Source organism: Homo sapiens, chromosome 9, assembly GCF_000001405.40.
Source record: "Homo sapiens chromosome 9, GRCh38.p14 Primary Assembly".
In the NCBI taxonomy this organism is placed as follows: domain Eukaryota; kingdom Metazoa; phylum Chordata; class Mammalia; order Primates; family Hominidae; genus Homo; species Homo sapiens.
Genome location: NC_000009.12, coordinates 42,634,655 through 42,778,833, shown reverse-complemented (window position 1 = coordinate 42,778,833; position 144,179 = coordinate 42,634,655). Strand labels below are relative to the sequence as shown.

The window sequence follows — 144,179 nt, the reverse complement described above, 5'->3', positions numbered from 1 at the left end:
CATGTTGTAATTGACCTTTCCATCTCCAGGGGATAATGCAGTGAAACCCTGCCACCTTTCCACAGGCTAACTCTCAGAGGAATAAAAAAAAAGTCATGTGCAGGTTGATTTGGGCTCATGAATACTCTTTCATCATTCAACTTTTGATGTTCAAAAGTGTATGTTATTATATTTGTGCACATGTGAAATGAAAGAGAAAGGAGCTTGGACACATGAAAACCAAGGAAAGAAAAACCTAATTTGTTTTACTAATAAAGAATAACAGAAAAAAGGGTAATACCAATTTCACTTGCTTCTATGTCTCTTTTCTATGCCCTCAGGAAGTACAATTTACCACTTTGGGAAGCTTAGGAGGGAGCATCGCTTAAGACCATGAGTTCAAGTCCAGCCTGGGCATCATATAGATGTCTCTTCTAAAAGCACTACTAATGCAATAAAATGTATTCTCGTTGAAAATTACATCTGCAGAGAATAAAACAGGAAAAAAACTGCTGTCTTTTCACACTCAATTGTTTATCTTCTGATCTGATTCATCTTGCCATTGTATGTTGCATATAAGTTGTAATAAACTAAAATTTAACATATTGTGGTACATACACACCGTGGAATAGTGGAATACTATGCAACCATAAAAAAGAACGAGATCATGTCCTTTTCAGGAACATGATGAAGCTGGAGGCCATTATCCTTAGCAAACTAACACAGAAACTGAAAACAAAATACCACATCTTCTCACCTACAAGTGGGAGATAAACGATGAGAACACATGGATACATAGAGGGGAATGACACACACTGGGGCGTACCTGAGAGTGGAGGGTGGGAGGAGGGAAAGGGGTACAAAAAATAACTATTGGTTACTAGGCTTAATACCTGAGTGATGAAATAATCTCTACAACAAACCCCTATGACACGCGTTTACCTATATAACAAACCTGCCCATGTAACCCAAACTTAAAATAAAAGTTTAATATATAAATATATATATAGTGGCATTTTGAACAGACATTTACATATAGGGATGCATGAATACATAGATCAATAGATGTATGTATTCACGGGTTATTATGAATGCAAATATGCATTTAAAAATAGGGTTTCCAGGACTGTGGGAGGCCGAGGCGGGCAGATCACGAGATCAGATCGAGACCATCCTGGCTAACACAGTGAAACCCTGTATCTATAAAAATACAAAAAAAAAAAAATAGCCAGGCATGGTGGTGGGCACTTGTAGTCCCAGCTACTCAGGAGGCTGAGGTAGGAGAACTGCTTGAACCTGGGAGGCAGAGGTTGCAGTGAGCTGAGATCACGCCACTGCACTCCAGCCTGGGTGACAGAGTGAGACTCCATCTCAAAAAAAAAAAAAAAAAAAAAAAAGGATTTCTGGGCATTTTTGGTTGTCGTTTTGTCTGTTTTTTTTTTTTTTGTTTTATTTTTATTTTTATTTATTTATTTATTTATTTTATTATACTTTAAGTTTTAGGGTACCTTCATGCTAAAAACTCTCAATAAATTAGGTATTGATGGGACTTATTTCAAAATAATAAGAGCTATCTATGACAAACCCACAGCCAATATCATACTGAATGGGCAAAAACTGGAAGCATTCCCTTTGAAAACTGGCACAAGACAGGGATGCCCTCTCTCACCACTCCTATTCAACGTAGTGTTGGAAGTTCTGGCCAGGGCGATTAGGCAGGAGAAGGAAATAAAGGGTATTCAGTTAGGAAAAGAGGAAGTCAAATTGTCCCTGTTTGCAGACGACATGATTGTATATCTAGAAAACCCCATTGTCTCAGCCCAAAATCTCCTTAAGATGATAAGCAACTTCAGCAAAGTCTCAGGATACAAAATCAATGTACAAAAATCACAAGCATTCTTATACACCAACAACAGACAAACAGAGAGCCAAATCATGAGTGAACTCCCATTCACAATTGCTTCAAAGAGAATAAAATACCTAGGAATCCAACTTACAAGGCATGTGAAGGACCTCTTCAAGGAGAACTTCAAACCACTGCTCAAGGAAATAAAAGAGGATACAAACAAATGGAAGAACATTCCATGCTCATGGGTAGGAAGAATCAATATCATGAAAATGGCCATACTGCCCAAGGTAATTTACAGATTCAATGCCATCCCCATCAAGCTACCAATGACTTTCTTCACAGAATTGGAAAAAACTACTTTAAAGTTCATATGGAACCAAAAAAGAGCCCGCATTGCCAAGGCAATCCTAAGCCAAAAGAACAAAGCTGGAGGCATCACACTACCTGACTTCAAACTATACTACAAGGCTACAGTAACCAAAACAGCATGGTACCAAAACAGAGATATAGATCAATGGAACAGAACAGAGCCCTCAGAAATAACGCTGCCTATCTACAACTATCTGATCTTTGACAAACCTGAGAAAAACAAGCAATGGGGAAAGGATTCCCTATTTAATAAACGGTGTTGGGAAAACTGGCTAGGCATATGTAGAAAGCTGAAACTGGATCCCTTCCTTACACCTTATACAAAAATCAATTCAAGATGGATTAAAGACTTACACGTTAGACCTAAAACCATAAAATCCCTAGAAGAAAACCTAGGCATTACCATTCAGGACATAGGCATGGGCAAGGACTTCATGTGTAAAACACCAAAAGCAATGGCAACAAAAGACAAAATTGACAAATGGGATCTAATTAAACTAAAGAGCTTCTGCACAGCAAAAGAAACCACCATCAGAGTGAACAGGCAACCTACAAAATGGGAGAAAATTTTTGTGACCTGTTTTGTTTTTATCTATTGACACTAGCAGGAAGGCTTACTTTTTTATAGTAGGTATATATTTCAAACCATAGCCTTAGGTCTTATGACATAGTTAAAGGAAACATCATATAAGAGCTCAGAGATGTAAAATAGAGCCATTTATGATGGTTTTGAGAAACTGTAATGGTACATCTATGTTAATTTTTTATATGTTAATTTAACTTAGGTTTTCTGCGTTTGGAACTGTGTACAGGTAAGATGCTCTAAGCTACCATATAGCAAAATTTAAATGAAAATTACCATTACATTTATTTAGCTCCAAATAATTTAATAACTATTACTGGGTTGTTACTAGAAAGAAAAACAGGTCACTGTAATGTTAACGAAGTAAAGCAGTCCCAATCAAATCTTGCATTGCTCTGACATGTGTTTTGCTAAAGGAGAGGGAGAGGCATTTTGTTGTATTTCCAGCTGGCTTCCTGGGGAAACAGAAAACATTTGGAGAATGTATTCCCCTTTGTTAATTGTGACACATGTGTCCAGTGACCCCGATGAAGAACTCTTAAAGTGACATGGAATGTGTTCAAATTGCTGAAAACCAGAGACAAAGAGAAATCAACACAAAAACTGAAAATCTCTCATTTTTCTCAAAAGAGAAACATCTTGAGGAAGCTAGAGGAAAAAAGACATTATCAAACAAGAAACAAGGTTAAGAATGGATTAAGAATGGTTTCATATCAGAAACCATGCAAGCAAGAAACGAAGTGACACTTTTGAAGTCATAAAAGACTTTTTAAAAACCTATCAACCCAGAATTCTATAACCAATGAAAAATTCATTAAATATTTGTTAATTACTCTGGCGATTTTGAATTAAGGTGAAGTTGAATTCCCCTCATGTGGCTTGCAAGTTAGTCTTGTTTTTGTGGTTTGGGTTTTTGTTTTTGAGATAAGGTCTTCCTCTGTCATCCAGGCCGAAGTGCATTGGCACAATCACAGCTCACTGCAACCCCAACATCCCAGACTCAAGTGATCCTCCCACCTCAGCCTCCCACATTGCTGAGACTACAGGTGCACTCCACCACACCTGGCTAATTTTTGTACCTTTGTAGAGATGGGGTTTCACCATGTTGTCCAGGCTGGTTTTGAACTTCTGGGCTCAAGCAATCTGCCCACCTTGGTCTCTCAAAGTCCTGGAATTACAGACATGAGCCACTGTGCCCAGTCTTGCAGGTTGGTCTTAATGACTGACTTTTAAGAAATGGAATATGGAAAAGTAAAAACTGTAATTTTGTAGTGGAGGAAACCATCAAGTCACCAACATAGCCAAGTAATCAAGGTTAACATGAACAATGAAAAGTCATATGGCTACCTCACACCACTGTGACACAATGGGAAGGTCACTTCAACTATGTGAAATTCTTCCTCAAAATTTACAACCCCACTTTAATCAAGAGGAAACATCAGATGAACCCAAATCATTTGATGCACATTGTAAAAAATATCTGGTCAGTAGTCTTCAAAGTGTCAAAGCCAGGAAAGACAGAGAGATTGTCCCTAATTGAAGTAGACTAAGGAGACATGAAGACAACACAATATAAGATCCTGGATGGTACCTGGGAACAAAGAGAAGAAATTAGTTAAAAAAAAAAAAAACTGGTGAAATGTGGGCCAGGCACAGTGGTTCACTCCTGTAATCCCAGCACTTTGGGAGGCCAAGGCAGGTGGATCACCTGAGGTCAGGAGTCTGAGACCAGCCTGGCCAACGTGGTGAAATCCCGTCTCTACTGAAAATATAAAAATTAGCTGGCTGTGGTGTTGGGCACCTGTAATCCCAGCTGCTCGGGTGGCTGAGGAATGAAAATCACTTGAAACCAGGAGGTTGAGGTTACAGTGAGCCAAGATCGCACCACTGCACTCCAGCCTAAGCATTAGAGTGAGACTTCCTCTCAAAAATGAAAAACTGGTTAAATATAGCCTGTCATTTAGGTGATAGTATTGTACAATGTTAATTTCTCGTTTTTAATAAATGTGCCATGGTAACATAAGAGGTTAACATCAGAAGAAACTAAGTGAAGAGTGTATAGAAACTGTCTTTACCATCTTTGCAACTCTATGTAAATCTAAAATTATTCCAGAGAATGACTTCACAAGGTGGCAGAATAGAATTTCTCCAGCTCCACACCCCCACATGGAAATCCAACTAGCAACTATCCACAGGCAAGAATACCTTTCTGAATATCCCAGAACTCAGGAGTGAGACTGAGACACCCAATTGTACTGCAGAACTAAGAGAAGCTGTGCTTGAACAGTAAGAGAAACAGTTCATTTTGAGAGCATGCCACCCCTCCACCAAGCTGGCACAGCACGACACACAGAGGATTTCACCGGACCCACTATTTCTACAGTGGAAAAAGAAAGTTGGAGGTGGACGTCCAGCTTTCCCACCATTCTAGAACCCTTCACAGGAGGCTCACTCTTGTCTTATACCACAGGAAACATTAGGAGTGCCATCGGGGCTAGACCACCTGGGGTCAGCTAGAAACAAATAATGGGAGTAGATCTCACAGAGACTAGCATATAGTTAGTCTGCATTCTGGATAATGGAGGCATCATATGAGAGAGACTAGCCAACAGCATTGTACTGCAGGAAGTACAGCTCACAGGTGTACCCAGCTTGAATCCCTCACCAGCTTTCCTACATAGACCTGGTGCTTTCTACAGCATTGCCCAGGCTAGAAGGCAAGTGAACGTCAGCACTTCTCTGCAGAGGGTGCATCTGGCCCCCACCCAGCACCAGCAGCTGACCAGGGACTCCACTAAGCTTTGGTGCTTTGTTTAAGCCTGCCCTAGACCAGGAGACAAGATCAAGTCCACACATATGTGTGGGGCATAATGGCTTCTAGCCCTGATCAGCCCTGTGTAGCTGAGCAACACCAGAGTCTTTAGTTGACCACAGAGCTCAGCCCAGAGGCCTGCTCAACTACAGATTCTAAACAACAATACCATCCAACTAGCAGAGACAGCCTACAATCCTGCCTGATCAGAGTGAACTGCAGAGTCCAGTTAGCAGTACCATTCAACCTTAGGGCTCAGGAAGTGACACAGTCCAACTAGAGAACCTGACACCAAGCTCTGCCCGTCCAGGGTCATTGCCAGCTAATGCATCCAAAATCCCTTCCTACGAAGTAGTAAAGCTCTGTCAAAGCCTGGAAGAGGTGGCCATCTCCTCAAACACAGAAGCATCAATGCAAGACAGAAGTATGAAAAGTCAGGGAAATATGACACCACTAAAAGAAAATAATAAAGATCCGATAATAGATCTGGAATATAAGGTGATCTATAGAATGACTGACAAAGGGTTCAGGATAATCCCCTTAAAGAGGTTCAGGGAACTCCAATTAAATAAAATTAAGTTTGAAACCAATTCATGAACAAAATGATAATTTGACAAAGAACTAGAGATGATAAAATAGAAACCAAATAGAAATCTGAGACATAAAGAATACAACAATTTAACTGAAAATGTCAATGGAAAGCTTCGACAGCAGACTTGATCAAGCAAAAGAAAGGATCACTGAATTCAAAGACAGGTATCTTGAAATTATCCAGTCTGAAGAGCAAAAAGAAAAAGAATAAAGAAGGCCTGCAGGAATTATGAGATACCATCAGGCAAACTAATATTCACATAATCGGAGATTCAGAAGAAGATAGAGAAGAAGGCCCAAAAAGGATATTTAAGAAAATGGCTGAACATTTCCCCAATCTGGGGAAAGATGACAACATCTAAATACAGGAAGCTCAAAAATCTCCAATCAAATTCCACTCAAAAAGGAATTTACCAAGATAAAACATAATCAATTTATCAAAAATCAAAGACAAAGAAACAAAACTGAAAGCAGCAAGAGATAAGAAACATATCACATTCAAGAAACCACAATATGACTTTCAGTTGACTTCTTAGCAAAAACTCTGCAGGCCAAGAGAGATTGGGGTGATACATTCAAAGGGCTGAAGAAAAAGAACTGCCAACCAGGAGTTTTTTACTTGGCAAAGTTGTCCTTAAAAAATAAGAGAGAATTGGCTGGGCGGGGTGGTTCACGCCTGTAATCCTAGCACTTTGGGAGGCCTAGGTGGGCAGATCACGAGGTCAGGAGATCGAGACCATTCTGGCCAACACGGTGAAACCCCATCTCTACTAAAAATACAAAAATTAGCTGGGTGTGGCGGCGTGCACCTGTATTCCCAGCTACTTGGGAGCCTGAGGCAGGAGAATCACTTGAACTTGGGAGGGAGAGGTTGCAGTGAGCCAAGATTGCAGCGGCAGAGCAAGACTCCATCTCAAAAAAAAAAAAGATAAAAAAAGAAATAAGAGAGAATTCCAACTTCCCCAGACAAACAAATCCTAAGGGAGTCTATTACATTATCCCTGCTTTACAGGAATGGCTAAAAGCAGTTCTTTAAGCTGGAAATGGAAGTTTTCTACTTAATAACAAAAAAAAAATGCATGTAAAAATCTCAATAACTCAATGGTATTAAGTAATACATAATCAAACTCATTCTCTAACACTGTATGGGTGATACATAAAGCAATCGTATCCTTACTGTGATGATTAAAAGGAAAAACTATTAAAAGAAACTGTAGCTGCAATTGTTAAGGAATACAAATTACAAAAACAAATTAAAAATTTTACATCAAAATTATAAAAGGGGGGAGTGAGAGTATGAGATTAAAGTTCAATTATTATCAGCTTAATGTAGCATGTTATAAAGCTCAGATATTTTATGTAAGCCTCATGGTAACCACAAAGCAAAAAGAAAACAACAAGAGAGAAATAAAGAAACAGGGACTTACAAAAAATTCAGAAAATGAATGACAAAACAGCAGTAGCAAGTGCTTACCTATCAGTAATTACTTTGAATGTAAACAGATTAAATTCTCCAACCAAGAGACTCAGGACAGCTGAATAAATTTTCTTTTTAAAGAACCATATGCTGCCTACAAGAGACTCACTCTACTAGTGAGGACACATACAGACTGAACCTGAAGGTATGGAAAAAAATACTCAATGCAAATAGACACCAACAGAGACCAGGAGTATCTATATTTATATCAATCAAAATTGTCTTTAAAGCAAAAACTGTAAAAAGAGATAAAGAAGGTCATTAAATAATGAGAAAGGGGTCAGTTCACCAAGAGGACATAACAGTTGTAATTATATATGCACCCAACATCAGAGCACCTAAATACGTAAAGCAATTATTAAATGACATGAAGGGATAAATAAATGGCAATACTACAATATTATGGAACCTCAACACCGCTCTTTCAAAAATGTCCATACAACCCAAAATGACCTACAGTGTCAATGCAATCTCTCTCAAAATTGCAATGTCATTTTTCACAGCAATAAAAAATATCCTTAAATTTGTGTGGAATTACAAAAGACCCTAAAGAGTCAAAACGATCTTGGGCAAAAGGAAAAAAGCTGGTGTCATTACACTCGCTAATTTCAAAAATCTTATGAAGTTATTGTAATGAAAATAGCATGACACTGGCATAAAAATAACCTGACTGATGAAACAGGATAGAAAGCCCAGAAATCAACCCATGCATGTATGATCAATTGATTTTTGACCAAGGTGCCAAGAACACACAATGGGGAAAGGACAATATCTTCAATAAATTGTGTGGGGAAAACTAGCTATCCACATGAAGGAGAATGAAATCAGATCCGTATTTTATACCACATACAAAAATCAACCCAAATGGATTAAAAATCTAAACATAATATCTGAAACTGTGAAACTACTAAAAGAAAACAGAAAAATCCCCACCACATTGGCTGGGGCAATGATTATTTGGATATGACCCCAAAAGCACAGGCAACAGAAGCAAAAATCAAAAAGAGAGAAATAAAATGGCATCAAACTAAAAAGCTTCTTCACAGCAAACCTTTAAAGTGAAGGGACAGCCCACAGAACGGGAAAAAATATTTGCAAACTATACAGCTAATAAAGGGTCAATATCCAAAACATAAGAAACTCAAACAACACAAATACCATCAGTCTAAGTTGGTGAGCCCTTTCAAACTGCAGCTCACTTTATTTATTTATCTATTTTTTTTGAGACGGAGTCTCGCTCTGTGGCCCAGGCTGGAGTGCAGTGGCGTGATCTTGGCTCACTGCAAGCTCCGCCTCCCAGGTTCACGCGGTTCTCTTGCTTCTGCCTCCAGAGTAGCTGGGACTACAGGTGCCCGCCACCACACCCGACTAATTTTTTGTGTTTTTAGTAGAGAGACGGGATTTCACCCTGTTAGCCAGGATGGTGTCCATCTCCTGACCTTGTGATCTGCCCGTCTCGGCCTCTGAAAGTGCTGGGATTACAGGAGTGAGCCACCGCACCCGGCCTTTTTTTTTTTTTTTTTACTTTAAGTTGTGGCGTACATGTGTAGAAAGTGCAGGTTTGTTACATAGGTATGCATGTTCCATGGTGGTTTGCTGCACCTATCAACCCGTCATCTAGATTTTTTTTTTTTTTTTTTTGAGATGGAGTCTCGCACTGTCATCCAGGCTGGGGTGCAGCGGCGTGATCTTGGCTCACTGCAAGCTCCGCCTCCCAGGTTCACGCCTTTCTCTTGCTTCTGCCTCCAGAGTAGCTGGGACTACAGGTGCCCGCCACCACGCCCGCCTAATTTTTTGTGTTTTTAGTAGAGACGGGGTTTCACCGTGTTAGCCAGGATGGTCTCGATCTCCTGACCTCGTGATCCGCCCGCCTCAGCCTCCCAAAGTGCTGGGATGACAGGCAGGAGCCCCCGCGCCCGGCCCCATCATCTAGGTTGTAATCCCCACAGGCATTAGGTATTTCTCCTAATACCCCCTCCCCTTGCCCCCCAACCCCGTAACAGGCCCCAGTGTGTGATATTCCCCTCCCTGTGTCCATGTGTTCTCATTGTTCAGCTCCCACTTAGGAGTGAGAACATGCAGTGTTTGATTTTGTGTTCCTGTGTGAGTTTGCTGAGAATGATGACTTCCAGATTCATCCATGTCCCTGCAAAGAACATGAACTCATTCTCTTTTATGGCTACATAGTATTCCATGGTGTGTATGTCCCACATTTTCTTTATCCAGTCTATCATTGGTGGGCATTTGGGTTGGTTCCAAGTCTTTGCTATTGTAAATAGTGTTGCAATAAACATACATGTGTATGTGTCTTTAGAGTAGAATGATTTATAATCCCTTGGGTATATACCCAGTAATGGGAATGTGCAGCTCACATTTTTAATTTGCTCAGAGTTTTCTTCTCTTTGGATGCATATTCATTGTCTCTGCTTCTTTTTCTTTTTCAGAATTTTCAGATTTGTGTAAATTTCCTCTATCGATTGCCACGTCACTTTCATTTTCCATCCCATCTTTGTCTCTTAGTATTTTTGCTCTGAGACTTGAAATGGTCCATCTTTTCCTTTGCCGGTCTCCAAGCCCTCCTCTAGCCCTGAGGTAGGAAAGCCCACAATAGCTCTCCTACCACTCTCAGGCCTTCATCTGCCTGCTGACGGTCCAAAAACGTCTTGCTTCAGGAGCACAGGTTGGAGTTAGAAGTGAAATTAGAGGAAAATTAGAAGATTTTAAACTATTATTTCCCCAGAACCGCACAGAATCGGCAGCTACATTAAATTTCTTACCCACAGAGCTGATTTTAGAAATACATAACTGCAGACATGTTTAATGGTGACTGTCCCGTTAAAAGGTAATAGGGATGCATGTGTCCCCATTAAAGGACTTGCCTTGTTCCATTAAAAGGTAATGGGGATGCATGTGTGTGTGTGTACATGTGTGTGTGTTATTATCCACCAAAAAGCAGCAAAAGTTTTTTATATATATTTTAAAGAAAATAATAGGAGAAGGGTTTTGTCATGCTATACTTAGAATTCTGAACATCATAACTCTTATTACAATGTATGTTTTAAGGTTAAAAACAGTATTATTTAATGTGGAAAACCTTGGTAAATGACATTCTATTTATAATATATATTTTATATTCATAATTATGTTATATTCTTATATGCAATATTCAACACTAATATAATTTGTTTTATGGTACACCTGGCACGTAATTCTCTCATATCTTGGAGATGGTTCACATAAATTTTTGTAATTCTGTCCTGACTAGTCTTCCTATTAACTGTTTAAAGAACTTTATACTCCACTATGGAAATCCTTCTTTTTAATAAATAAATGTGCTTTATGTAATATTTCCATAAATAGTTTTAAATTACACCTGGACCATGACTCATACAGAAATATGTACATACACACATATCTATATATTTATATGTATAAACATAAGTACACATATCTATATACAGAAATGTATTTCTATCTGTCTTTCCTATTGGATGTCTTGAAACTCCATCTTTGGGTTCCTTTCTTTTAACTTAAAACCTATTTTTCCTACTAAAATGTAATGAAAAAAATAAAACCAACTGGGAGTACTAATAGTTGGCATATTCTTACTAATTTATGCCTCAGTGGGACAATATTTTATCAACTCTTAGCATGGAAAAACAAATATACTTTGGTTTTCACAGAAAAAAAGGAGAAAAAACATTAAGCATCTCAGGCAAGAAAGGGATGGGAAAAGCGTGATTTGGGTGAAGCTTAGTAGTGAAGTAAATGTCACATGGTAGCCTAAGAAGCTGAGGACAATTTTCACTTGCATGACAATTTTTAGTAGAGTTGCTTAGTAACTTTAAAAACAGATTTAATACATTTTTTCTCTTAAAAAAATCTACAGCAAGAAATCCAGAAACCAATACAATTTCTATCATTTCAATCCAGAATTCTTTCAATTGTTTCAGGTTATGGAGGCATTGGCCCATAAAATATTTTGCCCGATAATGTTTTCCAAAAAGGGAAATCTTTTCTGCTCTCATCAACAACAAAATGTCTGGAAGAAAAAGGAAATATTAAGGAATAAAAATTTGGCTGAAGAGCCTCTCTACTTAAAGGAATGAAAGGTGTTTCAAAAAGTTACTAACAATAAGCACAAAAACAATTAAACATTAAATATAGAAACAAAAGAAATATTTCATGATTTTCCGTAGCTCTTATTGGCAATCAAAAACCAGAAAACAAAAGCAGCAGGGGGGAATGCAAGAATAAATGAAGTGCAGAGAAAGGGCAAACATGAGTAAATAGTAATGAAAGCTTTTTAAAACTACAATAATATCTTGTAGAAATATAAAATGCAATAAAAAAGTGTATTACAACAATGGCACAAGGGTGAGAGATACACAAATACATGGAAGTAAACTTGTAAGGATCTTGCATTCTTTGGGAAGTGGCCAAAGTACTAATAACTTAAGAGAACATATTGTGATCTTGAGGGAAATGACTAAAAGTTTCATTACAGCTGCAAAGCTAATACAGGAGATTCATAGCCAACAATTGGAAATTACCCAAAAATTCATCAATAAAAGAATGGATAAACAAATCCATTGTATGAATTCCATTCATATAATGGAAGAGTACATAACAGTGGAAAGGAATGAACTAAAAATATCTACCAAAAATTGGAGGAATATCAAAACATTTTGCTAAGGGAAATGAGCAAGACACAAGGTGACATACTGTATGATTCCATTTATATGTTCAAGAAGAGGCAAAACTAATCAATGGTGATAAGAGATTGTTTTGGAAAGGACACAGGAAACTTCCTAGGTAATGGAAATGTTTTATATGTTGATCTGAATGAGGGTAAAGAGAGAGAAGGAGGAAGACAGAAAGAGAGAGTCATTGAATAATACTGAAGTTCTGAGCTAAGAGTCCTTAACGGATATAAAAATATTAAAAGGAGCCTTCTTAAATTGTACCACACACTTTAACCTGGATTCATACAGCATCAAAGGTAGAAAGGATATAGAGGGATCATTTATTCCAATCTCCTCAATTTTACAGATGAATAAACAGACACAGAAGAATAGTTGCTGTATTAGTCCATTCTCACACTTCTATAAAGGACTGCCCAAGACTGGGGAATTTTTTTTTTTTTTTGAGATGGAGTCTCATTCTGTAGCCAGGCTGGAGAGCAGTGGCACAGTCTTGGCTCACTGCAACCTCTGCCTTCTGGGTTCTAGTAATTCTCCTGCCTCAGCCTCCTGAGTAGCTGGGAGTGCAGGCACATGCCAACACACTCAGCTAATTTTTGTATTTTTAGTAGACACAGGTTTTCCACCATGTTGGCCAGGATGGTCTCAATCTCTTGACCTCATGATCCACCCACCTTAGCCTCCCAAAGTGCTGGGAGTACAGGCATGAGCCACTGTGCCCAGTGAGACTGGGTAATTTATGAAGAAAAGAGGTTTAATTGACTCAAAGTTCCACAGGCTGTACAGGAAGAATAACTAGGAAGCCTCAGGAAACTTACAATCATGGTAGAAGGTGAAGGGGAAGCAAGCATGTCTTACCATAGCAGAGCAGGAGAGAAAGAGTGAAGGGGGAAGTGCCACACATTTTTAAAACATCAGGTCTCATGATAACTCACTCATTATCATGAGAACAGCAAGGGGGAATCTGCTCCCATCATCTAATCAGCTCCCACCAGGTCCCAGTTCAACATGAGATTTTGGTGGCAACACATAGCCAAACCATATTATGCCACCACTAGTCCCTGCCAAATCTCATGTCCTTCTCACATTTCAAAACACAAGCATGCCTTCCCAAAAGTCCTCCAAAGTCTTAACTCCTTCCAGTATTAACTCAAAAGTCCAAGTCCAAAGTGTCATCTGGAACAAGGCAAGTCCTTTCCACCTATGAGCCTATAAAACCAAAAACAAATTACGTACTTCCAAGATCCAATAAGGGTACAGTCATTGTGTAAATGCTCCCATTCCAAATGAGAGAAATTGGCCAAAACAAAAGGGCTACACATCCCATGCTAGTCTGAAATCCAGCAGGGGAGTCATTATATTTTAAACCTTCATAATAATCTCCTTTGACTTTGTCTCACATCCAGGATACACTAATGCACTGGGTGGCCTCCGAAGGCCTTGGAAAGTTCTGCCCCTGTAGCTTTGCAGCATACAGCCCCCACGGCTGCTTTCACAGGCTGGAATTGAGTGCCTGTGGCTTTTCCAAGCACATGGTGCAAACTGTCAGCAGATCTACCATTCTGGGATCTGGAGGACAGTGGCCCTCTTCTCATAGTTTCACTAGGCAGTGCCCCAGTGGGGACTCTGCGTGGGGCCTCCATCCCCACATTTCCCTCCTGCACTGCCCTACTAGATGATCTCCATGAGGTCTCCACCCCTGCAGCAGACTTCTCCCTGGACATCCACACATCCCCTTAAACCTAGGTAGAGGCTCCCAAACCTCAACTCTTGCCTTCTGCACACCTGCAGGCCCAACACAATGTGGAAGTCACCAAGGCTTGGGGCTTACACCCTCTGAAGCAATGGACAAGCTGTATCTTGCCCCTTTTAGCCAATGCTGCAGCTGAAGTCTCCATGATGCAGGGTGCCATGTCCCTAGGCTGCACAGAGCAGTGGGTCCCTGAGCCTGGCCCACAAAACCATTTTTGCGTCCAGGCCTGTGATGGGAGGGGTTGCCTTGAAGTTCTCTGAAATATCTCAGAGGCATTTTCCCCCTTGTCTTGGCTATTAACATTCGGCTCCTCTTTACTTATGCAAATTTCTGCAGCCTTCTTGAGTTACTCCCGAGAAGATGGGTTTTCTTTTCTACCACATGGCCAGGCTGCAAATTTTCTGAACTTTTATGCTCTGCTTCCCATTTAAATGTAAGTCCCAGTTGCAGGTCATTTCTTTGTTTATGCAAATAAGCATAGGCTTTTAGAAGCAGCCAGACCACCTCTTGAATGCTTTGCTGCTTAGAAATTTCTTCCAACAGATACCCTAAACCACCTCTCTCAAGTTCAAATTTCCATAGATCCCTAGAGCAGGGGCACAATGCCATCAGTCTCTTTGCTAAAGTATAGCAAGATTGACCTTTACTCCAGTTCCCAATAAGTTCCTCATCTCTATCTGAGATCACTTCAGCCTGGACTTCACTGTCCGTATCACTATCAGCATTTTGGTCACAACCATGCAACAAGTCTCTAGGAAGTTCCAAACTTTCCCTTATCTTCCTGTCTTCTTCTGATCCCTGCAAACTGTTTCAACCTCTGCCTGCTACCCGGTTCCAAAGTCACTTCCACATTTTCAGGTATCTTTATTGCAATGTCCCACTTCTCTGCTACCAATTTTCTGTATTAGTTTATTGCTATAAAGAACTACCTGAGACTGGGTAATTTATTTTTAAAAAGAGGCTTAATTGACTCTCAGTTCCATACGCTGTGCAGGAGGCATGGCTGGGGAGGCCTCAGAAAACTTACAAACATGGCATAAAGTGAAGAGGAAGCAAGCACATATTCACTTGACCAGCAGGAGAGAGAGTGAAGGGGGTGGTGCTACACACTTTTAAACAACTAGATCTTGAGAGAACCCATTATCACAAGAACAGCAAGGGGGAAATCTTCCCCCAGGATCCAGTTACCTCCCACCAGTTCCCTCCCCCAACATTGGGGATTACAATTCAACGTGAGATTTGGTTGGGGACACAGAGAAGAGCCAAACCATATCAGATGCCTTGTCACAGTCTATCGTGCAACTTGTAAATGGAAGAGCCAGTGCTAGGATCCAGTTATCTTGTATCCACTGCAGCACTTGCTCAGAACCACTTTTTCTGAAAAATTCAAATTCCATAAGAATTAAATGAAGGCAGAAGACAAATAATATAGCATTCTAAAATTAATTCATACAGTTCATAAGTCAGAAGACAAATAATATAGCATTCTAAAATTAATTCATACAGTTCTTTTATTCCAAACTTAATCTTAGTTGTCTCATTAAATGAAAGTTTCTGGGTTGACCACTGATGAAGACATAGACAGAAGCTATGAATTTTACACATACTTTGATCACATTTTTTCTTGCCTGAATTATTAGAAGAATAACATGTTTCAGTGTGCTTGATTGCTAAGTGAGACAGATAAGTGTAAGGTTATTTTTCAAGCAATATACTTGCTCGTCTTTCAGGAAGCACTTTACTCATGATTACATGTGCACTTAGATAAAAGTACAGTTTTTATCTTGATTGTCACTCATGATGTAATTATTCATAAACTTAAGAAAAGAAGTTTCTTTCAGCATGACAAATGGTTCTCATGCTTGTGACATGACACTTTTGATCTGTTATGTGAAGGGAAAGGTTTTTCTTCCACCTACCTAAAATTTTCCCCAATACAAGAAATTTGACAGCACTGAATTCTGTACCTGACAGGATGACTTGTCTCCTTGCATTTTGTTAACCTAACAATTTCTTCCAATAGAAGCATTCAAATGAAGAGTAACTTTGTGATAAAAACACAGGAAGCAAAGGGAAACCAAGGGAAAAAACTCATAAAATAAACCACCTGTTAGTGCTACCAAAAAGGTTAAGAGATCAATTCCAAGATTTATATACTAAGAGGAAAATATTTTTAACCAACTTATAGAATGTCATAAGCTGCCACTCCACCTGCTATCTCCTTTCCCGATTTACTTTGCTTCATAGGATATCTATAACTGGGAGGATATACAAAGAAATACAATGCATTACTTTATACCTCAAAACTTTTAACTAAGAATAAAATATTACATGAGGCAGAGAAATGTTCTATCTATAGATTTAATATCTAAATGATTTTCTTCAAAAGCCAGCAACAGAGTAAAATTTATTTTGTGGTGACTTTTCATTATTTATCCTCATTTTAATCAAAATCAGGTTGTTTTTCTTGTTCTAAATTGCTATTATATATAGCATTTGTGGTTTGACAATTCAATGAAAATAGGTTTTCACCGAAATATCAATTCAAAGTTTCTACCAGTAGTATCCAGCGATAAAATCGACTATGTTTCCTTATGAACTAAAAGCAAAACTTGACATCTAAGTAATCAAATGTTAATAATAGCTTGGATAGATTCTCATTGTTAAACAAAAGCAAAGCAAAGAACAAAAGCAAAACCAAACAAAATGCTGTAATTATATTTGACTTCACTTCTTACTTATACATACATATATATGTATATATGTATATCATTGGTTGGGCATTTTTTACCAGTCATTTATTATCAAATGTTTATGTAAAGTCATTGATGCTAGAAAGTCATAATTTTAATTATTGCATTACCTCTACAATTTCTTCTTTCATGTTCATTTTAAAATGATGAAACTGCTATCAGCTAAGTTTTTTAAATCAAAGTAAAAGGAATCAGAATCTTGATGTCAGTCTAGCCTGTACCTGACCTGCAAACTCCCTAAAAAGGAAAAAAAAAAAAACTGTATTTAAAACTTCTCATGTAGAGTCAAGGATACTTTTTAAGTCCCCCTTCCTGGAATATTGATTACTTAAGTGCTTTTCCAGAATCTCTGAGCTCAGTTACAGTCAGACCTTCCTATCCATAGGTTCTACATCCATGGATTCATCCAGTCATGGATAAAATATCTTCAAAAATTAAAAATAACACAAATTTTAAAACAGTATGTAAAACAACGATTTATATAGTGTTTACATTGCATTGGGAATTATAAGTAATCCAGAGATTATTTAAAGAGAGAGTGTATGTGTGGGTTACATGCAAATACTTCATCATTTACATAAGGAACTCAAGCATCCATGGGTTTTGGTATCCCCAGGGAGTCCTGGAACCAATGTGCCACCAATACTGTGTTAAGTATCAAGACAAATGGATTAATGATAAGCTGTGTCTTCTCTACAATTCTTTCACCACGTTTTTCCTTTAGAAAAACACTAAAGTAAGTATGAAAAGCTTTGGCTCCAATTTCTCATAAATTACTTAAAATTTGATATTTACAAATATAATTATGAATTATAAGTTGATATCGTATTGCAATAACATTTTGTTTCTATAATCATGCCTCTTTTTAATGTGATTTTCTCGTGTATTTTAATATATTGCAGAAATGCAATAACTGAAGAACTTGTTTTTTGTACAGTGAGAAATTTGTATACAAAGTCTTCTACCATAATAAAAAAAATGAAGAGGAGCACCAAAACAAGTAATTTGCCAAGAGTCAGTTTTCCTTGGATTCGTATATTCCAATTCCCCTGCCACCACCCCACACAGACATGTTCACATTTGCCACCACTCTCTCACTGCCTGCAATGAGATCTAGTTAGCCAGAGATGTTTTTCAGGCTTTTTCAGATATTATGTTCATGTTTTGACTTGCCATGTAGCATAGTTAAGGAGGCCTGGCTTTGTTTTCCTACTGTGAAAGGTTTGGAGAGTTTGATGTCCCACTGGGCTGAATGATTGGCAGTCAATTCAACTTTCTTCCTCATGTAGGTATGCATAAGTGACTTCTCAACTATTAGAAAGTTACTTTTAAGTAGGATTCACTTGAGTAATAGCCACCTTAATATTTCTCTTCTTCTCTTAAAAGGAAGAGAAACATTTGCCATATAAAATACTGTATATCTTATTTCAATATAAATAGCAAATTTGATTTTTATTATTCATATGCAATACTAAAGACCCTCAGCAACATTTCAAATCAGAGTTTCACATGAAATATGTAAAACTGCCAAACTTGAACTGAAAGGCATCTTAATTTCATCATTGAAATGGTAACTTTCGCAATAAATATTTTGAATATTACTGAAAAATAAGAGAATGAAAGTTGGAGGGCATGTCATTTTTTTATCTGTAGCTTGAACACTGCGATGATCCACCTCATTGCCATAATGTTTTTATAATTTAATTTTCTCATTAACTCTCATTCACTTTGAAAAATATGTGCCATGTTGCACAAGGATAACCAAAAGATATTCCTCAGAGAAGGCACACACATAAATCAGTAAGCTTGGAGCTCATGTCTGTTATGTAGTTTTGGAATTATTCCAAAGACTTACATAGTTTGCTATGTTTTGCTGTAACAAGAACTTAGATTGTGCTCCCTCCAGCCCTCAAGAATGCGGTGTCTGCCGGGCGCGGTGGCTTCTGCCTGTAATCCCAGCACTTTGGGTGGCCGAGGACGGAGGATCATGAGGTCAGGAGTTTGAGAGCAGGCAGTTTGAGACCATCCTGGCCAACATGGTAGACCCCGTCTCTACTGAAAATACAAAATTAGCCGGGTGTGGTGGCATGCGCCTGTAATCCCAGCTACTCAGGAGGCTGAGGCAGCAGAATCACTTGAACCCAGGAGGCAGAGGTTGCAGTGAGCTGAGATCACACCACTGCACTCCAGCCTGGGTGAGAGAGCAAGACACCGTCTTGGTGGGGGAAAAAGAATGCAATGTCAGAGCTCATCAGACCCATCATATGTGAGTTACTGACCTCAACCACTGGATTTCAAAATACATATAAACATAAGAGCTCAATGAACACTTTGAGAACTTCAGTAAGTCTCAGCCACTTCTCCAAAAATGGAGAGCATATTCTGTGACAGGGCTGCCCTGCCAGTCACTTCTTGGAAGGCTGAACTCATGCAGCAACAGCGCCCCACCCTGTCAGCCGCTGAGCTTTGAAGACTCACCTGCATCACTGGCACCACCGACTGGTGTCAAGGGACCCTAGGTGTCTTTGAGGATCTCCATGGTGTCAGACACCATCTCTCCAGAGAATTCGCTTGAAAAAAAGGTGCACCTCAAACTTTCATTCGATTTGCCTTTCCACAGAGGTCTGCTTCTATTTCTACTTCAGGAACTAGACTTTAATATTTGGAACTCACTCCCTCTGTGGTTAATGTGCTTCATCTTTTGAGTGTATTCCCTGTAGATTTGTTCACATTATTCTTCTCCTTTTCGAGCATTGTGAACTTAAGAAAACAAATTCTCCTTGCATGGCAATAACCATGTGATTTGTGAAATCATACTTTGAGCATCTTATTTTAGCCATACAAAATAGCGTGGCTCAGAAATTCAATGTGATCGTTTCTCTGGTCAGTGACATATCCCCATGAAGTGAAGCAGCAAGGCAGTAAAGGAACAGGGGTTTTAGTTAAGGGGTAAAATGGGTAATCTTCTTGGAAATTACAAGCAACTGAATAGCTCATTCCAAAATATGCAGAAATCTCTGAAATCATACATACTTTTTATGTTAGCAAAACTTAAGTGCAAGGAGTCATAATTTAGGTTTATTTAAAGAATGTCTCCAGTCTTGAAATAACCTGGGTGATAAAATAATAATACAATCTTTACTTTTATCTACTTGTTTCTCTTTAATTTTAGCACATTTAATATGACGTAAAGTAAAATATAACAGTTCTTCAATACATATTTTTCAGAACTAAATAACATTTAAGGGAGATATCCTGATAGTCTTCAAAATATTTTCACCTTAGATTACATATCATTATTTTTTGGTATTAATTTCTAATTTAAAGCTATTTTTCCACTTAGGATCCTAGTTTTTATTTAAATTTTATTTAATTTTTATCTCCTCTTTTTTCATCTATTGTTTTACAGATCGCTTACAATAATTTTCCCTCAGTGCATAGAAAGGAGTGAGCTTGACAACCACCCACCCCCTTGAAAATCAATAGAAGTTGTCTTTTATAATAAAGCTCTCCCTTATTTACTGGAGAAGTGAAGCTAAGTATACAGATGCATCAGCCTGAGTCAGAAAGAGAAGCAGATATTGTTCAGCAGGAAGCCAGGATAGTGGGATTTCCAACTTCCTCTAGGTCGTTTTGTGAAAGGTGGTATCATTTTATGTTAAGACAAATTCCCAGAAATGTTACCACCCTCCACACACACACACACACACACACACACACACACGGAGGCAAGGAGGAGGCTACTGTGCCTGGGCACTTGCCTAGGCATTGCCTGAAAATTACAGATAATTGTCACTAACCAATCTAATTGCAACTGTTAAAAGAAATAACCCTCAATTCAGAGTTATTTCCTATTCAAATGCAATACAATTTTTGTTTCTAATATATTAGGTTGCACAGAAACACTAAGATTGTACTTAAATATGGACTGAGGACCATTTTAAACATTACAGTAAAGTAGTGATCACAATTTCATCTGGTTATATTAAAAGTGTTCTGGAATGGTATTGGGAATTGATTTTTTCTTTTTTTGAGATGGGGCTCTCACTATGTTGCCCAGGGTGGTCTCTATCTTCTGGGATCAAGTGATCCTTCTGCCTCAGTTTCCCATGTAGCTGGTACTACTGGTGCATGCCACTGTGTCTGTCACATTTTTTAAAATCATAAACTGATTCTAAATTATAAATAAATCAAGAGGAAAGGCAGAGGACTTACTATGCTGCTATCTTGACAACATCAAAGTAATTAATCCCCAAAAGTTTATTCAAAAATCACAAGTTGTTTCCATCTTAGACCCAATTTCTGTACCAAATAAAGCCTATTTTACTCCATAATGAAAAGTACAGATAATGAAAAGTACAGAGCCCAATGATGCTTAAATGATGCTATGTAATCTAATAGCTTTGATGAGTCAGTTTCCAAGATATATAATTATATTCAAAGAGTTCTGTCTGGTTCTGTTGATACTACAATCAAATTCTTCCTTCGCTGCAGACAACAACTTGTACTTAAGCAGAAGCTGAGTCATGCCCCCCACTATACGCCTCTAACAACAGATATGCAAAAGTCTTAGAGCTAAATGTCTGAGTGGTCCTGTTTTATAACAGATCAATAGTTCCTGAAATTAGTATTTGCCTTCCAGGCTAAAATATTTTTTCTACAGTGTTCCAAATATTCTTGCATTTCTTAAAGTCATTGTCATAAATAGCAATGATGCTTTGATAATCCTGATAACAAACTACTTCCAAACTGCAGCAACAGAAGGAAAGTGGTAGGATATACAGAAAATCTTTTGAGAAATCCAGAGAGGACTGATACTAGACATAAAAGCAATAACCTGTGGCTTTTCAAGAAGAGAAGCACATTTCTTCCCAATTAAAACTAGGAATTCTCAACAGATATAGTTCACTTTCAAGTGACTAGAATTGTCGCATTCCTTATAATATCAAATGAAATATTCTTTGTTTCCTATGTTCACCGGCTCCTTGGTCACACTTACTATTTGAGCAGAACAGTCCAACATACATCGAGAAGGCACAGTCACAAGCGATCCCTCTGCGTTTCTCTCACATCTCCCTCGGAGGTGACACATGTGGCCATAGCTATGCAGTGTCCAGCATGCCCTTGCTCCACTCTTGGAGTCACTGTGGCTCTTTCTTTCAGATCCGGGATCGTCCCTTTCAACTGCAGAAAATGAATGCATTCCAGAAAGCCTGGGTCTGCTGGCCATTTCACCTGCAAGGGAAGCACTGCAAATACAAACACATTCCTTTGTGTTTTATTCAAGATTTCATCACCCTGTCAAACTGAGGCCTTATGGAGAATAGCAGAAACTGTGATCACTCAAAAGGTCTCAAGAACAAATATAATTTTGGAAACATACATTTAATGAAATGTTAAGTAATGGCAAATTACTTCATTTATTTATTTACTATATATATTCATATTTTACTTGACACATAATAATTGTACATATTTATGGGGTACAGTGGGATATTTCAGTAGATGTATACAATGCATAATGATCAAATCGGGGTAATTAGCATGTCCATCACCTCAAACCTTTATCATTTCTTTGTGTTGGTAACATGAAAAACCCTCTCTCCCAGCTATCTGAAAAAAAAGACAATACACTGTTGTTTACTGTGGTTACCCTATAGTGCTGTACAACACTAGAACTTATTCCACCAACTAACTGTAATGTTGTGGAAGACAATACTGACCACATTTGTGAAATATTATCCTAATATGAATGATAATTATAGGTGGGGTTTTATGCTAACATAGCTGCCAAGAACTCCATAAATGAATGCCCACAATTGTAAGTGAGAAAACAAGATTATTCAATTTGGTCTGTGTGTGTGTGTGTGTGTGTGTGTGTGTGTGTGTGTTTCTATTCTCAGGCAGGGAGTTGGTTTTAGTTCTTTTTTTAAGAGGCCCAAACTCATGCTACTGTAAGAATTAACTGCAAGTTAATTATTGCAAGTTGAAGTTATTTATAAGACTATGGTATGTATATGCAGACACACAATTCTGAATTCACTGTGTAATATTAGTACTCAAAATCATATATATTGTACAGGAGAACAACCTGTGTGATAATTCATGAGTTATCTCAGTCTCTAATTGGACAGTACAATTATTTACTTTAAAATAGATTAGAAATCACCAACAGAGAGCTTTTTTTTTAAACTAAATGCAAGCAGAGTAAAAAGAAATGTAGAGTAGAAAGAAATGAAGCAAAATATAGGTCTTCCTTTGGGAAAAAAGTCAAGACACAAAAGCAGTTGAAGAGGTGTCTTTCATTTCCTAGAGTGATACACATATTTAGTAGTTCAGTAGTTAATTTTTGTTCAACAGCCATATTGAGGCTTTATTGGCATATAATGAACACACATGCTTAAAGTGCAGGACTTGTTAAATTTTTACTTATGTATACAACCATGAAACTATCATCACAATTAAAATAAGGAATATATCCATCAACCTAGCAAAATATTCTCCTCCCTCTTGATAACCCCTCCCCCATAACCTCCCTGCTTCCCTCAAATCCCTGGCAACCACAGATCTGATCTCTCTCATGATTAGTTTCTATTTTCCAGAATGTCATATAAATGGAACCACATAGTATTTACTTTTCTTTATCTGGCTTTTTTCTTTCAACAGAATTATTCTGAAATTCATTAATGTGTGATATGTATCAATAGTTCATTCCTTTTTATTGCTGAGTAGTATCTCGTTGTGTGAATATAGCTCAATTTGTGTGTTCATTCATTTGAAGATGGGCATTTGAATTGTGTCCAGTTTTCATCTGTTATAAATAAGCTACTATGACCACTTATGCACAGATGGTCATATGAAAATATCCTTTCATTTCTCTTGGGTAAATATCTAGACAAGAATAGCTATGTCATATGGTAGGTATCTGTTTAACATTTAAGAAACTGCCAAATTGTTTTGCAGAATGTTTGTCTTTATGCCAAATTGCTTTGGTTGATTTTATTATGGTAATCTAAACTTGAATTACTGGTATAAGTCAATTTTTTGAAACTTTGTTAAGATTTTTTTGCATCTGTGGTCATGAAGGACTGTATTTTTACTTTTTAAAAATGTCTGTCTAGGTTGGGCATGGTGGCTCACGCCCATAATCCCAGCACTTTGGGAGGTCAAGGTGGGTGGATCATGAGGTCAGGAGGTCGAGACCAGCCTGGCCAACATGACGAAACCCTGTCTCTACTAAAAATACAAAAAATTAGCAGGGCATGGTGGTGGGCACCTGTAATCCCACCTACTCAGGAGGCTGAGGCAGGAGAATCACTTGAACCCAGGAGGTGGAGGTTGCAGTGAGCCAAGATCACGCCACTGCACTCCAGCCTGGGTGACAGAGCGAGACTCCGTCTCAAAAAAGAAAAAAAAAAGTCTGTCTGAATGTGGTGTCAGAATAATGCTGGACTTGTAGAATGAGTTCAAAAGTATTCTCTCCTCTTCAATTTTCTGAATGAGTTTATGTTTATTTGTTATTTCTTCCTTAAATTGCTAGAAAACTCCAGCGAAGCCATCTGGGCCTGGAATTTTTTTGTGGGAAGGTTTTTAACAATAAACTCAATCTAATTAATAGACTATTCATGTCATCTATTTCTTCTTGAGTCAGTATTAGTAGTTTACATCTTTCAAGGAATTTGTCTTTACTTCTAAGCTGTCAAGCATACTGGCATACAGCTTTGCATTGTAATCTCTTATTATGCCTTTTAATATATGTAATGTATGTAGTGAGATCACCTCTCTCATTACTGATGTTGGTAAATTTTGTCTTTTTTTCTCTCATTGATGGCAGCAGCTGCAGCCATCATGCAGGCGACAGCAGGGAGGCATGGCTGGGCCTGCATACTCCATGAAGCTGGTGGGAGCCCCACCCCTTCTGAGTTGGGGTATGAGTTCTCTGGTGTGGCTGCAGACCCAGGCCTCCTGCTCTATGGAGCAGGCTGTAGCCCAGCCCAAACTGCAGCTGTGGATCCAAGCTTCCCTGTGCTCTTGGAGGGGGCTGGGAACCGACAGGATCTGCCCTCCTGGGTACAGCTGCAGCCACCCAACCCACTGCTGCAGACCTGGGCTTCCGGCTCCATGGAGCAGGAAGGAGACGGAGACAAGCAGAAGCCCCGCCCCTTCTGAGTTGGCTGGGTGGGAGCTCCCTGGGTGCAACTGAGGCCACCGTCTCAGGCGCAGGACCCTGGCATCTTGGCAGCCTGCACCTGCCACCCCCTGCTGGCTCTGGGATGTCTGCTCTCACTGCCTGGCCTCTCTCCTCTTCTGGCACCCGCTTTAATCTCCCAACAGGGTTGGTCAAGCCCTGGGGCCTTGAATGGCAGGGGGAGGGAGAGTCCTGGGCAGAAGCAGATGGGTCCCCAGTAAAGCCCCACCTTCAAGCCGGGGAGGGCCTGAAGGCTGGGAGCCAGACTGCCAATCCTGTGGACAGGACTGGGGATCTGTCCCTCCTCTGGGCCACCAATGGCTGCTCATGGACCAATTGGCAGGTACTTCCTCCCCTCTGAGGTCCATAAAAGCCCTGGGCTCTACCAGAGAGGGCAGAGGACAGAGAGACGATGGGACGACCAGCTGCAGAGACGAACTCTCCCCTCTACTGAGAGCTTCAGAGACCTGCAGAGACCTCCAAATGACCAGCCTGCAGAGAGGAGCCACACTCGCCAGGGCCTCCTCTCTGCTGAAAGCTGAACACTCCACCGGACGACCTGCCTGCAGAGAGGAGCTACCCACTGTGCGTCTTCTCTGAGCTGTTCTAACACTAAATAAAACTCCTCTTAATCTTCTTCGCCCTTCCTTTGTCTGCATACCTCATTCCTCCTGGATGCAGGACAAGAACTCAGGCAAAGATGCCACTGTCCACAGAGGTTTCTGGGCAAGAAAATCAAAACCCCAAAGATCCTGTAACATCATGATTGGCTGTCTCCACATTTACATCATACAATTCAATTACAAACCACTGCAAAGCAGCACTTATTGATGAAGAGCTGGCTCGTGAGCTGTAAGTGGACATGCCATCAGTGGTGGCAGGTTGTAGCTTATTAACTTGAAATGATACTTTTTTTACATTCCTCTCTGCCCTCACATGGTGCTAATAATTGTCATAAAAGGGAGTATATGACTCCACCATGACCTCAAAAGGCCTATTCCTCATCTTAAAGGAAAATGTCACTTTCCTGGTGCTAGAAATTGTAGATATGAGAGTTGCTCAAGTTCATTTATAGTGAAGAAAATTTAATAGTGTATTTATACAAGCCTAACACTATGAAATGCATTTATTTATTAAATACTATGGAAGGAGCTAATGGCAGTGATCCAGAAAACATATCCTTTTCAGTTGAGATAGAAGAGCAAAAGAAATCTCTATTCCTATTGCAGAGAAAAAATAGTAAATATATTTGCTCATAACAACATAACTAAACTGTTTGTGGCTTAATAAATAAAAATATAGTTATTTAAAGGTGGTTCAAGGTTTCCTATATAATCTTACATTCCCCAAATGTGAATTTGCACAGTAATGAATTAAAAATAAAACAAAGCAATATTACTTGTCAATTCAATCAAATAACTTTGTAATTTAGCAGAAAATAAATTGCACCAGTTTGGTTTAAAGCCCTAACTACACATCTATAGTTTCCTTAAATTAATTAAAAGAAGTCATGCAATTTTCACAGAATATCACATGCATGTTATCCATTTTAATTTCTCTTAAAAATGGGTTAGTTGCCATTATCAAACTTTAGACAAGAAATCAAACAGATAAAGTAACAATGAAAGCAACTTAGACATTAGCTGAAGGGTTTATTCTTAATTGCTGAGTACCCATGCTTTATCCACAAAGGGTGATTTACCATTTCTGTAAACTGATAGTGAGTTATTCAAAATGGAAATTAAGAATACAATCCCGGCTGGGTGCGGCAGTCACGCCTGTAATCCCAGCACTTTGGGAAGCCGAGGTGGGCAGATCACCTGAAGTCAGGAATTAGAGTGACCAGCCTGATCAACATGGTAAAACCCTGTCTCTACTAAAAAATACAAAAAAAATTAGCCGGGCATGATGGCGGGTGCCTGTAATCCCAGCTACTCGGGAGCCTGAAGCAGGAGAATCGCTTGAACCTGGGAGGCAGAAAAAAAAAAAAGAATGCAATCCAATTACAATAGCAACAAAAAACTTATAAAATACTTAGGCGTAAATTTAACCAAGGAGGTGAAAAACTGTACACTGAAAACTATAAAACACTGATGAAAGAAAATGGAAGAAAACACAAATAAATGGAAAGATATTTTATGTCCACAAAGTAGAACAATTAATAGTTTAGTTTTTATTTTTAATTTTTATGAAAACATAACAGTTGTACATATTTATAGAGTACCTGTGATATTTTGATACAAGCATACAGTGTGTAATGATCAGATATGGGTAACTGGGATATTCATTACCTCAAACATTTATTGTTTTCTTGTGTTGAGAACGTTGTGAAATACAAAATAAATTACTGTTAACTATAGTTGCCCTATTGTGCTACCAAACACTAGATCTTACTCCTTCTATCTATCTAACTGTATTTTATATCCATTAACCAACCCCTTTTCGAGCCCTCCTCCCACTACCCTTCCCAGTTTTTGCTAAACACCATTCTGTTCACTACCTCCCATTTTTTTAGCCCACACATATGAGTAAAATCATGATATTTGTCTTTCTGCATCTGGCTTATTTCACTTAACATAATGTCCTCCAATTCCATCTATGTTGCTACAAATGACAGAATTTCATTCTTTCTTCTGGCTGAATAATATTCCATTGTGTATATATACCACATTTCCTTTATCCATTCATTCATTGATGGATACTTAGGTTGATTCCATATTTTGGCTATTGTGAATAGTGCTGCTGCAATAAACATGGGAATGTAGATATCTCTCTGATACACTGAGTTCTTATCTTTTGGCCATATACCAACTAGTGGGATTGCTGGATCATATGGTAGTTCTATGGTTAGTTTTATTGACAAATCTCCACAGTGCTTTTCAGTGTGGCGATTTCCAGTAGCTGTACGAATTTACATTCCTACCAGCAGTGTATGAGTACTTCCCTTTCTCCACATCCTCCTTATCATTTGTCATTTTCTGTCTTTTTGATAATAGCCACTTTAACTGGGGTGCAAGGATATCTCATTGTGATTTTGATTTGCATTTCTGTGATCATCAATCATGTTGAGCATTTTTTCATTTATGTGTTGGCCATTTGATTTTCTTCTTTTGAGAAATATGTCTATTCAGATCTTTTGCCCCTTTCAAAATCAGAGTATTTGTTGTTGTTTTTTTTTTTTTGCTATTGAGTTGTTTGAGCATCATGGTGTATTCTGATTATTAATCCCTTATCAGATGAATACTTTGCAAATATTTTCTCCCATTCTGTAGGTTGTCTCTTCACACTGTTGATTTTTTCCTTTCCTGTGCAGAAGCTTTTTCACTCGATGTAATCCCATTTGTCAATTTTTGCTGTGGTTTCCTGTGCTTTTGAGGTCTTACTCAATAAATCTTTGCTCGGACCAATGTCCTGAAGGATTTTACCTAAGTTTTGTTCTAGTAGGTTCACAGTTTTGAGGCTTACATTTAACTCTGCAATCCATTTTGAGTTGATTTTTGTATATGGTGAGAGATCAGGGTCAAGTTCCACTCTTCTGCATATGGTTACTCAGTTTTCCCAGCACCATTTATTAAAGATACTGTTGTTTCTCCAGTGTATGTTCTTATGGCCTTTGATGAAAATCAGTTGGCTATAAATACATGGATTTGTTTCTGTGTTCTCTATTTCGTTCCTTTGGTGTATATGTCTGTTTTTATGCCATAAACATGCTTTTTATTTTTTATCACTGCAGCTTTGTAGTATATTTTGAAGTCAGATAGTGTGATGTCTCCAGCTTTGTTCTTTTTGTTCAGGGTTGCTTTGTATATTCAGGCTTTTTTGTGATTTCACATGAATTTTAGGCTTGCTTTTTCTATATCTATGAAGAATGTCACTTGATAGGAATTGTCTTGAGTCTATAGTTAACATTGGGTAGTATGGACATTTTAACAATATTAATTTTTCTAATCATGAATATGAGTTTTTTTATTTTTTGTTACCTCTTCAATTTCTTTTATCAGTGTTTTACAGTTTTGATTGTACAGATCTTTTACCTCTTTGGTTAAATTTACTCCTAGGCATTTTATATTTGTGTAGCTAAGGTGAATGGGATTGCTTCCTTGATTTTCAGATTGTTCACTATTGGCATATAGAAACGCTACTGGTTTTTGTATGTTGATTTTGTATTCTGCCACTTTGCTGAAATAGTTAACCAGTTGTAACAGCTTTTTAGTGAAGTCTTTAGGTTATCCTAAATATAAGATCATGTCATTTGCAAACAGTGACAATTTGACTTCCTCTTTTCCAATGCTCTTTATTTCTTTTTTAATAGCTCTGTCTAGGACTCTTTCACCACTTTTCAATAAAAGAAAACGATGTGATTGACCATTTTTCAATAAAAGTGGTGAAAGTAAATATCCTTGTCTTGTTCTAGATCTTAGAGGAAGGATCTTAGGGAAAGTGAATATCTTTGTCTTGTTCTATGTTAGAGAAAAGGCTTTCAACTTTTCCCTATTCAGTACGATGTTAACTGTGGGTTTATCATATACGAACATTAATGTTTTAAGGTATGTTCTTTTTATACCTAATTTGTTGAGAGGGTTTTTTTTTAATCACAAAGAGGAGTTGAATTTTATCAAATACTACTTCTGTGTCTATTGAGATAATCACAAGGTTTTGTTCTTTATTCTCTTGATGTGATGTATGTGATGTATCACATTTATTGATATTTGTAGGTTGAAACATCCTTGCATCCCTGGGGGAAAATACCACCTGATCATGGTGTATAATCTTTTTTCTGTGCTGTTGGATTTTGTTTTCTAGGGTTTTTTTTTAGAAGAGTTTTGCATTTATGCTCATTAAAAATATTGGCCTATAGTTTTCTTTTGTTGTGTCCTTGTCTGGTTTTGGTATCAGGGTAATGCTGGCCTTAAAAAAGATTTGGAAGCATTCTCTCCCCTTTGATTTTTCAAAACAGTTTGAGAATAATTGGCATTAGCTTATCTTTAAAAGTTAGGTAGGATTCATCTGTAAAGCCATATGGTCCTAGACTTTTCTTTGTTAGACTTTTTATTACTGATTCAATCACATTATTCATTATTGTTCTATTCAGGTTTCCTGTTTCTTCATGGTTCAATCTTGGTAGGTTATATGTGTCCAAGAATATATCTATTTTATAAGTTTTCAATTTGTTGATGTAAATTGTTCATAATGGTCTGTAATGATCTTTTGTATTTCTGTTTTATCAGTTGTAATATCTCCTTTTTATCTCTGATTCTATTCCATTGAGTTTTTCTTTTCATTAGTCTACCTAAAGATTTGTTGATTTTGTCTACCTTTTCAAAACAATATTTTCATTTGGTTGATCTTTCATATTTTTAGTCTCAATTTTATTTATTTTTGTTGTGATCTTTGGTATTTCTTCTTCCTGTAATTTTGGGTTTGATTTATTCTTGCTTTTCTAGTTTCATGAGGTGCATCATTATATTTGAAATATTTCTACCTTTTTATATAGGCATTTATTTCTATAAACTACCCCTCTTAGTACTGCTACTGCTTTTGACATATAACGTAAATTTTGGTATGTTGTGTTTCTATTTTTATTTGTTTTAAGAAATTCTTAAATATTCTTTTTAATTTCATTATTTGCCCATTGGTTGTTCAGGATCATGTTGTATTGGTGCATTTTCCAAAGTTCCTCTTGTTATTGATTTCTAGTTTTATTCCATTGTGGTCAAAAAAGATACTTGATGTGATTTTAATTTTTAAAAATGTGTTGAGACTTGTTTTGTGGCCTAACATATGGTCTATGCTGAAGAATGCTCCATGTGCTCATGAGAAGAATATATACACGTTCTCCCGCTGTTGAATGACATTTTCTGTAAAAGTTAGGTTTATTTGCTCTAGAGTGTAGTTTAACTCCAATGTTCCTTTGCTGATTTTCTCTTTGGATGATCTGTTCGGTGCTGAAAGTAGGGTGTTGAAGTCTCCTATTATTGAAATGCAGTCTGTCTCTCCCTTTAGATCTAGTATTTGCTCTGGTGTTGGGTGGGTGTATACTCATAATTGTTATACCTTCTTGCTGAATTGAGGATCTTTTTATCATTATATAATAACCTCCTTTGTCTCTTTTTAGGATTTCTAATGTGAAGTCTATTTTATCTGATAAAACTACAACTACTGCTGCTTTCTTTTGCTTTCCATTTGCGTGGAATATCTTCATGTGTCCTTACGGGTGAGGTGAGTCTTTTGTAGGCAGCATATAGCTGGGTCTTTAAAAAAATACCTCATTTAGCCACTATGTATCTTTTAACTGCAGAATTTAATCCATTTACATTCTAGGTTATTATTGACACGTATGAACTTACTCTTGCCATTGTTAAAGAGTTTTCTAGTTGCTTTGTAGAGCCTTTGGTCCCTTCTTCCTCTCTTGCTTTCTTCTCTTGTGGCTTCATGGCTCTCTGTAGTAGTATGTTTTGGTTCTTTTCCTTTTATCTTTTGTGTATCCATTACAGGTTTTGCTTTGTGACTACCCTGTGGCTTACATAAAACATGTTATACTTATAACAGGTTAATTTAAGCTGATAACAGTTAATTTTGATTGCATACACAAACTTTTCACTCTAACTTCCTTTTCTCCCATGTTTGATGTTTTTGATGTCACACCTTACATCTTTTTATAATAACAAAAATAACATAAGTAATAATTTCATATAAAATAATATAAATAAAAATAATAGGTCTCCTCAGCCACTCAGGCCTTTGCTGCTCCTCCAGAGAGGGACTTGCAAACATTTAAAGAATTTGCATGCCATAGACAAGGCCAGGAAGAACTGTGACTGGATTCACAAGCCCTTCCCAGGCCTTACTGGGCATCCTTACCTGGTGCCCACAAACAGGGAGTACTTAGAACATATTTTCTGGTGCCTCTGATGACAGGCACTGCTTTGGACTGGAGTGGAAAGTAGGGCACCAACCATTCCTGGGGCCTTCACTTTATAGCCAGATGCAGTCCTCCCCCCAACCAGGGGTCTTAAGAAACTTTTTGGAGACTCATTGGGCCAACCAGACCCATGCAACAAGGTACCCTTCTCAGGCCTTCATACCTGGCCCCATCTGAGCAGCCCCCAAGGCCTTCCTGACCACTGGCTCCCATCCAGGCTCTCCCCAGTTCCATGGTCCATTCAGATTTGTCCTGGCCTCCAGAGAGGGGTTTAGATACAATTTTGCAGGGTGCCTCCTATGACCAATCCCCACTCAGTCCACCAGGTGGAAGGGATGCCCTCCCTGGCCTCCATGACTAGTTAGGGAATGTCTCAGCTAGCTAATTTGAAAAGAGAAACGTTTTCGGGAGTGCTGTATGCATCTGTGCTCCAGACAAAACTGTAGCCATGACAGAGACCCTTCCTGGAGGCTCCCTGTCCAGCTTTGACTGATCTCTGTAGGAAATACAGACTTTCCCATAGGGGAAGTGAGAAACTCTTGGAGGCATTAGCTGTATTTTTGTTTTCATGTAGTTCAAAGAATTATTTTAATTTCTGTTGAGATTTCTTCTTGACCCTTATGTTATTTAGACGTGTATTTCTGAATATCCAAGTATTTTGAGATTGCCCAGCTATCATTCTATTACTGGTTTGTATAATAGGTTCCAGTGTTTTCAGAGAGCAGGTATGGCATGGTTTTTATACTTTGAAATGTGTTAAGGTGGGCTTTATGGCCCAGAATGTGGCCTATCTTGGTGAATGCTCCATGTGAGAGTGAAAAGAATATGTATTCTGCTGTCATTACACTAAGTAGGCTACAGATGTGAATTACTTCCAGTTCTTTGATGATGCTGTTTAGTTCTACCATATTTTATTGATATTCTATCTATTGGATCTCTCCATTTCTGGTAGAGGGTGTTGATGTTTACAACTATGATTGTGAATTCTTTTATTTATCCTTGCAGTTCTATCAGTTTTTTTGCCTCACATATTTTAACACTCTTGTTAGGTGCACACACATTAAGAATTGTTATATTTTCTCAGATAATTCACTTTTTGTTATCAAGCAGTGCCTATATTCATCCAGAATTATCTTTTCTCTCCGAAGTCTACTTTGTCTGAAAACTAATATAGCTGTTTCAGCTTTATTTTAATTATTGTTAACCTTGTATATCTTTTTCCATTTCCTACTTCAAATCTATATGTCTTTGCATTTAAAGTGAGTTTCTTTTAAACAATGTATAGTTGGGTCTTTTTTGTGGGGGATCAACTCAGATGAACTCAGTCTTTAATTGGTGTGTGTAGACCATTGACATTAAAGGTGATTACAGATGCAGTTAGATTGGTATTTATCATGTCTGTTATTATTCTCTATTTGTTGTCCTTTTTTTTCTTCCTATTTTTGCCTTCCACTCTTTTCCTGCCTTTTGTGGTTTTAATTGAGCATTTTATATGGTTCCATTTTCTTTCCCATTTAAGCATGTAAATTCTTCCTTTCTTTTTACTGTCAAAAAATCTTTCTATTGGTTGCCCTAGATTTTGCAATGTACATTTACCATTAGTACAAGTCTACTTTCAAGTAATACTATATTGCTTTATGAGTAGTGCAAGTATTTTATAATAACAAAATATTTCTAACTCTTCCCTCCTATAGTTTATATCATTGCTATTATTCGTTTCACTTATCAATAAATTATAAACATCTAATAACTATTGCTATCATTATTTTGAACAAATTATTTATTAGCTGCTATATCAATTGAAAATAAGAAAATGCAAAGTTTTTACTTCACATTCATATATTCATTTTTTATATTCTTCCTTTATGTAGATCCAAATGTCTTACTTTTCTCTTAAGAACTTCTTTTAACTTATTCCAACATTTCTTGCATGCAGGTCTACCAGCAACAAATTGCCTCAATTTTTGTTTTCTACAAAAGTCTCTTCCAGGCACGGTAGCTCACAGCTGTAATCCCAGCACTTTGGGAGGCCAAGGCAGGTGGATCACTTGAGGTCAGCAGTTCAAGACCGGCCTGGCCAACATGGTGAAAACCCACCTCTACTAAAAATACAAAAATTAGCTGGGCGTGGTGGTGTGTGCAGCCAAGATCACGCCATTGCACTCTGCACCCCAGCCTGGGTGACAGAGTGAGTCTCCATCTCAGAAAGGAAAAAAAAAAGTATTTATTTCTCCTTCACTTTTGAAGACTATTTTGTCTAAGGCATTCATGGTATCGCACTATGATTCTAATTTGCATTCTCATGAATTTGCTATTTTCATTTACTATTTCATCATGGACATCTTTCCATGTTAATACATGTAAGTCTACCGCCCTGAAGAAATAAACCAAAACATAAATTAACGGTATTGTATAGATGTACCAGAATTTTTTAAACCTGGCTTTTCTGAATGGCTATGTTTTCTTTATTTTTTGTTATGACAAGTAATGGTGAAATCAGTATTCTTATCATCACACATGTATTTGCACCGATGTTCCCCACACCCATTTGTTGTCATTTGACTTTGTCCTGGTACGTGCACAGATAAATTTTCTTTAAACTTTATGCTATCAAGTTAATCAATCGTGTCCTTGATGGCTTTCGAGTTGTCTTTGTTGTATACATGCCTTTTTATTTTTATTTTAAGAGACAGCGGTCTATTTATGTTGCCCAGGCTGGTCTCAAACTGCTAGCCTCAAGCGATCCTCTCGCCTCAGCCTCCCAAGTCGCTAGGATTACAGGCGTGAACAACCGTGACGGGCTCTGTTCTATGCTTTAAAGATCTTCTCTGTTCAGAAATTTTAAAATTAAAGTGTTTTCAACAAAGCTTTCATGGTTGCAGTTTTTCATCGCATACCTGAGGGCGCGGTATTTTCTAAGTCCACTTGCGAGGCTCTGGAAAGCCCGGCCTGGCAGGGCGCCCGGCCCGCAGGCTCGCGGTTAGCTTTTCCACGGGCCAGACTGGGAGTCACGTAGGGAGAGTCTGTATTCTTTATTCTTCCCAGCAGTCAGCCTTCCCTTATGCTGCTGGGGACGCGTCATGGTGACCTGGAGCTCCGAGAGGAGCCGGACGCTCTCCACCCACCCATGTCTGAAAAGCGATCCGACGTGGACTGCAGCCGTTTGCGCCGGTTGTCGGGCTCCACCTGGCGGCGGATGTTATGTATTGCACTTGTTCTCTGGAGCTCCCGTGAGAGAGAGAAGTGGCCGCTGTGCACCGGGTCGAGTTCCAGGATGTCCCTAGCGTTAGCAGGATTGTTCCGCCTGCTGGCAGAGCATTCGCTCCCCATCTGTTCGTGGGAGCTTGGACCTGCAGCTTAAGCTCGGAGGAGGCTCTTGCCTCGCTCTTAGCCCTGGATGCTCTGTGGTGGGGCAACATGCGGGTCGACCAGCAACCCCCAGTGCCTGCCCCTCCAACACAAGACCTATCGGGGTCAACACGAACCATCTTGAAAGGGTGTTTGGAGGCCTCCCCGCGTGTGTCCCCATACCAGTACCTTCCATTTGACCCCATTTTCCTCAAGTTCTGCCTCAGAGGTGGCAACCGGCAGCTGTACTCAGAGGACGGCGGAGGGGTCTCCACCAGCCTGGACTAGGTCCCGCGTCGGACCGCCTCCTCAGACCTGCCTTTTCCGAGGTCCGCTTGGGAGGTGACAAAGGACTGGAGAAGAACCAGGTGCCCCGGGGAGGGTGTCTCAGATTCTGTCTGTGTGGAGCAGGACCCTTATGTTTTTGGCCTCTTCCCACATACCTTAACCTCTTCCCAAATACTGGGAATCCCAGGGTTCATTTGGCTGCCGAAACTGTCCAAGCTCTAGGCTGCAGGCACCAACCTATTCCAGTATAGTCCTTTGCTCCAGGACACCTGGGCCGCTTTCCTGAGGGAAGAACATTCTCTTTATCAGGCAGAGACCCTGGCCACCCATGCCATTCACAAGCTGTTCCTGCCAGATCTGCCGGCACTCAGTCATCCTGGGCCATCAGGCTAGTGAGTTCCGGGAGATGGTGAGTGCTCAGGTGTGTGTGTGGCCGGCCAGAGGTGTCAGAGCCCCAAGTAGCTGGGAAGTAGCCAGAGGAAAGCCAAGTCCCCAGTCATCTGATGCTAACCTCGAAATTCTCATCCTTCTCCTTCCTCGTGCATTGCTCCTTCCAGGCATTCTTTAATCACAGCTGTGTTGGAGGCTGGGATTCCAGGCCCAGCACTAACAGGGTACAGCCACAGCTGCAGCATCTCACAGTGACCTAGAGCCTGGCCCAGCTACCCAACTCAGGCAGTTCATCTAGCACAGCATCCCTGGGAGGTGGCCACTGTGAGATTCACTTCGGATTAGGAACTGAGGCTCCAAAGCCACAAATGACTTGCCCAACATCAGGCAGAAGGATTAGAATTTAGGTCTGCTGGCCTCTAAAGCTGTCTCTCAAAGAATAGACCATCAACCAAGGAGACAGCTTATTTCCAGGTAATACAATGAAGTAACGTAACTACAAAGAAGGATGAGTAATCATGGTGGGGGCAGGATGGGGGGGGGCTGTCCCTGCATCTGTCTCTTCTCTTCCTCCTGCCCCCAGGCCCAGCCACTGAACACGCTCCTGGACCTTGACGTGCTGGGCTTCCATGTTGTCCTGTCTTGGCTCAGACACCACAGAAGGATCACTCCCCTTCCAGTGATAATGGAGTTCTTCATTACTAAAGTGTACAGTCATGAAATCCATTACTAACCCTGAGACTCTCAGGCAAGAGGTGACAGGTCAGCTAAGTGGGAGAACAGTAGCAAAGTCTAATGGAATAAGACGGGGAGGCTTCCAATCAGAGAAGGACAGTAAACACAGATACAAGCTGGGTGGCCTCCACACCTGTATTCAGTCCCCCAAGGTACTGTGGGGAAGAAGACATCTGCAACTCAGTAAAATCACATCTAAATCCTTAAAAAGGATTCTTCTCCTCTATACATTAGTCAAAACCCTCATGGGTACTTTATCCAGATATGAACATAAAATAGTATTTTCTGCACATCTAATTAGCAATAATTCAGGACCATTACAATAGTCCAGGTGGCGAGGACCAGTGAGATCCTTTGATGCTTCTCTTGAAAAATGTACATGGTGCCACTTTTTGCAGCATCATTTGGCAATATGTATTAAGAAGCTATAAAATGTTTACAGCCTTTGACCTACAAATCGTACCTCTGGGAATTTTTAGGAATATAATATTCAGAGATACTGACAAAGACCTGTGTACAGAATGTTCGTTGCAAACCAGCTCTGTTCTATGCTTTAAAGAGCCCATTATTCACAATAGCTGAAAATTGGAAGCAGCTTCCATGACCAATGAATAGGAAAAAAGTAGAGAAAATCGCTGGGGTGGGGGGACTCTACAATAAAAATCATAATGCTTTCCAAATGTTTTAGAAAGAATGTTGATGCTACGGGGGAAATGAGGGAGCTTCCTAATGAAGCATATTAAACTTAATAGATCTCAAAGGCGACTCTTGTTTTCACACTCAAATATGGCTCTTCCTTTTCTTCTCTCAGTGAAAAGCACTGAGTTGGGAAAAGTCCCCATCTTCTCCCAGTTTCTCAAGTCAAAAATCTAGAATTTGTTCTTGATTCTTTCCTTTCTCTCTCACTGGACAGCCACTGCTACAATCAGTCCTGCTGGGGCTGCTTTCAAATGAATACCTCTGGGCCATCCCCTTCCCTATCTTCACCCTCCCCCTTCCTCATCTTCCTCTCCTCCCTCTTCCTCCCTCCTTGTCCCTTATCTACTCCCTCCTCTCCTTGCCCTTCTCTTCATCTCCCTTCCCCTATTACTCCCTCCTCTCCCTATCTGCTCCTGTCCCTCCCCTTCCCACCCCACCTTACCCGGCCATCACTTCATTCTCACTAGGTCTCCTCTCTCAGGGATGACCCCAATGTCCTTCTGCTACTTGAGGGGCTCCCAGCTTCCTTCTTTAGCCCAGAGCCCCTTCTGTGCCCACAACCAGAAGCCTCCCGTGGAATGTAAGTCCTTCACTCACTCCCTGTTGGACTCCCCACCAGTGGATTCCTTGCTACTTAGAGCAAAACACAAAGCTCTTCCTGTGGAACTGAGCTTCGACTGGTGGGGGACATAAGAGGCAGCCACTGGTCCAACCAGCCAAGGCCTAAAGCTTGCAGAAGAGAAATTCTCATTAGCAGAATTTTCAGTCGTTGGAGCTGAGCTGCAGGATGTTTGAGTGTGGACACCTAGCACAAAATGTACCAATGGGGGGCTGGTCCGAGTCTTCAGTCCCCTACCATGCTCCCCACCTCTACTATGTGCTCCTGTCACTCTAGCTTCCTTCTGCATGGAATGCCTCCTTTCTGTTTTCTGTGGTCACACCTCTGCACTGAGCCCCATGAGACCCACCAACTTCAGAAGCTGCCCCTGACACCTCTGGCAGTAGGCAGGTGTGTCCTGTGCTGTCCATGCCCTTCCTTTGTACCTATAAGCTGGTGACTCTGTTCTGTAGATAGTTAGGTCCCTGTCTCATCTTCCCAGCCGGACTGTGAGGTATTCATGGTGGGATCTATGTCTGATCCATCTCAGGGAGTCCCGTGGAGCTTGACCTAATGCCCGGCATGTGGGAATCCCGGAGAGGAAACAGCATGTGCAAATGCTGGAGATCTGATGGCACCTGTGGCAATACGGAAGATTCCATGTGTGTAAAGGGCAACAAAATAGAGCAGTATTAGATAAAATAAATATTCTTGAGTGCATACTGATATAAATAAATGATTAAATAAGTTAATGAATGAGGGAAAGGAGATAAATTTCCCATGCAGGATTTCAAATGAATTATGTTATATATTCCATCCCAAAGGAGAGCGAGAATAACTCCCCACTCCTTAAGTGTGGGCTGCACACAGTGACTTAGTCTCCAAAGAGGACAGTATGGAATAGAGGGAAAAAGAGAAACTACAGTGGAGAATCCTGATGAGCACTACCTCTGCCAGGTCTTTAGTGATGTCAGTCATCCCCTTTTTATATTCATAATTTTCTCTTTTTTCCCAGTCAATCCAGCTGGAGATTTGTCATTTTCATTGATTTTTCCCAAAGAACACGTTTTTGGATTCACTGATTTTTTTCCTTTTCCTATTTCATTGATTCCCATTTTGATCTTTATTATTCCTTTTCTGCTGGTTACTTTAGATTTAATTTGCTCTTCCTCATATATATTTTGAGACAGAGTCTTGTTCTGTTGCCCAGGCTAGAGTACAGTGGCACAATCTCGGCTCACTGCAACCGCCACCTCCTGGGTTCAAGTGACTCTCATGCCTCAGCCTCCCAAGTAGCTGGGATTACAGGTGCCAGCCACCATAGCCAGCTAATTTTTGTATTTTTAGTAGAGACGGAGTTTCACCACGTTGGGCAGGCTGGTCTCGAACTCCCAACCTCAGGTGATCTGCCGACCACGACCTTCCCCAAGTGTTAGGATTACAGGCATGAGCCACTATGCCTGGGCGATATTCTTAAATTAGAAACTGAGGTTGCTGATCTGAGACTCTTCTTCTTTTCTAATACAGTAATATCATAAATTTCCCTTCAGGTACTGCTTCAGTGACAATCGACAAATTCTATGTTGTTTTTCTATTTCCAATAACTTCAAATGAAGTTTTTCTAAAATTCCTTTAGATTTCTTCTTTGACCTATGAGTTATTTAGAAGTGAGTTAATTTCCAAATACTTGGGGATTTTTAAAGGATCTTCCTGTTACCGGTTTTTCATTTTATTTCATTGTCGTCTGAGAACATACTTTGTAGTTGAATACTTTTTAATTTATAGAGGTTTTTAATGGGCTATAATGTGGTCTATCTCCATAAATGTTCCATGCACAGTTGAGAAAATGTGTATTTTGCTTTTATAGGGTGGAGTATTCTATAAATATAAATCAGGTCAAGTTGGTTGATGGTGTTGTTCAAGTCCAATACATTCTTGCTGATTTATTGCCTATTTATTCTATGAACTGTTGAGAGAGGGACTAAAATCTCTGATGGTTATCTCTATCTCTACGTATTGTTTTATTACTTTTCTTCATACATTTTGAAGCTTTGTTATTAGGTACAAAAACACATAGGTTTGTTATGTCTTCGTCTTTAACTAACCACATTATCAGTAAGAAATAATCTCTTTAATCCCTGGTAATAGTCTTTGCTCTGAAGTCTATTTTGGCATTCGTATAGCCACCTCAGCTTTCTTTTGACTAGTCTTGGCATGGTATATCTTTCTCCATCTTTTTACATCTAACCTGTTTGCATCTTTATATTTAAACTACATTTCTTGGCCAGGTGTGGTGGCTCACACCTGTAATCTCAGCACTTTGGGAGGCCAAGGCAGGTGGATCACCTGATTTCAGGAGTTTGAGACCAGCCTGGCCAAGATGGTGAAACTCTGTCTCTACTAAAAATACAAAAATTACCGGGGTGTGGTGGTGGGGGCCTGTATTCCTAGCTATTTGGGAGGCTGAGGCTGGAGAATCGCTTGAACCCGGGAGGCAGAGGTTGCAGTGAGACCGCACCATTGCACTCCATTGCACTCCAGCCTGGGCAACAGGAACAAAACTCCATCTCCAAAAATAAGTAAATAAATAAAGTACACTTCTTGTAAGCAAAATACAACCAACTTTAAAAATATCCAATCTGACAACCTGTCTTCTAAATCAATTTAAATGTAATGTAATTCCTAATATGGTTGAGTCTCTTATCTTGCTATTGTTTTCTACTCATCCCATCTGTCCTTTATTCTCTTTTACATCTTTTTCTGTCTTCTTTTGGATTTACCCAATATATTTTTATGATTCCACTTGATCTCCTTTGTTAGTTTAATAGCTGTAATCTTTTGGTTTGTTATCTTAGCCGTGGCTCCAGGGTTTACAGTGTACACCTTTAACGGATCACAGCCGACCTTCAGGTGACAGTAGATCACATCATGTACAGTTTAAGAATCTGAGAATAGCAAACTTCTCCCCTTTTAGTCTTTAAGCTCTTATTGTCATCCATTTTACTTTTACATGTATTGAAAAGTGCATATTACTTTATTTTCTAAACAATTATCTTTTAGAGAAGTTTAAATAATAGTAAAGTATATATCCATGTCGTTACTATTTCTGGTATAGATACACGATGTTACTATTTCTGGTGTAGATCATTTCTTTGTGTGGATCCAGATTTCCATCTGGTATTGTTACGGGATCCTTGCGGTATTACTTCATCAGCCAAAAGCCTCTATGGCCAGTGGCGCCTTTGCCCGAGTTTTGATCTGGATCGCAGGTCTCGTTCCACCCACTCGGCCTGGCAGTCTGCGCTCAGCTCCCACTATGAGCCTGGATCGCATGTCTGCCAAGGGTGAGCCAGGCACGGAGCAGCAAGGGGTGTGTGAGCAATCATGGGGTCCGGCCACTGCACACAGCCAGGCATGCCAGCTGAGGGTGGATAGGCGATGGGCAGGCAGCTTCAGGCACTGGCACGGGTGCCAGCTCCATGCAAGGCTGCAGCTAGACCAGGCATACCATAAGCAGCTTCCACGGCTGACACCAGGGAATGTGGTGGTGCCCAGAACCTTGGAGATGCCAGGAACCCACAGAGCCCTAAACAGGGTGTCACAGCCCTGGCTCAGGGATTTCCTAGGTCTGGGCTCCATGAAGAGCCACAGCTCTTTCCTCCTTCTCTCTTCTCGTTGCCTGCAATGTGACAAACAAGGGACATGTTTCAGCACTGTTTGTGTTATAGCTATTTTAGCTCCGCCATTCAGCAGGTCTCCAGGTCTTGTTCTGCGTCCAGGAAGAATGATATATGCAGACAAGTGGAAGGTGAACAAGATGAAGAGGAGCTTTACTGAGAGATAAGACAGCTCAGAGGAGACCCACAGTGGGTAACTCCTCTCCATAGCCAGGGTGTCCTGTTGAGTGCTGAGCTCTCAGCAGAGAGGGCAGCTCCTCTCTGCAGGCAGGTCATCTTGTTGTCTCTTCAGCTCTCAGCAGAGAGGGTAGCTCCTCCCTGAAGACTGGCGGCCCACCCCCCAGGCTTCAGCCCCACCCCAGCTTGCAGGTGGGGCTTCATTGGGAACCTGCCCCCTTCCACCCAAGAGCCTGTTTGCCTCCTGGCATTGTTCATGGCACCCAGGTTATTCATGCCAAGGAGTACCTGTAGGCCAGTGCCAAGCTGTCCTCAGCCCCACTTCAGCCTCCTTCCCATGCTTGTCAGCCTCCACAGTCCGAAGGGGGCCAAGGGGTTGACATGTCAGCACTACCCCAAGCATGCACACATGCAGCTGGGATGCGAAAGTGCTGAGAGAGAGACAGTGCCCCAGGTTGTGATCTGTGACGGGAGCAGATGCTAACAGTGAGGAGATCCCAGACAGTGGGAGCAGGCACTTCCTAGCCTGCAGGGACAGGGGTGCCTTCCTGGGCCCCCAAGAGTACAAAGATTCCTGGGTCCACAGCTGCAGCTTGAGTGGCTGCCGCTGCACTTGGGAGGGCAGGGTTCCTGCCTACTCTTGGCTCCCAAGAGCACAGGAGTGCCCTGGTAGCAGCCACAGCTTGGGTGGCTGCAGTTGCGCCTGGGAAGCTCCCACTCTACCAACTTTCTGGCTTAATAAAGCACGCAGCCCTGGCCATACCACTGGTCTGCATTTTCCCCTTAGTGGCAGCAGGCAAGGTGCGGGTGGCTGGTGGCCTCAGCCAACCCCGCGCAAACAAACCCAATGCTCCTGGGGCCTCCCTCCCCCCCGCCCACGAGTCCTGGCTGCACTATCAGCTCACAGGCTCCTGAGACTCAGCAGACAGTGAGGTTGAAGGTGCGGCGGAGGTTCTGGGCCTGCAGCGGGTCCTGCCTAGTTGTGCAAGGGTTGGGGTGGTGCAGTCAGCTGCCTCAGGGATGTAGGGCACAGGGGACCCACCACTACCACTGCTGCTCCCACAGCCACTCCTGCCACCACCACTTGTGCCTCCACTCTGCAGCTGGTGTGATAACAGTGGCTGCTCCAGATGGCACACTGCTGCCATTAGTATCCTTTTCTTTATGCCTGAAGGACATCCCTTAACTTTTTTTATAGTGCAGGTCTCCAGGTAGTAAATTCGTTCAGCTTTTTCGAGTCTGAAAACTTCTTTATTTCTTCATCTATTATTCTCTTTTTGATGACCGTTAGTTAAGCCAATCCATTGAACTTTCCATTTCAATTACGATACTTTTCATTTCGTTTCCACTTGGTACTTTTCCCAATCTATTTGGTTATTTTCATGCTCAAGTTATTTCAACTCCTTTGTTTCTTTAAGTATAAAACACACTTTGTACTGTCTTTGCTAACTTGACTGTCTTAAGTTTTTGCAGGCCTGCTCCTTCTGTCCATTGTTTCTGGTGGCTCTTGCCAATTTAACATTTGTGATTTTTTATTGTGAACTTATATTCCTTGAAAGTATCTCAGAGTTCCTCCAAAGACAATCCATTTTGCATCTGTCAGTCACCTAGAAGGCACCAAAAAGCTGATATTGCTGTAAATTTTAAGCTTGAGACATTTTAGACCACCCGGCTTGGGTGAACAAATCAGTTAAAGGACTATATAAATATATATATGTGTGTGTGTGTGTATATATATGTGTATATATATATATACATATATATGTATATATATGTATATATATACATATATATGTATATATATGTATATATATGTATATACATATATATGTATATATATGTATATATATGTGTATATATACATATATATGTATATATATGTATATATATATGTATATATATGTATATATATACATATATATGTATATATATGTATATATATACATATATATGTATATATATGTATATATATATGTATGTATATATATACATATATATGTATATATATGTATATATATACACACACACACACATATATATATACATAAAACTCTCAGGGGAGATGTTTTCTCTCAGGATACCCAATGTTCCTCACTGTTCCTAGGGAAGCAGGGGTCAAGGGCAGCATACAGGGGGAGGCGGACAGGTTTATTCATAGTTCACCCTTACACTAAGTCTGTCCTTTTGGATCTCACTTTATGATGTCTCCTTTTAGCCCCTCCCACTTGGCCAGGCCCTCAGCTTTGTCAGCTGTTCTGCTGCCCCTTTTCCACCTCAGGCTGTGAAAAACAGCAAAGTTTAGTTTGACAGGCAAATATCTTAAGGGTGAAAAGTGGCATCAGTGCCTTAGTTACTTCTTTGGGTTTCACTTCCATTTTAAAACTTTTTTAGCTTTTTGGAACTCTTATTTTGTAGCTCATTGACACATTTTTAAGAGGTTCTTGATATGTTTTCCAGAAGCTTAAGTTGTTTTCAGCTGGTCCTTATCAGCCCTACTGTTGGAAATAAAATTCTTTCAACTTGTTCTTTAGCAATGTACAGGCTCCATAGAGCTCTCGCTGCTCCTGAGGCAACAGGGTAAGAACGCCACTTAGGAATCAGGCTGGCCTGAGATCAAGTCTCAGATCCACCAGCAGTGTGACATCAGTGCCTCGCTTTCTTTATAGGGTTGGTGATATGGTTTGGCTCTGAGTCCCCAGCCAAATGTCATGTCGAATTGTAATTTCCAATTACAATTGGAAATTGAATCTTACAATTGGAAATTGATTATTGAATCATAGGGGTGGACATCCCCCTTGCTGTTCTTGTGATAGGACTCTCATGAGATCTGGTTGTTTAATACTGTATAGTAACTTCCCCTGTGCTCCTGCTGTCCATATGAAGATATGCTTCCTTCCCTTTCACCTTCCACCATGATTGTAGGTTTCCCGAGGCCTCCTCAGCCATGCTTCCTTTACAGCTTGTGGAACCATGAGCCAATTAAACCTTTTTTTCTTTATAAATTACCCAATCTCAGGTACTTCTTTATAGCAATGTGAGAACAAACTAATACAGAAAATTGGTACCAGAGAAGTAGGGCATTGCTACAAAGATACCTGAAACTGTGGAAGCGACTTTGGAACTGGGTAATAGGCAGAGGTTGGAACAGTTTGGAAGGTTTATAAGAAGATACGAAGATGATGGCTGGGCATGGTAGCTCATGCCTGTAATCCCAGCACTTTGGGAGAGTGAGGCAGGTGGATCATTTGAGGTCAGGGGTTCAAAGCCAGCCAGGCCAACATGGTGAAACTCTGTCTCTACTAAAAATAGAAAAAAAAATTAGGCGGGCATCATGGCACATGCCTGTAATCCCAGCTACTCAGGAAGCTGAGGTAGGAGGATCATTTGAACCCAGGAGGCAGAGGTTGCAGTGAGCCAAGATTGTGCCACTGCATTCCAGCCTGGATAACAGAGTGAGACTTCATCTGAAAAAAACAAAAATGAAAACAAAACAAAAAAACAGAAGACAGGAAGAAAAGTTTGGAACTTCCTAGAGACTTGCTGAATGGTTGTGACCGAAATGCTCATATAGTGATATGGACAGTGAAATCCAGGCTGAGGTGGTCCCAGATGGAGGTGAGGAACTTATTGGGAACTGGAGTTTGCAGTCACTCTTGCTATGTTTTAGCAAGGAGATTGGTGGCATTGTGCTCCTACTCTAGGGATCTGTGGAACTTCGAACTTGAGATGATTTAGGGCATCTGGCAGAAGAAATTTCTAAATTTCTAAACAGCAAAGCATTCAAGATGTAACTTGGCTGCTTCTAACAGCATATGCTCATATGCATTCACAAAGAGATGGTCTGAAATTGGAACTTATATTTAAAAGGGAAGCAGAGCATAAAAGATTGGAAAATTTGCAGCCTGACCATGTGGTAGAAAAGAAAAACCAAATTTCTGGTAAGACATTCAACTCAGCTGCAGGAATTTCCATAAGTAAAGAGGAGCAGAATGTGAATAGCCAAGACAATGGGGAAAATGCCTCCAGGACATTTCAGAGATCTTCACAGTAGCCCTTCCCATCACAGGCCTGAAAGATTAGGAGGGAAAAATGGTTTCGTGGCCTAGGCCCAGGACCCCACTGTTGTGTACAGCCTCGGGACATGTCACCCGGAATCCCAGCTGCTCCAGCTCCAGCTGTGGCTAAAAGGGCCCCAGATACATCTCAGGCCACTGCATCAGAGGGTGCAGCCATAAGAAGCCTTTGTGGCTTCCATGTGGTTTTAAGCTTACAGGTGCAAGGAAGGCAAGAGTTGAGGCTTGGGAGTTTCCACCTAGATTGTAAAGGTTGTATGATAATGCCTGGATGCCCAGGAGGAAGTCTGCTGTAGGGTCAGAGCCCTCATGGAGAGCCTTTACTAAAGCAGTCTGGAGGTGAAATGTGGGTTTGGAGGCCCCACTCAATGTCCGCACTGGGGCACTGCCTAGTGGAGCTGTGAGAAGAGGGCCACTGTCCTGCAGGCCAGAGAATGGTAGATCCACTGAAAGCTTTCACTGTGTGCCTGGAAAAGCCACAGGCACTCAATGCCAGCCCATGGAAGCAGTCACTGGGGCTGTACCCCGCAGAGCCATGGGGCGGAGCTGCCCAAGGCCTTGGGACCCCACCCCTTGCATCAGTGTGGCCTGGATGCACACCATGAGCAGTAATGGGAAAATTCTTATTGAAAAAGACAAGAACAAATCAGCCCAGTGAGATGAATTACATGTTGCACTCCTTCCTGTGATGGAAGAATTCAACAATGACAGGATCTTCTACATTTTGGTTTTTACTTTTACTGACTCATGGGCAGTGGCCAATTGCCTGGCCATGTGACTAGGCAGAGGGGCAATGGCAAACTGGGCTGTGAAAGGATCCCCACATGGAGCACAGCACTGCAGGAATTTAAAGGGCACATTAAAGTAGGTCATGTCAATTCCCACCTGAAGAACCCCTCCCAGGATCAGTGATCAGTTCTGGTAGGTGGATATCCTGGTGACCTTGAGGTGGCCACCTGGGCTTAATGAAGGAGTGGACACAGGGGAGCTGCAGCCGTGCAGAGATGGGCTGCTCAGCAACACATCCCTCCTCTACCCTCAGAGGCACCAAATGCCAACAAGAACTGTCCTACCTGACAGCAGGAAGACAGAGACCGCAGGTGGCTATAGGACAGATTCCCAGTGGGAAGGCACCACTCATAGCTAACAAGTAGATTATACCAGACTGAAGCCAGTATCCCTGGGAGGCTATAATGGGTCCTGACACATTCTCTGGACTGGGCTTTGCATAGTTATTAGATTCAAATGCCAAAAATACTATAAAAGAGCTGGAACAGATGATAAGACATCAACTTGGACCACCAAGTTTTATTTCTTCAGGCCAAAGAACACATTTATGGCCCACAGTGTCCTATAATGGACATACCATGTTGCATATTGTCTTCATCTCCTAGGGCTGCCATAACAAAGTGCCACAAACCATGTGGCTGACTTACAAAACAAAATGCACTGTCTCACAGTTCTGGAGACTAGAAGTCTGAGATCAAGTTCTTGGCAGGGCTGGTTCCTTCTGAGGGTTGTGAGAAAGAATCTAATCCACACTTCTCTCCTAGCTTCTGGTGGTTTGCTGGCAATCTTTGGCATTCCTGGGCTTGTAGAATTCTGCCTTCATATTCATATGGCATATCCCCTGTGTTATCTCTGTGCACAAATTTCCCTTTTTTATAAAGACACAAATCATACTGGATTAGGGGGCCCACCCTATTACAGCATGACCTCATCTTAAATAATTACATTAACAACAACCCCATTTCCAAATAAGGTCATGTTCTTAGGTACTGGGGGTTCTGAGTTCAGCATACAAATTTTTTATTTACGGTAACATATATCCCTTTTTTCAGTTTTCATTGTGTTAAAACACACATAAAATTTACCATCTTAACCATTTTAAGTGTACAATTCAGTGGTATTAAATACATTGATAGTGTTGTACAAGTATCCCCACAACCCATCGGCAAAACTCTCTTCATCTTGTAACTGAAATAATATTTATTAAAACCTAACCCCTACCCCCTCCTCCCAGCCCCTGGCAACCACCATTCTACCTTCTGTCTATGAAGTTGAATATTCTAGGCCCTTCATTTAAATGGAATCATGCAGTATTTGTTTTTGTGACTGGCTTATTTCACCTAGCATAACGTACTCAAGGTGCATCCATGTTATAGCATATGTCAGAATTTTCTTCCTTTTGGAAGCTGAATAATATTCCACTGTATGTATGTATATGTCAGATTCTGTTTTTCCATTCATCCCTCAATGAATGCTTAGATTATTTCCACTTTTGGCTATTGTGTCTAATGCTGCTATGAACATGGGTGTACAGATATCTCTTTGAGGCCCTGCTTTCAATTATTTTGGTATTCCACCCAGAAGTGGAAATGCTGGATCATAGGGTAATTCTGTTTCTAATTTCTTGAGGAATCACCGTACTGTTTTCCATACTAGATGTACGGTTTTATATTCCCACCAGCAGGAATATAAGCATTCCAAACATGAATTTTGTGGGAACATATTTCAAACCATAGCAGTCACCAAAAGCTCAAGCAACAAAACAAAAAATAGATCAGTTCGATTTCATTAAAAACTTCTGTGTTTCAAAGTTGACATGGTTTGGCTGTGTCCCCACCCAAATCTCATCTTGAGTTGTAACTACCAGAATTCTCATGTGTTGTGGGAGAAACCCAGTGGAAGTTGACTGAATTATGGGGGCAGGTCTTTCTTGTGCTGTTCTCATGATAGTGAATGGGTCTCAGGAGATCTGATGGTTTTAAAAATGAGAGTTTCCCTGCACAAGCTCTCTCTTTGCCTGCTGCCATCCATTTAAGACGTGACTTGCTCCTCCTTGCCTTTCATCTTTCACCATGATTGTGTGGTCTCCCCAGCCACATGGAACTGTGAGTCCAATAAAACTCCTTCTTTTGTAAATTGTCCAGTCTCAGGTATGTGTTTATCAGCAGCATGAAAACAGACTAATACAATGGTTACATAAGAAAATAAGGACAACCACAGAATGGGACAAAAACTTATAAGTCCTATATCTGATAAGGAACACATGTTCCAGATGATATAACCACTCTTACAACTCAATAAAAAGAAAACTCAATTTAAAAATGGGCAAAAGATGAATAGACATTTCTTCAAAAAGATGAAAAATGGCCAATAAGCATGTGAGAAGGTGCTCAATAACATTCATTATTAGGGAAATGCAAATCAAAACACAATGATACACCACTTCACCCCAACGAGATAACTAAATTCAAAAGACAAACAATAAGAAGTCTCAGCAAAAACAGGAAACTGGATAAGAACCTTCATTCAATGCTGAGGGAATGTAAAATCTTGTCTGTTGTGGAAAACATTTTGGTAGTTTCTCAAAAATTAAAACAGAGTTATCATATGATCCAGTAATTACACTCCAAGGTATATACTTAAAAGAAATGAAACCACACAAAAACGTATACCTTAATGTTCACAGCAGCATTATTCATCATAGCCAAAGTGGAAACAAGACCACTCAAGCCAGCCCTGCCTCAGAACCTGACAAAGTTAAATGGAAGCCTACAGAGCTGAGCCACATTTCCATGGGAGACATTTTGGTCATTCCAGGTGATGATGAACTACACCAATTGTTAGTGGCTGAGAAGAACCTCAGGAATGTGCCAGCATCTTTTGACTTTTATTTTGGGGGGCTGCATCTACTACCACGACATGCAATATGGGTAACACTGGCATGGCTGCTTAGATTTGATTACCTCATGCAAATAAGTCATGTGGTAATACTGATATTGATGATCAAATGTATTGGGAGATTGAGTTAAAGTCTCCTCAGGATGTAATACCAATGGAAAATGAGTCTTTAGAAGAACTATATTTAGTTAACCATCACCTAATTTCCAGATAAATAGTTCTGCACAGGTCATATAAGATACAAAGAGCAGTATATCAAGGGGGAGGATGATCTTGGGGACTCCTGAAATATACTGTAAATAACCCAGATATCCTCCAGTAAATAAATGGATATACAAATGTGGTATACATACATATGTACATACAATGGAACGTTATTCAGCCATAAACAGGAATGAAGTACTGATACAGCCTACACAATGAATGAACCTCAATAAACTGTAGAATCCTGCTAAGTGAAAGAAGCCAGTCAGAAAAGACCAGATATTGGATGACACATTTATATAAAATGTCCAGAATAGGCAAATCTAGAGACAGAAAGCAGATTCATGGTTGTCAGGGGTTGAGGGAAGGAGGAAATGAGGAGTGATTAAGTGAATTAATGCATGTTAACACTATAAACTTTGGGCAACTGCCCAATCACACAGACAGTGCAGTCTCATTCATGCGTTACATGACAAAACAAAGAGAAAAGCCTGGGTAGAAATACCAACATGTATGTTATGAAAAATATAACACCTAAATAAACAGAGAAACTATGTTCCTTAATGAGCAAATTCAATATTATAAGGTTGCCAATTCTCCTCCCATAGTTTCTCAAAAGTTGCAATGTAATGCAATTTTAATCCAAATGGCATGGTTATCTAGACAAGAAAAAAATTGATTGTAAAATTTATATGAAATAATAAAGGTGTGAGAATTGCAAGGAAAATTTTCAAATGGAAAATTATTACAGGAGAAAGGAGTGTGGAGACCTTGCTCTGTATGGTAGAAGTCAAAGACAGCTACCATCAATTCTTTCCCTTCCTCAACACACATTGCTTCTCAAGAGGTGAGGAATAGCTCCCCTCCCCTTGAATCTGGCTGCCTTGCAACTTGCTCAATCCATAGAATATGACATAAATTCCATTCTGGGAATTCTACTATTGGATTATTTTTTTTTCTCAGATGGAGACTCACTCTGTTGCCAGGCTGGAGTGCAGTGGTGCAATCTCGCCTTACTGCAACCTCCGCCTCCCAGGTTCTAGAGATTCTCCTGTCTCAGCCTCCCAAGTAGTTGGGACTACCATCACACACCACCATGCCCAGCTAATTTTTGTATTTTTTTTTATTAGAGATGGGTTTCACTATGTTGGCCAGGATGGTCTCAATCTCTTGACCTCGTGATCTGCCTGCCTTGGCCTCCCAAAGTGCTGGGATTACATGCGTGAGTCATCGCGCCTGGCCCGATTTTTTTTTTTTTTTTAAAGAAACTGAATCCTGTATTTTGGTCTCTTGGTAGCCTTGCTCCTGGGAAGCTCTTCCTTGAATCTAGTCACCATTCCATTCCACCAGGCCACATATGTCTTCAGGCAACAGGCAACATCAATTGTCAGCCGTGTAGGTGAGTTTCAGATGACTGTGGCCCCAGCTAATGCTTGACTATAGCACATGTGAGAGCCCCATGCAGAACCCCCTAGAACCATGGAGAGCAGTCACCCTGCAGAACCATGAGTAAGTTAAGCTTAGGGGTGGTTAATTACACAGAAATAAGTAAACAGAGCACTCCAACAGGTATTAAAGATTATTACAAAGATTATGTAATTAAAACAATACAGAACAGACCAGGGTTGACTACAAGATCAATGGGACAGAATAAAGTTACATATCCAATGCCTGCTGCTGACCACAGGGATTTGTCACAGATCTCATCACTTAGAAACCCTACAGCGGTTTCCCCGGTCACCTTCCAGTCACCACTACACCTTGGCTCCTTTTAGCACTCCTCCCTAGCTTATCACTATATGAAATTGCTTTATCTCTTTGTATTGTCTGTCACCTGCCACCATAATGTGAATTTCTAGACCTCCATAGCATGTAAAGCTCTAGAACAGTTCTTAGAACACAGAAGGTGCTTGACAAATATTTTCTGAAAGAAAAAGAAGATACTTCAATGCCTCAGTTTACTAATGAGGTGGGGCTACCATATGGCTGCCTGAACAAATACAGCTTGACATTCACTTTCTTGCTAGTGATTGAAGTGTATTAACTTGTGTAATCACACAACTACCCTACGGGGTAGGTGCCCTTATTTCTCCATTTAGCAGAAAGGGGCTAAGTATCTTAACCAAGGTCACACGGCTTTCAAGTGCCAGAGCCAGGACTCAGATCTACACAGGTCTGGCTCCAGAGCCCCCAGTCTAACCTCTTAACCTCTCTGCTTTACTGGGCTAAACCTTCACCACCTATCATATGGAAAAAGAAATTCAATAGAAATTTATATGGAAAAAATACAACTCTGTGTTAATATTAAAAAATCCATAGTAACATGTACAATGAGGAAGCTTCCTCAAGCCCAACTATACAGGTCAGATCGGTTGAAAAAATAAAACTAACACATTTTTACATGTCAAAATATGCAATATTTGAAAATCCAAGGCTAATATCTTTAAATAGGCAAAGATTTATTAATACCCCTTGACACAGAAACAGGAAGTGAGAAAATGGGCAACTGACACAAATCAATAATTAACTGTGCGGACATAGGTGGTGGAGTCTCTCCTAATCCTCTATTCTTGGAGATCTGGATGCCTGCCATTTGCGTATGGGAAGAACAGAGACGGTCATGGAGAACAGCATTTAATCTAGAAAGGACCACAATGAGGTCAAAGGGCAGTCTCAGGGCAGTCTTAAGAGCTCCCCATCCCCAAAGAACTGGCAAGGACTCTCCAGGTGCTCGTAAGCGACTGCTGCCCAACTCCCATCACGAACTCAGAAGACCTGTCATTTTCTGAAATTTTCATGACTCCTAAGACACTAGTTATTGGGGAAAACTTCAAATTATTTAAATAACGAGAGGCGAATAACATTGCTAAACTCATGAATACTCTGTATTTAAAACCTCTACTGGCGATCAGAGCACATAGAATCTCTACTACTGATCCCTGACGCTGGCCATCCCCCAACCCGTCGGCCCACGGACCCCAGCCCTGATCCCACCTCCTCCCAGCATCTTACACAAGGATTCTCACCATACTCCCCAGAGACTCGCCTGCCCAGGGCCCCTCTCTCACCCCATATAGCTCAGGTCTCTGACCCCGAGACAGCATCACCGACCTCTCCCACTACCTATTTCCAGATTAGAGTCCCTGATCCCAGAGGCATTGTCTAAAATAACTAGCTCTTACAACTACGTCCACTTCAGGAACCGCCCTGTGATGTCAGAACTTTGAGGCCGCCCGGCCAGGGCTGCACATGCTCAGTGAGGCCGGCGCCCGCCAGTAACAAACATGGCTCCCTGAAGCCGCTCAGGCTCAAGAGCAACATGGAGGTCTGCACTTAATCGCTCCTCTCCGGGGACGGCCATACTGAGGAGGCATCTCTTCCGTGCAGGCAGGCTCTCCTGGGGACCTCAGAGATTCTCTCCAGTGGCAGCGGAAAATGAGCAATGGGTGGATTCGGGTCCAGATTCTGGCAGGAGGGAGTTTGGGATCGAGATCTGGAAAAAAGCACTAGACTGGAAGAGGACGCGATGGAGTCGGAGCCGCTGGCGGGGACAAAAACCAGAGGCCCGGGAAGGCGCCGGTGGGAGGCAAGGCGCGCATGGACTTTACCTGCGCACGCGTCGCAGCCATCTCCGCGCACAGTGGTGGCCACCGCGACTGGTGCTGAAGAGTCGGCGCGTGCCAGGCGCTCCGCTGAAACGGGGTTGCTGGCCCTGAATCTCAGCTTTCTCATCTGTACGGTTGGGACAAGTACAGTAACCCTCGCCCGTCAAGACGGGCCAGGGCTGTCGCGAGGGTCCACGCCTTAGAGCAGGCACCTATCTTCTGCAGGGCCCTGAGATGGGGTCTGACTCAGTTCCTGCGGGGAACTTCACCAGTGACCCAGTCAGTGCCCTTCAGTTAAAGACCACCAGGAGCACACTTGTAATTACATTGCAGCAAGGAATGGGGTACTATGGGTCATCTCAGTGGGAGGAGTTAGAGAGAAACTGTTATACGATTTGGGCTTTAATTGGTTGATTTCGGATAGGATCTCAGAAAGTGAAGACTTTAGATTGGATGCTGTCAGAAAGCAGGAGCAATATGATTATTAAGTATTTGTGGGTGACATCAAGACCTTGTTTTTTATCTGCACTTAGACAACATTATAAAGTGCCCTTGTTTTTGTTTGCATTTATCACGGTCTCAGATTAACCTTCTGAAGTTGATATTATGCTGTGAGATTGTTTATGTCCAACAGGAAAACAAAATGTCCTGGCCATAAGCATCAGACCACCGTGTAATAACATTAAGGCCTAACTGTGACCCAAATATTGACAGAATTGAAGTTAGAAATAGTTCTACAGTAATAGAGTCTTCAATACTCCATATAAAATAATGCATAGAAGCTGGACATGGTGGCTCATGCCTTTAATCTCAGCTACCTGGGAGGCTGCGGCAGGTGGATTGCTTGAGGTCAAGTGTTCGAGACCAGCCTGGGCCTTTTGGCCTGTCTCGGCTTTTAACATACCTTCCTCACTCAGCTTAATCATTTCTCACTTTTGATTTATAATAAGAGATGTGTGACTCCTACTTTCACTTGAACACATAGAGACCTTTATAGAGTTATTAATTGGCCTAATTTCAATACTCCTGTGTCTCAGAAAACAGGGAGACCTGAGGAGAGGGGGAGATGGAGGAAGGGTAGATCGATGGAACCATTCGAATACACACATGTATCAATTAAGCTCATTGTCTTTTGGACCATGGCTTGTGATGCCCCAAAACAATGACAATAGTAATATCAACGATCACTGATAACAGATCACCATAACAGATATAATAATAACAAAACATTTGAAATATTGCAAGAACTACAAAAATGTAACACAGAGGTACAAAATAAGCACATGCTACCAGAAAAGTGGCACTGGTAGACTTGCTTGATGCAGGGTTGCCACAAACCTTCAACCTGTAAAAACTGCAATATCCGAGAAGCATAATAAAGTGAAGTTCAACAAATCAAGGTAAGCTTGTATATGTATGCATGCACACACCAATACACATCCACCTATCCGCACACAAATCTTTGTACAAACAAATCCTGTATTTTCAATTCCAACAATACATCATTTGTACCTTAAAAATATCTGTCATCCTTGTAGCGTCCTTTTCTGTCTTTGTTATCAGGGTAATGCTGGCCTCATAAAAAAATGTTTGGAAGTGTTCCCTCCTCTTCAACTTTTGGAAGTGTTTGTGAAGAAATGGTATTAATTCTTCTTTAAACATTTGGTAGAATTCTCCACTAAGCTATCTGGTCTTGGATATTCCTTTTTCAGGAGCTTTTTGACTACTGACTCAATATTTTTACTCATTATTTATCTGTTTTTATTTTCTATTTCTTCATGTTTCAGTCTTAGTGGATGTATGTTTCTAGAAATTTCTCTATTCTAAGTTAAACAATTTGTTGACACATAGTTGTTTAGAGTAGACTATTATTATCCTTTGTATTTCTATGGTACCAATTTTAATATCTCCTTTTTTGTTCTAATTTTATTTACTTGAGATTTCTTTTTTCTTAGCCTAGTGAAAGGCTGGTCAATTTTTATTATCTTTTCAAAAAATCAGCTCTTCGTTTCATTGATCTTTTCTGTTGTTTTTCTTGTCTATTTCATTTATTTCTGCTATGATCTTTGTTATTTCCTTCTTCTAATTTTGGGCTTGATTTTTTTTTCTATTTTTTGAGGTTTATTTGAGATCTTTTTTCTTCATTTAGCACTTATCTGTATAAACTTCCCTGTCTTAGAACGGCTTTTGCTTCATCTCATAAGTTTTAGTATGTCGTGCTTTCATTTTAGTTTGTCTCAAGTTATTTTATTTCTTTTTTGGTGTTTTCTTTGATTTATTGGTTATTCAGGAGTGTGTTGGTTGATTTCCACATATTTGTCACTTTTCTAAGTTTTCTCCTGTTTTTAATTTTCAGTTTCATGCCACTGTAGTCAAAAAGAATACTTGATAAGATTTCAATCTTCTTAAATTTGCTAAGACTTGTTTTCTGGCCTAATATATGACCTGTGTTGGAGAAAGTACTGTGTATGCTCGAGAAGAATGTGTATTTTGCTGTTTTGGAAAGGAATGTCATGTATATGTCTGGTCCATTTGATCTATAGTGTAGTTCAAGTCATCTGTTTCCTTATTGATTATCTGTCTGAGTGATCAATCCATTGTTGAAAGTGGGATATGGAAGTCCCCTACTGTTATTGTATTATTGTTGTCCACTTCTCTCTTCAGATTTGTTAATATTTGCTTTATATAATTAGGTGCTCCAATGTTGGGAGAATATATATTTGCAGTAGTCATATCCTCTTGATGAATTGACCCTTGTATCATTCTATGACTTTCTTTGTCTCTTGTTACAGTTTTTGACTTAAAGTCTATTTTGTTTGTTGTAAGAATAGCTACTCTTTGTCTTTTTTTGTTCCCTCTCTTTCAGTCTGTGTGTGTCTCTAAAGGTGAAGTGAGTCTCTTATAGGTGGCATATATTTGGTTCTTGTTTTACTATCCATTCAGCCACTCTGTGGCTTTTGTTTCACTAATTTGGTCCACTGATATTTAAAGTAACTATTGATAGGCATTTTGTAGGTTTTTTGTTCTTTTATTTCTCTCTTGCTGTGCATGATTTGATTACTTTGATTATTTTCTGTAGTGGTATACTTTGATTCTTTGCTGTGCCTTTGTATTAATTCTTTTTTAAATGTGGTAAAATTCTCATATGTGTATCTATTACTTATTTTGTCTTTGTGATTATCATGACGCTTACATAAAACATTGTATGCTATCATCTGCCACATAAGGATGTTTTGGTCAATGATGGGCCACATATACAACGGTGGTCCCATAAGGTTATAACATTTTTATTGTACCTTTCATATGTTTAGATACATTAGATACACAAATGCTTATGATTGTATTACAGTTGCCTATAGCATTCAGTATAGTACAGTGCTGTACAGATTTGTAGCCTGGAAGCAATAGGTTATACCATATAGCCTGGGTGCGTATTACGTAGTATTATCTAATTTTGTGTAAGCACACTCTATAATATTCACACCATGACAAAATTGCATAATGAGGCATTATTCAGAGCATATCCACATTAAGAAATGCATGATTATAGTTATAATGGTCTATTTTAAGTTGATAACAACTTAACTTCAATCATATACAAAAACCCTACACTTACCTCCACTTTTTATGTTTTTTGATGTCAGAGTTTCTTTCTTTGTATATTTTGTAATTATATTTATTTGTAGTATTTTTTATCTTTTAACCTTTTAAAAGCTAAAGTGATTATACTGCATCATTACAGTATTAGGAGTATTTTGAATTTGACTGTATAGTTACTTTTACCAGTGACTTTTTATAACTACATATGGTTTCATGATACTAATTAGTCTTATTGCATTTCAGTTTGAGGAACTCCCTTTAGGGTTTCTTATAAAGCAGATCTAGTGACAGTGGACTCCCCTAGATTATTTTGGGGTTTTTCTGAAAAAGTCTGTAAGTCCTAGCCAGAGCAGTTAGGTAAGAAAAAGAAATAAAAGGCATCCAAATTGGAAAAGAAATGAAAGTGTCTCTGTTTGAAGATGACATGATCTTATATAGAGAAAATTCTAAAAGCTCCAATAAAAAAGTGTTAAAATTAAGAAACAAATTCAACAAATTTACAGAACACATAATTAACATTAAAAAAAAAAAACCTGTTGCATTTCTATATACTAACAGTGAACTATCCCAGAAAGAAATTAAGAAAACAATCTTGGGCCGGGTACAGTGGCTCACGCCTGTAATCCCAGCAATTTGGGAGGCTGAGGCAGGTGGATCATGAGGTTAGGAGATTGAGACCATCCTGGCTAACACGGTGAAACCCCATCTCTACTAAAAATACAAAAAATTACCGGGCGTGGTGGCGGCCGCCTGTAATCGGGAGGCTGAGGCAGGAGAATGGTGTGAACCTGGGAGGCAGAGCTTGCAGTGAGCTGAGATCATGCCACTGCACTCCAGCCTAGGTGACAGAGCGAGAGTCCATCTGAAAGAACACAATCTCATTTACAGTAGCATCAAAAAATTAACTTAGGAATAAATGTAAATCAGAAAGTAAAATTTCTATATACCAAAAACTATAAAACACTGATGAAAGAATTTGAAGAAGACACATATCTCTATTACTCAGTGTGATCTACAGATATAATGCAACCCCTATCAAAATTTCAGTGGCATTTTTCAAAGAAATGGAAAAAAGCAATTCTAAAATCTGTGTGCAACAGACCCCAAACAGTCAAAACATCCTTGAGCAGAAAAAACAAAAGTGGAAGCATCACATTACCTTATTCCAAACTAAATTATAAAGCTATAGTAATGAAAATAGTACGGTACTGGCATAAAAACAGACATGTAGGCCAAGGAAAAAGAATAGAGAGCACAGAAATAAATCCATGCCTTTACAATCAATTGATCTTCAGCATTGGTGCCAAGAATACACAATGATAAAAGTTTAGTCTCTTTAATAAATGGTGTTGGGAAAACTAGATATCCACATGCAGAAGAATGAAACTGAACCCTTATCTCACCCTACATACAAAAATTGACACAAAATGGATGAAAGACCTCAACCTAGGAGCAATACTGTAAAACTCTTAGACATAAATATAGGAGAAAAGCTCCTTGACACTGGCATTGGTAATAAATTTTCAGATTTGACACCAAAAGTATAGACAACAAAAGCAAAACTAGACAAATGGGACTAAATCAAAGTAAAAGATTCAGCACAGCAAAGGAGACAATCAATACAATGAAAAGACAACCTAAAGAATGGGAGAAAATATTTACATGCTATATATCTGATAAGAAGTTAATATCCAAATAAATTAGGAACTCAGACGATTCCAAAGGACCTTGTATTAGTCTGTTTTCATGCTGCTGATAAAGACATACCTGAGACTGGGTGATTTATAAAGAAAAAAGAGGTTTAATGGACTCACAGTTCCACATAGGTGGGGAGGCCTCATGATCACAGTTGGAAGGTGAAAGGCACGTCTTACATGACAACAGGCAAGACAGGATGAAAGCCAAGCAAAAGGGGAAACCCCTTATAAAGCAATCAGATCTCATGAGATTTATTTACTACCACGAGAACAGTACGGGAGAAACTGCCCCCATGATTCAATTGTCTTCCACCAGGTCCCTTCCACAACATGTGGGAATTATGGGAACTACAATTCAAGATGAGATTTGGGTAGGGACACAGCCAAATCATATCATTCTGCCCTGGCTCCTCCCAAATCTCATGTCTTCACATTTGAAAGCAAATTACACCTTCCCAACAGTCCCCCAACATCTAAACTCATTTCAGCATTAACTCAAAAGTCCACTCTCCAAAGTCTTATCTGAGACAAGGCAAGTCCCTTCCAGCTATGAGCCCATAAAGTCAAAAGCAAGTCAGTTGCTTTCCAGATACAATGGAGGTACAGGGAGGGGGTAAATATACCTGTTCCAAATGGTTGAAATTGGCCAAAACAAAGAGGCTACAGGCCCCAAATCCAAAATCCAGCAGTCCAGTCAAATCTTAAAGTGCCAAAATGAACTCTTTTGACTCCATGTCTTGCATCCAGGTCACACTTATGCAAGAGGTGGGCTCCCACGGCCTTGGGCAGCCGCACCCCCGTGGCTTTGCAGGACATATCCCCCCTCCTGGTTGCTTTCATGAGCTGGCATTGTCTGTGGTCTTCCCATGCACATGGTCAAGCTGTTGGTGGATCTACCATTCTGGGGTCCGGAGGACGGTGGCCCTCTTCTCACAGCTCCAGGAGGCAATACCCCAGTGGGGACTCTGTGGGGGCTTCAACCCCACATTTCCCTTCTGCACTGTCCTAGCAGAGGTTTTCCATGAGGGCCCCACCCCTGCAGCAAAATTCTGCCTGGACCTCTAGGTGTTTCCATACATCCTCTGAAATCTAGGCAGAAGTTCCCAAATCTCAGTTCTTGACTTCTGTGCACCCACAGACTCAACACCATGTGAAACTGCCAAGGTTTGGGGCTTGCGCCTCTGAAGCCACAGTCCAAGCTGTACCTTGGCCCCTTTTAGCCGTGGCTAAAGTGGCTGGGATGCAGGGCATCAAGTCCCAAGGTGGCACACAGCAGGGGGGTCCTGAATCCAGCCCAGGAAACCATTTTTTCCTTTTAAGCCTCCTGGCCTCTGATGGGAAGGACTGCCACAAAGGTCTCTGACATGTCCTGGAGATATTTTCCCCATTGTCTTGGGGATGAACATTTGGGTCCTTGTTGCTTATGCAAATTTCTGCAGCTGGCTTGAATTTCTCCTCAGAAAATTGGTTTTTCTTGTCTATCACATCGTTTGGCTGCAAATTTTCCAAAGTTTTATGCTGCTTCCTTTTAAAACTGAATGCTTTTGACAGCACCCAAGTCACCTCTTGAATGCTTTGCTGCTTAGAAATTTCTTCCGCCAGCTACCCTAAATCATCTCTCTCAAGTTCAAAATTCCTCAAATCTCTAGGGCAGGGGCAAAATGCTGCCAGTCTCCTTGCTAAAACATAGCAAGATTTACCTTTACTCCAGTTCCCAACAAGTTCCTCATCTCCATCTCAGACAACCTCAGCCTGAATTTCATTGTCCATATCATTATTAGCATTTTGGTCAAAGCTACTCAACAAGTCGCTAGGGAGTTCCAAATTTTCTCATGTTTTTCTGTCTTTTTGTGAGCCCTCCAAACTGTTGCAACCTCTGCCTGCTACCCAGTTCCGAAATTGGTTCCACATTTTTGGATAACTTTACAGCAGCACCCCACTCTACCAGTACCAATTTGCTGTATTCATCTGTTTGCATGCTGCTGATAAAGGCATACCAAAGACTGTGTGATTTATAAAGAAAAAGAGGTTTAATGGACTCACAGTTCCATGAGGCTGGGGAGGTCTTACTTATGGTGGGAGGCTAAAGGCACATATTACACAGCAGCAGGCAAGACAGAATGAAAGCCAAGTGAAAAAGGAAATCCCTTATAGAACAATCGGATCTTGTGAGGCTTATTTACTACCACAAAAACAGTGTGGGGGAGACTGCTCCCATGATTCAACTATCTCCTACTGGGTCCCTCCCATAACACATGGGAATTATGGGAGCTACAATTCAACATGAGATTTGGGTGGGGACACAGTCAAGCATATCAGACCTGAAGAGATACATTTCTAAAAGACATACGATTGACAATAGGTATATACTAAGAAAAAGAGGTTTGCCATCACTAATCATCAGGAAAATGCACAATCAGATATCACTTCACATCTATTAGGATGGCTATTATAACAGTAAAAAGGTAACAAATGTTGCTGAGGATATTGAGAAAATGAAACCCTTGCGCTTAGTTGATAGTTGATGGGAATGTAAATTGGTACAGCCATTACAGACAACAGTATGGAGTTTCCTCAAAAAATTACAAATGGAACTCCCATATAATCCAGCAATCCCCATCTAGGTATATATCCAAAGTAAAGAAAATCACTATCTCAAAGAGATATGTATACTTACATGTTCATTGCAGTGTTATGTACACAGCCAAGATACGGAAACTACCTGTGTCCATTGACAGATGAATGGATGTTTTAAGTGTATTACACACACACACACACACACACACACACACACAGACACACACACATATGTAATGGAATATCATTTAGCCTTTAAAAATGAGGAAATGCTGCCATTTGTAACAAGATGGATAAACCTGGAGTTTATTATGGTAAGTAAAATAAGCCAGGAACACACACAGAAATATCCTGCATGATTTCACTTATATGCATACTTAAAAAATGTCAAACTCATGGTAAGAGAGTAAAATAGTGCTTACCAGGGCCTGGGAGTTGGGGGAAAAGAAAAAATGTTTGTCACAAGGTACAAACTTTCAGTTATAAGATGAATAAGTTCTGGAGATCTAATGTACAGCATAGTGACTAAAGTCAATAATAATGTATACTTGAAATTTGCTGAAAGAGTAGATCTCAAGTGTTCTCCACCACACAAACACAAATAAAAAGGTAACCAGGTGAGGTGATGAATATGTTACCTTGATTGTGGTAATCATCACTTCACAATGTATATGTATATCAAAATATCACACTGCATACCTTAACTATATACAATTTTTCTTTGTTAATCAATAAAACTGGCAAAACTATCTGTTATATGTTGCCTTGACTCCATTTCTTCTTATTTTGTCAAAATAGATAGTCCTCACTGTTTGCATAAGTTTAGAAACTTGTGCTACATCTAGAAGCCAGGAGCGGGGTAGGGTGAACTAAGTTACTGATTCTTTAGGAACCTTAGGGTGTGAGGTGGGACTGGAGTTCAAGGCCTAGGAGCCGAGTCTGGTCTTGATCAGTCTCTTTTTTTGTTTTGTTTTGTTCTGTTTTGAGACGGGGTCTCACTTTGTTGCCCAGGCTGGAGTGCAGAGGCACGATCTGGGCTCACTGCAACCTCTGCCTCCCAGGCTCAAGCAATCCTCTCACCTCAGCCTCCCAAGTAACTGGAACCACAGCCATGTGCCACTATGCCTAGCTAATTTTGTTGTATTTTTGGTAGAGATGGGGTTTCACCTTGCTGCCCAGGCTGGTCCTGAACTCCTGAGCTCAGGTGATCCACCCACTTTGGCCTCCCATACTGCTGGGATTACAGGTATGAGCCACCACGCCTTGCCATGAGCAGCCTCTTCTGATATCCCTGGTGTGTTCTGTACACATTTTTTTTGTCTGAATGCACCTTTCCTTTCTCTTCCCTTGCACTCCAGAACCGTGGATACTCAAGTCTATCCTGAACCATATAGAGGAGGAGCTTTGAGTGTTATATGAAATTCATTTATGATATCATCGTTCATTCCTTCGCAGAAGTAACTCAGAGTTCACTTAGGGATTCACATGGTAAATTTGTCTTAATGCTCCAAGTGGGCTTAAAGGAACTTTCTTCTTGTCGGCCATCATGTTTGTATACAACTGTAATGGGAATTTGAGTTTGTATGAGTAGTGTCATGAGCACGCATGTTTGTGAGCACACCTCTGCATCTGCTATTTCTTCTATTGGCCTACAGACTTTTCCTTCTTTAGGATATTATCAACTTGAATTCCAATTTTTATCAAAAATTGGACCTAGCTCTTTTTATTGATATTTTCCTGCTACATTTTTTCCACTAATTTATTTTTGATAGGTTATATTGTGTGTTTTTTGACACTTAAAAAATTTTACCTAACAATCTTAACCTTTGATTTATGTAATTTTTGTTCCATTATGACTTCTTTCTGTCATCTCGTTTATGATTTTTCATACTTTCTTTACTGTTTCTTTTTTCCTATTTGTACCTCTCACTCTATAGATCAAATCTTTTTCCACTTGTTTGAAATCTGGAAATTTTTAACATTGTAATGGTGGTTATATCATTATTTATGTTAATTTTCTCAATTTCCGAAATGTGTCCGACATGTGTCAAAATTAATATCATCTCAGCAAACCAAATAAGTACTCTAGCCTCCTCTTGCCACCTCTGCTTTGCTTTCTCTGTTACGACAGCACTTTGTCTAAGGGGGTGCTTTCTGAAGTTTACTCGGGGTTGTTTTCAATATGTTATGTTTTCATGTATTTTTTAGGTATGATAAACACCACTACCATTGATTCTTGAACCCTCAATTCTAACACCACGGTTTATTTCTCTTCTTAGTGGAGTATGTCTAGGCATTTTCAAAGGGATTTATTTGAAATAAAACTTTTGAGGCCTTATTTTATAATGTCTTTTTCTGTGCTTTCATATTTAAAAGATTTTGGCTGCAAATAATTCAAGGATTAAAATTTGTTTCCTTTTAATCCTTGAAAGATATTACTTCATTTTATTCTTGTCTCCAGCATTGCTGTTGCAAAGGCTGATGCCAATCAAAACCAATTTTTCCCTAAACGATGATCTGTCTTCTAGCCATTTTGACAGGATGTTACAAAACAAAGGAGGCTTCAATGTTCTGAGTATAAATCATTTTGCAATTATAAACTTAATGTAAATATTAATGCAATACAAAAAGAATTAAAACCTTCTTGAGACATGCAAGTGCACAGGAAAATTAACTATCATGCACTCATTCAGGAAGAAAAGGTGCAAAAGAAATTTAATGAAAGAGACGGTCGTTAGATGCAAGTGTGGTTGAATGTAGGGATGCGATGCTGACACGTGGCAGCAGGCCTGGCAAGCTGTCTGTCCCAATTCAACGACTTCAGAAAGAGAAGAATATTAACTAGGCTATCTTGGTGATGTGCTGAAAAAAGTACTGTGTTTCCTTTTTAATCATTCAAAACAAAGGTAAGTAAAATTCCTGGGAAATAAGAAATAATGCATCATAAATGTATAAAAATAGAAGAAAATACTATATTTTTATGAATTTAAAATGCCAGCTATTGTAGATTGTTATCTCTTTTCAGAAGTGCTTTAAAATTGATGACACATAGTGAAAAAATGACATAATTTCAAACAACTAATGGAAAAACATTAATCCATCTTCTTAAGTCTTGGAACCAGGATTCTTTTGGGAGGCTTCGGTGTATCTTTGTATCATTTCATTGCCTTCACACAAATCAAGTCACGCCACCTGCGACTGTAGTTTGAAAAAAAAAGAAAACATAATAATGATGCTGTCAATTCACTTGAGATTCCATGATCAAAATTAACCTATGAACAAAGCACAGACTTTATTATAACTACAAAATAGGATGTAATTTACATAAAATGTGAAAATATAAGCATAGAACCATATTTGATACAAGTCGAAAGCTATAACAGGGACGGTTGGAGGGGAGGGAAGTTTTACACTAATCTCCACATCCTACTGAGCCAATCAGTGGTATTCAAATTGGATGGACCATATATTATTTAAACAGTATATTATTTAAGCAAAGAATTAAGCACTGTAAGTATATTATTTAGAGGAAGCAAATTTTTAAAAATCCCTTAAAATTATATATTAAAGACTAAATTGGAAATATAGTTTTAGAAGAAGAAAGTGGGGTAAATGGGCTAGGCGCGGTGGCTCACGCCTGTAATCCCAGCACTTTGGGAGGCGAAGGCAGACGGATCACAAGGTCAGGAGACCGAGACCATCCTGGCTAACACCATGAAACCCCTTCTCTACTAAAAATACAAAAAATTAGCCGGGCGTGGTGGTGGGCGCCTGCAGTCCCAGCTACTCAGGAGGCTGACACAGGAGAATGGTGTGAACCCGGGAGGCGGAGGTTGCAGTGAGCCGAGATAGCACCACTGCACTCCAACCTGGGTGAGGGAGTGAGACTACGTCTCAAAAAAAAAAAGAAAAAGGAAAAAAGAAAAAAAAGTCAGGTAAATGAGCTATATTCTCTATCGTTCATAAAAAGTCAAGGGATATTACTTAAAATTGATAAAACAAATTAGGTGATTATATAATATTATTTACAGTTCAAGAGAATAGCATATAGTAAAAAAAAAAGAGTATGATAAAACCTGCCTCACTCTGAAAAACAGGACCAAGGTCTGTGGAAGGAAAAAAAAAGTTTCTGGTTTCCATCGATTTTTTTCCCATCAAACTGTTTGAATGATTTTCCATGCACATGTGTTGCTTTAATTTAAAAATGTTCTTACTCACAGATCCCCTTGAATTACGTGTAAAATTAGGTTTCCTTTAGTCAATGGTGTATGAAAAGTAATCAACTCATCTAATTGAAGTTAGACATTAATAAATTATAATTTGGGGGATAACATAAATATACCTATTAAAAACAACCAGAACATAACAGTTGGCTCTATGTTCTGCTTATCTAGGAATTCTTAAAATTATAAAAAAAAAAAGGAGTTTCACATTTTGAAAGAAACATTAGGAATAAAAATGCAAGTGTTTCTCTTGTATAAAGCTCTTAAAATCACTAGTAGAATAAAGTCAATCTAGATTAAAATTTATATTTTCAAATTTATAGTATGACCAATATTGCCATCTAAATGTTCAGGCACAGAACATTTTAAAGTAGCTATTTTATTGTTTCTCAACATCCTCTTCTTTCCTTTTATGATTGGCATCACAAATCATGATTGGGACATCTTATCAAAGAACTATACTTGTAGTTTTTGAGTGAAAAGCAAGGGAGAAATTTTATTTGTGCCTTGACCTTATTGATAACGTGGAACTTGTGATGGCCACTATCAATAGAACTATCATCAGATTTGAAGGGCACTGTTTGTGTCCTTTAGTATGGAGAAATATCACAAATAACTGGGAAATAATTTAATGACTGAAGCCTTCATTTTTAATCATATAGCTGAGTGATATTTTAAGTTTGATGAGGATAAACATTTGAACAAAAATAGCCAATTCCCTGTTTCATAATTTAATACATTTGTGTTAAAAGGTTTAGACAATAAAGTTAATTTTGAAATGCATTATAAATAACTAAGTAGCAATCATTAAGTTCATTTTTAAATAACTGTTTAGATAACTTAGTAATTAGCAATCATTAAGTTCATTTTTAAATAACTGTTTAGTCCACAAAAAATAAAAAATACATTTTAGAAAGAGAGGGCATTCCAAAATCAGTCTCAGGAATATTTAATCTCAAATATCTTTCAATGAAGCAGAAATGTAAATACATGTTTAGATAATTTAGGTTAAAAAAGGTAAATTTTGGTTGCCTGCTTAACTTTTATGAAACAGATATTTTCATTCAAGTCCAGCATATATTTTGCTATGACTTCCACATCCTTTCCTCAGAGAATATTTACCTAAACATTAGGATACCAAAGGAACTAGGAAGCAAAAACTTCTTATTAGAGAGAGAAATTTTTAAGTGAGGCACACATTCTAATGATATTAATTTGTTTTTGACATTTTATTAATATTTTGATAACACTAATAAAATCCAAAGGGGCAAGCAGGTATCACTCTCTCAGCGTGGGCCCTCTTTTGTCATCCTCTGTAAGGTGGCAGTCATCAAAGAGCGTGACCCAAGAAGAAAGTAAAACAGTGGAACAAATGAGCATTTCTCTAAATACAAACAGTAGAGTCCTTGAGAAAGAATCCTTTAAGGCCTTAGATTTCTTTAAACATTTTTAGATAAATAGTCTGGCCTATGCAGAACAAAATGAAATGGTAATAATGAACAGGATAGTGAAGTTTTGTACTAACTGACATAAATGGCAAGAGTTGATTAATCGTTAGGATAGTGTGAAAGAAGAATTGAATGAGAAATGAAAATTGTAAGAAAAAATATCCAGATAGGCCCTTTCCTAAAACATGTATCATAAAATATTTAAAAGCATCTGCTTTAATGCATGGGCTGAGTCAAAGTCAGGACAATTTTCAGATACCTAGAAGAGCAAAAAAAGTCTGAATCCAGAGGTGTGGGTGTCTCATCTGGCATTTGCCCTGGGGTGTCTCCCAGGAACTATTGGCCCAGACCCATGAGCACCTAATTCAGGAGAGAGAGACTGATGCCCATGCAGGGAGGAATATAGGCTAAAATACCTCCTGCATAAATCTAGGATTTCTAAAAAGAAGCATGTTAAGTGCCTGGGCTAGGAAAATCCCACCCCCATAAGAAGAAAGTGAAAATATGTGCTTGTCTTGGTCCCAATAGGGCAGACAAAAAAATGAAAAATAAAAAACGTATGGTAATTTCTAAATACAAAACAATAGCCATATTGGTTTGGGTTTGAATTCACACTATCTATGGGCTTGAGAAATACCAGGGTGGAAATTAGTCTCTGGTAGCAAGAGGTGAGACCAGCCGGACTTCCTGGGTCGAGTGGGGACTTGGGGAACTTTCCTGTCTTACAAGAGGATAGTAAAATGCACCAATCAGGAACTTACCTGTCTTACAAGAGTTCTATGAAATGCACCAATCAGCACTCTGTAAAACGCACCAATCTGTGCTCTGTAAAACACACCAATCAGCGCTCTGTAAAACACACCAATCAGCAAGCTCTGTAAAATGCACCAATCAGCAGGATTCTAAAAGTAGTCAATCGCAGGGAGGATTGAAAAAAGGGCACTCTGATAGGAGAGAAACGGGACAAATAAGGGAATAAAACCTGGCCACCCCCCACCCCCACCCCAGCAGCAGCGACCTGCGTGGGTGCTCTTCTAGGTTGTGGAAGCTTTGTTCTTTAGCTCTTCCCAATAAACCTTGCTACTGCTCACTCTTTGGGTCCTTGCCATCTTTAAGAGCGGTAACACTCACCGTGAAGGCCGGCGGCTTCATTCTTCAAGTCAGCGAGACCACGAACCCACCAGAAGGAATCGACTCCGGACACAGCAGTCCTGAGAGCTAATTAATCTGAGTAGAATCATAAAGATAAATATATTTTTCACACATACTTGGAAACATATTTTGTAACACAGCTTTTATTGTAGTTAAGTGAAGATAGTAAAGTTTACAATAAGCAACACTGGGACCACTGATGTCCATAAGGGGAAAAAAAGGAAATTGAAACTTAATCCCATAGACCAAACATAAAAATATATTTTAATGGATAAAGATACCTTCTCAACATTCTTAGAAAAAAACTGTGGAGCATCTCTTTTACCTTTACATGGGGAAGAAGAACAAACTGCAAGAGTAAAAACTAACTTGATCACATAAAAATTTAAGATTTCTGTTTATTGGATACCACAATGAGAAAAAAATATGTAAAACTTGGCAGAGATATTTGCAACACATGTTGCCTAGAAAGGTTTAGTATCCAGAATATATAAAGCTCTCCTATAAATTAATAAGTGAAAAATAACACCTCAATTAAGAAGTTAGCACAAATACCCATAAGCATGTGAAAAAGTGCTCAACCTCATAATAATCATGAAAATGAAAATTAACAATTAGATACCCTTTCACACATATTGACAAAATTTTTTGGAAGTTCTGAAAGGTGTAGTATTGGCAAGGATAAAGAACCGTGGAAGCATTCATCCCATGCAAGTAGAAGGACAGCCATTTGGAAAATGGATGTTAGCTCATACAGCTTATCATAATGTACCCTATGTCCCAGTGGCTTCACTACAACCTAGTGCAGCCTAGTCAGCCTGTTACAGGCCCCAGAAAAATTCTTGCGTTTGTTTACCTAGGGATATATGAGAATGTTCACCATTTTAAAATCCTGGAAACAATCCAATTATCTCTCAATATGGGTAGATTGTGGAATAGGTAACTAAATGATCATATATTCCAATAATAGAGTACCTCGCAGCACTAAGAGTGAATGAACTGCAGCTATTCACATTCTCAAATACAGCACTGCAATGAGATACTACTGCATGCGTATTAGAATGGCAAAAATCCAGAACCCTGACAACACCAAATGCTGATGAGGATGTGAAGCAACAGGAGCTCTCATTCAGTGCTGATGGAAATACAAAATGGAGAATAGTTTTGTGGCATCTTAGAAAACTAAATCTACTCTTATTATACGACCCAACAATCTTGTTTCTTGGTATATACCCAAAGGAGTTGAAAACTTATGTCCACACAGAAACCTGCACACAGATGTTTATGGACGTTTTATTTATAATTGCAAAAATTTGGAGACAAGCAAGATTACCTTCAGTAGGTGAATAATTAAACAAACTGTATTACATCCAGACAACTGAATACCATTCAGTGATAAAATAAATGGCTGTCAAGCCATGAAAAGACACAGAGGAAGCTTACATGCATATTGCAGAATGAAAGAAGCCAATCTAAAAAGGCTACATACTGTCACTTCCAACTATGACCTTCTGGAAAAGGTAAAACTATAGAAATAGAAAAAAAAAATCAGTGGTTCCCAGGAGTTAGGAGGAAGAGAGGGATGAATAACCAGAGCACAGAGGATGGTTAGGGCAGTGAAAGTACGTGTATGATATTTTAATAGTGAATACTTGTCATTGTAAATTTGTCCAAGCCCAAGTGTGAACCTTAATGCAAACTATAAGATGTATCATGTAGGTTCTTTAATTGTAACAAATGCACCACTCTGGTGGGGGATGTTTATTATGGGGGAGGCTATGCATGTGTGGGGGACAGGGAGTATATGGGAAATCTATACCTGCTGCTCAGTTTTGCTGTGAACTTTGAACTGCTCTTAAAAATAATGTGTGTATGTGTGTATATATATATACATATACATGTTTGTGTGTATGAATATCTGATCATAAGAAACAATACATAGTTTCACTTATTTAAAAAGTCAAACGTGCAAAACTAAACAATATAAAGTCTGTAATGACAAGCAATGGAATGATTAACAGGAAGTTAGGGATAGTGGTTACCTCTTGTGGAAGGAGTGAGTGACATTGAAGAAGGGCAATGGGAGTTTCTAAGATACTGGAAATATTCTATTTCATAACCTGAAGGAAGGACACATATGCTCATTTTATATTCTTCTTAAGCTGTACATACACACTTTTATATTTATGATCTACTTCATTAAGTAATGACAATTAAATATATGCATTTGTAAATAAGTGAGATTAACAAATTTTTAGATACATTTAACTGATTAAAGTTGACTCAAATAATTAGAAAATCTGGATGGAAATCATACCATTAAAGTAATCGAGTTGATAGTTAATAATTCTACAAAGAAAACAGGATGCCCAGATGATGTCACAAGTAGTTCCAATGTTACACTAATTATTTGCGAGGGGAGAAAAAAGAGACCATTCTTCAATTCATTTGAGACTAGGGTAACCTTGCTATTGTGTACCTCATCCATGCACACAGAGACAAATATTGTAAACAAAATACTAGGAAGTATACCTAGCAAAGTATAAAAACCATGAACAAGCTCGGTTAGTAATGCAAATTTAGTTCAGTGTTAGAAAATCTACTGAAGTCATCTCCTTATCAATGAATTAAAGACAAAAGTTATATGATTGTCTCAAAAGGCCTATAAAATTATTTTACAAAAATTAAATAATTCATGATATTTCCACCTATGAATAAAGGGTAACTTCCTTAACCTGATAAAAGGAGTCGACAAATAACCTACAGCATCTATCATGTTTTGTGATTAAAAATATTGAAATCACTCCTTTTAAAATCAAGAAAAAGACAAGAATACCATTGTCACTAAACTGCTTCCAAAGCTTATAGGGAAGAGAAAAGGGTCCAGTATAACTAAGACAATCCCATAGAAGAATAAAGTGTGCGAAGGTGGGAGGTGGAGCTTACGTACCAGATTTGCTGTGAAGTTATAATTACCACAGCAGGAATTGCTATTGTGAAAGTGTATGCTTGTGTGAAATTTTGATGTATGCCCTGGCTAACATTACAGAACAGTCAGAAAGGGTCTATATAATCCATGGTATGAGCAGTTGGTATCCATATGGGAAAATATCAGAATGGATCTCTATCCCAAAAATGGATCCCTGTCACACAAAGGCCAGATCTAAATGGACAAAGGACTTAAATTTGAGATGCAAATATTTAAAAATCTTTTAGAAGAAAATATAGGAGAGTAACTTACTACATGCCACACCTACTATGTGTACTTTGTACGATGCCAGTGTTGTATATGAGTGTAGTATGTAAGTGTAGATGCCTCTAAGTAGTATATGCATGCTTGCTACTTTACACACATGAAACACTGGGAATGGGAGCATGAGAGGAAACCCTAGGTCATTCTGGTCTCCAGACTGCTGCTCCTGCCCACCCCCGGTTCCAGCACTCCCTTCCCCATTCTCCTATACAGATCCTCTGTTCCAGGCACAGCCACTTACAGCAGCTCAAGCCAGTGGCACCCACGGAGAGGCCCTCTTCACCCTACTGCTGGGCTGTCATGTCCCCTTTCTTTTCTTTCTGAAAAACAGTTTTCTCTGCCTATGACTCCTCATGTTTCACTCTCTCTAAAGCACATGAAAGCCTGGTTCCCTCCTCTGCTTTATCAGACCTGTTGCTGTGAGTTCCACTAGTGACCCTGCCTGACAAATTCAGAGGTTTGCTCCCTTTTGCATAGCGTAAAATGTTTACCTCGTGACATACTTGATAAATACAATTTTATAATTGTTAAGCTATCTATATATTCTGTATCTGTTTCAAAAATTATGTATAGGCCAGGCAAGGTGGTTCACGCCTGTAATCCCAGCAGTTTGGGAGGCTGAGGCAGGAGGATCATGAGTTCAGGAGATTGAAACCATCCTGGACAATATGGTGAAACTCAGTCTCTACTAAAAATACAAAAATTAGCTGGGCATGGCGGCAGGAACCTGCAATCCCAGCTACTCAGGAGGCTGCGGCAGGAGAATCGCTTGAACCAAGGAGGTGGAGATTGCAGTGAGCCAAGATCGTGCCACTGCACTCCAGCCTGGAGACAGAGCGAGACTCCGTCCTCACACACACCCCCAAAAATATAAAGACAATGTCAGTTATGCCAAACAGATTGTTTTTATTCCATAAAACTGCTCTCCATATGTGTAATATGTTTCTATTTCACACATAGTTTTGATCAAAGATTAATCTATTGCATAGATACTTTTCTTAGTAATAAAACTCAGCTTGGATTTCTCTAGCCAGATAAAACACCTTATACTAAATGAATCAATCAAAGCTCTTTGTTGGAGTGAGATCTGAAAGCTTTCACTCAAGCTGGCTGCCTCAGCTTCACGGCATCAAATAATGGAGGGAGAAGTGGAGGCTGACATGCAGCAAGAATTATCATGTGTGTGTGTTGGAGAGATATTTTGTTTAATTCATTTGCAAGATACTCGTGGTGTACTGCTACATGCCAAACAGCTGTTCTTGCTACTTTGTAAAAATTAATCATCTCATAGCTGAAAAGTTAATTGTTGTAATGTGACTTCAGTACTGCCAATCTCTGGGATTTGAAGCCAAAAAAAAAGCTTCACCATCATGATTGAGAAATAGAGTTACTGGCAGTAGTGGAGCAAACCACGATTCTGCACTTCGACACAGAATTATTCCTGACAAGATCCTGGCTCCTAACTCTTCCACCAAAACCAAGTCTGCAGCTCCCACACTGAAATGCCACTCATTTCACCCCAAGTGTGTTCCAGCCGTTCCTTCTTCTTCTCCTTCCTACCAGCTCTGTAATGTCTCCATTACAATGCTAAGGTCAGGGTCAATGGCACTTCATTTCAGAAACTTTCTGAGAGCCCTGGAAAGTAATCTCTTCTTGTTCTTATTCCATGATCTCCTGTACTTTTTTTTTTTTTTTTGAGACGGAGTCTCGCTCTGCTGAACCTTCTTTAAATCACTGATGATCATTTCTGTAGATGAGTTGTCTCCGTGTGTGTCTGACCTTTCTCCCAGTTGGTGAGTTCTGGAATTCAGGAAGCATTTTAGTATAGTAGTAGTTTTTAGTAATTTATTTCACCTCCATGCACCCCATAGCCGTTTCTCACATGTTGGGGCTGCCCAGTGAGCACTTGCTGAGGGAAACTGCAGGGAGACTTGCAGGTCAGGTTCACTGAGCCAGAAAGTGAAGCAAATTGAGAGGGCAAAGTGCAAGACACTGGCTGAAATATATGAACACACTGGGGAAACAAACATCCCCGGCCTCTGTGGAGGCGGAACACAGTCGCTGAGGTCTGTGATTCAGCAGCACCCACCTGGCAAATCATACTCAGCATCGGGCTTAGTTCTCCCATAGTGCTTTCATGGCGAGGAAGAAAAGCTATACATACTAACATGAGCCAGCTGGAAACCACAACTATATAGTATTTCTTTTCAGCTTTTCAGCTGGAATCCTGAAAGAACTCTGAGGTCATGTAGAATGCGGCATATTGTTAGATGGGGCCTGGGTGGGCTTGGTGTTAGAGGACCTGCCCCAGGTCATGGTCTGTGGTGGGGATGGAGGGTGTGATTTCCCATCCCCTTATCTCTTTGTCCCATACTTTTTGCCCTGTACACACATGATCGTCCTCAATATCTTAAGTAGGATCTCCCATATAGCTAAAATTGATATTGGGCATCTGAAGTATGCCTAACTTAGCTGAATATTTGGCCTTTGCCTTTAAAGGATCTGTAAGTTATTGGGATGAGACCAAGGAGAAAAAGGAAGACCATAGATAACTCAAGCATAATCTGCCATCCAATAATTTCATGACATGCTTATCCTTGGAATAAAGTTGACCTGTTATCAGGAAACTGTCCCACCATCTTTTTTGCATGTAGAGACCTCCATTGCTATGGCCTCCATTGTAATGGGCTGTCATTGGGTTTGAAAAAAGTCTACATGTTGATTTTGATGGCAATAAAAGAGTCAGACGGTGCAAGCTGGAGCAAGGTGCTCACCAAAGCTAGGCCTTTCCCCTCCCTCAGGAACTGGCAACAAGAGCAAGAGTTAGCTTCCTGAATGTTTGCATTTCAAAGAGACAGCTCTCAGGTCTTTGAGAAGACAATTCTGGGATGTAGATTTACACTTCAAAGGTGGAGAAAAATTTATAATTGTAAGCTTTCTAAGGTTCTAAGAGGGGATTCGGGGCTCTACCTGCCCATCACCAGGTTTTGCCTGAAACAAACAGTAAATTCTCCTTGCAAGTGAGCTTTTTCAGGCAGTCATTTTAAGAGGGCTGGGGTCATCCACGGGACACCCTTGTGCTGCTGGAAGCCTCACTAGAGTTTGGTCCTCTCTTTGGACAGGGATTTGGAAGTAGTTAAGTACTGCGAGGCCTGTGTTCTCATGACCAAAGCTCACAAATGCCCATTTCTTTCTTTCTTTCATTTTAATATTTGAAATATTTATGTGTCTCTTAACACCTCTTGGAAATTTCCATCCCTTTCGAGCTATGTTCCAGTCAAACCAAACAAAGTGTGGCCCAGCAGCCCTGGGGAGTCTCTGGGTGAAGGGGAGATGAGCACACAAATGTTGAGAGTTTGAGAAACCCTGGCCTTGATTTTTATAATAGTTGGTAAAGTGGTCATCAGTGAAATCCACAGGGATTCCCTGAGAGTGTATAGCTTTGGCATGATGGTTGCTGTAATCTGAAGGGGAAAGTAGAAGTTTACATGTGAGTACTGAAGAAGCTTGAGACAGAGTCTCGCTCTGTCACCCAGGCTGGATGAAGTGGGGCCATCTGGGCTCACTGCAACCTGTGCAATTCTCCTGCCTCAGCCTCCCCAGTAGCTGGGATTACAGGCTCCTGCCACCATGTCCGGCTAATTATTTTTTTCTTTAAAATTAGTTTTTATTTAAAAAGTACAAATAGCACTCTACTTTTACTTTTGCAAACAGTAAAGAAATGGTGTTTTGTTACAAAAATTAAACTGAAATAAATTTTGGATTGTAGAAAATTCATTAAAAACTCAGGTTTTAATTTAGTTAAAATCCATCTAGTGCTGTAAGTGTGGCTGTTGGCAGATGTCTTATTTTTTATTTATTAATTAATATTATTAATAACTAATTTTTTATTTATTATTCGTGAGCCCTTTCCCATGACAGCTTCTTGGAAACTTCTTTCTCTCCCACTGACCTAGAATGATCTCTCAGGCATTCTTATTTAAAGTTTTTCCTCTCATTATTCCCTTCTTCACCATCATTCCCAGGTTAGTTACAAAGAACTAATTTAATGACCCATTTACTCTGAAGGGAGGCACAAGAAGTGAAGCTTCTTTCTGAGGCCTTAAGGGATCTCACCTCCTTAAATCTCTGTTTTCCTACCCCTACTTCAGATATTATTGAGACATTATGTTTTCTTCCTCTACCTTCAGAAACTTCAGTATCAACAGGTCCAGATCTGCCTAAGCCCTCAGATGAGTCTGCAAACAATCATTGTATCAACATTTGACTAATACCTTGCAGATGATCCCAGGCACCACTGTCTTAACCTGTGAAAACCGCAAATTCTTGGCACAAACAACTTCTTCTGCACATCCCTCCTCCTCATACATACACTAAGAGACTTGGCCAAATTCCAACACAGCGTCTATCAGCTCAGAGCCACATCCCTATGATGCCCCATGCCCCTCTAAAGCACCTGCCTGGGAACATTCAATTCTGCCAAAAGAATTTACTGTTTGTCCCACCCAAAACTTGACTATAGGTCCCTGACCTCCCATTTCTAAGAGCCTTAACTTTAGAAAACCTGCAATGGCCAGACGTGGTGGCTCACACCTGTTATCCCAGCACTTTTGGAGACCAAGGAGGGTGGATCACGAGGTCAAGAGATCGAGAACATTTTGGCCAACATGGTGAAACCCTGTCTCTACTAAAAAGAGAAAAATTAGCTGGGTGTCATGGCACACACATGCAGTCCCAGCTACTCAGCAAGCTGAAGCAGGAGAATCTCTTCAACCCGGGAGGCGGAGGTTGCAGTGAGCCGAGATTGCGCTCAGAGTGAGATTCTGTCTGGAAAAAAAAAAAAAAAAAGACAGAAAACCTGCAGTTATAAACCCTTTCTCTGCCCCTTTAAATCTCCTACAACATGGAAATGTCTTTCTGAAAGACTTGGGAGCCATCCCTTTGGACTATAAGGATCAAGAAGGATACAGGATTGTCTCCTGGTCTCTGTTTCTGTGTAGGAACCTAATTTTGATAAGCACTATTAGCAAACACAGATGGCCTCATCACATTGACCAACCTTTCCCCAAACATCAGTCCATGCTTTTCCTTTAGCACACTCCAACATTTGCAGAGCCTCTTGCTTTTTGTTTCCGTGAAGTTGAGGCTTTCTAACATACTATAAATTGATATGTCTACTTAGTGATTAGAAGACAGAAATTAATCACTGGATTTCATTATCACGCTGACTTTTAGGATTAAAAGCAGCCTGTGGTTACAGATGCAACATCTTTACATTTCTAAGAAAAACAGGAGAGATTTGTCTTTGGCTCCTTTGGACCTCACTGATTAATAGAAAAGAGAGGATTGAGCAGGTTTGGATGATACAGCACAACTCAGTTTAAAGTTCCAGGCAAAGAAAGCAACGGTTATTTTTCACTCCAGAGAGTGAATCATTCTTTGGGGCCACAAAAGAGAAGATTTGAAGAATAAGCAGGGACATCTAGAAGGTGGCTGAGTGTACTCCATTGGGCTAAATGAAGCTATTTTGTTGTTGTTGTTCAAATAGCTTCCCCACATGGTACATTTCATATCTAAAGTGCTATTCCCTCTCCCATCATTTTATTACGTATGCAATATCTGGCTGAGAACCTCTTTCTTGCCCTCCTTCTTACTGGTTAAGAGCACAGACAGTCCTCTCTTTGCATAGCAGTGCAGGGCCATACAAATCACTATGTAAGCTGAAGATCTGTAAAGTGACCTAAATAATCCACGTGAAACATCGACTGTTCTGTGTCATTTAAAAATTTTGGTCAAAACATTAAAAATCTCTTACTGTTGGTTATAAATGTATAAGGAAATGAAACATAGTGAAGTTAGTACTTTTTTTTTTTTTTTTGAGATGGAGTCTCACTCTGTCACCCAGGCTGGAATGCAGTGGCGCGATCTCGGCTCACTGCAACCTCCACCTCCTGGGTTCAAGCTATTCTCCTGCCTCAGGGTCCAAAGTGGCTGGGACTATAGGCACGTGCCACTACGCCTGGCTGATTTTTTATATTTTTAGTAAAGGTGGGGATTCACCGTGTTACCCAGGATCATCTTGATCTCCTGACCTCATGATCTGTCCACCTTGGCCTCCCAAAGTGCTGGGATTACAGGAGTGAGCCACCACGCCTGGCCAGTACTTAGTTTATACACTGTAATTTAACACATTAAACAACAGCCAATTTAAGTGCTTTATTTATTTATAGACGTGTATCAAGCCCAGTTTGAACAGTGCTTGCCTCCCTCTTGTCGTATAGCCTATGATAAGGAGCCAGCAGTGTTTCTATGCCTTGGTGAATTCTCGTGCTGTTTTCGGAACAGCATCTAACATTGTCAACGTCATGAAATATCTACAAGAGTTCCTTTAATATGAAGTTTGTTGCTGTCTTTGCCGGCATCACTTCCTCTGGGGCTTCTTCATCCTTTTCATCACAGCTGTGTTCCTCATTCATGTCAGAACACTGCGTTGCGCCGAGTTCCTCTTGCCGCGTGTCCTGTGGTGAGCCGATTCTATGATTCCATTTACGTTGTATTTGAATCCACTTCCAGGGTTATCACATTTTTTATTTCTTTGCTGCACATCAATGGTTGCTGACCAGTTTTTTCTTCTGATTATTCATATTTATAAATGTCACATGGGTTTCTCACTGGGAGACAAGGAATCAACACGATTGCAGACTTTGCTGTCTGTGTGCGAACTAGCAGATGCACAGTGATCAGTCACTGACAGGCTTTGAAAGAAGTGAATTGTGTCCCCCAAAAAAGATATGTTTGAAGTTCTAATCCCCAATATCTCAAAATAATATGAGCTTATTTGGAAATAGCACATTTACAGAGGGTCTCCAGTTAAAATGAGGTCATTAGGGTGGGTCCTAATCCAATAGACTAACTGCTGTCTTATAATAAAGGAGAATTTGGATACAGCTCCAGACACACACACACAAAAGACGATGTGAAGACACATAGAGAAAACAGAGTGATATATCTGTAGATCAGACAACACCAAGGATGGCTGGCAAACCCAAACAGGAAGGAGAGGGGAAGAAGGATTCTCCCCTAGAGCCAGCAGAGAGCGTGAACCTGCCAACACATTGATTTCTGACTTCTAGCCTCCACAACTATGAGTCAATACATTTCTGTTGTTTTAAGCAACCCGGTTTTTTGTACTTTGTTGCAGCATCCCCACAAGATTAATACAGTCCCTGATCATGATGCTTGCCTGTTATTTAATCACATAGGCAGTTGTGGAATTAAGAGCTGAGAACGAAGTTTGGATTTTATGCAGTTGCTCACAGTTAGCATATTGTGGTAACTGAAATTGTAACCATGTTGTTGGGAGACTAGTGCTATTTAACTAAACTATGTTAATTAAACCTGTGCATATTCAAATGCACAAAGCCAGGACTGTTTTTACTTAGTACAGGTATTTACAGGAAAAGAATGTTTGCCTCTTTTCAGGGCCTTAGAGCATGCCCTGTGCCAGCAGGCCCCTTCCACAGCTACTTAACATCTCTTCTCATCTTGCCAGCCACCTCTCAACCCAGATGACCAGCAAGGCCATCTTGGACTATCAAAATGAAGTAGCCCCTCTCCGCTTTTGACTACGTTCACTTGCTTTATTGTCTTTATAGCATTTTTTATTTACTAAAATAATATTTTTTTCATTACTTGATTCTTATCTTGATTCAGTACTTCTAAAAAATGCAGATTACAATTCAAATGAGAAACCAAGTTGACTAACGTTAAAAAGTTTGATACTATTAAGTTTTGGTGAGCATATAGATCTACCAGAACCTTTAACTTCTCATGGGAGCATAAATTGGAAAACAGTTCATTTTAACATAGTAAAAAACCAACAGTATACAAATCTTTTGACACAATGATTTCAATGTTGGGTTTATACCTTAGAGAAAATCTAACTTTTATGTCCAGGAGACTCATACAAGAAAAGGACATCTACTTTTTGTAATAGAAAAAAATGGATAATAACCCCAATCTAATAAAATGGAATGCTCATTATAGTATTATCCTGTGATGGAATACTCTAAATCAATGCACAGAAAGTACAGATAAACATATCATAAGAATGAATCTTACAAATTAAATATTGAACCAAAAAGCAATTTCAGAAAAATATAGTCAGTGTGATTCCATTTGTTTAAACTGAAAAATATGTGAAACAATAATGCTCAATGTCCTTTACTAATGCATTTATTTTGGCAAAATTATAAAGATAAGAAATGGGACTAATTAACAGGACAGTGTTAAGGACTCTAAAAATATGGGTAGTTTTTGATTCTTAGGCAGGTAATGTGTACATCAGTGTTCATTTTATTATTTCTTACACTGTCTTCATGACTTACACATAATATTTTGCTAGTTTTAAAACATAAGATGTGATAATAATCTAAACAGACCAAAGGAAATAAATGAATATGATTAAAAAAAGACAGAGAATAAGCCCTGTCTGATGGAAAGCATAACAAAGCAGGTAGAACAACTGTCAGGAATGCTTGATCCAATAAAGCTAGGTTTGTGATCCACAACACTTCAGCATTTTAATGTGATTTTTGATGTTTGCTTTTTGCAATGGTGATTCTCAGTTGCCTCCCTCCTGTGTCTTTACAAGCTGAAATCAAGTGAAGCTACTTCTGACTTTTTCTAAAACTTAAACCCAACATGAAGGTCTGCGTATTCTTTCACATGTGCACGTATGTGGCACTTTTCCATGATGCAACAGCAGCGGGTCTCTAGCTAAGCTACAGCAGCAGCTCTAAGAGGCAGAGGACCCTGAAATGAGGCTGAAAGAAAGAATAGTCCATAACTGACATCAGGCAGGCTGCTGTTGTAAGCACAGAAAGGAGGCTCACGGCGGCATGGACTCAGGCCAGGTCACACTATTGTGGGAGAACACGGAGCACACGTGTCAGCTGGAAAGGGGCCGGCTCAGGAGACAAAATAGGCACGAGAGGAAACCGAAAAATTGACATATGTGACTATCCTTGTAGAAATGTATAAAGGTTTGGATTATTTTGCTTATCGAGTTATAATAAAGTTATTCTAAAAATGTTTATCTAAAGTATTATGTACATTTTTGTTACCTTATAAAGATTATTTATATTTGAATTGTGTGGTTATTGGAATGACAGTATTTGTAAAGTTGGTATTGACATTCTCTACGATGCTTAATGAAGAAACTGACATTTAAGGCGATTCATTAATTCTCTTTGGTCAGTGGCTGAGCTGGGACAGAGTTCAGGTTTTCTGATTCTCAGCCTATGTTGTTTTCTCTTCATTTTAATGTGAACCTAAATATGTATAGGATCTAGACAAATATGACATGTAGTGCCTTATTTCTTGTTTTCTCTGTAATGAATGCCAGGTGAGATAACTTTATTTACAGAAGCCCATCCAGTGGCTCAGGTTGCATCTGTAGTTGCCTTTGAATCATTTATTCAACGTCAGGATGGTAAAGTGAGGAGCTTCCCCAAACTGAAGCAGAGTGGCATCTGTGCCAGGTTGTAGAGTATTCCCCGCCATACATAAAGACATGCTGGTTCTTGTTATTTATACAGGCACTGGGGTTCCCATTAGCTCTTACATTTCATATGCTTAGAGCAAGAAGCTAGAGAGTGACTTAGGATACAGTGTAAAGATATTAGTAAATTAAGGCAGTTCTGCAAGATTTTTAGGACTTCTATTTTTCTTCTATTCATCATTTATGAAGTATTCTTGCTGGAAATAGTTTATGTCTCTCTATCTTGCTGAGTGATGAATACTCGGCCAGGATGCTAAAATGTGGTTTCATGAAGTATGTTGTGTTTCTGTCTGTTCTTGTTTCCTTCCTTGAAATGTGTAAAAGTGAAAAACATATTAATCATAAATCAAGCATTCATCATAAGCCTAAAAAAAGATAAAATAACCAGTAGTATCATTGACTAAAATTATTACTCACCAAAAGAAACTCACTCCAAAGTTAGCGCAATACTAACAGAGAATACAAGTTTTGCCAGGAACCACTGAGGCATAGTACCTCACATGGGAAACATGGGAAGTAAAACCACCTGAGGAGCCTCTTGATGGTGAGTCAGGCTGTTCCTCGAAGAGTAGGCTGTGACTGCCAAACTTTGTAGGTTAAGGAGTATTTATAATGATCTTTGAGGAAACTGCAACTGACAATTGAGGGAAAAAAATGTTAGTTCATGACTGCAAAATACATGACAGAATCACAAAAACTATTTTACAAGTTTAAAAAACAAACCTGATGCTGATGCATGGCAGGCGAACCCCAAAGTGGGGCTTAGCCTGCAAGGGTTCTTGGCTTCACCCAGGAAAGGATTCAAGGGCAAGCCAGTGGTAAGGTGGAAGAAAACACCTTTATCAAAGCAACACTGTTACAGCTCCTGTGGGGTCACAGCTCAGTGACTGCTCCCAGGGTTGCCCCATAGGCAGGGTGCCGAGAGTAGCAGCTGAGCCCAGTTTTGCAGTCATATGTATACCTACTTTTAATTACATGCAGATTCAGGGGTGGTTTGCGCAGAAATTGTTAGGAAAAGGGTGGTAACTTTTGGGTCATCAGGTCATTGCCGCTGAAAGTGGTGGTAATGCCTGAGTTTTGCCATGGCAATGGTAAACTGACAAGGCACGCTGCTGGGTGTGTCTTACAGAAAGCTGCTTCCGCTCTGTCCTTGTTTAGCTAGCCCTCGATCTTTTGTTTGTAAATGAGCAAGAGAGTCACGGCCTTGGCGTTTTCTCCCAGAAGTACAGTGGACCCCAGAGCACTCTAGACCCAGGAGCCAAACCAAATCACAGCATCCCACAGTTATGTCCAGCCCTCCATCACTGATTGGCTGCAATCCAACAAGTGGCCCAGAGGGGAGGGTTCATTGAAAGCTCTTTGCTAAGTGACAGGCCTTTAAGAAGGAAAAAGCTGTTAACGATTGGTATGGGATGGGGGAAGTGTTTGTGGTCACCACGGCACCCCAAGGCTGTGGCCTTCTCTGAGCACCATGAGACTCAGCCATGTCTTTCTCTCTGTTTTCCCACAAAACCAGCCAGTGCTAAAGCATATCCTCCTGGCCTACAAACAGTGGCCATGACTTCCAACTCATCCAGGCTACTTCTGATTTAGTGTTAGGCCGCCCACTTGATGTGTATGTTCCCATGCCGTGTCAACCCTATTGCTTAATGAAAACACGCAGCACTCGTTTGCTTCTCGACTTACTTCTCATGAAATATTACTACTCCTCCCCACCCAATCACAATCCTTTGCTGCCAAAAATCCCTTGCTACCCTGTACATTTTGTCCAATAAGGGAACCCCTCAGCACACACACACAATGGTGCTACAGAAACCAGATCACTGTCTCACTCTAGGTTAGATGTGTCAGAAACCCTTCTCTCCTAAGTTGACCTTATGCTCTATGTCAATGGCTCCTACTTCTGGAAGGAGGTTGGGACCTTCCAGCCTGGATGTGCCATCACTCATCTACACAAAACTCTTGAATGCCAAGCTTTGCCACACGTTAAATCAGCCAAAGTGGCTAAATTAACTGTTCTCATTCAGGCTTATATAAGGCAGAGGGAATTCAGATTAGCATCTACAGTGACAGACACTGGGTCTTTGGTGTAGTGCATGATTTTGGTATGTTTTGAAAACAGAGAGGATTCATGACAGCAACTTGTCCCCAGTCAAAGGTAAACCCCAAATAGCAGAACTTCTAGAGTCATTGCTATTGCCCCAGCTAGTTGTTACAATTAAAGCTGAGGGATATAGTATAAAATACTCAGATGAGGCTCAGGGAAATAAATTGGCTGATAAAGGTGCTAAGCTAGCATCCTCTTCCTTGGCCGCCTAAGAAATCCAGGAAGTCTCCAAACCTTGTGACTAGATACCTGGGCTTCATTTCAAATACCCACAGTCCTGCTAGGATTATTTACCCTCTTTAAATAAATTGACAGAAGCAATGTCTTTACAAGGCCTCTAAAGGAAATGTAAAATTCACACAGCCCAGATAGCAATTTCAGAGTCAGAAAGAATTGGATGAGAAAAAGGTGAATGTTTGATCCACTTAAGTGGACTTCAGAAATACCCAGATGGCCATTTGGTAACTCCTAAGTCTGTCTCCCAAGTCATTGTGTACAATTTACTCATCCAGATTTACCACAGAAAGGACAAAATGCAGTATATATTAAACAAAACAATATGGCTTGGACTCTTTAGATTTTATTTGGACCAAGCTGTTGCCATTTGCTGCATCTACCAACAACATAATCCTCCAAAAAGCATAAAGGTGGGGCAAAAAAGGGAAGTGGCTCCTTCTACATCCTTCCTTCACTGGAAAATAGGCTTCCTTCACTGGAAAATAGAATGGGAGGCTTTCCCTGTTGAAACTCCTCAAGGACATCGGTTGCCAAGGTTTATTAAGAGTGAATCTTCCCCACATGGGTTATCCCCTCTACTGCCTCTAGTGACAGAGGATCACATTTCATTGGCAAAATTATTCAGGAAATAGGAATGGTAACACACGCCAGCCAAAGATTCCACTGTCCTTACCATCCTCAGTGATAAAGTTCTATACAAAGAGCCAACAGCATCCTCAAGCTGAACTGGCTAAACTGTCTGAAGAAAGAACTTGCCATGGCCACAGATATTACCCATCATACTGACTCTCAGATCCTTGCCCCTACCTTCACACAAACAATCCTCTTTGAATCATTACGGGATACTCATGAGAATACCCTACTAATGCAAACTAGAAGAAGATTCCAAACTAACTCAGTTCAACATCCTCAGATATTGTCAGGGATTAATTAAATACACACAGCCCCACTATACTCCACAATTGAGGCTTCTTGTATCTTTAAACTCCCTGATCAGTCCTTACTTGCTTTATAAGTAAGTGATCTGGCATTTTGAAAAAACACCAACATCAGAAAACTAACCTTGAACCCAGAGGGAGGGGACCTTTTATTGTTTCACTCATTGCTAACACTGCTAACAAATTACAGAATGTTTGAACTTGGGTGCATGTCTTTTAGTTGAAAAAATACAAAATCTATTTCGATTGGAAGGCACTCTAACCAGAGACTCACGCTGAGACTCTATGAACAACCTCCAGGCCAGGCGCGGTGGCTCACGCCTGTAATCCCAGCACTTTGGGAGGCCGAGGCGGGCGGATCACGAGGTCAGCAGATAGAGACCATCCGGTGAAACCCCGTCTCTACTAAAAATACAAAAAAATTAGCCGGGCGCTAATTGGTGGGCTCCTGTAGTCAGAGCTACTCGCGAGGCTGAGGCAGGAGAATGGTGTGAACCCGGGAGGCGGAGCTTGCAGTTAGCCGAGATTGCGCCACTGCACTCCAGCCTTGGGAACAGAGTGAGACTCAGTCTCAAAAAAAAAAAAAAGAAAAAAAAAAAAAGAACCTCCAAACTTTGCAGCGAGCAGAGATTGCACCATTGCACTTCAGCCTGGGTGAGAGAGCAAGACTCGGTCTCAAAAAAAAAAAAAAAAAAAAAAAAAAAAAGAAAGAAAGAAAAGGAAAGGAAAGAAAAGAAAAGAACCTCTAAAAGTAGCCAACAGCTGGAGACAGACATCCATCCTAAGAACTACGGAGCAAGTAAATGATATGATGAAGCAGTCCGCTTCTGCCAAAGATCATGAAACAAGATTCACTCCGATTCCCCTCCCCTGTCTCTGACTTCAATTTTGGGTCTACGCATTCTGCTACTACTCCTGTGTCCTCTACAACGTCCCATCTTCATCCTAGTGATGTGTCCTACTTACAACATATATACTCCATCTCCAGCCTCAGCAGCCCTGTCATGATTCCCCTCTGTTTCCTCCTTATCTTACCCTATCCCGTGCTTTCCTCTCATGACCATAATTCCCTCGGTCTCTTAGCTGACAAAGTAGCCAATGAAATTAACCAAAGTAATTGCCGGGTCTATGCCCATTCCCACTCTATTCTAAAACTCGTATTCCCTTAATAATTGTCTCCCTTATGCTTTAGATATGGCCTTGGCAGAAAACATTACAAATATACAGCCATTTAGGTCTCCCTTTTAGAAAGATATTGGGCTATTTCTTAAAAGCCCTTGTGACTGGGAGTATGATGTGGCCTCTTTAACCTAAGAAACGTGGTGTTTTACTAGAAATCAGTCTAATAAATACAGTCACCCTGTGGAACACAGTAGATGCTCTGTGTCCTTGTGAAAAGATGAAACCTATTTTCAAGAAACAGACATTCTTTGTAAGGGCCAAACTCCCATTAAGGACAGCATTGTCTGCAATACCCACGCAATACCAGTATCATAGGAAATTATTTTACTCCAGATCAATATTTTGGTGAACTGAAAGACTGGGCAAAAAAATTGCTGGCTAAATGGTACCAAAGTACCCAGCCATTTAGAAGATGATGTTTATAACTATCTCTTTGGAGTCTATTCCAGGTTAGCTCCTCTAGCCTCTGTTACAACCACTAGAGGCAATAACCAACACTAGTATGCCCTCAAGGGACATTATTTAGTATGTGGTCATAAAACCATACAAAGTACTTCCAGCCCATTGGGCTGGCTGCTGCGATGTGGCTTATGCTGTCCCTCAAATGGAAATGTATGAAAAATTTCCCAATGGAAACATTAGAAACATGAGCGCTCCCACAATTGCTGAGCCTGAAACTTGTGAATGGATAATGGCTGGATGACAAGCAGCCTTAAACAGGTCCGGGGAGAGCCGCTTGCTCAGGCCAAACTTACAGGGTGCTCTACTCTTGATATTCTACCCTTTGTCACCAACATAGGTCAGCCCACTCCTATGCTGTAAGATACATCTGACAAAGGACTAGTATCCAGAATCTAAAAGGAACTCCAACAAATTAGCGAGAAAAAAAACACATAATCCTACTAAAAAGTGGGCAAACGACATGAATAGATATTTCTCAAAAGAAGATATGGAAACGGCCAACAAATAAATGAACAAATGCTCAACATCACTAATCATCACGGAAATTCAAATTAAAATCACAGTGAGATACCATCTAGTCAGAATTGTCTTACCCTAGCCAAAAGGTTAAAACACAAACAAACAAACAAAAACAGATGTTGGCACAGATGTGATGAAAGAGAATGCTCATACACTGTTGGTGGGAATGTAAATTGGTACAACTTCTATGAAAAACAATGTGGAGATTTCTCAAGGAACTAAATGTAGATCTACTATTCAATCAGCAATCCCACTACTGGTATCTACCCAAGGAAAAGAAGTCATTATATATAAAGAACACTTGCACATGGATGTTTATCACAGCACAATTCACAATAGCAGAGATAGAGAATCAAGCTGAGTGCCTATCAACAGAGGAATGGATAAGGAAAATGTGGTATATATAAAAAATGGAATACTACAGGCCCAGCCAGGTTGCTCACGCCTGTAATCCCAGCAGTTGAGGAGGCCGAGGCAGGTGGATCACGAGGTCAGGAGTTGAAGACCAGCCTGGCCAAGAGGGTGAAACCCCATCTCTACTGAAAATACAAAAATTAGCTGGGCATGGTGGCGGGCACCTGTAATCCCAGCTCCTCGGGAGGCTGAGGCAGAGAATTGCTTGAACCCGAGAGGTAGAGGTCGCAGTGAGCTGAGATCACACCACTGCACTCCAGGCTGGGCAACAGAGCGAGACTCCATCTCAGCAACAACAACAAAAAGGAATACTACTTAGCCACACACGCACACAAATGTCTTTTGCAGCAACTTGGAACTGGAGGCCATTACCATAAGTGAAGTAACTCAGGAATGGAAAAACCAAATACTGCATGTTCTTACATATAAGTGGGAGCTAAGCTATGGGTACACAAGGTATACAGAGGGGCATAATGGACATTGGAGGCTCAGAGAGGAAGGGAGAGGGATAAAAAAAAATCACCTCTTGGGTACACTGTAAATTATTTGGTGACAGATACAGTAAAAGCCCAGACTTCTCCACTATACAATTTATTCATATAACCAAAAACTATTTGTACCCCTTAAGCTATTGAAATAACAATTTAAAAAATAATTAGTAGAGTTCATCTCAAACTTAATATAAGCTTTTGTTTCATAAATCCATGAGGTATTGGAGCTTCTCAAAATGACTTTACAAAACTAGCTCACCTTAGACTACATACTGGGTTTTCAAGAAGGTGCTTGTGCACTGGTGAGTTCCCAATGCTTTTCATTCATGAATGATAAAGAGAAATGAATCAAGAAGCCGTGGCAGCACGTGCCTGAGAAGCAGCCAACATAGCTCACGCCCCTCTGGAGAGGCTTAGTCTCTAAGGAGAAAATGGTTTCCCCAGCCAAATGGCTTAGGAGACTTTTTAAGGGACTTGGCTTTTTTTTTTTTTCTTTTAACTTTTATTTTAAGGTCAGGGGCACATGTGAAGATTTGTTACAAAGGTAAACTCATGTCATGGGGTCTTGTTGTACAGGTTATTTAATCACCCAGGAATTAAGCCCAGTACCCAACAGTTACTGTTTCCACTCCTCTCCCACCTCCCACACGGCATGCTCAAGCAGACCCCAGTGTCTGCTGTTTCCCTCTTTGTGTTAATAAGTTCTCATCATTTAGCCTCCACTTATAAGTAAGAACATGCAGTATTTGGTTTTCTGTTCCTGCGTTAGTTGCTGAGGATAATAGCCTCCAGCTCTAGCCATGTTCCTGCAAACGACATAATCTCATTCTTTTTTATGGCTGCATGGTACTCCATGGTGTATATGTACCACATTTTCTTTATCCAATCTGTCATTGATGGGCATTTAGGCTGATTCCATGTCTTTGCTATTGTGAATATTGCTGCGATGAACATTTACATGTGCAAGTGTCTTTATGGTAGACTGGTTTATACTCCTCTGGGTATATACCCAGTACTGGGATTCCTGAGTTAAATAGTAATTCTGCTTTTAGCTCTTTGAGGAATCACCATATTGCTTTCCACAATGGTTAAACTAATTTACATCCCACCAATATGTCTAAGTGTTCCTTTTTCTCTGCATTCTCACCAGCATCTGCTATTTTTTGACTTTTTAAACAATAGCCTTTCTGACTGGTATGAGACGGTATGTCACTATGGTTTTGATGTGCATTTCTCTAATGATCAGTGATAGATATTGAAGTCTTTTTCATATGCTTGTTGGATGCGTGTCTTCCTTTGAAAAGTTTCTGTTCATGTTCTTTGCTCACTTGTTAATGGAGTTGTTTGTTTTTCTCTTGTAAATTTGTTTAAGTTCCTTATAAATGCTGGATATTACACCTTTGTCGGATGCATAGTTTGCAAATATTTTCTCCCAATCTGTAGGTTGTCTGTTAACTCTGTCCATAGTTTCTTTTGTTGTGCAGAAGCTCTTAAGTAAATTGGATCCCCCTTGTCATTGTTTGCTTTCGTTGCAATTGCTTTTGGCGTCTTTGTCATGAAATCTTTGCCTATTCCTATGTCCAGGATTGTATTGCCTAGTTTGTCTTCATGGGTTTTCATAGTTTTGAGTTTTACACTATGTCTTTAATCCATTTTGAGTTGATTTATGTATTTGGTGTAAGGAAGGGTGGTGTAAGGAAGAGTGGATGCTTCAGTTTTCTGCATATGGCTAGCCAGTTATCCCAGCACCATTTATCAAATAGGGAATTGTTTCCCCATTGCTTGCTTTTGTCAGCTTTGTTGAAGATCAGGTGGTCATAGGTGTGCAACCTTATTCTGGGCTCTTGATTCTGTTCTGTTGGTTTATTTGCCTGTTTTTGTACCACTACCATGTTGTTTTTGTTACTGTAGCCCTGTAATATAGTTTGAAATTGGGTAACATAATGCCTCCAGCTTTTCTCCTCTTTACTTAGGATTGTCTTGGCTATTCAGGCCTTATTTTTTTGGTTCTATATTAATTTTAAAATAGTTTTCCTAGTTTTGTGAAGAATGTCATTGGTAGTTTGATATGAATAGTATTGAATCTGTAAATTGCTTTGGGCATTATGACCATTTTAATTATGTTGATTCTTCCTATCCATGAGCCTGTGATATTTTTTCATTTGTTTGTGTCATCTCTGATGTCTTTGAGCAGTGTTTTGTAATTCTCATTGTAGAGAATTCTACACCTCCCTGGTTAGCTGTTTATCAGCTAAAGGAGCTTTTGGGCTGAAGGTATGAGGCTTCTGGATATAACATCATGTCATCTGCAAACAGAGATAGTTTGACTTCTTCTTTTCCTATCTAGATGCTCTTTATTTCTTTCTCTTTCATGATTGCTCTGGCTAGGAATTTCACAACTATTTTGAATAGGAGTGGTGAGAGAGGGCAGACTTGTTTTGTGCCAGTTTTCAAGGGCAAAAAGCTTCCAGCTTTTGCCCATTCAAAGTGATATTGGCTGTGGATGTGTCATAGATGTCTCTTATTATTTTGAGGTATATTCCTTCAATACCTACTTTGTTGAGAGTTGTTAACATGAAAGGGGGTTAAATTTTATCAAGAGCTTTTTTTCTGCATTGATTGAGATAATCATGTGGTTTTTGTCTTCAGTTCTGTTTATGTGACGAAATCACATTTATTGATTTGCATATGTAGAACCAACCTTGCATCCCAGGAATGAAGCCTATTTGATCATGGTGGATTAGCTTTTTGATGTGCTGCTGGATTTGGTTTGCAAGTATTTTGCTGAGGATTTTTGCATTGATGTTCATCAAGGATATTGGCCTGAAGTTTTCTTTTTGGTTGTTGTGGCTCTGCCAGGTTTTAGTATCAGGATGATGGTGGCCTCATAGAATGTGCTAAAGAGGAGTCACTCCTTCTCAATTTTTCGGGGGGTACTTTCCCTAGGAATGGTACCAGTTCTTTGTACATCTGGTAGAATTCAGCTATGAATCCATCAGGTCCTGGGCTTTTTTTGGTTGGTAGGCTATTTGTTACTGGTTCAATTTTGGAGCTTGTTGCTGGTCTGTTCAGGCAATCAATTTCTTCCTGGCTTAGTCTTGGGTGGGTGTATGTGTCCAGGAATTTATCCATCTTTTCAAGGTTTTCTAGTTTGTGTGCATTGAGGTGTTCATAGTAGTTTTTAGTGGTTATTTGATTATTTTTATTTTTGTGCAGTCAGTGTTAACATTTTCTTTTCTTTTCTTTTTTTTTATTTGAGACAGAGTCTTGCTTTGTCATCCAGGCTGGCGTACAGTGGCACCATCTTGGCTCACTGCAGGCTCTGCCTCCTGGGTTCAAGCAATTCTTGTGCTTCCGCCTCCTGAGTAGTTGGGACTACAGTTGTGTGCCACCATGCCCAGCTAATTTTTGTATTTTTAGTAGAGAGGGTTTCACCACGTTTGTCAGGCTGCTCTCAAACTCCTGGCCTCAAGTGATCTACCCGCTTCAGTCTCCCAAAGTGCTGGGATTACAGGTATGAGCCACCACACCAGGCCTCAAAATTTTAGTAGTGTTTATTTGGAACTTCTCTCTTTTTTTCTTTATTATTCTAGGTGTTGGCCTATCTTATTAATTTTTTCAAAAAAAATCCTGGATTCAACAATCTTTTGAATTATTTTTGTGTCTTTGATTTTCTTCCATTCAGCTCCAATTTTGGTTATGTCTTGTTTTCTCCTAGCTTTGGGGTTGATTTGTTATTGCTTCTGTAATTCTTTTAGTGGCGATATTAGGTTGTTAATTTGAGATCTTTCTAACTTTTTGAGATTTTTCTAACTTTTTGATGTGGGCAGGTAGTGCTATGAATTTCCCTCTTATCATTGCCTTACCTGTGTCCCAGAGATCCTGGTATGTTGTATCTTTGTTCACATTATTTTCAAAGAACTTCTTGATTTCTGCCTTAATTTCATTATTTACCCAAAAGTCATTCAGGAACATGTTGTTTAATTTCCATGTAATTGTATGGTTTTGAGTGATTTTCTTAGTCTCAACTTTTATTTTTACTGCACTGTTGTCCAAGAGTGTGTTTGGTAAGAATTCGGTTCTTTTACATTTGCTAAGCATTGTTTTATGTCCAATTATGTGGCTGATTTTAGAGTATGTGCCATGTGGTGATGAGAAGAATGTATATTCTGTTGTTTTTGAGTGGAGAGTTCTGTAGAAGTCAATCAGATACATTTGATCTAATGTTGAGTTCAGGTCCTGAATATGTTTTTTAATTTTCTGCCTTGGTGATCTGTCTAATAACTGTTAGTGGAGTGTTGAAATCTCCCACTGTTATTGTGTGAGACTCCGTGTCTCTTTGTAAGTCTCTAAGAACTTGCTTTATGAATCTGGGTGCTCCTGTATTGGGTGCACATATATTTAGGATAGTTAGATCTTCTTGTTGAATTGAACTCTTTACCATTATGTAATGCTCTCCTTTGTCTTTTTTGATCTTGCACTTGGCTTCTTAAAAACATCCTTAATGGCAATATTCTTTGTCTCTTAAGTACACCACTATTCTTCTTTTTTTTTTTTTTTTCAGATAGAGTCTCACTCTGTCACCAGGCTGGAGTACAATGGCACTATCTCTACTCACTGCAACCTCCCCCTCCTGGTTCAAGCGATTCTCCTGCCTCAGTCTCCTGAGTAGCTGGGACTACAGGCGTGTGCCACCATGCGCAGCTAATTTTTGTATTTTTAGTACAGATGAGGTTTCACCATGTTGGCCAAGATGGTCTCGATCTCTTGACCTCGTGATCCACCCACCTCAGCGTCCCAAAGTGTTGGGATTACAGGCATGACCCACCAAGTGCATCTCTATTCTTATGAGACAATTGTGCCACCATTGATAATACACCAAACCTCCTCGATTGTTGCATTTACCACCTTGACTCTTCCTGAATTGCACAATGATGATAAACAATGGCTGAACTTTTTTCTTTTGAGGACTTTGGAGTGCAACAACTATATTTATTCTACGAGAAAGAAATTCATTCTTTCTCTTGAACAAGAGGAGGGACTGTGAACTTCCCTGAAGCAAAAAGGATTTGCCTAAACACTGTGCTAAGAGACTTGACCTAACATTAGCCTGGCTTCCACTTGGAGTAGTTAACCCCAGGCCCTGCGCTGAGTCTTTGCTCAAGAAAATACAATGCTGCCAAACTACATAATGTATATTGTCGTAACCGATGGTGTCAAATCATTTTCAGTAATTCTCTACTTACCCCCCGCTTTTTTTTTTTTTTTTGAGACGGAGTCTCCCTCTCTCCCCAAGGCTGGAGTGCAGTGGCGTGATCTCAGCTCACTGCAAGCTCCCCCTCCCAGGTTCACGCCATTCTCCTGCCTCAGCCTCCTGAGTAGCTGGGAGTACAGGAGCCCGCCACCATGTCCAGCCAACTTTTTGTGTGTTTTTAGTAGAAACGGGGTTTCACCGTGTTAGCCAGGATGGTCTCGATCTCCTGACCTCGTGATCTGCCCGCCTCGGCCTCCCAAAGTGCTGGGACTACAGGCGTGAGCCACCGCGCCAGACTCTTACCCCCTTTTATAATTTGCATTTTCACGTAGTCCTCAGTCCCTTTTTTAATTCCCCTCTTTTTACTTTTCCATAGTTTCTTTTTATTTCCCATTTGTTCTATTTTTAAAAACATCAGCCTCCTTTGTCTTACTTGGAGTTGAGCTTAGTTTATACTGAAGTCTCTCCCTCCTGCTGAAATAGTCTGAGTAAAATAGGTCTCATTGCCTTTAGCAAGTATCCAGCACTGCTGTTTTTCTTTGACAATTTCTAGGGTTGCCTTAGATGAAGTGGGGTGAAAGGGCATTAGAAGGCACAGGCCAAAAGATCAGAACTCTGGACTCTCAGTCCCAAATTCTACTAGCAGAACTCCTTTTTCATATTCTTCATACACTGGGGGCTTTGCTGAGAGTTTGCTGGACTGAATATAGGAAGAACAACAGACTTCTGAAGTTAGTCACATCTGTCCTTGATTCAATTATACAAACATGAGGATTCTCAAAGTTATGATTTTTTTCCTAGAAATACTTTATTTTCAGGAAATATTTATTTAGCGTTGATGACTTGAGTATTAATCTCAAGGCAAGGAAATGAGGGAAATGACCTCCTGATGTCTTTCCCATGAATCTGTAACTTGGTGGTCAGCTTCTTCCCAAGTTATTTTTCTTGTGGCACCTCAGTGATTTTATTAGTTTCACCACAAGTACTCCCAGCAAGGGAAATCAGTGATCCCAAAGGCACCAGGCTGGAGTTTTCCCACATAAAGATCACTCTTTGAAGCAGCTCCTTCCTAGAAATTTGTTATGTTTACCTTTGCCAATCATCTATGATTAGTGTAGTAATTATTCTGTTTTTGCTTTTATTTTTGAAATTCACTGAAGGCTTCACTGATCAACGATTAAGGCATGTGCTTCTGCTTTGATTCAGTGTCTTCTTAGTATGAGCGTGGTGGTATAAATCTCTTGAATCAGTGCTGGGATTTATTTGATTATGAAAATTTATTTTCATTCAAGTATTTTGAATGCACTTTTAATATTAAGTACATTTAATATTACATGTAATATTAACTTGAAGTGTAACTAATATGAACAAATTCCAAAGTACATGAAAATAACTTTTAATCCTGTAAGTATGACTATTTATTTCTTTTCACAATATAAAAAGCACATGCGATATTTTGAAAGACTATTAAAGGTGGGGACAAGAGGTTATTTAAATCTATGTTTGGATGCAACTTTTATGGCTTAAACTACAAAGAATTATCCTTTTTATATATTAAATGATTGTATAGTTCTTTTAATACTGTTTTTTGATACAAGTGTGAAATTCTTAAAGAAAATGGCAAACATCACTAACAACCATTACAATTCTAATAGCTAACTTTTCTGAGCCATTACTTGGAACCATGCACTGTTTAAAATGCCTCACTTGGCCAGGCACGGTGGCTCATGCCTGTAATCCCAGCACTCTGGTAGGCCGAGGCAGGCAGAACACGAGGTCAGGAGATTGAGACCATCCTGGACAACATGGTGAAACTCCGTATCTATTAAAAATACAAAAATTAGCCTAGTGTGGTGGTCTGTGCCTATAGTCCCAGCTACTCAGAAGGCTGAGGCAGGAGAATCGCTTGAACCGGGGAGTTGGAGGTTGCAGTGAGCCAAGATCGCGCCACAGGACTCCAGCCTAGCGACAGAGCCAGACTCCGTCTCAAAACAAACAAAAAACAAAAAAAATTCCTCACTCATCTCACTCATGTAATCATGACAATAACATTAATTGTATTATCCCTACATTACAGATGACAGGTGACAAAAATATGCAGAGAGGGGTTAAACTGCATAACATTACTCAGAGAATGCATTCTTTTTATTCCATAGGTTTTTTGTATTACAGTACTACATTCACAGAGGCCTTCCATTGGAAATAACTTATAGGAATTATTGTAGGTCTCTTTGCACTTTCTTCAGCTCTTGGTTTAGGTCTCAAATTGTGAGTGATTTCTCTCTTTAGTGAAGTTGTAATGCAATTCATTACCATAGCAGAAAGCACAGAAAATATTACCTATTTATTAACTGGAAATGCACTCACATGTTGTATTAGTCCATTCTCATGCTGCTATGAAGAAATATCCAAGACTGGGTAATTTATAAAGAAAAGAGGTTTAATTGATTCACAGTTCCACATGGCTAGGGAAGCCTCAGGAAACTTACAATCATGGCAGAAGGCACCTCTTCACAGGGTGGCAGCAGAAATAATGAGTTTTGAGCAAAGGGGAAGCCCCTTATGAAATGATCAGATCTCATGAGAACTCACCCATCATCATGAGAACAGCATGGGGACAACTACCCCATGATTCAATTATGTCCACCCGATCCTACCCTTTACACTTGGGGATTATGGAAACTGCAATTCAAGATGCGATCTGGGTGGGGACACAGAGCTAAATCATATCACTCTGTCCCTGGCCCCACTCCAAGTCTCATGTCCTCACATTTCAAAACAATCATACCTTTCCTACACTTCCCCAAAGTCTTAGCTCATTACAGCATTAACCCAAATGTCCAAGTCCAGAGTTTCATCTGAGTCAAGTCCCTTCCACCTATGAGCCTGTAAAATCAAAAGCAAGTTAGTTACTTCCTAGATACAATGGAGGCACAGGCATTGTGCCTGTAAATACACCCATTCCAAATGGGAGAAATTGGCCAAAACAAAGGGGCTACAGGCCCTATGCAAGTCTGAAAAACAATAGGGCAGTCATTAAACCTTAAAAGTTCCAAAATGTTCTCCTTTGATTCCAGGTCTCACATCCAGGTCACACTGATGCAAGAAATAGGCTCCCATGGCCATGGGCAGCTCCACCCCTGTGGCTTTGCAGGGTACAACCTCCCTCCTGGCTGCTTTCATGGGCTGGCATTGAGTGTCTGTGGCTTTTCCAGGGGCACAATGAAAGTTGTCAGTGGAGCTACCATGCTGGGGTCTGGAGGACGGTAACCCTCTTCTCACAGTTCCACTAGGTAGTACCCCAGTGAGGACTCTGTGTGGGGGCTCCAACCCCACATTTCCCTTCTGCACTGTCCTAGCAGAGGTTCTCCATGAGGGCTTTGCCCCTGCAGCAAACTTCTGCCTGGGTATCCAGGCATTTCCATACATCTTCTGAAATCCAGGTGAAGGTTCCCAAACCTCAATTCTTGACTTCTGTGAACCCACAGGCTCAACACCACATGGAAGCCTCCAAGGCTTGGAGCTTGGACCCTCTGAAGCAATGGCCTGAGCTGTACCTTGGCCCCTTTTAACTGTGGCTGGAGCTGAAGCAGCTGGGAGACAGGGCACCATGTCTCAAAGCTGCACAGAACAGGGGGTCCTGGGCCCATGAAACCATTTTTCCCTCCTAGGTTTCCAGGCCTATGATGGGAGGGGCTTCCAAGAAGGTCTCTGACATGCCCTGGAGACATTTCCCTCATTGTCTTGGCAATTAATATTCCACTCCTTGTTCTGCAAATTTCCGCAGCTGGCTTGAATTTCTCCCAAGAAAATGGGTTTTTCTTTTCTATCGCCTTGTCAGGCTGCAAGTTTTCTAAACTTTTATGCTCTGCTTCCTCTTGAACACTTTGCTGCTTAGAAATTTCTGCCACGAGATACCCTAAATCATCTCTCTCAAGTTCAAAGTTCCACAGCTCTCCGGGTCAGGGGCAAAGTGTTGCAGTCTCTTTGCTAAAGCATAGAAAGAATCACCTTTATCCGAGTTCCCAACAAGTTCCCCATCTCCATCTGAGACCACCTCAGCCTGGACTTCATTTTCCATGTCACTGTCAGCATTTTGGTAGAAGCCATTCAAGTCTCTAGGAAGTCCCAAACTTTCCCACATCTTCTTGTCTTCCAAGCCCTCCAAGTCTCTAGGAAGTTCCACACTTCCCCACATTCTTCTGTCTTCTTTTTTTTTGTTTTTGAGATGGAGTTTCGCTCTTGTTGCCCAAGCTGGAATGCAGTGGTACAATCTCTGCTCACTGCAACCTCCACCTCCCATGTTCAAGCCATTCTCCTGCCTCAGCCTCCCAAGTAGCTGGGATTACAGGCATGCACCACGATGCCCAGCTAGTTTTATATTTTTAGTAGAGATGGGGTTTCACCATGTTGGCCAGGCTGGTCTCAAACTCCTGACCTCAGGTCATCCACCTGCCTCGGTCTCCCAAAGTCCTGGGATTACAGGGATGAGCCACCACACCCAGCCTTTACTGTCTTCTTCTGAACTCTCCAAACTATTCCAACCTCTGCCTGTTGCCCAGTTCCAAAGTCACTTCCACATTTTAGGGTATCCTTATAACAGCACCCTATGTCTGTGGTACCAATTTACTGTATTAGTCTGTTTTCATGCTGTTATGAAGAACTACTCAAGACTGGGTAATTTATAAAGAAAAGTTTAATTGACTCATAGTTTGACATGGCTGGGCATGCCTCAGGAAACTTACAATCATGGCCGAAGGCACCTCTTCACAGGGTGGCAGCAGAAACAATGAGTTTTGAGTGAAGGAAGAAGCCCCTTATAAAACCATCAGATCTTGTGAGAACTCACTATCACGAGAACAGCGTGGAGAAAACCACCCCTATGATTCAATCATGTCCATCTGGTCCCGCCCTTGACACATGAGGATTATGGGAATTACAAGATTACACATTAATCTTAAATTACACATTAATAAGTGTGTAATGAAACATCCCCTTTTTTTATTTGAGTTCATTTCAATAGATATGGAAATAATAGAAAATGCATCTGACATCAAATTCCTGGGAAGTACAGGTAAAAAAAAAAATACCAGATGTTTAAAGGTATTTGAATAAGTAAATGTTGCAGTCTGTACTTTATCAGTTAGCTATGATACAAAAAACAATGCATGGCAGTTGCTTGTCAATTTTGTGATTTGTTCAGAAACATACATCTCTGCATGCACTTAGTTTTATACGGCAGTGCAAAATGTCAAAAGCACTGATGTTGCTCAAAGGAAATGGTAAGGAACTAACTAAGGCTCACTCCAAATTCCTTCACAAACCCGTCCAATCCTGTGAGTGTCGAGGGGCCTTCACATCACAGCCTGCATCCTGACAGGCCCTGTGAGACCCATCCCGCTTCATGGAACGTGAGTCAGCAGCTCAGAGAAGGACAAGGACATCTACATAACTGGCTCGAAATATTCAACTTTTCAAAATTTTATATTTTCATACATATAAATATATATTCTTAAAATGCATTTTTGTTTTTCTATCCGAACAGAAGTGCAATAATTCTTTAAAAATATTCCTAAACAGACCGGGGCAGTGGCTCACACCTGTAATCCCAGCACTTTGGGAGGCCGAGGCAGGCGGATCACGAGATCAGGAGATTGAGACCATCCTGGCTAACATGGTGAAACCCCGTCTCTACTAAAAATACAAAACATTAGCCAGACATGGTGGTGGGCGCCTGTAGTCCCAGCTACTCCGGAGGCTGAGGCAGGAGAATGGCATGAACCTGGGAGGCGGAGCTTTCAGTGAGCTATCCAGCCACTGCACTCCAGCCTGGGTGACAGAGCGAGACTCTGTCTCAAAAAAGAAAAAAAAAAAAATTTGTAAACAAACGATGATGAAAACAGGAAACTGAATACAATTACGAACAATGAATTTAATCTTTAGTTTCTTCTGCTTTATACTATATGTGAATTTGGTCTAGAAAATACAACATAAAAGGAAATAAGTAAAAACCAAACGTTGAGCATTACTAAGGTAAAAATGTTGAATGGAATACTTTATTATGTATTTATGTATTTATTTGTTTGTTTATTGAGACATGGTTTTACCCTGTTTCCCAGGCTGGAGTGCAGTGGCATGACCATGGCTCACTACAGTCTTGAACTTTCATGCTCAAGCTATCCTCTGACCTTAGCCTCCTGAGTAGCTGGAACTACAGGTGCATGCCACCATGCCTGGCTAATTAATAATAATTTTTTTTTTTTTTGTAGAAACAGGCTCTCGCTATATAGCCAGGGCTGGTCTCAAACTCCTGGGCTTAAGGGAGCCTCCTATCTTCATCTCCCAAATTACTGGGGTTATAGATGTGAGTCATCAGGTGTCGCCTGAATGATATATTTTAATGATGTACCTAGCACATGAGTTTCAAAGTTTTCACTCTCCAAGAATTTTCATAAGGTCAGTTTAATTATTAATAGCATGTTTTACAGTTATAGAATTAATGCATAAATACAGTAAAACAAAATGTGAAACTATAGAATTGTATGAAATAAAAAATAAGAATATTTCTTCTATCTCTGTACATTTTCCATCTTTACCATGTTCAACATATCTTTATTACTATTATGAAAAATTTAAAGAATATACAAAAGGAAATAAATAGCATAATGAATGAATAGTATAATTAACTCATTGACCTAATACCCAGCTTCAGTTTTAGACAGTCCTGATTCCTCTGATCCCACTTCCCTGACATAGATTAATTGAAGAGCATTTCTGGCATCCTGTCATTTCATCCATGAATATTTGGAGGTATCCACCTCCAAAGGGTAAGGATCCCCTTTTTAAAATAATACATCTAAAAATTAGCCAGAATTACTTACTTTTACCCAAAATCCAGTCGCTGTTCAAATTTCCCTGATTGTCTTACTTTTTTTTTTTTTTGAGATAGAGTCTCGCCCTGTCACCCAGGCTGGAATGCAGTGGCAAGATCTCGGCTCACTGCAACCTCCGCCTCCTGGGTTCAAGCGATTCTTTTGCCTCAGCTTCCCAATTAGCTGGGATTACAGGTGCCCACCACCATGCCTGGTTAATTTTTTGTATTTTTAGTAGAGACGGGGTTTCACCATATTGGCATGTTGGTCAGGCTTGTCGGCCAGGATTGATCTCCTGACCTCAAGTGATCCACCCACCTCGGCCTCCCAAAGTGTTGGGATTACAGGTGTGAGCCACGCTGCCTGGCCAGTCCTACATATTTTTTCACACCATTTTTCTTTTTTTAAAAGAGCAGAATCCTTGTACGGATATTACGATGGATTGCAGAGTCTCTAAAGCATTCTTCATTCTTATTCTTCCCCTTCCATCTTTTTTTTCATGCAATTCGTTAAAGAAACTAGGACAGAGTCCACAGTGTAGATTTTTATGATTGTGTCATCACTGTGGTATCATTTAACACGCTACTCTGACCTCAGTATTTTCTGTGAAACCCACATGTCAGGGGTGTTGGGCAGATTTGTTTGCTTCTGGGTTTGTGTTTCCAACACTCAGACTCAGGACCTGGTAACAATCCCCTATAGCAGTTCGTAACTATTTGCTTGATTTTGACTGAACACCAGAGGGCAGTGCAGGTGGACACCAAGAGCATTGCTGTCAACACACAGAGGCCTGTGGGCACAGGGGTCCTGCACTGCGAGGCCAAAGCTCCCTTCTCTGCTCCCAAGCAATCTCTTTCCCTCCTCTGAAGGACAGCCACATACTCTAGGTCCTAACCTCTGGAGTGCACTAATGACCAAGAGGTGCATGAGCACCAAATGTGAGAGGACAGGAGTCTGGAAACCTAGCACAGGAGTCTTCTCAGAACCTTAGGACATTCCTACTGTTGTGAGGGTAGGAGAAGAATGCCTAGCTAAGGAAACAAGTGTTTAGTGTCCAATGTGAGTAACTGCCATGGGGAAGAATAAAGCAGGGAAGGGCAAGAAGATGCCCAGGGTGGACAAAGAAGCTCTCATTGATAAAGAGACATTAGAACACACATCTGAAGGTGGCAAGATAGTCAGCCTTTCAGATATCTGGAGCAAGCTTGTTGCACTAAGAGGAAAAAGCAGGTGCAAAGGCCCTGGGGCAGGAACGTGCTAGTTGTGTTTGAGGGGGGCAGCCAGCTGTTGTAACTGGAACAGAGAGAGAAGGGGGAAGATGGTAGTGAATGAAATCTGAAAAGGAACAGATTATGTACGATTTTTAGGCCATTATAAGGACTTTGGCTTTTACTCCTGTGAATCAGAAAGCTACGTGACTGGGGTGGGGTAGTGCTTTACTAAGAGGAGTGGCGCTCTCTGATAATTTTTAAAGGCTCACTCTGGTTGCTGAGTTACAAATACATAGAATGAGTCAGCTGGGAGATCAATGGGGAGGCGATTGCAATCATCTGGGGTGGCTGCTACAATCTATGTTAGAAACTTGCATGGTTCATGCCTTTTATTTTAGGCAAGTTCATCAGCATTTGCTTTTCAGATACTTAATGAATCCTTCAGTCTATTCAGAGAATAAGGCATGTGTTGAAATGATCAGTACACAGTATTAGAGAATGGAAAGTCATGAATATAATAACAGAGACGCCTTTAGGGGCAACGTGAGGTCAAGAGAGGAAGGGACTGCAGCCAGCTTGGCAGGTGAGCCTGGCATAGGACAGGCCTTCCTTGAGATGGTCACAAATACAGTTTTATCAGTTTTCCTTGTGATGGTCACAAATACAGTCTTATCAGTTTTCACAAATAAAACCTTACAAATGTTCACTAATAAAATGCTACAACATATCCTATACCATATGCCAATTTAAGATAGGTTTTACTCCAGTGAGTTAGGTTATCTGTAAATAACACATGGTCAAATCCCATATGTCTGTGTAGCAAATACTTTCTCAGTGTCCTGTTGTTTTTAATCCAGCATGTTCCACCAGCCTGGCCTAGGCTAGGGCTGGCACCTAGATAGTCATTAGGGTAAGTGTGTGTTTGTTTTGGGGTGTGGGTTTCTTTTGGGGTGTGTGTGTGTGTGTGTGTGTGTGTGTGTCTGTGTGTGTAAGACTCATTGGCTCTACTCCAGGCCCCCTCTATCAAAATTTCTGGAGGTGGGAATCAAGTGTGATACTGATTTGGAAACCACCAATTCAGCTCACAGTTTTCTAGTCCAGTCTGTAACAGCTGCCTTCATGACAAACTGAATGCTGAAAGCTGTGGAAGGTGCCGGTAAACAAAAATAGAGGTGGAGGGAAAGCCATTTCAGACAAAGGGGATAGAGCACTAAACAACATAGGAGTCAGACCGGATTGGTTTTGCAGTGACTTCTGATGGCCTTTGCAAGTGTTCCATAACTGGATTTGCCTGGAATGTGGGGTTCAGGGTCCTTGGAAGAGAGTAGGTAGAAATAAGGTTTTGGAGCGTGTGAAATTAGATTGTGGAGGGCCTCACATGTTGAGCAAAGGACACTAAAGTTTATTTTCTAGGTAATAGGGAGCCAACCAAAATTTTTAAAATGAATGATGACACCAGAGAACTATGGTTCAAGAACTCCACACGTCTGACAGTCGTGTGTAATAATAACTGTTGTGTTATGAGTCCAGAGATGAGAAAGCTTTCTGCATTCATTCAGGAGAGAGGGGGTTGGGTGCTTAAATAGGAATAGGCCACTGGGATGTGTAGGTTGGAATGAATGTGAGAGACAGAAGACGTGAACAGCAGAAGAGAAAGGACAAGGTCAAACGTGGCACTGGGGTTTTAAATACAGGAAATTGGGAGGATGAACCAGCAGACTTAGCAAGATACAGAAGAAAAAAGAGATTTAGGAAAAACGTAGTATGGGTCAGCCAGATTTGGGGATGCCGATGCCATAACCAACTATAACCAATGGAAGATGATTTAACACAGTTGTAAGTATCTTGAAGCCAATGGTCTGTTTAGATGGGAAACAGTCTTTCATTTTCAAATTTAAAACTTTATTCTTAAAATGTGTACATTTAATCCAGAATAATCTATGGATATGTATTGAATAAATGCGTTCATTTTTAAATTTATATTTGATTTGTAGTGTCCCATTTCACTATAGTTTTCTGAAGAAATCTCAGTTCTTTATGCAAACTGTATCATAATAGTCAAGAATTTAAGATTACTTTCGTGTTCAAGGTCCTATCTCCAATTATCCTCTTGCTTAACGTGATTGCCTTTTGACCTACTTTCCATCTTAACATTAACATTATATTTTTTAATTATCCTGAATCAAATTTCGATTTAAGAAACTCCAAAAATAACAAAAATTGGAAACAGCCTATAACATTTTAGGAAATCAAGAAATATATTTAATTGTAACACCCACTTTCATATTCCACAAGAGAAAAATAAAGCAAAGCCTGATCAAGACGTGCCTTTAACACAACTCAATCACCTTTGAGCCTTCATTCTTTACCAGTCTCTCTATTCTCTGTGCCTATTTTCTACTCTCCCTGAGCAGAAATTTAAGTGTCACATTTTGCCAAGGCCTCCATTACATGAGTAATGAGTGCTTACATATATTGATATCCCCTGATTTTCTGTTGGTGAAGTTTCCAGGAACATTCATTCTCTTGGGAGGAGTAGAGACTCAGGTAAAAGTCATGTCTCTTCATCTTCCATCCTTCAGAGATTACTGGTGGCCAGAACACCTATGTGGGAGAGTGGGTATGGGAAGTGGGGTGTGTGGATAAAGAAACTCTGTTCGGGAGAGGCTCCCAGGGATCTGTGAGTCAGAGGAGTCACCTATCTTTAGGGTTGCACAAATCTAGCACCTTCTATGAAAACTGCATTCACCCAGAATGTGAAAAGAAAAAAGGGATGGCTGAGAACTTTTAAAATTCAGCAACAGACACCTGCCCACAAATCAAAGAACCTCAGAGAACACCAGATGCTACTATCCTGTCATAAATTAGGTAGTTATTTTATTAAAATAAAAAGATAGGGCCGGGCGCGGTGGCTCACGCCTGTAATCCCAGCACTTTGGGAGGCTGAGGCGGGTGGATCACAAGGTCAGGAGATCGAGGCCATCCTGGCTAACACGGTGAAACCCTGTCTCTACTAAAAATACAAAAACATTAGCTGGGCGTGGCGGCGGGCGCCTGTAGTCCCAGCTGCTGGGGAGGGTGAGGCAGGAGAATGGCGTGAACCCAGGAGGTGGAGCTTGTAGTGAGCCGAGATCGCACCACTGCACTCCAGCCTGGGCGACAGAGCGAGACTCTGTATCAAAAAAAAAAAAAAAAAAAAAAAAATTGAGCAGATAATAGAGTTCCTATAAACAATCTCCATTTCCCCCCACAGTTCCTCCATTATAAATATCTTGCATTAATGTGGCACATTTATTACAATAGATGAGCCAATATTTATTTATACCATCAATTTATACTAACGTCCCCGCTTTGCTTTGTATAGTTCTATGAGTTCTGACAAATGTATATCGTGTATCCACTATTACAGTATTACGCAGAATAGTTTCACTGATTTAAAAATCCCCTGTGATTGAGCTTTTCATCCTTCTTCTGCTCTCCTCAAGGCCCTTGCAACCACTGATCTTACTGCCTCTAAAGTTTTGTCTTTGCCAGAATGTCATATGGCTGGAATCATACAGTATGTGGCTTTTTCAGACTGGTTTCTTTCACTTAGCAATATGTACTTAAGGTTCCCCTTGTCTTTTTGTGGCTTCACAGCTCAATACCTTTCATTGCTAAATAATATTCCAATGTATACGTGTACCATAGTTTGTTCATCCATTTACCTATTGGATATGTTGGTTGCATCTGGTTTTAGATGATACGAATAAAGCTTCTATAAATAGTCATGTTCAGGATTTTGTATGGACGTAAGTTTTCAATTCAATTGGGCAAATACCTGGGGGCATGACTGCTGGATTATATAGCATGTTTAGTTTTTAAGAAACTGCCAAACTGTCTTCCCATGTGACTGCACCATTTTGCATTCCCACTAGTAATGAAAGAGTTTTGGTTGCTTCGCATCCTTGCCAGCATACAGCACTGTCAGTTTTTTGGAGTTTAGTCATGCTAATAGTTGTATAGAGGTATCTCATTGTTGTTTTAATTTTCAATTCCTTTTTAAATAATTTCAACTTTTATTTTAGATTCAGGGGGTTCATGTGCAGGTCTGTTACCTGGGTATATTGTGTGATACTGAGGTTTGAGGTATGATTGCTCCCATCACTCAGGTACTGCGCATAGTACCTAATGGTTTTTCAACCCTTCCCTCATCTACTCCCCGCCAGTAGTCCCCAGTGTCAGTTGTTGCCATCTTTATGTCCCTAAGTACCCAGTGTTTAGCTCCCAGTTATAAGTGAAAACATGCAGTATTTAGTTTTCTGTTCCTGTGTTAATTTGCTTAGGATAATGGCCTCCGGCTGCATCCATGTTGCAATTCCTTGATGATCTATGTTATTGAGCATATTTTCATCTGCTTATTTGCCCTTTGTGTATCTGTAGTGAGGTGTCCAGATTTTGCCCACTTTTTAACTAGGTTTTTTTTCCTTATTGTTGTGTTTTCAGTGTTTTTTTTGTATATGTTGGATATATTGATATATTTTTTGCATATATGTATATGTCGGTGTATTTTAGTGATGTAAAATGAATGGAATCTATAGCCTTAAACATAATATAAATATATAATGGTTAAGATTTCCCACTCAACAATCCAGGCTTGACAGAAAATCATAAAATGTATTTAAATGTAAATGTTTTTTTCTTTGTTGATACTAGTTCTTAGTTTTAACATGCCGAAGAGGGTATATTTGATCAAGGACAAGATTAAATGTTCTGATTGGCTAACTATCAAACCGCTGCCTCCACTTTTTTTTGCAACTTGAAAATAATATTTAGTTATCACGCTAGCACAGCCATATTAATATATACCCCTTCAAAACTTTAAACATAAAGCTTTAACGGTTTCAGGAAAAAGAAATATTAATGATGCTGAGATTGGTGGACACGGATTCTGTGTAGTGAGACACTAAAAAGTAATTTTTCAAACAGGAAAGTTAAAGCACTTTAAAATCACAAAGCTATTGGTAATTAAAAAAAGAATTAGTATCAATTTCTGAAATACAAGATTAGAGGGACACCTAAAATTCTGAAAGGTCTTACAGAATTTTTTAAAAAAGTAATTGCAATTTAGATCAAAGTTCCCCACTTTTCATTCCAAGTGTGACACAGGTTTAAATAATAAACCGACAAAAAGTTTAGATAAATTCATGAATTATTGAACCAGATGATAAAAAATAGGGAAGCTATTTAGGGCATAGTCTCTAGTGTGTAAGGGTGACATCCTAAATAATAAATTTATGCTATTGTTGACAATATTGCTGACAAGGCTAAATGGTCAATGTGCTTGACATATTGCCTGGTTTTTCATGTTCTATTGCATGAGCTGATTCTCTCTCTCTCTTTTATTTATATTTTTGAACTCTGCCATTATGTTATCATGGACATTATGCCAACAATTTGATGCATCTATGTATATGCTTTAAATCTCTGGGAATAAATTTACTGAGTGCTACTTATGTGAACAAACTTCTCTTAAGCACAAATGGAAATCCACAAAGAAAGACAGCCTCTTCTATTTGTTTTATGTGAGGCAACAGATACACTGTAGACAAAAAGACCAAGTATAATTAACTCATATTGGTAACTAACAATATCTGCATATTACATATTTTTCTATTATGTTTTCTGAGCAACTTCGTGGCTTCTGATTTGGAGGGGTAGGATTTCATAGTTAATACTTTTTTCTTTTTTTTTTTTTTTTTTTTTTTGGTGAGATAGAGTCTAGCTCTTGTTGTCCAGGCTGGAGTGCAATGGTGAAATCTCAGCTCACTGCAACTTCCGCCTCCCAGGTTCAGATGATTCTCCTGACTCAGCCTCCCGAGTAACTGGGATTACAGACACCCAGCATCATGCCTGGCTAATTTTTGTATTTTTAGTAGAGATGGGGTTTCACCATATTTGCCAGGCTGGTCTTGAACTCCTGACCTCAGGTGATCCGCCCGCGTTGGCCTCCCAAAGTGCTGGGATTACAGGCGTGAGCCACTGCGCCCGGCCCATATTTAACACTTCTATAAATATTTGTGCATATTGAAAGGAACATTACTCCCCACACTGCAACTGAACAAATGAGTGATAATGTTAATTTCCTTATTCTTGAGCTTTTCTTGAATAAAAGAGGGTCGTAGGACATGGAACAAAATAGACTAGAAAATAGGGTTGATAAGGTACTGATTCTGCCAACACTGCTTAATGCTCTCCCCAAGCAATTGTCTTTTAGATATGTTGATTTCCCAGTGTGAATGGTATTTTTTAAATATGTCAAGCAATTAAGAATATAAGTCTATTCTCATCTCAGCTAAACGTAGAATCTTTACAGAGAATTTGTGGTATCCTTAACCCTAATATGTGGAGAGATATGATTAAAAATGTTCACCACCTTATTTTCATTTATTTATTTATTTATTTATTTATTTATTTATTTATTTATTTATTTATTATTTTGAGACAGAGCCTCACTCCACCCAGACTGGAGTGCTGTGGTGTGACCTCGGCTCATTGCAACCTCTGCCTCCCAAGTTCAAGTGATTCTCCTGCCTCAGCCTCTCAAGTAGCTAGAATTATAGGAATTCACCGCCATGCCCAACTAATTTTTCTTTTTTTTTTTTTTTTGGTGAGACAGAGTCTCACTCTGTTGCCTAGGCTAGAGGGCAGTGGCACCGTTTTGGCTCACTGCAGCCTCCGCCTTCTGGGTTCAAGCAATTCTCCTGCCTCAGCCTCCTGAGTAGCTGGGATTACAGGCACCCGCTACCACACCCGGATAATTTTTTGTATTTTTCGCCATGTTGGCCAGGTTAGTATTGAACTCCTGACCTCAAGTGATCTGCCTGACTCGGCCTCCCAAAGTGCTGGGATTACAGATGTGAGCTACCACATCCAGCCATCACCTCTTGTAAAGTGCAGTAAAGAAATAGTGGGCAATAGACAGGCAGGGGATAGAGGAAAATGTTTTGGGAGTGGGACAATATGAACTTATTGTCATGACAGGACCAAAAAGGGAAGACGTCTGCCTATCATAATTAATACTAACTCTATCAGTCAACATTTATGTTTTACAATTGTTCTGTAAAAGAAAAGCCAGCAAACATTACAGATTCTAGTCCCTAATAACTGATCAAGAAAGACACTCTAAGCTTGTGCATCAGCATTCTCTTTTTATCTAAAAGAAAATATATTAAATACAGGGAGGAATGGCAGGAGTAAAGAGACTTGAAGGAAAAGAAAATATTGACTTTTTAATGATATTTTACAATGCTAAGATCTTTAGAAACCAACTATTCCATATGTCCTTTAAATATTAGTTTGGTGCAAAGGTAATTACAGTTTTTGTCATAAAAGTAATGGCAAAACTACAATTACTTTTGCACCAACCTAACTGATACATTCATTCCATTTTGGAGGTATTGCAAATATGCTGAATCAATGAATTTCTTCAGTATTTTTCATTGTATTAGTACAAATTTAACCTAATAGTATTCTTCTGCATGTTATTTCCCTTTGTGCTTCCTTTAATGCAATGAAGTTGTAGTTACCAAATAGAGTGCCCTAAAAGGGCAAGGCTTGTCTGTGAATTGAGCCTAGCATAGAATTGGCTCTCAGTGAAGATCTGTTGAACGTTACATGAATGCATCAACGTCATAATCCTTCATGTGCTTGTAAGCAATTAGTAAAATTTTCTCTGGCCTATTCAGGCCTGTGTTCTTCAAAATTCTTCAAAATATATGGACGTGTTTGCTGTTTCTATTAGGTTTTAACTTCTGGTATCAGAAACCAGGGCTGTTTTTCTTAATTTGTGTCCTAAAACTACAGTAGGGTTGTATGCATTGTGATAATGCTTAATAAATATATAAAAAGATTAATATCCATTCATTTACATTTTCTTAATCAAACCCAATTTCTGGAGGAGTAGCTGTGAAACTCTCAACTGGACGAGCTCTGACTAGTGTTAAGTATAGGATATTGGGAAAAGGGCTTCTATATGCAACATATATGTGAGGCAAATGAGAAATATTAGCTGGGCTACATTAAATCCCAATGACATGAATAGAAATTTTATTATCCAGGTAGCAAAAATGAAGTCAAAAAAATAAATAAGAGAATGAAGTAAAGGTATGGGGCAAAACAATTAGCTTTTTCTTTAAGTCAATATTTTAGAAAATAGCTTTTGAAGGCCCAATCACACAGAAAATTGACACTTTGACTTTTCTTTGCACTGTGTTAGACATAGGTAAAAGGATGTCTCAGCACTGTACCTTCATGTAGAAAATGTAATTAATACCAAATTGCATAAAAGTACACTAAAATTTTAATTCTTACATCATTTTAATAAATTTCTTGAGATTTTACTTTATTTAGTGTGTCATTAAAACACAGGATTTAAGGAAGATATATATAATAAAGGAAAATGGTAAGTTACCATTCTTGTGTAAACACGTTTTGTAAATACTATTTCAACAAAGATTTAAAAGTTAATTACAAAGGTATAAAGTTATGAAGTATTATATAAACAGGATTCATAATTTTGTTTTAAATGGTCTTTTCATGTATCAAAATACTATCAGTTTAAAACAACCTTTTATTTTAAGGCAGTAGGCTCTGTTTACCATCATTTACAATTGCTTTAATTAGAATTTTCTTCACTTTCAGTATATTCAAGAGCTATTCTGTTGGCCATAATTTTTAAGATAAAGTTTATCCAAATAGAAAAGTAATTATATAATGATTAAGTGCCAGAATGTGTGGGTTCAAATTCCAGTTCTGCTACTTATCAGGTATAAGAATTTGGGCAAATTTCTTAGTTTCTCTGTGCTTCAGTTTCCTGATCTGTAAAACTGGGATAACAAGACTACCTGCCTCAATCTGTGGTTATGAGTAAATGAGTTAATACATAAGAGCAATGCAATAATCCTTGGCATGTGGTATGCGTTCAATAAACATTAGCTATTATTATTATAGTAAATTAGAAATTTAATTCTAGAGAATAAAAAGCTGAACTCAAATATGTAACTATTTATTCGATACAGGCACATTTTCCACAAAATAAAAAACCGTCAGTTTGCACTTGCCTTATATAATGACTATTCTGGTGTTTGTGTGTATCTCTTGTGGGTCGGGGGTCTTGGGCTGAGTAAATAATCACATTAAAAATTTTAAAGACTTCCGATTAAAACAGAAATAAGAACAAATGGCCATTCGTGGATCATTTGCAAAGCTGAACGAATACTTGACATGTCTTTCTGTGATTCCTTGCAGATATCATGGAAATCAGGACAGTGGCAGTTCGGATTGTGGCAATCAAAGGGGTGGAAAGTGAATTCTATCTTGCAATGAACGAGGAAGGAAAACTCTATGCAAAGGTATTGATAATTGATAGCTTAGGCTTAATTTTTAAAACTCATTTTTGTTGAAATATCTCACCATTCTGAAAAGTAAACATGGACTTAATCTATCTCCAACTGTATAATTTAATGATTTTATTAAAACACTTTATACTCAAATGTTAAGAAAAAATGTTTTCTGTGTGACTTTGGACAAATGGCTTGTTCTTTGGATTCTGGTTTCTTCATCTGTAAAATGAGTTGAATTAGCTGACCTCTAAGGAGCCTTCCAGCTCTAACATTCCATGTGCATTTTAGATATTTAAAATCCAAAATTTCCATTTGCCAGTATTAAAGCTCTTTTTGCTAAAGTTCACCCAATTTGCACATTGCTGACATGAAAATTCTTGGGAAAAAATCTTGAAATGTTTAGTTCATTCATCAACATCAATCTCACAATCATGGGCTTTGAACTGTAATTATTCACATTGTTCCCACTTCACTACAATGCAAAATATGTAACAGTTCATCCCACTGTAATAAAATATAATTGGCTTTCCTTTGTATTCCCACAGCTCAGCATAATGCCTGGAACAGGCTAATTATATAATGATACAGGTTTAATTGAATGAACAAATGGTTGCATGGATGAACAAACAAATTAACCTTTTATCTTCCATTACCACTGAAGACAGTGTACAAGTAAATAAAGAAAAGTTGTGAAACAAGTCTCTCACCTGAGGGAGGCAGAGGTTCTGCTAATTCTACCAAATTTCCAGTGGTTAAAGAATGAGTGATGTGGGAAGAGTAATTTGAGGCCTGTTACTTAGGGGGAAATAGGTCCTAATTTTAAAGAATAGTTGACATGAACTTCCAAAAAGCTACACATATTTCACACTAGCTGTGCATTATGTGGTGTCTTTATTTCAAATTTAAGATACCTTTTTATGCAAATATACTACATAAGTCTAGCTAATAAACCACATTAGGCCTGCTCAATCTGAGGGTTAAAAAAAGTTGTGTATGTTTCAATTCTACCAAATATTGCTGCTTACTCTTCGTTTAATTGAGCCTCTCTAAAAATCATTTGGATAATGTTTGTGTGTTTGTTTGTTTGTTTGAACAGAAAGAATGCAATGAAGATTGTAACTTCAAAGAACTAATTCTGGAAAACCATTACAACACATATGCAGCAGCTAAATGGACACACAATGGAGGGGAAATGTTTGTTGCCTTAAATCAAAAGGGGATTCCTGTAAGAGGAAAAAAAACGAAGAAAGAACAAAAAACAGCCCACTTTCTTCCTATGGCAATAACTTAATTGCATATGGTATATAAAGAACCAGTTCCAGTAGGGAGATTTCTTTAAGTGGACTGTTTTCTTTCTTCTCAAAATTTTCTTTCCTTTTATTTTTTAGTAATCAAGAAAGGCTGGAAAACTACTGAAAAACTGATCAAGCTTGACTTGTGCATTTATGTTTGTTTTAAGACACTGCATTAAAGAAAGATTTGAAAAGTATACACAAAAATCAGATTTAGTAACTAAAGGTTGTACAAAATTGTAAAACTGGTTGTACAATCATGATGTTAGTAATAGTAATTTTTTTCTTAAATTAATTTACCCTTAAGAGTATGTTAGATTTGATTATCTGATAATGATTATTTAAATATTCCTATCTGCTTATAAAATGGCTGCTATAATAATAATAATGCAGATGATGTTATATAAGGTATATCAGACCTACAGGCTGCTGGCAGGATTTGTCAGATAATCAAGCCACACTAACTATAGAAAATGAGCAGCATTTTAAATGCTTTCTAGTGAAAAATTATAATCTACTTAAACTCTAATCAGAAAAAAAGAATATTCTCAAAAAAATCTATTACGAAAGTCAATAAAATAGATAATTTAACAAAAGTACAGGATTAGAACATGCTTATACCTATTAACAAGAACAAAATTTCTAATGCTGCTCAAGTGGAAAGGGTATTGCTAAAAGGATGTTTCCAAAAATCTTGTATATAAGATAGCAACAGTGATTGATGATAATACTGTACTTCATCTTACTTGCCACAAAATAACATTTTATAATTTCTCAAAGTAAAATTGAGAAATCTTTAAGTTTTTTTCAAGTAACATAATCTATCTTTGTATAATTCGTATTTGGGAATATGGCTTTTAATAATGTTCTTCCCACAAATAATCATGCTTTTTTCCTATGGTTACAGCATTAAACTATATTTTAAGTTGTTTTTGAACTTTATTATTTTGTTATTTAAGTTTATTTTATTTATTAAAAAAACCTTAATAAGCTGTATCTGTTTCATATGCTTTTAATTTTAAAGGAATAACAAAACTGTCTGGCTCAACTGCAAGTTTCCCTCCCCTCTGTGACCGAGACTAAGTCTAGCACACAGCACTTGGGCCAGCAAATCCTGGAAGGCAGACAAAAATGAGAACCTGAAGCAATGCTTACAGTAGATGTCTCACACAGAACAATACAAACATGTAAAAAATCTTTCACCACATATTCTTGCCAATTAATTGGATCATATAAGTAAAATCATTACAAATATAAGTATTTACAGGATTTAAAAGTTAGAATATATTTGAATGCATAGGTAGAAAAGTATCATATTTTAAAACTATGTATATTTAAATTTAGTAATTTTCTAATCTCTAGAAATCTCTGCTGTTCAAAAGGTGGCAGCACTGAAAGTTGTTTTCCTGTTAGATGGCAAGAGCACAATGCCCAAAACAGAAGATACAGTTAGGAATAAGGGGCCTTGAATGTCATGAAGGCTTGAGGTCAGCTTACAGATAACAGGATTATTAAAAAGATGAATTTCCACTTCCAAAGTCTTTCATTGGCAGATCTTGGTAGCACTTTATATGTTCACCAATGGGAGGTCAACATTTATCTAATTTAAAAGCTATGCTAACCATTGTGGTTTTAATTTCAAAATATTTGTCATTCAAGTCCCTTTACATAAATAGTATTTGGTAATACATTTATAGATGAGGCTTATATGAAAAGGCTAGGTCAACAAACCAATAGATTCATTTAATTTTCCTGTGGTTGACCTATACGACCAGGATGTAGAAAACTAGAAAGAACTGCCCTTCCTCAGATATACTCTTGGGAGAGAGCATGAATGGTATTCTGAACTATCACCTGATTCAAGGACTTTGTTAGCTAGGTTTTGAGGTCAGGCTTCAGTAACTGTAGTCTTGTGAGCATATTGAGGGCAGAGGAGGACTTAGTTTTTCATATGTGTTTCCTTAGTGCCTAGCAGACTATCTGTTCATAATCAGTTTTCAGTGTGAATTCACTGAATGTTTATAGACAAAAGAAAATACATAATAAAACTAATCTTCATTTTAAAAGGGTAAAACATGACTACACAGAAATTTAAATAGAAATAGTGTATATACATATAAAATACAAGCTATGTTAGGACCAAATCTCTTTGTCTATGGAGTTATACTTCCATCAAATTACATAGCAATGCTGAATTAGGCAAAACCAATATTTAGTGGTAAATCCATTCCTGGTAGTATAAGTCACCTAAAAAAGACTTCCAGAAATATGTACTTTAATTATTAGTTTTTCTCCTATTTTAAAATTTATTATGCAAATTTTAGAAAATAAAATTTGCTCCAGTTACACCCACTTAGAATTCCAGAATCTTAAAACTGTAAGGGGCCTCCATCCCTCTTACTCATTTGTAGTCTAGGAAATCGAGATTTTGATACACCTAAGGTCAAGCAGCTGAGTAGATATACAACTGTCACAAGAGTCTAGATCAGTTGGCACATGCTTTCTATACTAGATTATTAGTATTATTAGCTAATGGTCTTCTGCATTTTTTTGTTTTTTTATTTCTATTGAGATATAGCCTTTACATTTGTACACAAATGTGACTATGTCTTGGCAATGCACTTCATACACAATGACTAATCTATACTGTGATGATTTGACTCAAAAGGAGAAAAGAAATTATGTAGTTTTCAATTCTGATTCCTATTCACCTTTTGTTTATGAATGGAAAGCTTTGTGCAAAATATACATATAAGCAGAGTAAGCCTTTTAAAAATGTTCTTTGAAAGATAAAATTAAATACATGAGTTTCTAACAATTAGAAAGGAAAAAATTAAAATATGAAATGATAACAAAAGTAAACAAAAGATACTTTCAAAGCAGTGAACAAAACATTTTGACATAAGCCATAATATAAATTATAATATAAAAATATAAAAACCATAGTATAAATTGTCAATCTTTGAGTTGGCTATGAATTCAATTTAATGACAGAAGAGAAGGGATGCTGGAGGTAAATTCTTAGAGTTTCTATCTCATAGAGTTTGCTCTTCTGATTCTCTAGACTGCCAAAGAACATAAAGATGTACAAGGGGACCTAGCTGTAGTAAAAGCATTGCTATAACAACAAAAACTCTAAAACAGTGCCCCTCACGATTTTCTACTGAAATTTCTCTAACAGTAGAGGTATAAAACAAGAAGTTAGAGAATAATGCAGAAGGGGCCCACCACAGAAATCACATTTCTTTTCTGTTAAGACTCATGTGATTTTTGCATCTTACTCCATAATGTATTAGTGGTTGCGTTAATATGACAATGTCTGCAATTAAACACCAGTAAGCAAAATCGATACATCAGAATGACTTGCAGGGCTTATCATGCAGTTTCATTTACATCCCTATCCCACTGCCATTTACTTGAGCGTGAATGACACACGAGAGATTCTTTGCCTTCCATGATCCAACTTTACACATAAATAACACAAGGCTAAAGAAAACCAGAACTCAAATTCACCATGCATAGGAGTGATAACAAAAATATTTAACAGTCAGTATGGGTGATTACTGGCCAATCAGAATACGTCACTGATATATCAAAATGGATGCAGGCCACTGTGACTAACTTGTGGGTATCATTTCTATGATCACCCTAAAACAGAGTTGGGAAAATATCAATTAACTGGTCTCTCTGGTTTGAATTCTCAATATGTATCTTAATATGAAATAGCTCATTAAAACTTCATGTGTAACTATTTCAGCATTGTTGTCAGCTACTCTTTATTCCACTTCTGTACAGTATTTATTCAACCAAGCTGCTGCTTTCAATGAAGGTCACTTGTTCCTTCAGGGACACATGTACTCCCACCTATCCTTTAATTTTGAATGGTTTGTCAAGAAAATTTACTTTCTCTTGAGTTGAAAAGACTTGACAGGAAGCAAGAAATAATACAGTCCTAGCCTCTTTCCAGTAACATCTGATTTCTCCATTCTCAAACTACACTTCTCAGGGAACCAGATATTTACTCTCGTCTGGGAAGATGCCTCTTATGTTTTCCTTTTACTTCCTGGTTATCATGTGGTTGCATTTTCCAAGTTCTTATCATTGAATTTATGAGAGCCTATCCAAATTTATTTTCTTTTATTTTCTAATAATTGAAATGTGAGATGAAAATAACATTTCACTTATGAAAAACGCTTCTCTTGATGAATCCTTCCATGTGTTAGTTATCTATTGCTCTGTAACAAAGGTGTTAGTTATCTATTGCTGTGTAACAAATTAAAACTTAATGGCTTGAAACAAATATTTGTTTTCTCATAGTTTATGTGGCTCAGGAGCCTGGACGTGGTTCAGCACAGTGTTTTTGGTCAGAATTCCTCATGAGGCTGCAATCAAGGTGTAGACCAGGGCTGTAGTCATCTATCTCAATATTCAACTCAGAAAGGGATCCACCTTAGATCCTCACTGGCTCTTATCAGGACCTATCACTTCCTTACCACATGGACCTCTCCATAGCATTGCTTACAACATTACAGTCTGTTTCCCACGGAGCAAGAAATCAGAGAGTGTGAGATAAAGTACCCAAAATGGAAGCCACAGGTTTGTTTGTTTGTTTTAATATATATAACCTAGTTTCAAAAGTGATGTTACCTCTGCCTACACTCATGAGGAGGGTATTATACAAGGGCATACATACCAGAAAGCAGGGATCACTGGAAGTCATTTTACAGGCTGCCTAATCCAAGTCATGAACTAGATGTTTTTAATGTCACTGCCATAAACTGGGATTCTACAGGGTCTAATGAGAGTAATTAATTCATGGCTTTCAGTGGGGATCCATTCAGCAGAGAAAGAGATGAAATATGTATATTCTCTGTGGAAACACTCTTGATTCTTCCTTGAGGGATACTGCGTGGTCCATTCCTACACAGGATAATTAAGAAAAGGTTTGAACCAATCTGGACTTCCTATTAGCCTGAGATGTGGCTACTTAGAACTCCCAATGTAGCTGGAAAACTAACAATATCCCTTTGCCTCCACATGAAGCAAATTACCCTGCCATCAGACTCAACATGAAGATAATCCTCCCTTCAGCTGCTCTACCTCAAGAGAAAAAGATCATAGATGCCAGCTGGAATTCCTCTGGGCCATAGAGTGTTTTATTCTAGATGCTGAAGGCAATCAGCCACCATTTACCCAAGACCATCTGAGAATAAGACCTAAAAAGACTTGAAAACAATTGATTTCAATGGTAGGTACACACTGGTATCCCCTGTTCTGTATATATCTACAGATACTTAGATATATACAAAACAGGATAGATATATATATATATATATATATAGAGAGAGAGAGAGAGAGAGAGACAGAGAGAGACAGAGAGAGAGACAGAGAGACAGAAAGAGAGAGACAGAGAGAGAGAGAGAGAGAGAAAGAAACACCTAGGCCCCAACTCAGGCCAATTACATCAGTGTATATGACAGGTGGCCCATGCAGTCGTATTTTAAAAATTCCCCAGAATATTCTAATGTGCCTCTGCAGTTGAGAACTAATTAGGTAAATGCAAACAACAACAAAGACCAAAAAATGTCTTCAGAAACTATGCCTGCTTCTTCATCTTTGTCGCTTCTTTAAACACCTTGAAAGGCCTTATTCCCTCCCAGCCCCTCCTGCCCCTAGGTTTTCCTAGATGCTTCCGTATTTTCTGCTATGCACAACTGGGGCTCATAGGAAATGTAGGCACTAGAAAGAGAGTTACAATTGTTTTTGCATCAGAATGATTATGGAATAGAAAAAGGCATTTCATGCAAATGGACACCAAAAGCGAGCAGCGGTAGCTATTCTCATATGAGACAAAACAAACTTTAAAGGAACAGTAGCTAAAGTAGACAAGGACAGACAGTATATAATGGTAAAGGTCTCATCCAACAGAAAAATATGACAATCCCAAACATACATGAACCTAACACCGGAGCTCACAAATTTATAAAACAATTACTAGTAGACATAAGAAATGAGATAGACAGCAACACGATAATAGTGGGGGACTTCAATACTCCACTGACAGCACTAGACAGGTCATCAAGAGAGAAAGTCAACAAAGAAACACTGGATTTAAACTACACTTTGGAACAAACGGACTTAACAGATACATACAGAACATTTCATCCAACAACCACAGAATACACATTCTATTCCACAGCACATGGAATTTTCTCCAAGATAGACCATATGATAGGCCATAAAACGAGTCTCAGTAAATTGAAGAAAACTGAAATTCTATCACGCACTGTCTCAGATCACAGTGGAATAAAACTGAAAATCGACTCCAAAAGGAATCTTCAAAACCATGCAAATACATGGAATTTAAATAACCTGCTCCTGAATGAGCATTGGGTGAAAAACGAAATCACGATGGAAATATAAAAAATTTCTTCAAACTGGATGACACAACCTATCACCACCTATGGGATACAGCAAAGGCAGTGCTAAGAGGAAAGTTTGTAGCGCTAAACACCGACGTCAAAAAGCCTGAAAGAGCACAAACAGACAATCTAAGTTCACATCTCAGGGAACTAGAGAAACAGGAACAAGCCAAACCCAATCCCAGCAAACAAAGGAAATAACCAAGATCAGAGCAGAACTAAATGAAATTGATACAACAACAATAACAAATACAAAACATAAATAAAACAAAAAGTTGGTTATTTGAAAAGATAAATAAAATTCATAGACCATTAGCAAGATTAACCAAGAAAAGAAGAGAGAAAATCCAAATAACCTCACTAAGAAATGAAACAGGGGATATTACAACTGACACCACTGAAATATTAAAGGTTATTCAAGGGTACTATGAACACCTTTTGGCACATAAACTAGAAAACCTAGAAGAGTTGGATAAATTCCTGGAAAAATACAACCCTCCTAGCTTAAATCAGGAAGAATTAGATACCCCAAGCAGACCAATAAATCAAGCAGTGAGATTGAAATGGTAATTTTAAAATTACCAACAAAAAAAGCTGACGACCAGACAGAATCACAGCAGAATTCTACCAGACATTCAAAGAATGTCTTCCTTCATTCAAAGAAGAAATGATACCAATCCTTTCACACTATTCCACAAGACAGAGAAAGAAGAAACCCTCCCTGATTCATTCTATGAAGCCAGCGTCACCCTAATACCAAAACCATGAAAGGACGTAACCAAAAAAGAAAACTACAGACAAATATCCTTGATGAATACAGATGCCAAAATCCTTAATAAAATACTATCTAACTGAATCTGACAACATATCAAAAAGATAATCCACCATGATCAAGTGGGTTTCATACCAATGATACAGGAATGGTTTAACATATGCAAATCAATAAATGTGATACACCAAATGAACAGAATTAAGAAAATCTCACACGATTATATCAACAGATGCAGAAAAAGCATTTGACAAAATCTAGCATTGCTTTATGATTAAAGCTCTCAGCAAAATAGGCATACAAGGGACATACCTTAATGTAATAAAAGCTATCTAGGACAAACCCACAGCCACCATAATACTGAATGGGGGAAAGGTGAAAGCATTCCCTTTGAGAACTGGAGCAAGACGAGGAGCATGCTCTCACCACTCCTCTTCAACAAAGTACTGGAAGTCCTAGCCAGGGCAATCAGACAAAAGAAGGAAATAGAGGAAATCGAAATCAGTAAAGAGGAAGTCAGACTGTCACTGGTTGCTGACGATATGACCTTTTGCCTTGAAAACCCTACGGACTCCTCTAGAAAGCTCCTAGAACTGATAAAAGAATTCAGCAAAGTTTCCAGATACAAGATTAATGGACACAAATCAGTAGCTCTTCTATAAATCAACAGCTACCAGGCAGAGAATCACATCAAGAACTCAACCCCTTTTACAATAGCTGCAACAAACAAACAAACAAACAAACAAAAAACAAAACTTAGGAATATACCTAGCAAAGGAATCAAAAGACCTCTACAATGAAAATTACAAAACACTGCTGAAAGAAATCATGGATGGAGCCAAGCACGGTGGCGCATGCCTATAATCCCAGCTACTCGGGAAGCTGAGGCAGGAGAATCGCTTGAACCCAGGAGGCAGAAGTTGTAGTGAGCCGAGATCACACCATTGCACTCCCACCTCGGCGACAAGACCGAAACTCCCTCTGAAAAAAAAAAACAAAAAAAACAAGAAAGAAAAGAAATCATAGATGACACAGACAAATGGAAACGCATCCCCATGCTCATGGATGGGTAGAACCAATATTGTGAAATTTACCATTCTGTTAAAGGCAATCTACAAATTCAATGCAATCCCCATCTGAATACCACCGTCATTCTTCACAGAATTACAAAAACAATTCTAAAATTAATATGGAACCAAAAGAGAGCCATGTAGCCAAACCAAGGCTAAGCAAAAAGAACAAACCTGGAGGCATCACACTACTTGATTTCAAACTGTACAATAAGGCCATAGTTACCAAAACAGCATGGTACTGGTTTAAAAATAGGAACATAGACCAATGGAACAGACGAGAGAACCCAGAAATTAACCCAAATACTTACAGCCAACTGATCTTCGACAAAGTACACAAAAACATAAAGTGGGGAAAGGACACCTTTTCAACACATGATGATGTTGGGATAATTGGCGAGCCACATGTAGGGGAATAAAACTGGATTCTCATCTCTCACCTTATACAAAAATCTACTCAAGATGGATTAAGAACTTAAACCTAATTCCTGAACTATAAAAATTCTAGAAGATAACACTGGATAAACCCTTCTAGACATTGGCATGGGCAAGGATTTCATGACCAAGAAGCCAAATGCAAATGCAATAAAAACAAAGATAAATAGCTGGGACTTAATTAAACTAAAGAGCTTTTGCATGGCAAAGGGAACAGTCAGCAGAGTGGACAACCCACAGAGTGGGACCCCTGACCCTGACCCCTGACCCCTATCCTCTGACCCTAACTCCTAACCCCTAACCCCTGACCCTTAACCCTAACCCCTTACCCCAACCCTCACCCTCACCCTAACCCCTAATCCCAAACCACTAACCTCTCTTAACCCCTAACTCTAAACGTTGACTCCTAACCCCTAACTCTGACCCCAACCCCTATCTCCAACCCCTAACCCTAAACTTAACCCCTAATCCCTAACCCTAACACCAACCTTAACCCTGGGTTCGTTACTACGTTTGTATTGACTATGTCAATGTTGATTATTATGATTGCTGTCTTAGGACTGCATGGCAGCGAGGGGATTGCGGATCTTATATTAATATTTTTGTATTGAGGCAGTGCATTAGCATTACAGGTGCTTGTTACATGAGCAATGGGGGTGTCATATTTTGGGTGTCATGTCTGCATTAGGAATGCTGCATTTGTCTTCTGAGGCTGTGGTGTGGATCTCGCACTGCGGCCGCCTCGCCTTGGCTGGGGAGAACGTCGGTGGGCAGGATTCAGAGGGGCTTTTGGTTTCCCGTTTTCCACACTGAACCCTTCTAACTGGTCTCTGACCCTGATTATTCAGGGCTGCAAACAGGAAGGATTTTATTCACCGGGGATGCGGCCCGGAGTTGTCCCAAAGCGAGGCAGTGCCCCCAAGGTCTGTGCTGAGAACGCTGCTCTGCCTTCGTGGTGTCCCCCGGGTCTGTGCTGAGCAGAACGCAGCTGCGCCCTTGCAGTGCCCCCGGCCCGCCCGCCCGGCTCTGTGCTGAGGAGAACACTGCTCTGCCTTTGCTGTATCTCTGAAGTCTGTGCAGAGGAGAACTCAGCTCCACCCTCGCAAGAGGGTGACTGGGTAGCTGATGAATGGCAGCCCCTCCTGCCTGAATGCCCTCTATTGCTGGGCACTGCTGCACAGCACCTTTTTCCTGGCCTTAATACTTAACAATCTTTTAGAGAGCTCCATGCCTAACACTGAATCTTAAAATGTGACATTCTTCCTATAAAATCAATACTTAAACCACATTTTGTAAATTCATACCAAAATAGAAACCCAGGAAAAAAAGCACCCCTTTTGTCCTCTATTTTAATAATAAGAGGGAAAGGGGGCTGGGCTAAAGGGAACGGCTGCCCTTTCTGTGTGTGGAAAGCTATAATTTAAATATGCACACCAGATTTTCAAGCAGCACACTCTAAAGCATCAGCCCTGTTATTCAGATGATGGAGTTTGCAGACTTTCTGTTTGCCCTCCTCTTGCTTTTCCCACCTTTGGGGCTTTTCACTGTCCCCAGAAACCCAACCTTAGAATCGAGAAAGAAGGCAAAGACCATATCTAATAGACTCATAAGCTCCTTATTAATAATAGTTCAGTAAAGTGTAAATGGGGTAGGTGCCTTTTTTTGCAAAACAAAGTTTCTAGATTCTCTGTGTTGCATTTAGCCAGGCCCTCATTTCTAACCACAGGGTAGATAATCAAGTTAACAAAGACTGTTTTGTCCTTCTATTTCCATATGGACGTCATGTTTCACACCTGCACTCCTGTCTGCTCGGTTCCACAAAGGGACAGTAACCACTGACCGCATTTTAAATGTTCTTTGACTGCTTGCATTTTCAAAAGCACAGCACACGAGCATCTCGGTCAAGATGAGCTGGTAGGACCTCTCCTGACACCCTATTCCCTCACGGTGGACTTCTCACTGGAAACCTCCACTTTGCTGCTTAGCTCAGTGTGTCTCTGCAAATAGGCATGTTTAAGCAAAGAATAAATGCCTAAGGCGATGCAGGTGGGTAGCAGGGGAGAGTCAGGGAGACAAAAAGAACAGTAGCACTTACATGGAGCTCTGCCAGCTTTTGGGCTAACAGGGTCATGAACAGATCAGGAACCTGAGACAATCAAAGGACTTCACCCCACAAAGCCAGGGCACTCTCGGGAGCTGGAAAACCCAGGAGAATTTCCACATATTCCTGAGAGTTCCTCGTACATTACCTTTAGTGCCTCATTAGCAGGAATGGGTCCTTCTGTAGTTTCACCAGACTGTTTCGCAGTAGAAAGAGGACAGACCAAGGAGCCCCAGTCCCACCTGTGACCTCAGGCAGTCACCTGACACCCCTGAGCCTCAGTTTTCTCATCTGTTCAGTGGGGATGGTATATTCTCCTTACAGGGCTGTGGAAAGGACAACATAATCTTACACAGAAAAAGTAGTACTAAGCTAACATTGGTTGAGTGCCTATTACATTCTACACAACGCGCTAAGTACTTTGCATATTTTGTCTCATTGAATCCTGATGACAACCCTGTGAAGTAGGAACTCTTACTATCCCCCATGCTATGGATGTAGAAGCTGGGGCTCAGAGCAGTTAAGTACCTGGCCAAAGGCCAGAAAGTCAACTAGAATTGATGTGTCCATTTTCATTCATTCATCATTGATTGAGTACCCGTTCCATGCCAGGCAATGAGAAGCAAATCACAAATAGTCCCTGCCCTCATGGCACTGACACTCTTGTTACTGCAAAGTACAAGGTGCAGAGTAAATGGAAGTCAAATCAGATTCCAACTTCTACTCAACTCCCAGTAGGCCCCAGACTAAACTCTCCAGAACAATGGTACTGCTCCTGTGGTTTTGCCTGGTGCTCACGATTGAGACATACTCAAAGAAGAGACTGCTGGCTCTGCAGGTCCTCCAGGGACAGAAACCAGGAATGCTGGCCAATACAGAAACATCATAAACATTTTCCTTGTATTTCATGCATTCCTGGACCCATAGATCTGAAAGCAACCTTGAGAATGAACTGAATTTATTTCTCTGCCTCTGAGGAAGATTACATTTGAACTCTGCGTGACAGAGATCCAGCTAGGGAATCTTCACCTTAAAAACCTGGCTAAACAAAGCTCGTATTCATAAACAGTGAACTTAAGGGCATCCCCATGCCTTTAAATAGTGAACACTCTGGTGCATTTTAAGCAGGACTGATTCAGTGTATTCTCTTAGCACAGTTTTCAGGAATGCAAAATATACCTGTGCCCAGCATCTTAAGGCTTTTAAAAAGTAGATGATGCCTTTCTCTCTGTTCACTTACAAGCTCACGCCTTTAAAATCATTTGTTTGGAAGTCCTTCCTTAAATCTAACCTGAATCCAACCTGCTGTGCTTAAGGTTACCTCAGTAATCTTTCTAATACAACCCAAGAGAGAAGGACTGGAGGGAAGAATTTAAGACCCCCATGAGATGAGGAGCAGACTCCTAAGTTAGTTGTATCACTTGTGGCTAAATGTTGAATCATTTCCCTAATTTTTTCTAGCCACTCCCAGGCACTCCAACTGTCTCTGAGAATTTTCTTCTTGGACACACTTAAAGAAGCATCTGAAATTTGTGCCATGTAGCTTAGCACTTACTCAACAAGGATGAATCTTAGAGACCATCAAGTTTTGCCCAAGCAGGAGAGAAGAGGAAACTGAGATTCAGAGAACTGTGACTTAATCAAGGACCCATAGCAAATCTGTGGCAAACCTGGGAAGGTGACCCAAACTCCAGACCCCAAGCCCGGTGCTTTTTTTTTTTTTCCAGATCTATGTCTCCCCCACATCTGACTCTGTTTCCCTGAGGTCCAGAGCCATTCCCTGTTCCTTTTTAGGATTCTCACGACCCAGGTTTAGGCACATTAGTTGTCCAAAGCACACTTGGCTTGCTCTGACTTGAGCAGTACAATGAGCTATGTCTTAGTTTCAGGCAAGACCACCTTGACCATGGGACATGAAAAGGCACTCTATGGGGCCTCTACTATGATGTAGCAGGGACTGTGTTAGCACATTGCTATAGCCCTGGGAAGCAAGAATTCTTAGCACCCATTGCCCAGATGAAGAAACTCACTTTCAGAGAGGGTAAAGAATGTCTCTGTGGTACCACAGCTATATAGTGGCTAGGCTGGAATTCAAAACCAGGTTTGCCTGCCTCCTTCTCCTGTATGATACTGCTTCATACACAGTCCCCAGAACCTTAACGACCAGGTGGAACGAACCAACAAGGTCATACTGAAATTGTGCACCAGTGCCCTAACGACCAAGAGAAAATACATTTCATCCAATTCAAAGGTATAAAGATGTAAGGTAGAAGCCACCAACTGTGGACATGGAGGAGCCTCAGAGCGACAGCACCTGCTGTCCAGGGTCTCCTCCTCCTCTCTTCCCTCGCAGTTTCTCTCTCCCTTCCTTTAACACTTATTGACTACGCCAGCCACACAGTAAGCGCTCAATAAGTGTTTGGGCCCATAACCTTCCTATGGGAAAGCCCCTTCACTTTCTGAACATGGCCTGGTACTGTCCAGATGCCCTTCTGTCCTGTGTGGTCCCAGGCAGGGGCATCTCCTTCTCTTCCAGGACCACTCTGAACCCTAACTTGATGGCAGCTGCCTGGTGATCTCATCATCCTCCTGACATGGCCATGTAGCTCCTCAGCTTCCATCATTCCTGAATCTCTGCAAGGTTATGGGGTTGCCTTGCTCCAGAGGACACAAAAGTGCTTAGCTCTGCTTGGATTTGCTCTTGGATGGTGGAGACCTGTGATTGCTCTTCCGCTCCCTTGAGCCTTCCTCATGGAGGTTTGCTGAGGCACAGTCTGTGATTGATTCCTCATGCCCCTGCTAGGTTTTAACAACTGGTGAAAACGTCTGCTTATATTTCACTCACACTCCCCTGGCTGCGGGTTCAAGTCACTGTTGATTTGGTCATTGGGTTACACACACGTGCAGCCTGGGTGGACCTGTATGAGTCTTCCCAGCATCAGCAGCCTTGACCTCTCATGAGGTCACTCCCCTAGGCTTTGAGAACCACTCCTTGAATATCATCTTGGAACGTGTAAAACAAACAACAAGAAGTTTGAAAGGGCTCAGGACTCTGCATTTGAAGAATCAAACTATACTATCTTCTGGGCAAGTCACTCCCTTCCTTGGACATGAGTTATTCCATTCATAAAAGGGAAGAACAGGGATAGATAAGCTTATAGGTCCCTTCTGCACCCAGGCTCTGCCTGATTCTGCTGAACCACAACTTCGGGAGGGTGGCCAAGAGGTCTTTCTGGTCCCTGGCTGACCGCTTTCATCTATTCCCTTAACCTGAGGTCTGAAAACACATTTTTTTTTTTTGGCTTCAAAATACAAAAAGAGAAAACTGAAAAATTGAAATAGATAAAAGTTTAATTAAATGTCTACATAATGGAATGTTATGTAAACATCATTGTTAAGGTTGATGTTCATACAAATTGTATTACACTTAAAAACAATTCGTTCCTTAGAATTACTCACCTTGAAAGGGTTTCCAAATACGTCCAGCGATTGCTAAGGCCTCATAGCCATGAGTTAGTCACAGCCAACCACAAGCAAAATCATTAAAACCTCTTTTAAACATACTACAGCAAATAATAATAATAATTAACGTGAAATGTGGGTGACTTTCAGTATGTTTGATAAAATGTGGGGTGAAATCTCCAAAAGGAAGAGCGTTCAGGGTCTTCAAAAGTCTTAGGATTACTCTAGAACCAGAGTATAGAACATGCACTCATATTTATAAATCACTTACTCTGTGCCAGGCTCTTCTGAAGCCCTTCCCATGCATTAACTCACTTAATTGATGAGACAGTTCTTGAGGTAGACACAATTACCATTCCCATTCTACAGGTGAGGAAACTGGCTAAGCAAGTAAGTGGCACAGCTAGAATGGAAATCAATGGTGCCAGGGCTCATGTTCTCAGCCACCTTACCACATACAAAGCTTGCCATGCCGGGTGTTTCCCCAGGAGAAAACAAGTGCTGGCAGGTTGAGAAGGGAGGGAGGTGCATCTCCCTAATGAGGAGTGCACTTGACACTGCGTTAAATGGAACCCATTCCTCTCTCGGCTCTACTGCTACTTGCTAACTCCTCCGTGGTTCTCTTCTGCCCACAGAGGTCTCCTCTGTAGCTGACTCTCAGCCTTGCCTAATGCTATTAATAATAAAGAGGTGATGTTATTGAGAGCTCTATCAGCATTTTATATAGGACTTAATCTCATTCAATCCCCATGACCTCCATTTCATAAACAAGGGAATTGGGGGTTTAGAGAACTGAAACAATTTGTCCACAGTCACATAGTCTCAGAAATAGTAGAAGCCAGGATTCACACTCCAATCTTATTCTAAAGCCCAAATTCTCTCTTTTTTTTTTTTGAGACGGAGTCTTGCTCTGTCTCCCAGGCTGGAGTGCAATGGCGCCATCTCGGCTCACTGCAACCTCTGCCTCCCAGGTTCAAGTGATTCTCCTGCCTCAGCCTCCTGAGTAGCTGGGATTACAGGCACCTGCCACCAGGCCCAGCTAATTTTTTGTATTTTTAGTAGAGATGGGGTTTCACCATGTTGGCCAGGCTGGTCTCAAAATTCTGACCTCGTGATCCGCCCACCTCGGCCTCCCCAAGTGCTGGGATTACAGGTGTGAGCCACCATGCCCGGCCCCAAATTATCTTTTAATTATAAAGATATACATATTGTTTAAACAATTCAATAAATATGTATACTGAATAACAAAGTGAAGCCTTCCCTTTACCACAATCAGCCTACTGTTCTCTCTCTATCTGAGGCTCTCTTCCTACGTTCCACTGTCCCAGACTTCTGCAAAGTATTTATGTATCTGTTTAGGTATCTGTCCATCTTTCCATTCTTTTCTCAATTATATATTCTCGTGGTTTCACTCTCCATGCGGCAACTCTACATCCAGGATCAAAACGGCATCAAAGGAAGCTTGGAACAGTGACAACCCCTACCTGAGATGTCTCCATTCCGGGGGAAGGCTGCCTGGTGCCTGATATCCATGAGATTAGGGAAAGCAGGTGGGGTCCTGTCCACCCCCTCTATTCCAGAACGCTTGGCAGGGTTTCTGTGGCTAACATGCCAGTTGTATCAACTCCCGCACAGTCTCATGTGAAGTGCCACACTACGTTCTCAACCTGGAAGGTTTCAGGGCTCAGCTGGCTCAGATCCCATGTGTGGGGAGCATTAAGAAAAATAGGCCACCTGTATAAGACTAGTGGCAAAAATCTGACTCGGTGCTACTTCTCTGTTTGTCCTTTACTTAAAAGGAGAACCATAATTAAAATGATCCAGAAAAGAGAACCAAGCAGGAGACTGAGTTGCTTGGGGAAAGGACCATGTTGCATTGATTTTTACATAACCAATGCCAGCAGTGCATCGGGTACACAACAGGTTCTCAATTAATTGTTAAATGGATAAGTTGATAGAATAAAAAACAAGGTCTCTTCCCACTGCTGCATGCAAAAAAGCTCAGAGTGAATTCTTATTTGCAAAGATGAGAGATTTTTAGTCTTCTGATGGCTGTTTCCTCCTCTCTGTTTTCTTTGCCACAGTTTAGGGGCAAAGAAAAGTTTCTACCTCTCTGAAATGGTAGGAGAAACCCTTGGGGCTTAGGTAACAAATCAGGCTCTCTCTTTCACATGTTGTGAGAAAAGAAATATTTAACCATCAGCACCAACAATGTCATTTGCATAAGGGAGTGACTTCCTGGCTGAGAGATGGTCAGAATAACATAGAGCCTAGAGTGAAGGCAGTCAAGTTTGTGAGCCTAGGGCTCTGCTTCTGGTGTCTGCTTCATGGCTGTGTGATCTTGGGCAAGTTTCCTACATTTTCTGCTTCTCAGTTTTGTCATCCATAAAATGATAACAACAGTACCTGCCTCAAATAGTGTGTGGAAGAGGCTTAAACAAGCTAATGTAAGTCAAATCTTGAGCACAATCCCTGGTGTAGCTATACATGTTTGTGTATATATCAGAAGCTCAAAATTCTACCATTAGTATTAATAACATACTCTGAACCCTCATTATAATGCTATTCTCAATATCCCAACACTTGATTTCTATTGACAACTCCTAGGCTCAACTGTTCCTCCCACCTCAGCCTCCCGAGTAGCTGGGAATACAGCCACCATGGATGGCTAATTTTTAATTTTTTTTTTTTGTAGAGACAGGGTCTTGCTATGTTGCCCAGGCTGGTCTCAAACTCCTGGCCTCAAGAAATCCTCCCACCTGGACCTCCCCAACTGCTAGGATTTACAGGCATAGCCACCATGCCCAGCTCCCTTCCTCCCCTTTGTTCTCCTAACCCCATCTCAGCATCTGCCCCCGAGGACCAATGCAACAGGGCAATCAGTACATCTGTGAACTTCCCAACAGTCCTGTGGTGGACTAACCCAGGGACAATGGTCACTGTCCCCTCTGGTGCATTATTTGTCCCCATCAGCCTAGTAAGCTCCGGGGGCTGGCAGCTGGCACAGAGTACGAGGCTGCACTCCTTGACCTTTCTATGCTGCACACAGTCCTGTGCCCATCCTGTCCTCAGATCTGCCAGGGCCATGACCAACCTGCCAAGAGCGTGGGAATTGGTATGTGACCCAGCTCTAGGAGGAGGTGGAGCAAGCGAATGTAGGGGAAGCTGCTCCCCCAGTAGGTTTAGAGGGAGGGTGGGGAGGGGGTGCAGAAGGGCCAGGTGGGTGAGGGTGTGCGGGTAAGGGTGTGGGGGTGTGCAGGTGAGGGTGTGCAGGTGTGGGTGGGGGTGTGTGGGTGAGGGTGTGTGGGTGTGGGTGGGGGTGTGTGGGTGTGGGTGAGGGTGTGTGGGTGGGGGTGGGCGGGTGAGGGTGTGGGGGTGAGGGTGTGTGGGTTAGGGTGTGAGTGCCTGTCTGGCTCTCCTGGGTGGGGCTGGATGAATGTTTGGGCACAGGCAGCGGCTGTCACATGGCCTGGCTGCAGGTTTGGGACAGAAGCCAGGCGGGTGGGCTGTGTCAGGCACAGCTACAAACTGTGCCAAGGAAGTGGACCAGAGCAGGGGCCCAGGGAAACCTCTGCCTTAGCAGAAGATACTGGGGAGACGGGATCAATCGGGGAGGTCTTCCGAGGCACATGGTGCTTCATGGAGCCATGGCCCAGGACAGGGAGGGTGTAACCCTGGCTTGCCTGATTGGCTGAGCACAGACAGATAGAAGAGGGTGTGGGCAGCCCGCTAGGTGGATGCCTAAGTGAGGAAGGAATGGGTGGCCAGGTGACTGAGACCCCCAAGACCAGGACCCCGCTGTCAGGTCTGTGGCTTCCAAACGCCTGTGGGAAGTGTTCCCCTTTGGACACTGAGGCCATCAGCTTCAGCTTCACACCCTTTTCCAGAAAAAGTCCCTCGGGTAACCTCAAAAGTCACTTCTGGCCTTCCCCAGAGGGGAAAGGAGAGGGGTGCCTGTGGGCAGGTGACCCTCAGTGCTGGTGGAGGGCACAGCAGAGAGACTGCCTGTATGTGGGAGGCCCCCAGCAGACCTTGCCCAGATGCCAGCCCTCATTTGAGGCAAACTGTAAAATTATTACAATTTAGGCCAGGCGCAGTGGCCCATGCCTGTAATCCCAGCACTTTGGGAGGCCATGGCAGAAGGACTGTCTGAGCCTGCAGTGAGCTATGACTACACCCCTGCACTTCAACCTGGTCAACAGAGGAAGACACTGTATCTAAAATAAATAGGCTTGGCATGGTGGCTCACACCTGTAATCCCAGCACTTTGGGAGGCCGAGGCAGGTGGATCACCTGAGGTGAGGAGTTCGAGACCGGCATGATCAATATGGTGAAACCTCGTCTCTACTAAAAACACAAAAATTAGCCGGTCGTGGTGGCCCGTGCCTGTAATCCCAGCTACTCAGGAGGCTGAGGCAGGAGAAATCGCTTGAACCCAGGAGGCAGAGGTTGCGGTGAGCCAAGGTCGCGCTACTGCACTCCAGCCTGGGCGACAGAGTGAGACTCCACCTCAAGATAATAAATAAGATGGGAAAGCTACGTTCCTAACATTTTTCAAATGATAATTCATACTAAAGAATGTTACCAAGACTAACGCACAAAGCATTTTATAACTTTTAGACTATTAATAAAAAGTAAGACATGAAAACTGAAGTATTTGTAATCATGCTTAATATTGGAAGTTCCTATACCTGCAATGTAGCAGCTAATTATACAAAAATTTAATAAACGACAAAATAAAATTTTGCAAACAGATTTGTAAAAACCAGAAAGAAATTTGTATTGGCAATTAATGTAACATAATTAAAAATAATTTGTTATGGTCATCTGCTAAATGCTAATTAATGTAAAATGTTAAAAGATTATTTTAATTATGACATCTTAATTTTTAATGGCTTTAAATATTATAAATATAAAAAACAGGTTTCTAAATTTAAAAGAAAAATGACTAAATTTTCAGAATTATTTCGTATTTCTTGTCATACAACATAAGAACACCATCCATGTTTCCTTTTAGATTAGGAACCCTCCCTTATTAGCTCACTGAAAGGAGAATGCTGGAAGGTGCTAGTAAGATGACTGTCTAAGGACTCCAGAACTGAAAGAATGGTTTTGTGGCAATGCATGTCACTTCCCTAACTCAACTGGAAAAGGAGAAAAAAACCTAGTGTTTTCAACCCTCAAGCTAGCAAGAAAACACAGCCCAGGTAAGTTCATCTCTTCTCCAATGGAGCTGGAGTCTACTCAACAAGAGGTGACCATTTAGAATAGAATTGTTCAGAAGTTTGCTAACAATAAGCAGCCAACATAGACACATTCTCCATTAAATCTAAAATTCCCTTTTCCCCCACTAGGGTGCCTGAGGGGCATGTAGCAAAAGTGATCCCAACCACACCACGCAAACTAGCCAGGAAACCTTTTTGCCTTCACACATCTGAGAGTCCCTGAGAAGCCGGAGACAACACGGAGGCAGCAGAACACCAACAGGAGAGTCCCAGCATCACTTCCTGGCCATAGAAGCCCTCCTGAGCAGCAGGCAGAACAGAATCCACTACAGCAATCAGCCTGCCAGAGAAGCCTCTGCCCCTGTGGCCTGAGGTTCCACTTTCCCCAGGTGACACCATGGGCAGGTGGGCTGAAGAAGTGGGAAGGTCAAATCAACTGGCCCAGCCAGGATGCCTCTTTGATGATACAAGTGATACCGGTCTAAGCCTCCCCTCTTCCGCAGGGAAACTAGGTGGCCCAAAGGGTGCCCAGAGGCAGGGGACCTGCCACAGCAGCCATCCTCCTGAGAGGTTCCCTTTCTTCCCCTTGGTGAACTCCCTCCAACACACAGCTTGCCAGCAAAGCACCCTTTGTCTTACATGGGGGGATCCCACCACACCAAAACCCAGCCAAAGAAGCCTTTTGTCCCTTAAGGGTTATCACAACCAAAAACAAAAAGATACACAATAGTAAGCCCCTAAATTCTGTTAAGAATGAAACAGTGCTGCCACTCACACCTGGCTCAGATGCCAGCAGGAGGGCACCCTCCAGAGACCGCAGGAGAAGGGGGCGGACTCCTTGCTCTGGCTGCACCTCCACCACTGTCACTGAGGCCTGTGGTACAGAACCAGCAGCTTCTTACCCACCCCAGGCCGGACCGGGCCCCAAAGCTCTCCTACTCCCCCTTCCTGGCCCCTAGACTTGCTGCTGCTGCCACCATTAGCGCCGATGCCAAAGGAACCAGCGCTGCTGTCACCCTCCATGCACCTGCCCACCCTCCAAGGCTCCTACCACTTGGCCTCCACGGGTACCCTCCTACCGCTCCTGTTGAGCTGCCGTCTCCATCACCGTGGCCGCCACAACAGCAGGAGATGAATCACAGAGCTGTGCCATCTTCAGGCTCCAACCTCCAGTCACCACAGGGGACTCCTCCTTCATCAGCCTGGCTTGGAGTAGCTGGGCAGACAATGCCAGAAAAACCTACAACAGGATGCAGAAAGTGGCAGTGTTAGAGCCTCACCTTGTCATGCTGGCCACTGGGTGGCTGGGGCCAGTTTCAGCAAAGGCACTCACACCCACCCTCCAAAGTCCAGCCTCTCCTCCTAGACCAAGCTGGCCTCCTGACCTGGGGTGGGGACTGGAGACACCACAGTGCCCGGGGCTCCTTGGGGAGCAAGAATAGCAGAAACTCAGACCCAGCCAGTCTTCCCCACCCAAGTACCAGTTCCCATTCCTGAATCCTCCACCCACAGGACCCTGAGCCTCCGTGGTGCCCACTACTCCATGCCTGGGGCTCCCAGATAGTCTCCACAACACAGAGCAAGAGGGCAAGGGCTGGGTAACCATGGTGGGTGTGAGGGCCCTGCGGTGGTCAGAGGATTGCTGCGAAAACTCTGTGCACCCTCCGTGCTCCAACACGAGCAGAAATTGTTCACCCTCTAGAGCCTTGAGTCCGGGAAGAGGAGAAGGGCCCCTTCCTCAGAGGCCACCACTGTCGTGGCCACCTCCACAACCTACTGCTGGCAGCAGAAGTGCAACCTCCCCCCATAGCGCCCCTAACCTGCCCCCCCCCACCACAAACTTAGCCCCTGGATTGTGCCCACAACACACCCAGAGACTGCTGCAGGCAGTGTAACCCTGATAGCGCCCCCAAACCACCCCTCTGCTCCTGGCAGTGTAACACTCGATAGTGTCCACAACCCATCCCCACCACGGGTGTTGCAGCACCAAATAGTGCCCCATCAAACCTGCCCCCCACCCGGACCACAAGCAGCACAGCCCCAGATAGCACCCCCAATCTGCTCCTGTCGCGGGCAGTGAACGCCAGGGGTAGTGCACCCAACCAACCCCCCGACCCCACCTTCCCCTTTCCCCCACGGACAATGCAACATTTGACAGCTCCCCTAAAGCACCCCCGACTGCCTGCCAGTTGGCATTGCTGCTGACATTGTAGCTCACGATAGCTCACCCAACCCGCCCCCTGGATCGGCCAGTGCAGCAGCTAATAATGCCCCTAACCCCCCGCCACTTGCCGCTGGTAGTGCACGACAGCACACACAACCTGCCTCCAACCCCCCGCCACCTTAGGCAGTGTAGACTCTGATAGCGCAGCAAACCTGCCCCACTGCCAGCAATTCAACACCCGATAGCGCCACCCACCAGCCACCCACGGCAGGCAGTGCAGCCCCAAAAGCACACCAAACCCACTCCCCCACCACCCCACAAGCGGGCAGTGCAGCCGCAGAGAGCGCACCTACCCTGCCACCTTTCTACTACTTGACAGAGATGCAGTCTCCGTCGCCACCACCAACCGCAGCCAGGCGAGCCGCCAGGGCCAAGGCTCCAGCCGCCAGCATTGGGCATGGTCCCCACCTTCTCCTAGACCTCTAGCTGGTCAAGAGCAGCTCCAGCTGCCAGCCACCCCACTACCGCTCCGGCTGCCAGCCACCCCCCTACCGCTCCGGCTGCCATCTTACTGCTCCAGCCTCCCGCCTAGCGCTCCGGCCGCCATCTTACTGCTCCAGCCCCCCTCCTACTGCTCAGACTACCCTCCTACCGCTCAGGCCGCCCTCCTAAGACTTCAGCCGCGCTGCCATCTCTGTTGCCACCACCATCCAGAGCGAGACGAGCCATGGTGTTACAGGCTCCAGCCTCCAGCTCCCCCTTCTCCTGGTCCTCTAAGCCGGGAACAGAGCAGCTCGGCAGGAGATACTGGAGAGCCTAAACTGGCGTGAGGCCTCCTCAACATGCACATGGGGTTACGTGGGTGGTTTCTGGACTACATGTTCTGATTGGGTGAGAGAAAACCTCTAGGCCTTCTCTGATTGGACTTTATTTTCATACTCTGATTGGTTGTCCTAAGACTTTCTTTCATCCAATCAGAACATAACAAAGTCCAATCAGAGTAGGCCTCCAGGCTTTCTCTTATCCAGTCCTGGAACGTGTAGTCCAGGAACGGCATATGCATAACTTCAGTACATAAGTGGTGCTGAAGAAGAGTCAGGCCACTCCAGGTTCTTCTGTGTCTGCTCACTGAGCTGCTCCAAGCCCGGCTTAGAGGACCAGGACAGACTGGAGGCTGTAGCCTGCAGCACTGTGGCTTGGCCTCCCTGCAGTTGGTGGCGACAGAGACTGTAGTGTGGCTGGAGCGGTAAGAAGGGGAAAATACTTTTGGGATAGATGGAAGGGTAAAGAGGGTGGTTAGTGCCAAAAGGAAAAAAGGATGGTGAGCCGGAGAAGGCATTGCATAAAGACAGTAAGGAAAAGATGTTGGGGGGAAAAAATGGGGGGTAGATGGAGGGGGAAAAACAGGGTGGTGAACAGGAGGGAGAGAAGGTTTCACAGAAAGGCAGTGGGGAAAAAGTTTTTGGGTAGATGGAAGGGGGTAAGAGAGGGTCGTGAGGGGGGAACAGGGATGAGCAGGAAGGAGAGAAGGTTTGCAAAAATACGGTGGGGAGAAAAGAAAGGGAAAGAAGACTGTGGGTAAAAAGATTTTGAGTGGATGGAGGGGGGAAAAGGGTGACAAGTGGGAGGAGAAAAGAGGGTGCAGAGAGGGAGGGGGAAGAGAGAGTGGCGAGCAGGAGGGAGAGAAGGTTTTGCGAAAAGACAGTGAGGAGAGAAGCTTTTAGGTAGATGGAGGGGGGAAGAGGGTGGCCATTGGGAGAAAGATAAAGAGGGTGGCGAGTGGGAAAGAGAAAAGGTTTTGCGAAAAGACGATAGGCAGAAAAGAAAGTGTAGAAAGAAAAGACAGTGGGTAAAAAGTGTTTGGGTAGATGGAGGGGGAAAAGAGGGTAGCAAGTGGGAGGAGAATAGAAAGTGTGGCCAAAGGGAGTGGGGAAAGAGGACTGGGAAAAAGGCGATGGGGAAAATAGTTTGGGGTAGATGGAGGGCAAAAAGAGGGTGGCAAGCAGGATAGAGGAAAGAAGAGGGCGAGCGGGAAGCGGGGAAGGCTTTGTGAAAAGATGGCAGGGAAAAATTGGGGAGGTAGCTGGGTTAAAAGAGCGTGGTGAGCAGGAGTAGAGAAGAGGCTTTGCAAAAAGATGGCGGGAAAATGTTTTTGGGTAGATGGAGAAGGGAAAGGGTGGCAAGGAGGAAGGGAGAAAAAGACAATAGGGAAACAGTTTTTGGGTAGATGGAAGGGGAAAGAGGGTGGCGAGCAGCAGGAGTGGGGAGAAGGCTTTGGGAGAAGATGAGGGAAATGTTTTTGGGGAGATGAAGGAGCAAAAGAGGATGATGAGAACGGGAGGCGGAAAAAAGGGTGGCCAGGGAGAGGGAGAAAAGACGGTGGGGAAAAGTTTTGGAGTAGATGGGTGGGGAAAACGGAAGTGAGTGGTAAAGTATAGAAGGCTTTGCAAAAAGACAGTGGGGAAAAAATGGTGGGGAAAAAGTTTTGGGGTAGATGGAGGAAGAAAAAGGGTGGCAAGAGAGGGAGCCAAAGACGGTCGGCAAAAAAATTCCTCCTGTTACTGATTTTTTAATACTTTTCCACTCCGGTCAGAAAAAATAATTGATATGATTTCAGGGTTTTTTTGTTTTGTTTTGTTTTGCTTTGGTTTGGTTTGGTTTGGTTTTTTGAGATGGAGTCTCGCTCTGTTGCCCAGGCTGGAGTGCAGTGGTGTGATCTTGGCTCACTGCCACCTCCACCTCCCGGGTTCAAGCCATTCTTTTGCCTCAGCCTCCTGAGTAGCTGGGATTACAGGCATGCGCCACAACGCCCAGCTAATTTTGCATTTTTAGTTCTAAATGGGGTTTCTCCATGTTGGTCAGGCTGGTCCCAACCTCTGTTGATTGGCCCACCTCTGCCTTCCAAAGTGCTGGGATTACAGGTGTGAGCCACCACATCTGGCAAGGATGTTGAATTTTGTTGAATTTTTTTTCTGCATCTATTGAGATAATCATATGATTTTTGTTTTAAATTCCGTTTATGTGGTAAATCACATTTATTGATTTGCATATGTTAAATAGTCCTTGCATCCCAGGAATAAAACCTATGTAATCACGATGAGTTACATTTTTGATATGCTGATGGATTTGGTTTGCTAGCATTTTGTTGAGGATATTTGCATCTATGTTCATCAGCTATTGGCCTGTAGTTTGTTGTTGTTGTTTCCTTGCTAGATTTTAGTGTCAGGATGATATTGGTTTTGTAGAATGAGTTAGAGAGGAATTCCTTCTCCTCAATGTTTTAGAATGGTTGCAGTAAGATTGATACCATCTGTTTTTTTGTATGGTAAAATTCAGCTGTGAATTCATCTAGTTCTGGGCTTCTCCTGCTTGATAAATATTTTTATTACAAATTCAATTTCATAATTAACTACTGGTCTGTTCAGATTTTTTTAAATTTATAGAGAAAAAATATTTATTTGGTTTATAGTTGTGCAGGCAGTAGAAGCATGGGACCAGCACCTGCTCAGGTTTGGATGAGACCTCAGAAAGCATCCAATCACAGAGGAAGGCAAAGGGAGGGCCAGTGTATCACGTGTCAAGAGAGAAATCAAGAGCAAGAAGGGGAACATGGCAGGCTGTTTTAAACAACCAGCTCTCGTGTGACACAACAGAGCAAGGACTCGCTTATCGCCAAGGGGATGGAGCTAAGCAATTTATGAAGGGTCCACCCCCATGATTCAACACCTTCAACTAGGCCCACCACCAACATTTAAGATCACAGTCAACAAGAAATTTGGAGGGTAAACACATCCAAACAATGTCATTTCACCCCTATGGCCCCCAAATCTCATGTCCTTCTCATATTGCACAATTATCCTCTCCCAGTAGTCCCTAAAAATCTCAAGCTGTTTCAGCATCAACTCAAAAGTCCGAAGTCTCATCTGAGCTTCAAGGTATGTTCCTCCATCTATGAGCCTATAAGATCAAAACCAAGTTATTTGCTTCCAATATTCAATGCAGTACAGGTGTTGGGTAAATATTCCCATTCCTAAATGGAGAAGTTGGGCAAAAGAAAGGGGCAACAGGCCTCAGGCAAATCTGAAACCCAGTAGGGCAGACATTAAACTTTCAAGCTCCAAAATAATTCTTGATTTCATGTCCTGCATCCAGGGCACACTTGTGCAAGGGGTGGATTCCCAAGACCTTATGCAGCTCTGCCTCTGTGGCTTTGCAGTGCACAGTCACCATGGCTGCTGTCTTGGATCAGAGTTGAGTGCCTGTGGTATTTCTAGGCTCAGGATGAAAGCTTCCCGTGGCTCTACCATTCAGGGATCTCGAGGTGGCGGCCCCATTCCCACAGCTCCAGTAGGTAGTGCCCCAGTGGGGACTCTGTGTGGAGGCTTCAATCCCACATTTCCTATTGGCACTGCCCTAGTGGACTTTTGGTTTCTTTCTGATTCAGTCTTGGAAGGTGGTGTGTTTGCAGGAATTTATCCGTTTTCTCTAGGTTTTCTAGTTTATGCTCACAAAGATATTCTGAGGATCTTTTTTTATGTCGGTGGTATCCTTTGCAATGTCTCATTTGTCATTTTTGACTGTGCTTATTTGAATCTTCTTTTTTTCTTGCATAATCTAACTAGCAATCTATCATTTTTATGTGTACTTGCAAAGAACCAACTTTTTAATTTTGCTGATTCCTTGTATGGTTTTTTTGGTCCCGATTTCATTAACTTATTCTCTAACTTTTGTTATTTCCTTCTACTAGCTTTGGGTTTGGTTTGTTCTTTTTTAGTGTGTTTGGCTATTTTAGCTTGTTAATTTGAGATCTTTCTCTCTTTTTATGTAGGCATTTAGTGTTATAAACTCTCCTCTTAACATTGTTTTTTCTGTATCCCAGACGTTTTGGTATGTTACGTTTCTATTTTCATTTGTTTCAGGAATTTCTTTAAATTTCTGCCTTAATTCTGTTATTTACACAAAAGTCATTAAGGAGCAGATTGTTTAGTTTCCATGTACCTCTGTGGTTCTGAGAGTTCTTGATATTGACTTCTAATTTTATTCCACAGTGGTCTGAGAAGATACTTAATATAGTTATGACTTTTAAAAATTTATTGAGGCTTATTTTATGACTGAGCATGTGGTCAATTTTAGGGAATGTTCCATGTGCAAATGAGAAAAATGTACATTCTGTGGTTTCTGGGTAGAGTATTCTGTAGATATCTATTAGGTCTGTTTGGTCAAGAGCCCAATTTGAGTCCACAGTTTCATTGTTAGTTTTCTGCCTAATAATCTGCCTAACTAATAATCTGCTTACTACTGTCGGTGGGGTGTTGAAGTCCTCCATGATTATTGTACAGCTGTGTATCTCTTTTCTTAGGTCTAGTAATATTTATTCTAAAAATCCGGTTGCTTCAATGTAGGCTGCATATATATTTGAGACAGTTAAGTCTTCTTGTTGAATTGAACACTTTATCATTATATAATGCCATTCTTTGTATTTTTTTTGTACTGTTGTTAGTTTAATGTCTGTTTTATCTGATACAAGAATAGCAATACCTCTCTGTTTTTGTTTTTCATTTATGTGATGAATCTTTTTCTATCCATTTACTTTGAGCCTGTTGGTATCATTACACATGAGATGGGTCTCTCAAAGGCAGCAGAAGTGTCTTGTTTTTTTATTCAGTTTGCCACTCTGTGTCTTTTAAGTGGAGCATTTCAGCCATTTGCACTCAAGCTTAATATTGATGTGTTAGGTTTTCTTCCTTTTATAGCATTAGCTAGTTACCTTGTAGTCTCAATTGTTTAATTGCTTTATAGGTTCCGTACATTTTGTATTCATGTATGCTTTTATGGTAGCAAGTATCATTCTTTTATTTTCACTAGTGAAACTCCTTTAAACATTTCTTTTAGAGTCAGTCTGGAGGTAATGACTTCCCTTAACATTTTCTCGTCTGGAAATACCTTATTTTCCTTTCTTTATGAAGCTCAGTCTGGCAGGTTATGAAATTCTTGCGTGGCTGGGTGCAGTGGCTCATGCCTGTAACCCTAGCACTTTGGGAGGCCGAGGCAGGCAGATCACCTGAGGTCAGGAGTTCAAGACCAGCCTGGCCAATATGAAGAAACTCCATCTCTATTAAAAATTAGAATTTGCCAGGCGTGGTGGCGGGCATCTGTAATCTCAGCTACTGGGGAGGCTGAGGCAGGAGAATTGCTTGAACCCAGGAAGCGGAGGTTGCAGTGAGCTGAGATCACACCACTGCACTCCAGCCTGGGTGGCAAAGTGAGACTCTGTCTCCAAAAAAAAGAAATTATTGGATGGCATTTTTTTTTTCTTTAAGAAGGCTAACGCTAGGCCCCAATCTTTTCTAGGTTGCAGGGTTTCTGCTGATAAGTCTGTTGTTAATCTAATTTACTTCATAGGTAATTTGGCCCTTTCTTTGAGCTGCCTTTAATATATTTTCTTTTGCATTGACCACGGCTATTCTAATGACTGTGGATGCCTTAGGAATGGGCATCTTGTTTACTATGCCACAGGTGTTCTCTGAATTTCTTATATCTGAATATCAACCTTTCTAGCAAGACTAGCGAAATTTTCCTAAATTATTCCCTTAAATATACTTTCCTAGTTGGTTGCTTTTTATTCTTCTGTTGTAGTAATGCCAATAAGTTATAAGTTTGGTCACTTTACATAATCTCATATTTCTTAAGGGCTTTGTTTTTCAGTTCTTTTTTCTTTTATTTTTGTCTGACTGGGTTACTTTGAAAGACCAGTTTTCAAAATCTAAAATTATTTCTTCTGCTTAGTCTAGTTTATTGTTAAAGATTCCAACTGTGTTTTGAAATTCCATTAGTGAATGTTTTAATTCCAGAAGCTCTATTTGTTTTTTTCTTAATCCAGTTATTTATTTTTCCATATTTCAAATTGTACTTAATGATTGTTTTGCACATAAAATTAAAGTATACATGATTAATGCTTTAAAGGAACTAAGCACCCACCAGACTCAAGAAAAAGTGATGCCCTATGATACATCTGAAAAAAATTTAACCTTTCTATTAATTACAGTTATGCAAATTAAGATAATATGTATTTTTGTCTAGCAAAATAAAATATAAGTATCAGTTTTGGTGAAGCAAAAGCATAATGGACATTAATTTGCCGATTGGTGCTGAAAGTATAAATTGATTCAACATTTTGCAGGGATGTTAGTCAATAAGTGTGAAAATTATATACTAATATCTCTTTACACAGTAATTAAAGTGCTAGGACTTTTTGAAAAGAAAACATGTCTCAATGTGCCCAGATTTGTTTCTGTGAAATGTTTATAAAAAATATTGTTCATTGAAAGCAATACAATATTTAACAATAGAGAGAGTAGGCCTGTAAATCATGGAATTTATTCAACAGGGGATGCCTGAAGAGGGTCTAAAAATAATCTATATGTTTAAATAAATAAATTAAAAGAAATTTATTTTAAAATCCTACATTTAATTATATTAAAAATTATCAATTTACGTGATAGGATTATTGGTAAATTTGAATTTTTTTAGCATTTGTGTTCCTTTATGTGCCAATTTTTCTATTACTGTCTTTTACTCCTTTTGTAGATAAAATATACTGTTTTAACATAAAATAAATGTCATTCATAATTTCTTATACAGTAAGAACATTTTTTTGAGACAGGTTCTTGCTCTGTCACCCAGGCTGGAGTGCAATCATAGCTCACTGCAGCCTCAGCTTCCCAAGATCAAGCTATCCTCCCACCTCAACCTCCCAAGTGTCTGGGACCATGGCTGTGCACCACCATACCTGGCTAACTTTTAAAGAAAGATTATTGTAGAGCCAGTGTCTCACTGTGTTGCCCAGGCCAGTCTCAAACTCCTGGGTTCAAACAGTCCTCCTCCCTCAGCCTCCACAAAGTGTTGGGATTACAGGCGTAAGCCAATGCACACAGGCAGAGCTTTTTTTAAGAAAAGTATGCAATATATTTGGTCTTTAAAAAATGTTTTTGTTTGAAGAGCAAGGTACTCATGCAGGAAAATAATCCAATTTATGGTGCAGTTTAATTTAAAATGAAATCACTTGGCATTATTAAAAAATAAAATTTTGCCCAGGCACAGTGGCTTACTCCTGTAATCCCAGCATTTTGGGAGGCCAAGGCAGGTGGATCACCTGAGGTCAGGAGTTTGCGACCAGGCTAACATGATGAAACCCCATCTCTACTAAACACACACACACACACACACACACACAAATAGCCGGCTGTGGTGGCGCATGCCTGTAATTGGAGCTACTTGGGAGGCTGAGACAGGAGAAATCACTTGTACCTGGGAGACGGAGGTTGCAGTGAGCCGAGATCGCGCCATTGCACTCCAGCCTGGGCAACAAGAGTGAAACTCTGTTTTTAAAAAAATTGAAATTAAAATAAATAAAATTTCGAGTGTCCATTTGTTAACAAGAAAATAATTTAGAAAAACATTATTCTAATGCAATCTACAATTGTGTAGAATCACTGTAGAATATACCACAGCATACTGTTGAGTTTTATTTGCTATTAAGATTAAGTGGGGCCGCACGGCCAGACAGGCCCTCCTCCTGAGGCCGGGCAGGCTGCACGCCTGCAATCCTGCCCCTGTGGTCCTGGGGAAGCCCGGACCAGCTCAGGAGAACCCGCGAGCCCAGCGGCGCCTGCCCTGGGCTGGAGCCCTGCTTGCCGGCGCACCGGCTGGGAGCGGCTTCTGGGAGCCGGGCGGCCCCCGCGGTGCAGGCGCGCTGCTAATGGCCTTGCGAGGCTCACTGGGTCTGAGAGGTCAGAGGCTGCGAGTGTCGCTGCTGAAGGCTGTGGTGGACCCGGCTGGATTGCGGATTCTGGGCTAGATCGCAGATTTGGGATCACGGATTGGGGATTGGATCGCGGATTGGGGGTTGGATCGGGGATTTGGAGATGGATCGGGGATTTGGGGCTGGATTGGGGATTTGGGGCTGGGTTGGGGGCAGTGAAAAGGTGACAGGGAGTTGCCGCGGCTCAGGAGCCGGTGGTCGGGTGTCTGAGAAGACTACAGGCGCCCGCCACCACGCCCAGCTAATGTTTGTATTTTTAGTAGAGACGGGGTTTCACCGTGTTGGCCAGGCTGGTCTCAAACTCCTGACCTCGTGATCTGCCCGCTTCGGCCTCCCAAAGTGCTGGGATTACAGGCGTGAGCCACTGCGCCCCGCTATCACTTCCTTTCTTATCTGTGTACCTTATCTGTATACCCGGCCTTATCACTACTATTATGGGGTTTTTTTTTATTTTTTGTTGTTATCGTTTTTTTTTTTTTTTTGAGATGGAGTCTCGCTCTGTCGCCCAGGCTGGAGGTCAGTGGCGGAGCAGTGTTCTCCTCAGCACAGACCCGGGCGGGCCAGGGTCTCCACGAGGGCGGAGCGGCGTTCTGCTCAGCACAGACCCGGGGGACACTGCGAAGGCAGAGCCGCGTTCTCCTCAGCACAGACCTTGGGGGCACTGCCTCGCTTTGGGACAACTCCGGGCTGCATCCACGGTGAATAAAATCCTTCCTGTTTGCAGCCCTGAATAATCAGGGTCAGAGACCAGTTAGAAGGGTTCAGTGTGGAAAACGGGAAACCAAAAGCCCCTCTGAATCCTGCCCACCGAGGTTCTCCCCAGCCAAGGCGAGGCGGCCACAGTGCAAGATTCACACCGCAGCCTCGGAAGACAAATGCGGCATTCCTAATGCAGACATGACACCCAAAGTATGACACCCCCATTGCTCATGTAACAAGCACCTGTAATGCTAATGCACTGCCTCAATACAAAAATATTAATATAAGATCCGCAATCCCCTCGCTGCCCTGCAGTCCTAAGACAGCGATCATAATAATCAACATTGACATAGTCAATACAAACGTAGTAACGAACCTAGGGTTAAGTTGGTGTTAGGGTTAGGGGTTAGGGGTTAAGTTTAGGGTTAGGGGTTGGAAATAAGGGCTGGGGTCAGAGTTAGGGGTTAGGAGTCAACGTTTAGAGTTAGGGGTTAAGAGAGGTTAGTGGTTTGGGATTAGGGGTTAGGGTTGGGTTAGGGTGAGGGTTGTGGTTAGGGGTTAGGGTTACAGGTTAGGGTTAGGATCAGGGGTTGGGGTCAGGGTTAGGGGTCAGGGTCAGGGATCAGGGTCAGGGTCAGGGGTCCCACTCTGTGGGTTGTCTATTTACTCTGCTGACTGTTCCCTTTGCCATGCTAAAGCTCTTTAGTTTAATTAAGTCCCAGCTATTTATCTTTGTTTTTATTGCATTTGCATTTGGCTTCTTGGTCATGAAATCCTTGCCTATGCCAATGTCTAGAAGGGTTTATCCAGTGTTACCTTCTAGAATTTTTATAGTTCAGGAATTAGGTTTAAGTTCTTAATCCATCTTGAGTAGATTTTTGTATAAGGTGAGAGATGAGAATCCAGTTTTATTCCCCTACATGTGGCTCGCCAATTATCCCAACATCATCATGTGTTGAAAAGGTGTCCTTTCCCCACTTTATGTTTTTGTGTACTTTGTCGAAGATCAGTTGGCTGTAAATATTTGGGTTAATTTCTGGGTTCTCTCTTCTGTTCCATTGGTCTATGTTCCTATTTTTAAACCAGTACCATGCTGTTTTGGTAACTATGGCCTTATTGTACAGTTTGAAATCAAGTAGTGTGATGCCTCCAGGTTTGTTCTTTTTGCTTAGCCTTGGTTTGGCTACATGGCTCTCTTTTGGTTCCATATTAATTTTAGAATTGTTTTTGTAATTCTGTGAAGAATGACGGTGGTATTCAGATGGGGATTGCATTGAATTTGTAGATTGCTTTTAACAGAATGGTAAATTTCACAATATTGGTTCTACCCATCCATGAGCATGGGGATGCATTTCCATTTGTTTGTATCGTCTATGATTTCTTTTCTTTCTTGTGTTTTTTTTTTTTCCAGAGGGAGTTTCAGTCTTGTCGCTGAGGTGGGAGTGCAATGGTGTGATCTCGGCTCACTACAACTTCTGCCTCCCAGGTTCAAGCGATTCTCCTGCTTCAGCTTCCCGAGTAGCTGGGATTATAGGCATGCGCCACCGTGCTTGGCTCCATCCATGATTTCTTTCAGCAGTGTTTTGTAATTTTCATTGTAGAGGTCTTTTGATTCCTTTGCTAGGTATATTCCTAAGTTTTGTTTTTTGTTTGTTTGTTTGTTGCAGCTATTGTAAA

General features: G+C 40.5%; 3 pseudogenes, besides 1 other annotated feature; 2 read left to right on the top strand and 1 right to left on the bottom strand.

Annotated features, from left to right (window-relative positions):
* Positions 21,870-26,091, bottom strand: CNTNAP3P7 (CNTNAP3 pseudogene 7; annotated as a pseudogene).
* Positions 35,486-35,986: an enhancer, noted in NCBI's record as "H3K4me1 hESC enhancer chr9:44227771-44228271 (GRCh37/hg19 assembly coordinates)". NCBI's record gives its function as "activates a minimal SCP1, AML or CMV promoter by ChIP-STARR-seq in primed H9 embryonic stem cells {active_cell/tissue: H9 hESC(primed)}" and the evidence as "EXISTENCE:reporter gene assay evidence [ECO:0000049][PMID:30033119]".
* On the top strand, positions 53,194-110,051 carry LOC124902164 (uncharacterized protein FLJ76381-like; annotated as a pseudogene).
* FGF7P4 (fibroblast growth factor 7 pseudogene 4) lies at positions 109,948-114,357 on the top strand (annotated as a pseudogene).
* The last annotated feature ends 29,822 nt before the right edge of the window (positions 114,358-144,179 follow it).